Source organism: Dromaius novaehollandiae, chromosome 20 (genome assembly GCF_036370855.1).
Source record: "Dromaius novaehollandiae isolate bDroNov1 chromosome 20, bDroNov1.hap1, whole genome shotgun sequence".
Lineage (NCBI taxonomy): Eukaryota > Metazoa > Chordata > Aves > Casuariiformes > Dromaiidae > Dromaius > Dromaius novaehollandiae.
The window spans coordinates 1,459,498-1,594,111 of NC_088117.1; the positions used below are offsets into that span (position 1 = coordinate 1,459,498).

Below are 134,614 nucleotides of genomic sequence, written 5' to 3' on the forward strand. Positions count from 1 at the left end.
CCAGACAGAGGTCAAAACCCACCTTCTTGGTGACACCATTTAACTGCTCTGCCTCGGTTTCCCCAGCTGTAAAAAAGGGCTGGGCATGCTGACCCAGCTGCCTCGCTGTGGCGGGGAAGCCTGGGCTCCTCCACGCCTGGATAATTTGAACAACTGAGTGTTTTTTCCTTCATTTATTTACCGAACTGTTGCTCTCCTGCTGACCTTGAAAAGCCCAGCTCTGCCAGGCTGCTGGTAGGATGCACCGGAGCAGACCTTGCTTGTGGCAACCAGCAGCTTTGGAAGCAGCACAGCAATTTCTCGGGTGTTTCCACAGCCCATGTGGAGCTCCATCCCACACGCCTGGAGACCAGGCAGCGAGGACACGTGGGCCAGAGCCTGGAGCAGCGAGTCCCTGCTGCCCTGCGGCTGCCCGCGGAGCATGTGCCCCGGTTTGCAAAGGACTCGAGCCGGCTCTTTCGGTGGCCTGCAGGGTGGTGCCGGGGCCTGGACCATGTCAGCGGGACCATGTGCTGCTGGCAACCTCCACCCGGCTCCCCGACAGCCTTCGAAATGGGGAAACAAGCTGAAATGAGTGCTGGGTTCCCAATGCAAGGGTTTGGGGCACAAAGCTATGCTCCGTTGGGGAAGGGCGGCGATTTTGCTCCATGGCCTGCGGATCCCCCCAGCCCAGTAGGAGCCGTGGTGCTTTGTGGAGCTGGTGACCCTGTTTTGAGGCAGGAGGTGGAAGTGTGGAGTCCTCAGCAGCTTCCTTGCTGCTCCTTGTGCGCTGGGTGAACACCAAAGCCACAGTGATGGTGGGGTAGGTCCATCTTGGTGTTCGTGGATGAAGCTCCTTTGGGGCAGAGCTCGGACACGGTGGCTAAGGCCTGATGCACCAGAAAGAGCCCAGACCCAGCTCGCTGGAGCTGTCTCACTGTCCTTGTACCCTGCTTACCCTCCCTTTGCTGCCCCTCATGCCCGCTGGCCCTGTTCTCCCTGCCGTGAGGATCCAGCAGCCCTTACCTGGGTGAGACTTCCACCGCCTTGGGGACGAAGCAGCCCGTGTCCCTCAGCCCAGCCTCCAGCTGGCTCCTTAGCAGCGGGGATGGAGCTGCTGCCCGGCACCAGATGCCATCTGGGTCCTGCCAAACCCTGTGTGGGAGCTGCACATCGTCTTGCATTGTGAAAACTCACTTGTCATGACACACTGGGGGAGAAGTGCCCCAAATCCCTCGCTGGGCCAAGGCTTTGCGTGCATCGCGCCTGGGCGAGCACCGACGAGCTGCAGCGGGAGCGCGGGAGCAGCAGCAGAGCAGCGAGGGCTGGCTGTGGCACGGCCCCGGGGGAGATTTGGGGGATCCTCGGCAAGGCAGCAGGAGAGCCCATCTCTCCCGGCACCCCGGCTTTGTGCACCGATGTGACGCGCTCTTGAATGCACTTGGGGGACTGACTGCTCCGCTCTCTGGACCAGCGCATGCTCCTCGTGTCCACAATCCTGCAAAGGGTGCAGGGGAAAAAACCTCTGTTCCTGCCCTGCCTTTCCAGCCAGAGCGGGTGGAAGAAAGTCCAAGGGCTCACTGGCCCCTCCTGTTACTGCGTCACCCTGTCACGGGGATAATCAAGGTGATTTTAGCGAATGAAGCTGGAGCTTGGGCAGCACCTTTGGGCGCTGGAGCTCTGCCTGCGCCTGGGTGCACTCAGCAGGGACGCTGCCTGGGCAGCTCGAGGCCTGAGGGAGTGGTGTCACAGGTGAGGTGAGTTTGCTGGATCTCAGCCTGGAGCAGCACAAGTGCTCTCCCCAGGCACCATGAAACCACTGCTCCGTGGCTCTGGTCCAGCACGGCAGACGCCTGAGCTACGCGGCAACGTCACAAGTGAGAAACCTGGGCGATTCCGCGACGGACGAGACCAAATGAAACTGTAATCCAGTCACTCCCTTGCTAAGCATGTGCGGTAATCGGGCGGGATGACTTTCACCCCCATGCTGTTACGCATACCTCCGTGGTACAATTGTTTGTATTTACCGCTCTGGATCCTCTGGGAGTGCTGCTGATAAGGGAAATGCAGAAGAGAAGCACAGGAGAAGTCCTTTTACAAGGACATGACTCACGCAACGGGGCAGGGCTGAGCACACCCTGGCAGTGCGGGATGCCCGGAGGGTTTTACCCCAAAGCACAGTGCGGGGGAGAGCAGTGGGGGAGACCATCGCTGTGGGGCAGCCGGATATGAAGGCTTCATTTGCCCATCCATGGTGTGAAAACCCCAAGTAAGGATGTGGGGCTGGAGCTGCAGCAGGGGGAGGCTTCAACTTCCACCGCGTTCCCGGGAGATGCTGGGGCTGCCTCTTAATTTTGCAGCAAAACGGCAGCTGCGGTGGACCCCAAGCCGGCACTGAGCTGCGTGGGCAGGGGACACCCGGCTGCCGCACTGCCGCAGCGAGGAGCTGGGCTGGGGGCGCTCAGGCCCCCCCTCCATGCCGCCCCACGGCACGCTTGTTGCATTGGTGTCATGAGTTGCATGCAGCCTGGGCAGGCTGGTCCGGGTGGCAGAGAGCTGGGGACATGTGGGCGGCAGCATGGATGAGAAGGACGGGCTGTATCAATGATGGGGACATGCCAGCATGCCAGATGCAACGGGGAGCGCGGAGGGACGTGCCGCCGCTGCCTCGGCTTGGGCAGCGGGAGGACGCGGCCGGGTTGTGCAGCCCTGCCTCTCCCCAGGACCTCCTGGGAGGCAGATGGGAGCCAAATGATACCCAAACCCAGGGACTCCGGGCGATGGGTGGCCACCAGGTGAAGCAATCCGGGCTCCGTGGCCAGATACCCCCCCTAATATCCCTCTGCTGAACCCTCGCAGGGATTAAAAACCTGCCAACAACCAATTCATTGTCACCAGCAAGGAGGAAGCTGGGGGACACCCAAGGGCTGGTGTCCCTGGTCCTCGGAGTCACGGAGTGATCCTGCCTGGCCCTGGGGACACACGTGTCTCGATGCTGATGAGCCCCATGGGGTGAGTGAAATCAAGGGGAAAAGAGGAGGATGACCGAAGAAGCCCCTTGGCGGCTGCTTGGGGTGATGGGCCGGATCCCCCCTGCCATCCGCCCCGTCCGCACGCGGTGCATTTGGGGCAGCTGGAGGGCCCGGCAGAGAGAAAGCGGTACCTCTTGGCAGAAGAGCTCACTCGTTTTACCACAGCTTGGGGTGCTATTGGCTCTTTTGATGCCATCATCAAGCCATGAAATTTCTTTTTGAGAATAACCGCTCTGTTGTGGTCAAACTGGAAAAGGGATGAACTTTTTCTTTTTCGTGTTGACTTAAGAAACAAAGACATCGCCTCGGCCCCCAAGGTTTTGTTTAGCCCCAAATGAAAATGCTTTGTGTTGTTTTGAATTCATTTCTGGCTTTTTAAATGCACTCCCCCCCCCCCCCCCCCCCCCCGCATTTCAGGCCACTTCAAATGAAAATGCCATTTCTAACTGACATGTGGAGAAATGGCCCTATTCCAGCACTTCTGGAAGGAGCTCTTCCATGCAGGAAACGCTGACTTTTGGGGGATGCTTCCAAAATCGTCATTAGATCTTAAAATCTGCCAAACCCTCCCTTAGTACTGGGGCTTAAACACTTTGCTGGTGAGACCTGGTGCCACAGGCGGTTGGGATGCTCCTCTCCACTGGTCCCATCTTACCTGCTATTCCTGAAAGAGGCGCCAGCTCGCACACCGCCGCGTGAGGCCAGGCCCCGGAGCTGCTCCTGGGTTTCAGCTTGGCAAGGACCCTGGTCTCCAGTTTTCCTGGTCCCCAGCAAGGGACATGCCAGCTCCCCTGCTCCATACCAGCTCGCATGGAGAAGGACAGTGCCAGCTTGGAGATACCTCAGCTGCTTTAGGCATTGAGCTAATAATATAAAGATCTAATGATTTAAGCACTAAATATTTAATCTCAATGTTTAGCAAGAGAATAATCTGGGCTTGGGAGAGACATTTCAATGCTGATGCTCCTGCATAGATGGAAACGCCTGCCAGGTTGTGGCCACGTGGCTGGTTGGATCCACTGGCAGGAGAAGGTGGCCTTTGCTCCGCGTCGGCCAGCGGGCTCATCCTGCAGAGGCCAACGGGTGCAATGGCTGGGAAACTCCCTCCGTGAAGCCAAGGCAAAAGTTCAACTCTGGCGTCCCTGCAGCACTGAGGAGGACATCTGCCTCCACGGAGGCATGGGGGCCCTGCTGCTGAGACGGCCGGAGGCTTGCCACTGATTTTGGCCAGGCCGTGCCGTTGGCCAGCCAGGCTCAAGCGAAGGGACAACTTCTTTCCCTTTCAGCTTGCCCTGGCTGGCACCCCCAGGTCACTCACCTGGGATTGTCTGGGCTCATTTTTGCTTCTATGTCCAAAATCCTAAGGGGATTTTCCAGCCAAGCCATTTTTAACATTTTCCTCTGATGAGTAGGCTGTTGCACTGTCGCCAGCTCTCAGAAAGTCATAAATCTCCCCGGGCCTTCTAAAACCATTAAATTAGCACCAAAAAAAAAAAAAAAAAAAAAGAGGAGGGAGAGAAGAAAAAAACGAAAAGCCGTTTCTGTAAACAATGCACTTAGGAGAGGACTTTTATTTCCCTGCAGGGCCTTAAAGCCTTTATCAGTCCCATCTTCCAGCTTTCTTCTGCATCCGGTGGGGCTGGAAATGTAACACACTTTAACAGAAGCCCAGGCTTAGGTAACCAAAGGAGCCAGTAAAACGCAAAATATTGTGCAAAACTTTCTTCAGCTGAGAAGATGGGCCAGGCCACCGGGTGGTTACAGCTGCCAGGTTGGGAGTAGCTCTCCGGGTGGTATCTGACACCGATGGAAATGACCTCAACAGGTTTGTGCTACCTGCTGGAGCATGGCTAGCTCTGGTCTGCCAGCAGGCTCTCCAGCTGGATTCACCTTGTGTCCCCCTAACCGGTGTGACTGTGTCGTTGGCCTTGGGCCATGGGCTCTTCTCCACACTTGCAGAGGTCTGAGCTTACCCACCACGCTGCCCTGGTGTCACTGATCTGCCCCTAGACCCCGGCCTCTCAGCTCTATCAGTTTTGTAGGAATTCCCATCATTTTTCCAGTGCAGTGAGTTGCTTTTCCCTGTTTAATTTCCACTGGGATCTGGGTGATTTGCTCCCTTGGTTACACGTGGCAGGCTCCGTGGTGTGGGTCTGTAGGACAGGACCTGCAGTTCCTGCAGGTTCCCTGCCAGGGTCTCTAACCCCTCGAAGCCCGTGCTCCTGTGCCGGTCCCATCCCATGCACCCAGGCACCTGCACAGCCATGTGGGTGCACTCCAGGCCCACGCTCACACTGTGCCGAGCTGTCTTCCCGGTGCTGCACACCGTGACCACGCTCACGCCGTGCCGGGTTCTCCTCCTGCCCCCGCACACCATGTCCCCTCACTTCCACTGCTCATTTGCTGGCTCTCTGGCAATGGAAAGAGGAAAGAGCCTGCTTTGTGCAATAAACTGCCGGGGTTTTGCAATCCTCCTCCCGCCCCCAGCCCCACACACGCACTCCCACGTCGGATGTGTCAAGTCACCCTTCCCACCCTGGCTGGGTGAGCGCGTTTGTGCACGGTGAGCTGGGACGAATCCTCCTGGCCGCGAGGCTGTGAGGTGCCACCTCGTCCTGCAGGAGCCTGGGAAAATAAGGCCGGGTATAAAATTAGCTGGAGCTTTTACCGACCGGATTTTATTTTTAAATACAGTGGAAAATACATCACTGAACAGAAAAACAAAGAGATCTGGGCCTACCAACACAGCCTGTTGCACTGAAGGGGCATGCCTGGATCCCAACAGCGAGCATCCCGCTCATTCCTCAAGGCAGGGAGCTGTGTGCCGGGGCTGGGAGCGCACGGAGCAGCCAAGGCACCTCCTTGGGGCAGCCCACCAGCTAATCCCCTGCAGAGTCCCAGCTGGGCTTCCCCGGCAATACCCTAAAAGCAGGCCTGACCTTTTAACCCTGAGGTACCCTGGATGTACCAAGGAGGCCAATGGGGTGTATGAGGGCAGGAAATGCTCGCGTGGGTCTTTCCTCCTCATATATTGCAATGAGCTCTTGCAGGCAGCTGTATTCAACGTCCGCAGGTGTGGCTGCATGCATGTGCCAGAACACGCTACTGTGAGCTTCTTGTAAACAGCAATCCCTCCTCTTCCAGCCAGTCCCCAAAGCTGGTGCTCAGGTTTCGTGCTGGTGAACACCTGTGGATGGGCTTGAGCTCCTGCCAGCGCCGCACGCAGGGGCAGGCTTTGCCCCTGGAGCGATGTGTATGGTGGTCCAGGTCCACGCAGAGAGTAAGCAGCTGTATGGGGACAGTGGGACATGGCTGCTGTGTTCTCTCTCCAAGCTCCAACCCTGCATCAGGCTGGAAGGATGCTTCAGCCCACGGGCTGCACTCAACAGGGAAGTGGGACTGGATGTGCCCTGGGGGTGACCAGTGACACCATGACTTCCCTGCTCTCCTGCCCTGCTGTGGGAAGGGGGCAAATGAAATCACTGCCCACAGCTAAGGAAATGACTTGCCTGGAGGTGGTGGAAGAGAAGTGGGCAGTGAGGTGGCATTTGGAGACACACGCAGTGAAGGGGGATCTCCCTGTGGGATGTTCCGCAGTCCTGTCCCCAGGCAGTGCCCTGTCTGCAGGCATTGTCATGACCACAGGATCACTGGCTAATTCAGGCTGGAAGGGATCTCCGTGAGGAATGCCTGAGCGGGCTGAGACCCTCCACCCGGAGAAGACAGAACTGAGGGGCTCTGTATACTCAGGACAGTTCTGCAAAGGCTCAAGAGAGACTGAGTCAACGTCTTGTCCAGCAGAACAGGGGGCATCAGATGAAGTGCGTGGAAGCGAGGTCCAAAACAACCTAAAGAAGGCAGTTCTTCATGCCAGGGTAGCAGATGCTGCTTGTTGAAGGATGCAGCCGAGGCGAAAGGTTTACGTGAGTCTAAAGGGAGAATGGATAAGCCCACAGAAGAGGAATATGCTGAAGGCTGTAAATACAGAGAAATCGTGGCAGACCCAGGAAATCCCCCAAGCTGAAAATAGCTGGAGACTGGAAGAATGCTCAAGGGAGGTGTCACAGATGCTCACCGTGATCTTATTCATGTCTCAACATTCGGTACTCGACACTGGGCCGACAGGGCCTTGCTGTGCAAGGCCGCTGTGCTGCCAGAGGGCAGGAGGGAGATGAGCCTGGGGACACCCTGGCTGTGTCACCTGGCAGCTGCCCCCAAGATGGCTCAGCCGGAGCAGTGCCTGTCTGCTGTGAACACAGCCTGCCCGGACTCTGGCTGGGCCCTGAAATGCTTAGGTTTTAAACCACTGAAACCTGTAGCCAAAAAGATCTTTCTTGAATGCATAAACCCACTTTCAAGAGTCTAAGCGAGTGCCTGGTTTCCAGGTGAGCTCCTCACCATGAGCTTCCCAGTGATTCGCAGAGAACTCCAGTTATTCCAGATGCTGGAAAAGTGGCTGCCTGCACAGCCCACAGGGTTGAAACCACTGCTTGTGCCATCCAGTCTCTCCTCTCTGGTTTGCCCGTCACCCATACAGATGTGATGATCCTCGCAGAAGGACTGGAGGAGGCCGAGTTACACCTGGAGAATGGGACGGAGCTCAACCCCTCTCTTCCAGTCCAATGTGCCCTTGGCTGGCGCTGGCCAGGGTGTGAGAGTAGCCACCCGGCAACTGTGTTTTGCCACTGTTTGTGGAAGTGCTGCTGCGGTTAGGCACCCACATAAGCCACAGGAGAACCGAAAGTGCAGATCCCTGTCCCCCTGCTCACCCTCCCCCCAGTCTCAGGCGCCAGCTGACCACAAGTAACTGACAGCACCCCGTGCTGACCAGGAGGCACTGGGCGTTACTGGTTGCAACTGGTGAGGCCAGAAACGAGTATGAGATCAGCAAAGAGGGATATATTTCCCCCCAAATGGCATGAGGTCAGCAAAAAGCTATCTTTCCCCCAACAGGGCATGAGATCAGCAAAAAAGTTACATCTCCACACCATGTGTATGACCAGGAGTCAAACTCCGTGCTCATAAATAGTGCTGCAGGCTAGAGTCCATAGTGCTCTCCTGCACGGCAGCGGGAATCTCCCCTGGAGCCGGGACGCCTCTCAAGGCTGCTCTCCGGGCGTTAAGAGAACCTCTGACAAGAAACTGTTGGATTGGTAAGAAACCGAGACTCGGGCAATAACAAATGTGCAGTAAGGTTTGCTTGCTCTGACTGCACTGTGTAGCCATCTTCAATAAATATGTCTGCAATAAACCCAGAGATAACAATACCATAACACCCCTCCCCTCCCCGGTGACAGCCACCTTCAGAAAAGGGCACATTTAGGATGTAGGAAAGGGAAGCTGAATCATTTAGCAAGGCAGCAATAAACCTTTGCACACGACTAGGTGGGGGCAGAACGAGATGACACCCAGGCAGGCTCTGGGGAACGGTTAGTCCCCAAACCAGGCCTCTGAGAGGAGGCCGAGCAGATTCCTACCCAGCGAGCTGCAGACGTGAGCAGGATGCACGCGTGGTGCCTCATGTGTGCAGAGCCGTGTGCTCATCCGACAGCAGTGCTAACTGCAGATGTGAGACTCACGGGCCCATGTCAAACACCCATGTGTGTGCGAGGTAGCTGCGCTGCTTGGCAGTCAGGGACCTTCCCCTATGCTGGCTGTGGCTGGACTACCTGCCCTAAGGTACCGGGATTGTGGAGGGGGAGAAAGAGGGCTAATGCTTTGGCGTGGAGCGTGAAGTCCCCAACAGCAGACAGGAGGACCACGCTGGATCTGAAGGTGGGATGCACAGGGGATGGGATGCATGTAGTCCCTCATTCTCACCAGCCTCTGCCCAGCTCCTGTTTAGCTCCCATTGCATGCACTAGGCAGGGATCATTTCTAGACTGAAAGCAGCTTCCCTTAAACCTGGGCCATTTTCTGCTCTCCTGAGGACTACCCTGTTGCAGCAGATCTTCCAACGTTGCGCTCTCCAGCAGGTATGATTTTCTCCTTTGGACACCCAGGCTCTCTGGCTCCTCTATCCATGCACACCTCTGTCCCTGGCTGATCCCTCACCCAATCTCACCCATCACCCAAGTCCATCCAGGTCCTTCTTCCTTGGACACCCAGCACCATCACATGTATTTCAGAAGCTGTGCATCTCCAGCCTTGCCTCTGAAAGGAGATGAACAAAGACTGGCTTGCTGCTGAATTTGTCTCTGGCAAGCCTTCCACCATCCCTAGGACACCCCCAATTTTGCACCCATACAAAATGCTATTTTCTCATTTATGGGAATCTTCAGCACTGCTCAAGGACTTCAGGCTGAAAAAAAACATTCCAGCACACCATGATTTTACCTGCTTCACAGCTGGTGCCTGGTGTCTCTGAGGCAGCTCCCACCAGTAGCAGGTGAAGTACCGATTGCTTTTCTGCCCCACAGCAAGAAAGAAGAATGCCGTAGAAAAGCAGAATCCAGTGAAAGCTGGGGAAAATTGGACTCAGTAGTTTTATCCAAGTCAGCTGCTGAAACCTAAGAACCAGGAGTGAATTTGAAGGTTGGACGAGCATCTGCTCCATAGCCTGCGCTGGCACAGCCCCCACCCCGCAGGCAGGGAGGAACACCTGGACGTCGCATCCCAGCCAGTAATGCCTTGCCAGGTTGCCATAAATGACCTGGGTGAGTTGTTCTTTTCCTTTTGTCCCAATTACAAAGCATGAACATATCTAAAAAGGGTAGGGCGGTCTCAGGCAATGGCACTGAATGAAGCATTAGCAAACTCAAAATTGTACAGATGGAGGCTGGAGCAGAGACACTCAGAGATCATCTCAGGGCACAGCTATTCTCCATCTCCTTTCCTCTGCCAGTGACTCCATCACTTCTGCAACATGCTTCAGTGTAAAAGTCATATTTTTAACAGGTGCCAGCCCAGATGTGGGCTCTGCTTGCTCTTCTATCCTGCAGCAGGTAGAATCTGTTGAGGGACTTTGTTTCTTCAAAATGTTTTGCAAAAGTTAGTGAAGGAGGAATTCTGGATCTCTTCCAGAGAGCTATGCACAGGCATTCGCAGGCAAATAGCCACAGCAGCCCAGGTTGCTTGCTATCCACACCATGTTGTGGAGACGTGGGGAGGGGACCCTGAGCGGTCCCTAACCTGCCTCATGCAGAAGCAACTGGCTTTGTTATAACTTTTAAAGTGAGAGGTTTGCATGAAGCCAACCGACTTTCCTGGAGTATCTTAGGGAAAGCCTTCAGAGATCTCTCTGTTTTGGGGCAGGAACAGGTAACCTGAACCACCAGAGTTCATTTGAGGTTATCTATCCACAGCTGGAGAAGTCCCTGTGCCACAGAGTGTTTTCAGATGTGTCAGCTGCTTCTATGCTTTGTAACGTGCGGACTAAAAGGAAATAAATGAGACTCTCAAGAGCTTTTTGAGAGTATCACGGCACATGATTTCCTCAAACTGCAGCTGCTGGTGTCCTATGATCAGGTCAGAAGCTCCAGATCTCACTGAAACAAGAATAAAGATCTAGTCTTTGCAGTTACATCCAAAAACTAAAAACCATAACAATGAAAATCTTTGCAGCTCATTAACTTTTTCTTTAAGGAAAAAAATCATAATTTTCAGGCATTTGACTCACATTTTTGAGTCCTGGGATGGACAGTTCTGAGTCATCTGAGAAATAACCTGTGGAGAGACTGGGGCAGAGCAGCTGCAGCCCAGTGAACTGGTAACTTCACCAGGAATTTAGGAGAATCCATAAGAAAGACCACAGGGTGGGCAACCAAGGGTGAAACAGGTAGCTTAAACATGGAAACAAATGGCAGTCAGATAAATCAATTGATTAAAGCTGATGGATTCCCTGGTCTGGGTGTGGATCAGTTAGACAACCTTATCTCAGTAATAGGCTGGGTCTTGCTGTGGGCTTGGGCACTCAGGGGACCCAGCAGAGGGGACGGGTTGGACTGTGAGGTGCTGAAGCGCTCCCCCAGCTCTCCTGCCCCACAGACCCAGCACAATGAGCGGCTCCAGGAGAGAAAATCCCCGGTTGTGGTTGACCAAAGTGGGAGCTGGGGGAGTTTCTACCTAGTGCCCAGATGTCCACAGTTTTGGGGTGAACTCCTGCTGCGCCTGGGCCACGAGGGGCAGGCAGGTTTGGCTCAATGAAGGTACATGCTGCAGCACCGTGGACTGGTTTTATCCTGCTCCGTGGAGATGTCTCCAAAGGATGGGAGCAGCCTCCCGGGGCTCCTCCAGAGCCAAGCAAGTGACCTGTGTGGTTCCCTGATACTGGGAAAAGATGCGCTGCCAGGATCTGGATCAGCACGGATGGCTTCAAGTCGCCTTCTGCCCCCTCTGCTCCTCCCAGTAAGCTGGCCAAGGCTAGGTGATAGATGCTTGAGGGGCAGTGAGAATCTGACTGCTCACACACCAGTTTGCTGGGAGGATGATGGGAAAATGCCATTTGGACTAAGGGTGGGAAGACAAAGCATGTCCTGCTCAGCTGGAGCTGGATCAGGCCCCGGTGCTATAGATCCAACAAAGGAAACTGCACTCAAGGGCTTTCTTCTGCTTTGGGATGTGGGAAGGGCTGGAAATGTGCCTATTGATCCCCGGGGCAGTGTCCCTTTAAATAGAGACAATAGCCATCTATCAAAAAGAAACTCTGTTGTTAGGGTGAGAAACCACAATACTGAGGTCAGAGTGCTGAGATAGATGCTGGTTTATGTATCACATCATACACTTAAATTTAGCTATTGTGAAACTGCACAGCAGGGCCAAGAAGGGGCTGCTTCTTGCCCGTGTGGACCTCCTGGCCAACTGGCGTGTGGTTCTGCTCTTTCTTTGAGCCCCACATGCTGGTCTGTGCCCAGCATCCAGCTACGTGAGCTGGCCAGGTGCTGTTTTCCCTGCTTGTGTTGGAAAAGGGTGGAAAAAGGGGATGCTGCAGCTGGGAACCCAGACGAGATTCCCCACCAGTAAGGAGCTTTCCCCAGAAGGACTCCCTGGCTGTGGCATGGGGAGGAAATGGGATGCCGTGGGACAGCTCTGCTGGCTCTCCCCAACCTCTTGAGGAAGTCACCAGGAAGCCCCAGGCTGCATTTTAAATCCAATTTCTATTTAAGTGCTGCCAAAGAAGAGGAGAGACCCCTCCTTTCCCTTGGATTGCATTCTCAGTGACAGAGCTTGGATTAACCAAGTGCAGTTTGATGCCAAAGATTTGAATGGCCCCTGGGATAGGACTGCTTTCCAACCATAGTGCTGTGCGCTAGGATCCAGAGACATGAATACGCATCTGGCAAGCAGGAACTCTCCAAGGGACGCTGTGGGTCTGCAAAACTGACTACACACATTAGAGGGACACAAAATGATCTTGCTAGGAGCAGCTCAAAGCGGGATCGGGCGGGACTGACACTTTCCTGCAGCTTTTCTTTGAGCTAAGTAAAGAGGTTCTGGAGCAGCATGATGTTGCTGGGCCTGGAGCATGTTGCCCAAATAGCTGCAGGATCATGATGGGAAAGTGGCTAAGGTGCTAACAGAGGTGCTCCTGCCTCCTGACCCTGGCTACTGTGATGCCCTGGGAGGACAACGAACGCACGAGGCCCTCCTGGTGTTCAAATCCAATTTGAGTAAAATGTTGATTTGATCCCTAAACACTTCTAAGGACTTGAGGGAATTCTGGAACAGAAAGTTTCTCTTCTGTGGGCAACAGCAATGATAAAAGACCAAATTCACTGCATGGGTGAGCTGATGGAGAGGGGCTAACACAAACCATGCCTCTCCAGGTTAGTCAGAGTCTCCTTGCAGGTCAATGCAAAGGCTATGAATGGAGAAATAATCCATTTAGACTTCCAAGGGCAAAATCCCTCATGGAATTGGGTTAAATGTAGATAATTGTGGGATTAAAGCCCACTTTAGGTCAGAAACTGCTGTGGGGATGAGGGAAGAGTGGGCTGCCGGGTTCCCTCCCACCCCATGCAGAGAAGGCACTTCTGTGGGCACTGACCCCCTGCCACCATGAGCACTTCTGCAGGTCCTGCCTTCCCAGGTGCTGCTCGGGGAGGAGGTGCTTGTAACGGTCCTGCAGAGCTGCCCCTTGAAAGTCCCATCCTCAGTTGAAGCTCCTCTGATGCTCTGGCCCTGGATTGCTCCTTCTTGCTCGGGCCAGCACTAAGGAAGCTGCCCGGCTGGGGAGCTAGGGAAAGCCTGGGTATATCTGGCCCTCCAGGGAGCTTGTCCTTGCTATGGCTCTGTGTGCAGTGGACGGACACAGCACTGTGCCATAAGCCACGTGGTGTGCTGCTCCAGTGAGCCTTGCTGCCCCCAAAACTAGATAGTGCTAGATAGCTCAGCTTCTGCACCGTGTGACGGCTCACTGTTGCTGGCAACAACATAAGCGTGGGGCTTGGGCTCTTGGTGATGAGCAGAGACGTTCAAAATGTGGTTTTCTCACTTGTGACTGCAGGCCCTGGGTAGGATAGGTCGGTTTTAAGAAAAATAGGTAACAGCGGCCTGCTTTATTACAAAAAAAAAAAAAAAAAAAAAAAAAAAAAAGTGATTTCCATCTCCATCTTGCCAGCCTTAACCCACACTGCAAGGGAAGAGCTCTGTACTGCAGCCACCCCATCCCTCGGACAATGTTGAGGACAGAGAGCAGCTATTATTTCCTTGCTAACGCAATGTACGAGGCTGCAACTGTGAGCCAGTGGCACTTGCTTGCTCCCTGCCATGGATCTGCTTACCTTCCTCCCTTCCCTTTAATCTGTGCGGTTTCCTCTTGTCCACATGTCCTGTCCGACAGGTCTAGGGAGGCGCGAGCCAAGGAAGGCTGCGGCTGGGGAGCACAGCAGTGCTTCCACCCAGGCAGACACTTGGCTGTGTTGACCTGGATCCGGAGAGCTGAAGCAGCCAAAAACTGCTCAGCTGTGGTTCAAAATCTGCTGCGGTCTTGGCCAGATCTGAATGGGGAGCTGCTATTCTGAGAAAGCTCCGCTGGTGTGGCCGCAGGAGGGAGGCAACTGCTGCCCCATCCCAGGGCCGACCGTACTGGCCCAGGGGGTGCAGACAGCTGCTTGCTCTTTCGGAGGAGCGGGGTCCCTCCCTGATCCAAGCACATGCCTGGTCCATGGTGGGGACTTGGGAAGCCCATTCTGCCCGTGCCAGTTTGTAAGTCTGTCTGAATCTGCAGGAGATTTGGAGAGGAGAGGCCCTGGGGTGTTTCTGCTCCCCATGTGCCCCTTTCACCCTGCTGCGGGGTGCTCTTGTGGGAGCCCCTTCCCCAGGGCACACAGAGGTGAGAGAAGAGGTTGTGGCAGGGGTGCAGAGGGCTGCACAGAGCTGGCAGGCTGCAAATGCTCCCCTGGGTCTCCAGATGCAGGTGCGTGGCTCCCACTTGAGCCACAATGCGGGGGAAGGATGCTGTGCCAGTGGGTCCCATGCCCTGTGATGGGATCCACGGCCTCATAACCAGGAAAATGGGCCTTGCAAGGCCCTGTGTGACAGCTCACATCTCGCAGCTCCGAAGTTGAAAGCATGATACTTCCCAAATTACTGCACAGGTCCACAAACTTCCTTCTGCAACGTGTGTCCTGTGCACACCATGCAAGCGAGAGCCCTGTGGCTAGATGGCTTCCTGCTCGCTCAGTCTCTGCTCCAATATCATGAGAAGGCTCTCGGTGAGGCAATCTGCCTTCTGCAGAACTGGTGGTGGTTTTTCTGAAAGGCACCTGCCATTTCCTGACATCAGAGAAGGCAGTGCAAAGCACTGGGGGGCACGGGGAGCTGCTGCCCAAAGCGCACGGGCCCTGCAAACCTGCCAAAAGGGCCCGTACTCCTGGCACTGCACAGCACCAGGGAACCGTCTGTGTGAGGCTTTGCAGGGACAGGCCTGGGAAACAGAGGGTATAAAAGGTTTTAGAAACTAAGGCAAGAATGGAGACTTGTACTTGGCTTTGTTCTACCCCTTCCAGGCATGTCTCCTTGCCAGGAGGGAGATTTTAGCCCCGGATACACTGGTATCGTTCCAGTACCTGAGTGCTTCAGTTTCTGTAAGAGGAAAAGCTTTGGGCTGAGGGCTGAAACTTGAGAACACCAAACCGAATTCTCACCTTTTGTGGGCAGATCAGAAAAAAAGCATCACTCTGGGCATGAGTAAGGGGGTGAGGGGTCCTTCTTCCCTCCAGCCATGCAGACCTCAGGCTGTTGAAAGGCTTTCCAGTACCTTGTGCAATTTTGGACACCTCCATCTGAGAGAAAGAGACACTGGAGAGAAGGTCAGCACCAACAGCAGCAGTGTGGGAAGCCCAGATGCCCAAGCCCTCTGGTTTATGCCTGGAGGCCCCCAGGGGTAGGGGACTGCTCTGCACTTGGCAAGTGGAAACAACTCCATTCCAGCCGTTCCCTTGGTCTGCACTCTCTGAAAATCACACCTGATCTCTCATCTGAGTCCCTGGGGCTGGGTTAGTCTTGGTCCTGACTCTAGCAAGACCCCCAGACCTTGGCCAGGGTTCACATGGCCCTGGGGACTCCAGGCCATTTTTATCAGGAGCAGGTTACAGCTCCTCTAAGTTGGCTATTGCTCAAGCGCTGCTCTCAGGCGGGACTGGGGTTGGGACTGAGGTTAGGATTAGGGCTGGGGCTGGGCTTGGGGGCATCTCTCTCATGTGGGCCAAAGCACATTGCCCTGCTACCTTCAGGACAGCAGCCTCAGTTCACCCCTTGACCGAGCAGAGAATGGCCCCAGTCAGGCAGTCTGGTCCCTGCCTTGTCCCCTGTTTGCGAACAGCTCAAGAGTCACCTGTGAAGCAGATGAGGTCTGTGTTCCTGCTGGGAGGCAATTTCAGAAACTCCTGTCTCTGACAGTCGGAGACCTGCTGCCAATTTCCATCTTCAGTTTACTCCTGGCCAGCCCTGGGACAGTGCTGTCCTCTAACCAGAACCGCTCTCTGCCTGGTGTTTCTCACTCTGGAAGTCTCTACAGATTAACCATGCCCCTACACTGCCCTCCTGTACCCACTCAGGAGCAGGTCGGGACCACTCTGGGGCTCTCGTGAGGGCCGAGATTGGTGTTTTGCTATAACAGCTCTTGGATGTGTTGTAGGACAGCTTTTGCTTTGCTTGTGGCTGGGCCATGTTGGTGGCTCGTCCTTATCCCAAGATTATCAAATGCTCGCAGATGCTACTCCTCCACGCTCGCTGCCAACTGATGAGCTCCCAGATTGGAGCAGAAATTCCTGTAGCTCATCCCTCCCATTGGATCTTGGCCCATTCCAATGACTCCAGGCTCACCCCATTCTTCCTGTTATTTCCCAACCACATCTGGACTTGCAGTGCCTCCCACCTTTGGCTGCCAGATGTTCTGTCAGTTCTCTGTCATTTACTGAGGATGCTGAGAAGCCCAGCTCTGCTCCCTGAGTTTCACCAGTAATAAACCCCATTGCCATCAGACATCACCTTACAAGGCCGGCATTTTAGTCTTCTCCTGCCCCATTTTTGTTCCCTTCATTCCTTCTGGTTTCTCTTCTAATCACTTATTCAGCCTAGCTGATACTTTACCAGGTGATCCCAAATCAGATGCTTTTGTTGGAACAGATGGATTAGAAAAAACTATTATTTCCTTTGTCTGGGAAACTAAACATCACAAAATTCTGTGTGATTCTGGCAATAATGCAGCCATTCAACTTCTCCTGTCTTTTTTTCCCACCTGTCTCTTTGTCTGTAGCTAATATTTAGTCTGTAAGTCCCTTGGCATGAGGACAGGCTTTGTTCAGTGCCTAGCCCAGCTATGGCAGGGCTCACCACTGGGCAAACACATCCCAGATGCCTTTTATTGGGAATCTGTGCCTAGGACCTCATCCCCAGGTAGGCGAGTTGAGGCATAGGGAAGAAATCTCTGTCTTCCTTGGCTCAGCTGAGCTCAACACAAGAACTGAAATCAAAGGGTCGTGTCCACCTTTGCTGTAGGTGATATAGAGATACATGCTGAGTCTGCAATGTGTCTGATGTGCTGATCCCAAGTCCTAAATCAAATTTACCTGAAACAAAACTCTCAGTGTTTATCCAGGTTATGGGTTGAATAAAGACAGAGTTGGTGCTCGAGATCTGAAACCGAAACTGTCTCCATCCACGCTTCCCCTTGCCTGTGACCTCCCCCTGGTCCCTGCCCATGTTCCCTCTTCTGGGCTTGGTGATAAGCAAAGAGGCCCCCTTGCCATTGCTCGGCTGGGCTTTACTCGCTTTGACCCCCCAAGTGACTTTAAAGTCCAGCAATCCCTGAACCATGCTACATCTCACAGGTACAGCTGGACCTCCTTTGCCTTGGCCCTGTAATGGAGGTGGCACTCCATACACAGGCTGTGAGTACACAGAATTCATATTAAATCATGGGGATCTTATTGCCAGCTTGCAGCAAAGCCCTGACCCTCCAACGATTGATTGTATGGTTATTTGAAGTTATCATAAGTATCTGGTTGTCGTGAGGGTCTCTGCTCTTCCTACTATCAGAGTAGTAGAATTGGGCCCTGGGGAAATTTCATCATGCACCTCTGTCCCTGGGGATGCTCTCAGCAGCATGGCGCTTGGGGTGGGGGTGGGGTCCCCCCTTTGTCTGGCCATCCAGCAGGTTTCTCAGCTGCTGCACATCCCCTGAGCCTAGCAGATTGGGGGCCATGGCTGGCTCCTTTGGGACCTGTAAAGTGACGATGAGACATGCAGAGAACAGGGCCAGCACCTTCCTCCAGGGACCCCCTCCTCATGCTTTTAAGGCCAGAGGTGCCTTCAGGATTTGGCTGTGGTGCACTGAGTGGGGTGTTTGCCTGACTGGGCAGCTGCCACTTGAAAACACTTGTCTTTGGACTTCCTAAACTCCTACATTTGAATGGCTGAAGGCCAAGAGCAGAAGTGGCATGGAGGGCACAAGAAGAGTGAGACTGTGGAGGCATTGGATAGCCATGCTCTCTCCTGGGGTGGAGGGTCCAGACACCCCAGTGCCATTCTCCCTCCATCCCTGCCTTGCTGTATAACACTAGGGCAATGAGGCACATCTTCGGTGCAGTGTTTCAGGGTGTATGGGAAGCAGTGGACATGGCAGAGCAGCCTGGCCCCACTAGGCTGGCTCCCTGCATCGTTGCTTGTGCACTGAACCTCCTCGCTTAGGTGATTCCTTTGCTCTTTGTTGGAGTCCAACAGAGATGAAATCTGTGCCATCACACATGCTCCTTGCATTGCTGGCATCCCAAAATACACATATTCCTAATTTTCTCAGACAAACAAGGCTGCACTCTGTTCTTCCCAGGCATCAGGAAATCCCCTGCTTCTTTCTTCATTGATGAGAATGCCCTCCCAAACCCCTTGCTTTCTTTATCTTATTGAATTTAGTCATACTTCGAGCTTATTTTAAAGTCTTTGACACCCATTGCTTGTCTGGGATGGCCTTTTCAGCCTGATGCTGGCTCCTGCCTGGAGATGTGGCTGGTTTCCTGCGGCAGCTTGGCTCCCTTCCCCATGCGACAGGGCTGCCAGCATGGCGTGGGGCTGCTCTGCATAGCAGTGGTGTGGCCTCCCCCTTCCTGGGCCCTGCTCTCCTCTCTAGAGACAACTTTAAGAGGGACAGAGAGAGAAAAGGCCATTTGTGGGAGTTTCTCCTTCTGAGCCAAAGTAGCCAGCACCTAACCTTTGCCCAGCTGCACAGGACCAAGACTGGGCTCAGGCACATCAGTGCTGGTGTGTGATTGCTTACCTGTAAATGCATCACTGCTGATGCAGCTCTTTGGTTGGGTGTGGGTTCATACGGCTGTGATTTCCCTGGACTGAGAGGCGTGTGTCCAGCCCAAGAGCATGCCCCAGCACCTGGTCTTCCCTTGGTCAAAGCAAGCTCCTGGGACACCAGTCTATGTTTTTTGGCTTTGGGCTGTGCCAGGGTCCTGTTTGCCCCTGGAAGCCACCAGCTGCCAGGAAGCCACAGTGCGACTAGTGGTGCAATGTGAAGGCAGCTCACAGGAACCACAGCCATGCAAAAAGCTCCATCAGTTCTTTGCTTTGGTGATCTCTGGCCAGGATATCAGGGCCAGTTGAAGACACCATTGTAGAGTGTAAATGCAGCAGGAATTGCAGCAGCGAATGGCCAGGACCAGCCACAGACTTCCCCAGACCTCAGCTCAAGCCCTTGTTGCCCTCAGGGCCAGGCAAACAGAAAGCGGCAAACGCAACATCAGGTTAGAGAAGGGGTAAGAGCCCTAAGGGATGCAGAACCCTCTGCTCCAAGCCATGTGCAGGCAACCTGGAAACAGGGTGGCTGAGTTTGCACGTGAGACCAAGGTATTGAGGACAGCCAAATTTACATCTACCTGCAAAGATTTGCAGAAGGATATCGTGATACCAAGTAACTGCCTGATAAAAAGCCAGATAAGTTCCAAAGTCACTAAATGCAAAATAAGGACTAGGAGGGAGGAAACATCCTTAGTTTCACACAGCTAATTCCAGACCCTTCTTTATTCACTAGTATGCAGAACAGGCATCTTGGTTCCCTTTCAAGCAGTCTCTGAAGACCTCTTCTTCCTGCTTATCCACCATAAAAGGGAAATAAGAGGATTGGAAACCATTAGGGAAGGAATTAAGAGTGATCTAGAAAAGATCTTTCTGCTTCTGTTTAATTCCCCAGTGTGATGACCCCTGTGGCAGTTGCAGGAGCACATCTTGAAAATACTAGACAAAGGGAAAAGATGGCAAGGAGAGTCAAGAATAGTAGGTTGTTTCCCCTTGGAAACTTGAGAAAAGTCCATAAAGTCATCCCTGATGCAAGAAAGCAGAGGGAAATGGTGCTCTGCTAATCCTCAGGACCTTGGTATTATCAGTAGCAGACTCAAAATAAAGAAAAGTGGAATTTTTTTTCACGTAAGTCAAATATATCCTTTGAAGTCTCAGAGCTTATTGACACAGACTGTTACAGAGGTTAAATGCTTAAAAAAAGTTTAAGTTAAAGTTAAATTTAGAAGAATGAAAATGAGGAGCTAGACACGTCTGTGAACAGATTCACGAGTGACTATTAAACACAAAATCCTGACATGGTCTCTGCAGAGGAAACCCATACACTGCTGATAGCAGGCACTAGGCTGGTGACGATCACTGTCTGTGTCCTGTTTATTCATTCTCCTGCCTGGCCTTCTGCTGCCAGTCATATTTGGAAACAGGGAGCAGAGCAGAGCTTCGTCTGATGCTCTACATCCTGGAGGACCAAAGCAAGGCCAGGGTGGGGCTGCTGAGTCTTGGAGGGCACCGGGGTCTTATGCTGGGCCCTCTGCACAGGGGTGGCTTTTCCCACTTTGGGAGGACTCAGAAAACTGTGCCACCATGGACTGCTGCTGCATGTGGCAGAGCTGGGAGTGTCTCCTCCTTCTTCACGGTGTGGTGGGCTCTCCAGTCTGCTTGCAGAGTATGAAAGAGCCCTCCTGGTCTTAATCATGGAGAACAGGAAGGGTGGAGGTTTCCAGTGGGATGCTCATGCACAGCCTGATGGTCCTACAAAGAAAAGCCTGTCTCAGCCCAGGAAAAATCACTCCTTTGGGGAAGAAACCAGAGCACATCCTGGGCTGATGGTATCCAGCAGCAGAGCCATTGTAATGCAGCAGCCTGCGGCGAGCGTGAGCAAGGAGAGCAGGCCAAAGACACATGGATCGCAAGGACTTAGTGCAGGCTGGGCTCCTCTGAGTGCCTCTATGCCCAGACACCACAGTGATGGGCAGGAAGCGCTGAAGAAACCTGAGGACCAGAGCAATGCATGCTGGGTGCCAGACTGTGATGGACTGTGGTAAAAATGGCTTGCTTAGAAAAAAATATCAAGAAGTGAGCCAGCCTGCAAGGAGCTGAGAAGTGTGTGACCATCCAGCTTGCAACCCAGCCGGGCTGGAAGCCATGTCCTCTTTCAAACTCTTCTCCTTGGTGATATCTCCGTGTTTATTATTTTGTTCACTGTTTTATCCCTCTGTGTAAGCAAGCTCTCGAAACGTCCTGCTCACGGAGCCAGGGGCCAACCTTCCTTGGCTCGGTGCTCCGTGTGGAAACACATTACATTATTCACTTGTGACCCTACTAAAAACAACCTCTCTATATATAATGTCCAGGCTCCTCAGGGCCGTCACAAACTCCTTGTGATGATTAAAAGCAGTGATGTATTCGTTACAGTTAATCTTGGTGGATGAGACTTTACTGGATCTTTTCTGTTGTTCAGGGTGTTCTTGCCTCTCACCAAACCCATCTCCGGGCGCTCAGTGCTACAGACACCATGGCCAAAGCAGGCGAGAGCCCTCATGCCTACCTGAGCGCTCACAGCCCCCGGCCCTGTCATGCCTGCACCGTCCCAGAGCCTGGCTGGGACAAGGATGACACCCGCAGCGGGACGGGATGGGGCTGAGCCTGGGGCAGCAGCAGGGGCAGTGCCCGGGGGGCAGGATGGGGCTGAGCCTGGGGCAGGATGATGCTCAAGAGGAGCAGGATGGGGCTGAGCCTGGGGCAGCAGCAGGGGCAGTGCCCGGGGGGCAGGATGGGGCTGAGCTGCAGGGCAGGGCTGATGTGCAGAGAGGCAGGAGAGGGCGAAGTCCAAGGTAGGTGATGCCTGCCTGGGGCAGGGCAGGGCTGAGCCCGGGGAAGGGGTGATGAGTGCAGGGGGGTGGCAGGACTAGGCTGAGCGTAGACGCGGGCAGGGGTGATGCCTGCAAGGGCAGGATGAGGCTGAGCCGGGACCAGGGGTGATGCCCAGGGAATAGAGGACAGTCCTGAGCCCCGGGGCAGGGACAGGGACAGGGGCGATGACCAGGGGGGACAGGAGAGGGCTGAGCCTGCACAGGGGCGATGCCCGGGGTGCGGGACAGGACGGAGCTGAGTCCCAGGGCAGGGGCGATGCCCCGGGGGAGCCGGGACGGAGCTGAGCCCCGAGGCGGGGGCGATGCCCCGGGGGGGCCGGGCCGGGGCTGAGCCCCGAGGCAGGGGTGATGGCCGCGAGGAGCAGGGGCAGGAGCGGTGCCCGGTGCCGGCTGCCCGCAGCCCGGCTGGGCCCGGTGTCCCGCTCGGCTGGGCCGGGGCGGCGGTGACTCAGCCGGGAGAGGCGGGGGAGGAGGAGGAGGAGGAGCAGCAGCAGCCGCAGCAGCAGCAGGAGACGCCGCTGCCGCTCACCTGCCGCCGCCGTCCGCCGAGCCGCGGCAGCGCCCGCCCGGCCCCGCCGCCGCCGCCGCCCGCCATGGCCCGCCGCGTCGCCGCCGTCCTGCTGCTCCTCGCCCTCGGCTGCCTCCTGGGCATCCTGCTGCTCTGCCTGGGCTCCGGCGACACGCGCGGCCCGCCGGGCTTCAAGGTGAGCGGCACCGGGCGGGGCGGGGGGACGGAGGGGGTCAGGGGCACCGGGCACCGGCGGCGGCTGGGAGGAAGGGGCGGCAGTGGGTGCCGGGGGGGCACTGGGGCACCAGGGCGTCGGCGAGTGCCGGCAGAGAGCCAGGGGATCCCCAGAGCCAGGAGAGGTACCGGGATGTGGGGGATGCCCAGAGCCAGGAGAGGTACTGGGATCCGAGGGATCCTCAGAGCCAGGAGAGGTACCGGGATGTGGGGGATGCCCAGAGCCAGGAGAGGTACTGGGATCCGAGGGATCCCCAGAGCCAGGAGAGGTACCGGGATGTGGGGGATCCCCAGAGTCAGGAGAGGTATCGGGATGTGGGGGATCCCCAGAGCCAGGAGAGGTACCGGGACTGGGGGATCCCCAGAGCCAGGAGGACACCAGGATGCCCAGGACCCCCGGAGCTAGGAGAGGTGCTGGGATTCGGGGACCCCCAGTGCTGGGAGATGGCACCCAGAGCTGGGGACCGCAGAGCTAAGGCAGCGCTTTGGGCAGAAGCAGGATGAGCTCCCCCTTGCCTGGGATGCCGCAGGATGATGCTCCCCAGCGTCTGCGGCCAGCAAGCCCTGCAGCGAGGCAGAGCTGCATCCTGCTGCCTTGCCTCTCTCACCTAAGCTCAGCACTCAATTTTTCAAAGACATCTTTAGAAAGAAAAATCGCAGTGCCTTGCTGAGATGCAGTTCCCCCCAGCCCAGAGCAGCTGCGTCAGCAGCAGCTCCTGTGGCTTTTTCTGCAGACAGGGGAAACCCTCTGACCGTCCCGGCGTTACCCGGCGTTTCTGGCCTCAAGCTGCATTGCCTTAGCTAGTGCTGGAGGAAAAGAAACGCACTGTCCCATGAAAAAAAGAGTGTCTTTTTTTTTTTCTTCATTGAAAATTCAGATACTGAAAGAAGTTCCCAAAGAATTTCTTCTGGCAAAGTCCCCAAATGCACTCTTTTGCAGCTTGGGTCTTTTGTTTTAAAAAGGTCTTATATTTTCAGCAACAAACTAAACTATTCCATGGGGAATAGACCCTTGTCTTGGAAAATGGTGTGTCCCAAATCCCCATTTTCTCGTAAAAACCAACTTGCTGGCAAACTTTGAGCCAGCCTGAATCCCAGACGCGTTGCCTTCTTTCAGGGTTTCTCAGAAGTAATGAAGATTAGGCTTTGGAAAATGATCTGGATTAGCCAAGATCTGGATTAGTTTTCTGGTTGTTATTATAACTAGTACTTAACCCCTTTCTTCGTTGCCCACAGCTCTGTGCCGTGGTGTGCTGGGCTTTATTCACAGCTGGTGTCAAGCCTGGTTTTCTCTCTTTGGACATAGGGAAATTTGATTGACACTTGCCAAGGTCTGCCAGTATTTGCTGCATTTCCAACAATTTAGGAAGCTTTATCTCTTCCTGATGTTAAGTGCTACCTGGAGCTTTGCTTTTAAACGAACTCTATTTGCCAGGATATGTTTCCTGTGCTTTTTCTCCTGCGGGGTGATGCTCTGGTAGGATCTCTGCAGTCTCCACGGTTGGTTGGGGCTGGGCGGCTGTGCCTTTGCCTGGCCGAGTGCCCCGAAAGCGGGCACAGCTCCTGGGCTCGCTGCAGCCCGGACGAGCAGCGCCTCTGTCCGAGGCTCAGCAACCCCGACGGGGAGCTGGAGGCTTTGCATCACTGTGGGATGTGGCAAGCGCACATGAGCTCTGGTGCGGTGATCGCGGAGATGCTTTCTGCCCATTAATGTTCAAGGCAGTTATCACCACGGTGCTTTTTCCTGTGGGGTTGGCAGCAAGCAGGCGCAGAGGCAGTGGGTTTTGCACGGAGCTCGGGGCTGCTTTGGAGATGCAAAGCTTTGACTTTTGTCTTCTTCTAACTCAGCCAGAAACATGCTGATGCTATTTAGGTGAGAGATGTAAGATGAAGATCTTGTTTTGCACGTGGTCAAAACCCTGGCCAGCCCAGGACCACAGCCCCGTTGCTGAGGAGTCGTGCTGGGTTTGGCCCAGACGTTGCTCCTCACCCCTCACCGGTGGAAGGAAGCCCCCAAGCTCAGCGTCCCTTTGGGGCTCATTATTTCCCCCCCGCTCTCTTTCTTGTCCGGTCTTCTCCTTGGGGAATAAGTGGCTGGCTCAGGCGTGCTGTCGCCATGCCAGGTCTCCAGGGGACCCCACATGGAGGTGGCCCAGCCTCATGGCAGTGGGGAGCACCATGGCTGCAGTCATGTCCCATGGGCTCCTGCCCACCTGGGCATCAGCCCGAGGATCAGGCCTTGCACTGTTTGCACGTGAGCTTCGAGCACACTCAACCTGCAGTGATGACCATGTCCGACAGCACCCCGTATCAGCAAACTGCCCACTGGTGGGGCTGGGGACAGGGAGCTCAGGGATGTGGGGGCAGAGGCATCCTGTAGGTTTTAGGGATGGCGGCTGGAGTCGAGCCACAGCAGCATTTGGTCCTGCTCTTGCTAAGGCAGACACAAAGCTCTGTTTCTCCCCTTTCCAGCTCCAATCTTTGCTTGGAGTATGCCCTAAAAATACCCCAGGCTATTTATCCTGTCGCCCGAGGGAATGATGGCGGGAGAGCTGCGTCCTCCTTCCCTTGGGGGCTGAGCCTTTTCGCTCTCCCACCTGCCGCGAGGGAGAAGAGGGCGGCGGAGATGCTGGGAAGGGGCTTGACTGCATGCAGGGTCTCACTGCTGGTGTTTGGATGAGGCCCTGGGTGCTGCGTGGGGGAAAGCAAGGGGACATGTCATCAGGGAAAGCCCTGCCATGGTCCCCCACGGCCTGGTGGGAGGCTGCAGTGAGTGGGGCTGTTCTCAGCACCCTCCTCGGCTCCCTCACAGCCGCCTTGTGCGAGATGCTGGCCGTTTCTCAGCACCAGGCTCCCCTACCCTTTCACCTGCAGCTCCCGGAGGAGGCACTGGAGTGATGCATGCATCTCGCAGGCCTTTCCTGATATCCGGAACACCAGCCAGAGCCTGCAGCACTTTGGGGCCGCAGGATGTGCTTGCTTAGTGGTTAGAGGTATGCATTCACTGGCAGGAACCCCCAACCATCGCCCTTGACCCTGCCGCCCTGTGACCTTTTGGGATGTCAGTGCCCTCTGCGTCCTCCTCCGTAGGGAGGGTATTGGGCCACGTGGAAGTGCTTTTGGGATGGTGCAAACCATGGCGCTGGGCCAGGGTTATGCTGCTGCAGCCGGGCAGAGCCTGCTGGGGCTGGAGCTGCCGGCAGCGAGGTGACTTAGTGTGCAGCACGGGCTCGAGCGACGCGAGTGCCAGTGTCCCCATGGCTTGTCCCTGAGCTGGGAGCCGCTACATGGGACCAGGGGGCTGCCCATGGCCAGGGGCTGTCCCCCTCCCAGGCCACCCTGTGCAATCCCTAGGGACTGGTGGCGGGGTCCCGTAGTTGGAAAAATCGTGCTCCATGAGACGCTGGTATTGCAGGACTCTCCTGCGGGCCAGCACTGGGGCCAGTACATGTGCGTGCGAAGCCCCCACCAAGCCCTGGGCTCCAGCAGCCGAGCAGGACCCGGCCGATGAAGGGAGTGATAGGAGCCAGGCACGAGCATGGGAGACTGCCAAGATGTTACCGTGTCCCTTCCAGTTCTCATTTCCAGCACGTTTGTTGGCAGGAGCAGGAAACCTCATTTGGAATAGCTCAGCGCAGTGCTTATGCTGAAAATCACTAACAAGATGTACTTCAGAGCAGCGTTTCTTTCTCCAAAGGCCTCTTTTGTGTGCTAGGCTTTTGCAGATGACCCACAAGAGATGCTCGGTGCTGCTAGGGTACATTGCAATTAGGCGCTTGCAGGCCAGCCCGGACTTTGATCGCTTTGCGCTAATTAAAGCAATGGCTTGGACAAACCAGCGAAGTATCAAGAGCTCACTTTGGACCTTGCCTTTGGGAGAGTGCCGTGCTGGGTTTCTGGGGCCTCTGCATCCCCAATTCCCATGCCCCTCGGCATAGCGAGCCCCACGGCCCGCCTGGCGTGCGCCATTCGCGCTGTCACAGCAGCCACCGCTGCGGGTGGCTGGCTGGATCCCGGATTCCTGCGCTGATGCTTTGGGAACGTGTGTAACCCCAGGGCTGGGGACGTAGCAGGCTGCCCTTTGCATCTGGGGACCTCTCCTGGCCGTGTGGGGCTGCATCTCCCCACGGGTGCATGCACGTGTGAGTGCGAGCGGCCCTTTCCCCCTGCACGGGGATGCCCCAGGCGTGGGAGTGCGGTGCGGAGATTGCAGGGCCTGCCGCCGCTCCAGTGCAGGGGTGGCGGGGCTGGCGGCTTGGCTCTGCGCCGGGCACTCCCGCAGCCGACCGCGCTACGGCAGTTCGTGTTACCGCATGTCCGTTACCTCGACTCACCCTGCCGCCTGCTTCTTGCAGCGCCCGCGCCCGGCCTGTGCCCCCATGGCAGGTTGGCAGGTCCCTGCAGAGTGTCTCTTGCCCACGAGTCCTCAGGCTGCTGCAATGATGAGGTCTGGCCTGTTACAAATCCTTGGGTGCAAGATCCAGATCCCTAAGGCATTTACAGCAAAGGGTGCTGGGATGTGTCCGCTTGAGGGTGGCTCGTTCTGCAAACTGCCCCGGCTGGGAGGTGTGGGAGCCTCCCTGTAGGAGAGCCGTTCCTCAGGCTCTAGCCAGGGTCAGCGATGCACCGAAACGCAAGTTCTCCGTTCTGCCAGGGAACATGTGCCTTAAGGCAGCCTGGCTCCTGAACAGACGTCGGCAAAGGAAATCTGCAGGCGTAAAGGCAAGTTGAGCATGGTGAAGGCAGGTGGGAGTTCTCCCCGGGGCGGTGAGCCGCTGTCTCCCTTGCTCCTGCAAAGCTCTGGCCTGGCTCAGTGCAACAGGTTGGTGTCACTTCTCTCATCCAGTCACCTTGCCCCAGGTGAAAGCTGTGCGTGCTCTGCTTCCTGTGGGGCTCAGCAGGCAGTGGGGCTGTCCCCGGGCACACTGTGTGCACACACACACACACGCACACACGCGCACGCCCACACTCACCCACAGCCCCAGGCACACTCCTGCACGCAGGCCCCACGCACACGCGCATGCGTGCACACCCTCACGCGCACGTGCGCATATGCCTGCACATCTCTGCACACCCACCTGCAACCCCTCACGTGCACGCACACCCACATGTGTACACCTACATGCACGCTCACACACATGCTCACACAACTAACACACACATTCACACCCACACAACAAACACACACATATTCACACCTGCATGCATACGCACTCACATCCCCCCACGCACCCCTAAGCACACACACACGCACATATCCATGCATGCGCACCCGCACTCACACACCCTCCTACGTGCATGCAGACACGCCACATGCACATCTACACACGCATGCACACTCGTACGTACCCCGCCATGCACACACACACATGCACACCCGTATGTACCCTGCCATGCACACACATGCATGCACACCCGCTCTCTGCGTGGCTGCAAGGAGAGTGCAGCAAAGTCAGCCCTGGAGCAGAAATCCTCAGGACGAGCCTTCCATGGTGGGATGTTTCCCTCTCTGCCATGGGCACATGGGGCTTCCCTCACCCATCCGGGGTCCGGCCTCACGTCCAAGCCTGCGTGGGCCACATCTGTCCCTGCCATGGGGTCGATCCCACGACCCCAGCCCAGTAGCACTGCTCCCACTGGGCCATTCCCATTCCCATCTCTGGTTTGTGGTACCGGTTGTCGTCCATTCTGCGAGCACTCGTCCTCGCTGCCTTCCACTTCGGCATTTCTTAGCCCATTCCACCCATGAGTTATCCCCATTTCCAGCCCTCGTGCCCCCTTTGGTGGGCTCCTGCCTTCCCCGGCTCTGGGCCTACAAATTTAACAAGTTTCCACCCCTTGTATCACCTCAGGGTCACTGAAGACATTAGCAGCACAACCCCAGGCTGCTCCTGGGCTCCCAGCTCTGCACGGCCTTTGGCTTTGCCAGCCAACTTCGCCTTCCAGGACAGCTTTCTCACCGCGTAATACTAGAGTCACGCAGGATGAGTCTCAGCTTGCTCAGAGCTTTGCTAAGCCTCTGCTGGCCCCTACCTGCACCTCACTGGGGCTGTGTCTGGGTTCTCTAGCTGGCAGCGAGGGAGCTTGAGTTTGGCTTTCTGCGGGTTGTGCAAAGCCGGTGATGGTTGCTGGTGCAAAGCCGAAGCCCAGCGCTGTCCTCTCTGCTACATGCAAAGCCCCCTGGAAAGCGGGTCTGCTGGGGCCCTATTGGAGGTGGCATGGAGGTGGCACTGTGTGACTGTGGTGGACACCAAGGGGCTGGGCACGGCCTCTTGGGGGGCACCTCGGGGGTTTTGCCTGAGTTTGCTTTGCTTATCACCCCTGCCCTCCTCCCCAGTCACCAAGGCCACCGCTGGCAGCAGTTGTGGGCACATGCGTGGCGGCTGTGGGGCTGGGGCACATGTGTGGTGGCTGCAGGGCTCATGAGCACATGCATGGTGACTGCAGGGCTCGTGGGCACGTGTGGTGGCTGCAGGGCTCATGAGCACGTGCATGGTGACTGCAGGGCTCGTGGGCACGTGTGGTAGCTGCAGGGCTCGTGGGCACACACATGTTGTCTGCAGGGCTCGTGGGCACACATCACAGCTGCAGGGCTCATGGACACATGTGGTGGCTGCAGGGCTTGTGCACACATGCACGGTGGATGCCATCAGGGGATCCCCAGGCCAGGCAGCACCTTGATTTGACCCCTCTCTTGAGGTGCCCACTGTGCCGCAGGGCCCGGGCGGCAAGGCAGGATCCGTGCAGGGAATGCCCGCCCGTCCGCCCAGCAGCAATGGGGACTGGGACGTGGCAGGAGGGCACATCTGGCCCAGCCCTATGGAGGCAGCCACACCAGAGGGCTGCCTTGTCCCCAGGGTGGATAGAGGGGCTGGGGGTTGAGCCATGGGATGGGGCGCTGGAGTCTGTCCCCAAACTCTGGGCAGCCTTGCAGAGGTGCTCGGCACGGTATTGCCTGTCCTGGCCACCTCCCGAAATACTGCAGGTATCCCTGAAGTACCAGGGACGGCCAGCTCCTAGGGACGCCAGGGCAAACTTTCAGCCTGTTTTATCACCTGCTAATTACGTCTTGCATGAGATTATGCATCTGGACAGAGCTTTCCGCGGCAGGGGACCCAGCTTTTGGCCTGAGCACCCAGCGTGTCTACCAGGGATGCCCCAGACAGGCTCCGGGCCTGCAAACCTTGCAGCCGAAACCCCTGCTGATTGCTATTAGCCTCATTAGGGCAAAGGAGGGGATGTGCCCTGATTGCCTAGTAGGCCGGGTTGCCCTATAGCGCAGCCCAGGGATTTCCTGCAGTGGCGGCATGGGCAGGGAGAGGTGCAAGCACCCATGGGCAGGGTGCCAGGGGGACTCTGGGTGCTCTTTGGGGCTGCATGGCGCAGTCTTGCAGGGAGAGGAGCAGCTTGCCTCTGGCCAAGGGGCCCACCATGGACTTTTGGCAGAGCTTTATTGCATGTAGAAAAGGTCATTTTTTGAGCCAGGCTTAAGGCTTAAGTGGTTTCACCCCAGAGAGATGCTTTGTTTGGGCTGAGTTGAAATATGCCTTGTTTTGATCCTAAAATGAGCAGCCTCCTGTCCAGCGGACAAGCAGCTTGGGCTGGCACATGGGAAGGACCAGGACAGGGTGGCCCGGTGCCTGCGGGCTGGAAAGGGCCAGCTGAAAGGCGGGGTGGAGGGGTGCAGCCGGGGGCTGCCACCCTGGGGCCAGGCGGCTGAGGACAGTGCAGAGGCAGCTCCTCCCTGGGAGCTCTGGAAACCTTGTTTGGCGGGAGAGAGCGGGTTATTTATAGCAGGAGAACGGCGAGCCATACATGGGCAGGGAGTGATGAGGCGGCCGGCTGCCCGTCTTTGGAGAGCCGCATCGCTGAGGGGCCTCTCCCAGGTGTCTCTCTCTTGCTTGCCCGGAGGGACCTGCTGGCAAGGAGGGATGCTGGGGGGAGGGACAGCAGAGCAAGCGATGGAAAGAAACGTACCTTCTGCCTCCATGGTCACGGAGGTGAGATGGTCCCCAGGCCCAAAAAGTCGGAGTCCCCTTGCTGAACCAAGCACTGCCCCAGGGTGTCTGGTGGCCCCCGGCCAAGGAGAGCACCCAGCTCCCAGCCATGTCCCAGGCAGGGCAAGAACAAGGTGGATGTGAGTCCCAAGAGGGTGGGTTTGGTCCAAGATCTTGCCAGCCCTGAGCTTCAGCTATGCAAGATGATGCTCCTCTAACTTGCACAGAGGGCGTTTCTTGGACAGGAACCAGCAGATCTTTCAGCTGCAACAACCTCCCTTGAAACGACTGGTCTGAGGCGGTCAGAGGGGCTCTCTGGTCCTCCAGGCCTGACCATCTCCCTCTTTGCCTGCAGTATGGCATTGTGCTGGATGCTGGTTCCTCCCACACAGCCATGTTCATCTACAAGTGGCCTGCAGACAAGGAGAATGACACCGGGGTGGTCAGTGAGCACAGCATGTGCGACGTAGAAGGTAAGGGCCATCCCAGCCTTTGGGGGTGGGCATCCAGCAGGCATCCAGCAGCGATGGCTGGCACATCCCTTGCTGGCAGCACTGCCGTGGCAGTGCGAATGCCCCTGCAACGGCCCAGCTGGCCTGGCACTGGATCTGCAGTGAATGTTTGGCCTGCTAAGACTGTATTTTCACCAGGTGCTGTGAGGTGTTAAAAGGGAGTCCTGCTCCGCTCCCAAAACAGACCCTGTTTCTCCCAGGCTTGCAACTATGCATGCCTGCAGTTTGCCTTATGCCTGGCAGGCATCAAACCCCTGAGAACCAATGTGGCTCACTAACTAGCCTAGCGAAGAGCAAGGGGTGGTTTTCCACCACCTGTTCAACCAGGCTTTCCTGGGCTGTCAGCTGATGAGGAATGTAGTGTAAGTTGGGGAGATGTGGCTGAACTCTGGTCGTCAGGACAGCTCCTTGCCCACAGAAATCCAGGCAGAGTCCTTGGTGCCTGCCCTTCAAACAGCCTTGGAGGGGGCTGAGCTGGCACAGGCACCCAAGGGTGCCTCGGGGCAATGCTGCTCACTGGGCATCTTCCTACGGTGTGCATGGCTCCAGGGGAGCAATGCTGTTTCCTTCTCTGCAGGTCCAGGCATCTCCAGCTACAACACCAACCCTCCAGGTGCTGGGCAAAGCTTAGTCCACTGCCTGAACCAGGCTCTGAAAGATGTGCCCAAGGAGAAGCACGTGAGCACCCCGCTCTACCTGGGTGCCACAGCTGGCATGCGCCTGCTCAAGTGAGTTTTTCCTCCAGTGGCACCGGCTCCACGGCCTCAAACACTGCCTGGGAGGCCCTGGCATGGGCCCTGCCACACTACCCTGTGGTCCTGTCACCCATTACAGGGAGGGGGAGAAGGTGAAGGAAAACTGCCACGTTTCCCCCTTTGCCAAAGTTCTTCCCTGCTTTCTTGCTGCCCTAAAGCACTGGGTGTGTTGCCTTTGTGGAGATATTTTGAGTCTAGCTGCTCTGGGGCTTTCTCCAGGGAAAGCCAAGCTGTCTGAGATGCTCTGCAGGACACGGTCAGCACACTCCTCTGCATCCCTGGACGCTGGCTGAAAAGCGGGTGATGAAGGACTGGCAGGGCCAGCACCAGGATAACCCACCCATTCATTTCTACTTGGCTGTGCCTTTTAGGGCGGACATTTCCTATAGACACCCGGCAGAGGAGGCATCCACCTGCCTGCAGCCAGCTCCTGCTCTGGGCCCCTTGGTGGGGGCCAGGAGGAGGCTGTTAGGGGCAGCGGGGTGCAGAGTGCAGCTCTGGGAGGCCTGGGGACAGCTGTGTAACTCTGCCTTCTTGCACTGCTGAGTGTTTTTGTGTGGCCCACAGCATCACAAACCACCAGGCCTCAGACGCCGTCCTCAACACTGTGACAGCCACCCTGAAGTCATATCCCTTCGATTTCCGTGGGGCAAAGATACTGTCAGGGGAAGAGGAAGGGGTGTTTGGCTGGGTCACAGCAAACTACCTCCTGGAGAACTTCATCAAGGTGAGCAGGAGAATGTGGCGGCCAGCTGGGCTCGCTGTGGTGGCGAGGCCATCCTGGAGCTAACTGCCTCCATGACTTTGCTTCTGTCTTCCTTGCCCAGCGTGGCTGGCTTGGGGAATGGATCCAGCCCAAGAAGAAGACCCTGGGGGCCATGGATCTCGGAGGTGCTTCCACACAGATCACTTTTGAAACCAAGGACACCATCGAAGATCCCCAAAATGAGGTTATGCTGAAGCTGTATGGCCAGGCATACAAAGTGTATACTCACAGCTTCCTCTGCTATGGAAGAGACCAAGTCCTCAGGAGGCTGCTCTCGAAGCTCCTGCAGGTACCGGGATGTGCTCGCCCCAGGATACCAGCCCTCAGTGCCCTGCTGAGTGCACCCTCACCCCAGTCTTTGTAATGGGTGGGAGGCCAGGCACCCCCCGCTCCTCATGAACAGCTCGTTTTGGACCTGTGATTCCCTCCTAGGTTCAATTTTGGGGGATGGGGTAGGGAGAGGAAGAATGACAGAAATTCTGGCATTTCCAGGCCTCATACTTCCTCTGCAGTTTTCTCCTAACCCTGTTCTCTCCAGGACAGTCCCGCTGGACCCGCTGCACACATGTTTCCCAGTAAACCCTTCGGCTTTGCCCCCTAAACCTCTCTCGGGCTCCCAAGGTCTCCTCCCACCTTCCCCGTGAGGTGGTGTGCTCCTCAGCCTGAGCCAAGACACCCCATGTCACCGCGAGATGCTTGCAGCAACTGCCTGCTCCTGTGCTCCTCTGCTTGCTGCTACCTGGGCTTGTCCTCATCATCCCAGTGAGGAAACGAGGGCAGGTGGCACTGCCTTCTGCAGAGGCATGGCGGGGCCAGGATCATGACAGGGCTGATATGGTCTCTGCATTGCTTCCCTGGCAGGCTGGGAACTACCAAGCAACCATCTCCAATCCCTGCTGGCCCATGGGCTACCAGAAAAACCTGACGCTGAGCAGCATCTATGACACCCCCTGCACGGAGAAGGAGAAGCCCGGCATTCCCCTCAGCACTTCTCTCGTCATGGTCGGCGCTGGAAATGGGAACCTCTGCGCTCTGTATGTCAGCAAGCTCTTCGACTTCACCACCTGCCCCTTCTCCCGCTGCTCCTTTGATGGCATTTTCCAGCCTGATGTTTCAGGAAACTTCATCGTAAGTCCCTGCCCAGCATGGTGGCTTGGCTCCTGCAGCAGGCAGGAGTCCCTTGGCCCCCAGACTGCGCGGTGGCAAAGCCAGGGCCCCTGGCTCTGCAAGGATCATTGCTTGTGCCCACAGTGGTTTGAGCAGATCTGCGGCTATGCATGGTGAGAGGGTCTGATCTCCTTGCCCATCCCAGCCTGTCCTACAGATGTTTCTTTTCCTCCATCAGGCCTTCTCTGCCTTCTTCTACACGGTGGACTTTATCCAGACAGTGATGGGGAGACTCGTGCGCTTGCCCAGTGACCTGAAGGATGCTGCCGAGACCATCTGTGCCACTAGTTGGAGTGAGGTGGGATCCCTGGGCATGATGGGGAAGAAAAGGCTGGTTTGTATGGGTCATCGCCCAGGCTCTGAGGGCAGCCCTTTTCTGAGCCCTCGGAGGGGACCTGGTGTCCTGGCATCTTCCCTGCCATGAGGTAGGAAGAGGGTAGGTGACAGCTCCCACATGGGAGCTCAGATGGGGACAGGCCTACTGCCTTGGCTGGCAAGCTGCAGTCACCCAGAGCTTCAGACAGCAGAAACAAAACTCTTTACCTCCCACTCTACTCAGCCCTGGTGAGGCCACATCTGCAGTACTATGTCCAGTTCTGGGCTCCCCAATACAAGAGAGATGTGGAGCTACTGGAGTGAGTCCAGTGAAGGGCTACTAAGATGATGAAGGGACTAGAGCATCTCTCATATGAAGAAAGGCAGAGAGCTGGGCCTGTTGAGCCTGGAAAAGAGAAGACTGGGGCGGGGGGGGATCTTATCCATGTGTATAACTATCTGAAGGGAGGGTGTAAAGTGGATGGGGCCTGACTCTTTTCAGTGGTGCCCAGTGATAGGACAAAAGGCAACGGGCACAAATGGAAACACAGGAAGTGCCATCTGAACATAAGGAAAACCTTTCTTCCTGGGAGGGTAACAGAGCACTGGAACAGGTTGCCCAGAGAGATTGTGGAGTCTCCACCCTTGGAGACATTCAAAAGCTGTCTGGACACAGTCCTGGACAACGTGCTCTAGGTGATCCTGCTTAAGCAGAGAGGTTTGACTAGATGATCTCCAGAGGTCCTTTCCAACCATTCTGTGATTCTGTGATTCTGTGATTCTGCTGGCTTGAACCTTTTCTCTGTCGCCCCATGCATCCCACTCAGCTGCTCCAGAAAGCCCCCAAAATGGAGAAGAGGCTGCCGGATTACTGTGCTATCAGCATGTTCGTTTATTTGCTCACCACCAAAGGCTACAACTTCAACAACCATTCCTTCCCCAACATTGCCTTTCAGAAGAAGGTAGGTAACACAGGAGAACAGCTCCATCCTACAGTACCCATTTGGAATTAGGCCAAAAAAACCCCACAGGAAAGATGGTCCCACACCAAGAAAGGCCCAAACAATGGTTGAGGGAAGATCTTGGGGGACAGAGGCAGGATGGGACTCCCAGTTTCTGTGTGGAAGATGGAAGAAAAAATGAGTTAAACAGACTGCAGGGTGGGTGGTCATGAAGGTCCTCCATTCCCTCAGGACACCAGACATTTTGAACAAGGCTTTGCTCGGGCTTGTTGGGAAGTTATCTTAGGGCAGGATCCCACCTTTGCCAAGTCTTCTCATGTGCATGAGCCATAGGGTAAGCAGCAAAGTGAGGACTAACATGAACAGATAAGATACTGCTGCCATTGAATGAGCCCAGCTCAAGGTGTGGACACTGGCCTACCTGAGACCTGAGGTGGTCATTGCCTCATCCCTGGGCTGACTGGGGCTGCAGGGGGAGCGAGGGCTCAGGGTGCAGCTGACTCCCCCAAACTCCTCTCCTCCACTGGGCTCACAGTGATCTGGTCCCTGGAAGGTCCCTTGAGGCCTGTGGAGGTTGGTTGACCAGGGCAGTGACCATGCCATGCTTTCCACAGGCAGGAGAAACCTCCATTGGCTGGGCTCTGGGCTACATGCTGAACCTCACCAACATGATCCCAGCAGAGGAGCCAGCTTCCCACAAAAGCATATTGTACAACAACTGGGTCATCCTCATCCTGCTCTTTGTGTTCACCACCCTGACGGCATTGGTGACTGCCGTTTGCCTGCTCCGGCGCAGCAAATCCAGTGCAATCTAACCTCAGGGGCAGGACAGGCCTTGCCTGCAGAACTGAGCACCATCCCTCCTGCTGGTGTCTCCACGGCCTGAATACTTGGGATGCAGCCAGTGCTTGGAGACATCTTCCTCTGACACTTGATGTTGTCTGTCACAGAAGGAAAGCTGTCCCTTTTTGCCCTCCCCTTGCTTTCAAGTTGCAGACAGGAGAGGACAGAAGAGGACTGCTGACCCTGCAGAGCTGCAGGAGGAGAACATCTTAAGGGTTTCCCAGTGCTACTCAGGGATAGATCCCAGAGGAGGCTTGAGACTTGGAAAATCAGATCTGGGGCATCTCTCTGCCACCAGATGTGGGCTGGACTGAGCTAATGGAGTCCAGACAACAGCAGGAAGATTTTATTCTCATGTGGATGGAGCTACTTATGCTAGTCCTTATAGCTGATGTCATTAGCCCATCCCCAGAGCACCAGCCAAGTCCTTCAAGTGAGCATCACCCAGGAACTTGTGCTCTTTTCCTGGCTGATGCACAAACCCCGGTGACCTTGCTGAGGGCCACACTGTGGGCCTGGACTTCCATCTGCCTCAGCACAGAGGCTTCAGGTCAGAAATTGGGAGCAGGCAGCTTCCCAGCTCCCCACTTCAGCAACCAGACACTATGTCTTCCTCATTCTGGTGTTTCCTAAGCCAGTCTCCCATTTGCCACAGCCACTGCCTACTCCGCACTCCTCTGTCACAGGGCAAGGCATAAAAAGCCTCTCCCTGCAGGAGAGAGAGGATCTTCAGGCTGCCCTGGTGCATGGCTGAGCCAGCACAGAGATAGCAGACTAGCTGCGGGAGCAGGGCTTTGTGCTGCTTTAGGATTTAAGCCCTGCATCACCAGCCAAGCCAGATAGCTGAGAGGATGTGCCTTCTTTTCCAAATGAGTAAAAACAGGGATATGCAAATGTGCAAAGGGTTTTTTTTTTTTTTTTAATCAGAAATAAATCTTTGTAACCATTCCTAAGGCTTTGTGGCTGTATCAAAGCAACAGGCAGATCCAGCCTAGGTATCCCACAGGGGTAGAGCAGCTCACGAGATCTGCTCTGACACAGTTGCTGTTTGAGCTGTGCCTGAAGGCCTCAATCCGTTGTCTTGTCACTAGAGTGGCAGGGGAAAATCTCTTGGATTCTTCTTAATCCCACCCCAGCCTGGATTCTCATTCTAACCATATTGCTTGACTGACGCCCAATGCTGAGATGCTGTCAGGGTTATATATGCTATACAAGACTGGAAAACCCCCAAGACGGAAAAAGGTAGGTTTGAAACCCTGATCTACATTCAAGCCCGCCTGGAAGTGGAAGAGAGTATTTCAGCCAACCATGGCTGAAAAGTTCATGTTTCCCATGCACTAGAGGTGCAGTCACCCCAAAGACTCAGCACTCAGGTTACAGTTTGTCCCACACATTCACTTTTGCATTCATGAGCTTCCCACACAAAGGAAATCATTTAAGGACCCTCTGGTCTGAGGGGAAATGATTTTGCTATCCAAATGGAGCAGAACAGCAGTCTGAAGGGCTTCAGCAATTTGTTAGCACAGTCATAGGCTTGGCAGTTCACAGAATAAACACGGGATTCATTCAAAGACAGGAAAATTGCACAGGGCCAGTCATAACTCGTCAATCCCATCTGGAAACAGAGCCTTCCACCCCCGCCACCTTCTTCCACATGCTCCAGGAGAAGAGCAGTTTTAATGAGATGTGGTTTGTAGCTCCCCTCCCTGCTCTTGCAGACAGTACAGACTCCACTCCTAATGTTTGCTCACTTACTGAGTTCTTTCCTTGCTCTAACTGAGCTGCTATAATGCTGTGCCTTCCTTAACCTACCCTTTTCTTGCAGCCACTTTGGTTCTAGCCATTCCAATGGTTGCTCCCCACCTCTCTGTATAGGGGCATATGTGATTCCAGTTCAAATGATGGTCTGAACCCCTAAAACCAGTTTCCTTCCCAGGCCTCTCCTCTCCCCAACATGGGAGCTCCCTCGTGTGGCTAGAATCAGGGACTGTCTCTAGCTCTCACGAGCCAGCACTGAAACAAAAGGCAGCATTTCTGTTCTCCCTTTGAAGCTGAACAGCTGCTTTCTGTTCTAAGAAACTGTTTTTCCCTTCAAAACCCAGGCTGGATTTCCCCGTCTAAGAAATGCAGCTGCAGTTGAATTGGAGCTGGACATCCACCAAGAGCAGACACTTTGCTCTAGTCATGGCTTGGGGTTTGTTATTAGGAAGAAATTGAGTAAGAGAATATTAATCTTCCCACATGCCTCTCCAGATGTTGGAGATTCAAGACAGTACCTTTCCCTTCCTGGCTGGCTACAGATCAGGATCAAGAGTCTGAGATTCTGGTTGGGTGATGTGTGCTGAAAGCGAGAAAGACAGGCACTGCACAGGTTGGGGCCTGGACACGCACATCCATCTGCTCCCTTTAGTAGGCAGAGATGACACACCTAGAGGCAGCACTGCTGAAGGGCTCAGGCCAGCTCAGGCCATTTAGGGAGGTGAGAGAAGGCCTTGCTGTTGTGGAGGACAGAGAAGACTGTGACTGACTACACCCAATAAACAAAGCACATGGCAACAGCTCTGCCCCCTCACAGATTAGCCCAAACCCACCCATGTCCAGAGGCATTTCACAGCCTGGTGCTGTCAGATCAAGACTCTGGTCTGACAGCCTCAGAGGGACTGGATCTTTCTGCTCCAACATTTATTGCAGGGGCTGTCTCAAGGCAGCATTTACCACCCACACCCAGCTCTTCCCTACTCATCTCGAGCCTTCACTTCATCCATAGTGTGCACTTTTAGCTCTGGACTTTTATTGCATTCTCCACGTGTGATGCTCACACAGAGGCCACCTGGGAGGGTGGCAGTCTCGCCTCCACCACACTCTCACCGCGTCTGAACTCCTGGGGGCAGCACTACAGCCCCCACCAGTCTCACAGGCAGCAGCAGGTTGTGCAGACAGGAAAGGGTGAAGACGGAGCTGCAACAAGACACAGGCATGGTACTGCACGCTCCACTGGCTACTCCACAACATCCCCATACTTGTTCCTCCTCACTGGTGGTGCCACAGTCTCTCTGCCCTCTGGGCTGGGCAGATTTTCTGCAACAGACAAGAACAAGCTTGTTAGACCCCCAAACTATAGTCTTGCATTTGTCAGGGGTGGGTAGAGAACTACGGGGCCTTGGTGAAGTGTTTAAAGCTTCTTCAGTTTAGCCCAGCCTGGAGAGCATCCCTGCCTGCTCTGCCCTCCATGCTGACCAGCCTGACTTGAGCATTAACGTGGACAGGTCACTCCATCCCCTGCCCTCCTCTTCCTCCTCCAGGAAACCAAAAGCCCTTCATGCTGGTTCTCATGAACTCACACGCACAGGGCCAGGCCAGAAAGCAGATGCGAGCACTTATCTCAGATGCCACCCAGCCCTGCTCAGATATCTGCAGAGCAGGTGACAGGCCCAGAACACAAAGACATAAGAGTGGCAAGACTGGGAGGGGAGCTCTGGCTGCCCTAACACTGCTGCTGCCACAGAGGACTTCTCCGTTCGCACAAAAGTATGTCCCTCAGGTGCAGGGTGCCAGCATAGGATTTACACAGGGATGCTGGCAAAGACTGGAACAGTCACCAGCTTAGTTAAGGAGAGTGCTGTTCTCCAGTTGCAGTACAGCAAGGAGTTGTAGCAGGGAAGAAACAGGCAGAAGCAGCACAAGGAAAGCAGCAGGGAGAGATGTGAAAGGTACCTGGGGGCTGAGACATCCTGCCAGCCATGGCATGCTCCTGTGGGGACTTGCCTGTCTCCAGGAAAATCCAGAAGTCAGAGCATTTCTGCGTCTCAGCTCTGGTTACCATGTAGCTGGCAAGGGATCCTGCAACTGAAGAGAACAAGACGTGCATATCCTCCCAACGTTATGTGCTAAGCAGAGCAGCGGGGAGAACACCCGCCAGCTTCTGAGCTGCTGCAACTGCCTGCACGCAGTTTGTGAGCCTCCCGGGGCCTTGGAGAGCAGCAGCAGGAATTCAAAACACATCAGAGAAAAACCTCCCCCAGATTAAGGCCAATCCATGCCTGCAAACGCCGCCCTACTCCTGCCGCTGAGGCTGCGCGCGGGTGTCAGGCCCAGCTGCTGCTGCCCCGCTCGGCGCCCGGCCCCGCAGGCGCGTCCCGGGGCTCCGCAGGGCAGGGCGGGCGGGCGGGGAGCGCTCACCCACGGCCAGCAGCAGGTTCCACTGCAGCGTGTACGGCAGCTTCTTGTTCAGCAGCTTCTGCAGGGCGAAAGCCGCGCCGGTGCCTGGGAAAGCCGAGGAGCAGTTAGCGGAGGAAGGCTCCGGCCGCAGCGGGAGGGCAGCACGGGGGCCAGGGCTGGGCCTGCCAAGCCCCGCAAAGGGTTTGGGTGCGTCTGACACCTTTCCCCTGCCACCAGCAGCCCGGCTGCCCCTCGGGGCAACGGCGGTGCCGGTGGCACGGTGTGGCACGGGTGACGAGGGGGCAAGGAGGGCCCCAGCTCCCGCAGGGGCCCAAATTTCACCCCCTTCTCTGCCGACGGCCCCGCTCTCCCGCCAGGCCCCTGCCCCGAGGAGGCCTGCGGGCTCGGGGAGGGGGAAAGGGCGGCACCGGGGGGGCCGGGCCGGGCCGGGCCGTACCTGCCACGAAGGTGCCGATGCCCTTCATGAAGGCGTGGGACTGGCAGGCCGCGTACTGCTGCAGGGCCTGCAAGCACACGGTCAGGGCCGGCGGGGGGCACCGGCCCCGCGCCGCCGCCCCCCGCCCGCTCCCCCCCGGGGCCCACCGGGTGCTTGGCGGCGACGCTGTCCTCCACCCGGCGGAGCCCCAGGTTCACCATGGCGCCGCCGCTCCGCTCCGCTCCGCTCCGCCGCGGCGTCACCGTCCCCGTCCCCGCCCCGCGGCGGCCCTGCCCCTTCCGCCGCCGCCATGGCGGAGCCGGCGGGGCCCTTCCGCGTCCTGCTCGCGGGGCCGCTCCGCTACCTCTGCTACTGCCGCCCCGGGCCCGGCGGCACCGTGTAGTGAGTGGGGGGAGCGGGGCCGGGGCCGGGGCCGGGCGGGGGAGCGGGGCCGGGCGGGCCCCCGCGGGGCGGGCGAGCTGCGCCGGGGCTGGCGGCTCCCCTCCGGCGGCGGCCACAGCCTGTGCTGCCCCCGCAGTGTCACCGACGGGCAGGAGGTCTGGGCCGGGGAGCTCGCCGCCCGCCCGCCGCTCGGCCGCGTAGGTACCGGGGCCGCGGGCGGGGAGGGGGGGGGGGCCGGGAAGGGCCTGGGTGGGGGCCGGGGGAGCGGTACGGGCCCGGGCCCGGGCAGGGAGGCCCTGGGTGGGGTTGGGGAGGTGGTTGGGGTCCTGGGAGGCGGGGAAGGCCCTGGGTGGGGGCTGGGGAGGCGAATTGGGGGCTGGGGATGTGGGGAAGGCCCTGGGTGGGGGTTGGAGAGGTGGGTTGTGGGCTAGGGAAGCAGGTTGGGGGCCAGGGAGGTGGGGAAGGCCCTGGGTGGGGGCCAGGAGGTGAGTTGAGGGGTCAGGAAAGCAGGTTGGGGGCTGAGGAGATGGGGAAGGCACTGTTTGGGGGCTGAGCAGGTGGGAAAGGCCCTGGATGGGGGCTGAGGAGCTGTGTTGGGGGCCAAGGAAAAGGTTGGGGACTGAGGAGGTGGGTAAGGCCCTGGGTCGGGGCTGGGGAGGTGATTTGGGAGCTGGGGATGTGGGGAAGGCCCTGGATGGGGGCTGGAAAGCAGGCTGGGGGCTGAGGAGGTGGGGAAGGGCCTGGGTGGGGTGCTGGGGAGGTGTTTTGGGGGCCAAGGAAGCAGGTTGGGGGCTTTGGAGGTGGGGAAGGCCCTGGGTGGGTGCTGGGGAGGTGGGCTGGGGTCCTAGGAGGCAGGGAGGGCCCTGGGTGGGGGTTAGAGAGGTGGTTTGGGGGCCAGGGAGGTGGGGAAGGCCCTGGGTGGGGGCCAGGAGGTGAGTTGGGGTCAGGAAAGCAGGTTAGGGGCTGAGGAGATGGGGAAGGCCCTGGGTGGGGGCTGGGGAGGTGGTTTGGGGGCCAAGGAAGCAGGTTGGGCACTGAGGATGAGGGGAAGGCCCTGGGTGGGGGCTGGGGAGGTGGGTTGGGGTCCTAGGAGGTGGGGAAGGCCCTGGGTGGGGGTTAGAGAGGTGGTTTGGGGGCCTGCGTGGGGGCCAGGAGGTGAGCTGGGGGTCAGGAAAGCAGACTGGGGGCTGAGGAGATGGGGAAGGCCCTGGGGGGGGGGGGGGGCTGTGGGGGTGGTTTGGGGGCTGAGTTGATGGGGAGGGCCCTGGGTGGGGGGTTGGGGAGGGGATTGGGGGCTGGGGATGTGGAGAAGGCCCTGGGTGGGGGCTGGGGAGGTGGCAGGGACCTGGACCTGCACCCCAGGGAAGGGAGGTAGGGAAGGCCCCTTCCTTTCAGGCAGTGCCCTCTCTTTTCAGACATCTCAGAGCACGCCGTGCCTGTCAGAGGACCATAGCATGAAGATCAGGTGGGTCCTCAGGCCTGACCACCTGCTGTGGGAACCTGGACTCCTCTGTGGAGGCAGTCGGAGGCCCTTGCCTCACCCTGCTCTCCTGCCCACAGGGCGGTCTTGGAGCATGGGATGGTCTCCTTGAGCCTGCATGATGATGGCAAGGCTACGCTGCAGCTCCAGGAGGAGGCCTGGTGCTCGACTTTTGATCTCTTCAAGTTGCCGTTCACTGAGGCAAGGACCCAGCTCCAGGCACTGATGTTCGGCTTGGTGGGTTGCGTCAAGAACCTGGAGAAACGTCTTGAAGGTCTGTGCGTGGTTTTGGAGCACGATTAGGGCAGGAGAAGGGTGGGAAGCTGCCAGCTACCTTTATGGTATCATCTCCCTGCCACCAAAGCTGTGCCAAATGAACCAGCTCTGAGAGCCACGTGAGGCAGCAGTTAGGAGGTTGGTGTTCTCCTTGCATCATCCCATGTGGTTTCTGCTCACAGTTCTGGGTGGACTGGCAAGGCAGGATGCAGGTGGTATGGGCTGGGCAGCAGAGGTGCTACCTTTGTCCCATTTGGATTGGCCTGTTCCCAAAGGTGGCCAGAGTCTCCTCCTAGCCATCTTGGGCAGCAGAGGTCTGTGTGGAACCAGAAGAAAGCGTGGCATGTATGTGCGGAAACACAATCTTGTCCCCATGGCTGGCACCACACCGTGATCTCTTTGTGCCTGGAAGTTGCCTTACGGAAGTCTTGTATCTTAGAGCTCTAGGAAGACCCCCAGCAGTGACGACCTGGGTAGAAGTGCTGGGAGGAGAATGCATCTTGTTTTGGCTAAGGGCTCATGTAGGGGAGGGAGCTTGCTGGGGAGGCCCAGGATGCTGCATGCTGTGTTGGGTGTGCGTTGGCACAAGCTCTGACTGTGGTTCACCTCTCAGCAGTGGTGGGCACTCTGGGGTCTTCGTGCAGTCCTGAGAAGAACACTGCCCGGAGCCAGCAGCTCTTCATGCCAGGTAGGCAACTGCCAGCATGCACCCCCAGAACATGGTCCCATTGCTCGTTTGCTCTCTGTTCCCTAGGAGGCTGCTGGTTATCCTGTCCATGTGGTCTCCAGGGCACTCTGAGTCCCTTTTGTTGTGGCTGCTGTTGATTGTCTGCTTTTCTTCTGTGCCAGGGGGGACACCAGGAGCTAGGGCTCAGCACAGTGGCTCTTGGGGTGCCTGGGGTGTGCTGTGCTCCGTTCAGATGCCTGGCATCACCAGGCAGCGTTCCTCACTAGCCTCCAAGAGTTCACACCTCGCTGCTGTTCCAAATTGGAGGCTGTGCCAGATTCTGGCCCTTCATGAGAGGAGAGAAGGCCTCACCTTTCCTTGTCCACCACAGAGCTGGGGCTAGCCAAACTGGACAGCTGGAGGCACACCCTGGGCTCGGGGGGGGGGGGGGGTGGGTGGGGTGGGGGGGGCTATTAAAGCAACCAGCTGACCAACACCTCTTGCCTTCCTCATTCTCTCTTTCTCTGGCTGAAGCAGATCCGAGCTCCAGGAAGAACAGAGGTGCTGGCTCAACTCTGCCAGCCAAGAGGAGGGTTCCAGGAGAGTCTCTCATTAATCCTGGTTTCAAAAGGTAAGTGCTGGTCCAAGGCCTGGTGCAGGGGCTGGGCTGCATGGATTTCCTGCTCTATGTCCTACGGCTGTGCGGGAGCAGGGTTCATGGCTTCGGGTTGGCTTTTGTGCACTGCAGCCTGTGACTGTCCCTCCATCCCCTTCTAGCAAGAAGGCACCGTGTGGAGTGGACTTTGAAGACTCCTGACCTGTGCTGTCCCATCCCCCGACAACTGTCCTACTGGGAGGGTTTTCAGCCACATCTGAGGCTCGTAGTGGTTTTACTGCACCCTGGGCCTGCCGGGCCTCTTGTTACAGGGTGTGAGTGATTGTCTTCCCTCATGATGGACCAAAGAGATGAACAGGGCAACCAGGGCCCAGGGACTGGAACCGGCTCCTGGCAGGTCTCAGAGGGGAGCAGGTCCATGGCTGGTGCTCTGGGAGGACCTTTGGGGGGGGATGGAGTGGGGGAGGTGACAGTAGGGGTGGATGTTTTCCCCTACTGCTTTCCCTGCTGGCAGGGCCACCCATGTACCTCGCTTGGCATGAATTGGTGGGGTTTTTAAAGAACTTTTATATCATGATGTAATTAAAAGACTGGCTGTGCTTAACTTATTGCCAATAAAACTGCTTTTAGCCAAGTGGTCTGTGGAGACCAGGTCAGTGTGATAGTGCATTTGTGTGCCAGTCCAGCCTTCCCTTCCATTGCTTTACAACCCTGTGGACAATTTTGACTGAATCTGAAGGGTCAAGGGCTCAGAGAAGTCACTTCCCTGCCAGTTTTGTGCCCGTGGGCAGGTGGGTGGGTGTTTAGATCTTCCAACCCCATGGAGAGTTGGAAGTGTGAGCCCAGCCCTTGCTAGACCCTGGTGCCTGCCTCCCTGGGAGAGGACCGGGAGGCCTTTGCAGCATGCTTTGTGGGAGGAGAGCCACTGCTGTCTGGGGCTTGTCATGCCAGGACACGCTCAAGTCTCGCTTGCCAAGCTTTTATTAATTTCCAGCTGCTGTGATACATGGCTTTGACTTTCCCCACTTTGCCCCCATTCCTGTCCCAAATCTGCTCCCAAGAGCTTCCTAACGGTGGGTTCTAGGGGGATGGTGCTCTCTGCTCCCCTACCCCAGAGCATGGGGACCTGGGACAGTGCCATGCCCACTACCCTCTGCATCCCCCCGGCTCTGTTCCTGGGGCTCTGCATGGCTGTGCCAGTTCCCCTGACCCTGTGCTGCTCCTCGTTGGTATCCTGAAATGGCTGCTGACTCCTGTCACTGAGTCACACGTGCTGAGGGTGGCAAGGTGTGCCTCCAAGGGAGGCTGCAGGGATAGCTGCTGCACAGAGCTGCATAGCCCTCTGCTCTGGGCAGCTTTTCCTTCCCAGCATGAGGATCTGCTCCTGCTGTTACCCTGGGCACTATGCAGGTTTGTTATAGATGGTGTCCACAGCTGAGGCTCCCTGGCACCAATCCTGGTGCTTGCGGGGTTGCAGGGCAGGTTGAGAGGGTCCTGGCCAGGAGGGAAGCATGACGCAAGAAGTGAGAACCCACTGGTGGGCTCGGTACAATGCGGTGTGCTGCCGGCACCTCAGGCAGGGGTGCCAGCTGGGGGAATTTGGGTGCCCATGGCATAGCTCATGCCTTCTACCTTCCTGTTTGTAGGAAGGGCTGCGGTGGTCGGGGCAGGATTGGGGCTAGCGCTCGCCTGCTGCCCAACCCTGGCCCCGTGCCCACCTGGGCATTTGCCCGGCTTACTGCGGAGGCCGGACCACGGAGCGATAGGCCTGCACTATCTCCTCATCGTTGGGGCAGGTGTATTTGAATTCCTTGGTTTCCTTGGCGTTGTTGAGGTAGCGCCACACGCCCTGCAGGTCCTTGGGGATCCCAAAGCGGCGGTAATGCTGGCACACGACCTGTGGGCAGAAACGGGGTGAGCCCCAGCCTGGTCCTGCATGCTTGTGATGCTCCAAAGAGGGCCCAGGGGCTGGAGTCAGGGTGATGGTTTTCATGGGCAGGAGCAAGCTAGGAGGGGTGGCGTAGGGTGAGGGGATATGCCCGGTGCTGTGCAGGGCATGCAAGGAGGAATGCGGGCTGCAGGAGGACCCCATGCTGGGTGACGGGCAAGAGTCCCTGGCAAGGAGGCACCAAGCCCATGTGGTGAACAAGGGGTTATACAGGGTTTGGCATGGGGGGGGCAAAGGGGTAGGGAATGGCTGCAGGGGAGTGACAGGCTGCACCCGAGTGGAGGTGAGGGCATGGGGGAGGTCGTGTTGGGAAGCAGGGGCAAGGGAAAGGGCACGGCACCGGGATGCCCATGCTCACCTGAACGATGTTGAGTTTGGGCAGCAGGTTGCAGTCAGCTAACGTGAGCTGGTCGCCGTCCAGGAAGCGGCGCTGCGAGACTGGGAGGCGCGGGTCGCGGGCCAGCTCGTGCTCCAGGGGGGCTTTCAGGTAGTCATCCAGCTTCAAGAGGGCCTTCAGCAGGCTCCGCTGCAGCACTGCAGGGAGGTTGGGCAAAGCCAACTGTGTCACAGCACTGCCCCACTGCTGTCACCATGCCCAGCAGCCTTGTCGTGCCCTTGGCGTGGCATGCTGCTGGCCAGAGCCTGCCTTCTCCACCACCCTGTCCCTGTGTCCAGGCGGCCCTTGCCTGCATTGTCCTTGCCTTGCTTGGACTGGGCAAAAGCTGTGAGCACCTTCCCCTGCCCACCCTAGGGAGCTCTGGCATGGCCGTGCCAGGCCATGTGGGCAACGGGCAACATGGGGAGAATGTTTGCTGGAACAGTGACCAGGGTAGTGGAGGGCTGGAAAGGCCCAGGGCTCCCTGGCCAGGCTCTGGGGTGATGGCACCTTAAAGGCTGCATGGGGTGAGCCAGCATGGCATGGCAGGGAGTACCCCCCCAGCTCCTCACCCTCATCCTGGGCAGGCACCAGGTTCTTGATGAAGGTGGAGAACTTGTGGAAGACGTCGTTCCCGGCCAACCTGGACTCCTTGTACCGCGGGACGAGGCTGGGGAACCTGTGGGGACATGGGCACAGCTGGTACCAGACCCGGATGCTGTGGTCCCTCCCGCCCGCCTCCAGTTTCTCAGCATTTTCTTTGCCCCTCTCAGGGCAGTGCCAGGCACTGACGCGGGAGGCCTCAGCTGCTCCTCCAGGAAGTCCTCAATAGTGCTGGTGTCGGTCTTGGGTTCGCCATTGTAGAGCAGCACGGGCAGCTGGGCCCCTGGGGCGAAGTCCTTCAGCACGTCCAGTGCCCTGCGGGAGACGAGGGCACTCCCTGACTCCTGGCATCACCGAGGGCTGTGCGGGGCACCACGTGTACTTGATGGGGGGGTCGGGGGAGACTAGGGCTCTGCCCAGCCTCTGGAGCTGGGGCATGGCACGAGTTGCCCCCTGTGAGCCCACGTCCTGGGCAAAGGGATGAGGTGGTCCCCTGGGGCTGCCCCTGCCCCGGTGCATGCCCATGGGGGTCTCTGCCTTGGAAAATGCCCACCAACCTCCCTCAGGGCAGTGGTGGGCAACCAGAGGTTATAACGGCCTCTAGACATCCCACAGTGCCTACTCTTCATGCCCCAAGGTGTTGGGGACCTATCTGCCCCCCAACACACACCGCCCCACCAGGTGTCTGTGTGCCAGGGCAGGCGTGTCCCACCCCTGGGCCGTGCCCTTGGTGCTGCTGCCCAGGGCTGGCAGCCTTTCGGGGCACGGCAGCGGGTGCATGCCAGCAGGGAGGAGGTACCACTCACCTCTTCATGTCCACGGTGGTGAGGGTGAAGGGCACCCCTTTGAGCAGCAGCACCATGAAGAGCCGCTGGCAAAAGGGGCAGTTGCCCACGCTCTCCGCATCCTCGCTTGCCTGCAGGGGACACATGGAGCTCAGCCCCTCCTGGAGCACCCAGCACCCAGCCAGGGCTGAGTCCTGGTGGGGCAACCCCCACCCAGGCGGGCGGGCGCCGCGGCTGAGTCAGGGTGCTGCAGGCAGGGCCCGTGCCAGCCCTGCTGGCAAAGCCCGGGCTGGCCCCCGGCCAGGGCACCAGCTCCGGCGCAGGCAGGCACCCGCTGTGCAGAGCGCAGTGCTGGTCCCCGGCCCCAGCCTGCTCATGGGGCCGCCGCGCTCCACCCTGGAGCGACCGCGTGGCACAGTGGGTGGTGGCCCGGCACAGCAGAGTGGTGGTGGGGGGCCCACGAGCTCCTTCTGCCCCCCTGCCCAGCTCAGCAGTGCCCAGGGACCGGGGCTCGGGCACAGCGGCTGCAGGGGCACCCGGGGTGGCTGCGGCAGGGGACAACCCAGTGGCGCGGGGGCTGCGTGTGCGGTGGACAACATGATGCTGGGGGGGGGGGGTGGAGGTCTCGTAGCCTCTTGGCACGATACCAGGTGGCCCATGTCATGCCCTGGGCAGCTGGACAGCCCTCTCCCTCTACCCCTGGGCACAGGAAAGGGGCCCTGGGCAGCTGGCACTCCCAGCCCAACACCCCCAGACCGAGCACCCCTAGCTCTCTGGTGCTCGTGGGGCCAGAGCAGCAAGCTGGGCCTTCGGCAAAGAGCCCTGAGCTGCCCATGCCATGTCCCGCAGGGCTGCCAGGGGCTGTGTCATCGGGCACTGCCCTGGGCAGGGGCCACCCCAGCCCTGGGCACCCCCCCCCCCAAGAGCTGGTGGCCCTGCAGCTGCGGTGTTGCCCCAGATGCACCTACCAACATCATGCACTGGCCAGGCCCCGGGCACCCCAACCCCCCACCCGCCCCGTGCCCGCTCCTCACCTTGACGAAGAGCTGGATTTGGGGTTTCTCAGCCATGCTGGGCGGTGGCTGCTGGCTGGCGGGCGGCTGTGCTGCGAGTGCCGGTGCCAGAGCCGCCCAGCTCCGCTGCCCCTCCCAGCCCACATTCCTGCCCGGGGTGCACCCACCTCCCACCCACGCCTGGCCCCGTGGCGGGGCCTGCGACGCCCTGCTGTGGGGCCCTGGGTGCTGCTCGCGGCCTGGGTGCCAGCTCGCCCTGCCGTGGGGACCGGCCTCAGCAATGCCCCGCTTGGGCTGTCGGTGCCAACCCAGACGGCCCTGCCACCGGTGCCGGCCTTAGAAAATGCAAAGCGCTGGCATGGCCCTGTATTGTGCCAAGCTCCCTTTGGCCAAGCCAAGTTCCTGAAACCCCTTCCCAAAAGGGCGCCACGAATCCCCTCTTGGGCCCTTGCCCAGCCTGACCCCCCCCCCCCCCCCCAGGGCACGCCGGCACCAGCAGCTCTGACCCCATACCCACCTCCAGCTGGCAACCACACAGCCTCACTGGCTCCAGTTATTATTTTTTATTTAAAACAATCATTATTTTCACATTTCACCTTTTTTTTTGTTTTTTTGTGTTTTTTTTTTTTTTCCATTTGCTAGCAATATACAGGCTCTTCCAGAGCGGTCCCACCCCTCCGAGCGCCCGGGGCTGTACGTGGCACGGGCTCGCTGTGCCCACGGCTGGAGCAGCCCGGGGCCCCGCTGGCAGCCGAGGAAGTGCAGAGCGGAGGCGAGGTGGCGAGCGGGGCCAAACTCAATAAAGCAAATAGTGTTAAGGCAGCACGCTCAGCGCCGGGGCTGGGAGAGAGCAGCCACCCCTGCCCCCAGGCAGTGCTTTCCCTTTGCAGCCCCCCCCACGGGCACCCATCTTTGCAGCCACCCGCTGGGTATCTCCGAGGACAAGGCAGCCCCGCTTGTGCCTGGCTCCTGGGCCAGCCCTGAACCCGGGGCAGGGAGGCCACCGCGGCTGCTCAGGCTGGCCCACCACGCATCCCGGGCATGCCATGTCGCGGGGGGCACAAAAGCATCTCAACTGCCCAGCCGAGGTGCCAGGGCCCTGGGAGCACAGCGTGGCACCGCATCGGGCCAGCTGGGGCATCGACGGGAGCGTTGGGGCTGGCCCCTCACCCTGGGTACCTGCACGCTGGGGGGGAGCCGGGCAGCACGGCGGGAGCATCGCGGGGCCACCCACCCACCCGCAGGGCAGCACCACGCCCGGCCACCTCTGCCCCCTCGTGTGGGCACCCAAAGGGGGCTCAGATGGCCGGACAGGGGGGGCTCAGCCGTTGCATCCCCTAGGTCACATCGGGAGGCTCGCAGGTGACACTGGCCTTCCTCTCCCTGGTGGTAGAGGACCAACCCAAAGCTGGCTCATCCTCCAGCACCGACCCAGCCAGGAAGGCACTGCGGGCTGGGCAAGGGGGCAGGAGCACCCATTGGGGGGGGGGGGGGGGCATCAGCTAGCTGTCCCTCTCCACACCAGCCAGGGCACCAGCCAGTTTCCAATATGCCGTAAAAAATATATGGTCTGAAAATAGAGCTTATTTCCCCCCCAGTTTTCCCCTATTGAAAATACTGTATATTGTATCACAATCTATAGCACATGGCATAAAGGACTGGCGAGCCCCAGGCTGGGGGGAGACACAGGTACAGCAGAGGCCCCCTCACAGCCCCCCCATTCAGCCCCCACCTTTCTGAGCCCCGGGATGAGCAAGGCAAAGAGACTCAAGCACGTGAATGCAGGCAGCGAAGCTCTGGGCACTGGCACCCTACACGGGGCATGAGCGCCCGGTTCCCGGCTCCCAGCTGCAGCATGATGCTGCAGGCCCGGAGAGGAGCCACCCCGGGGGTCAGCAGCTGCCCGCAGATGTTAAACCCGCTCTTGCAGGGCACGGACGATGCTTGAGGCAAGGGGAGGGCCGTGCACTTGGCAAAGCCACCCCCAAGGCGCTGCGAAAGCCCAGGCGCACAGGATGGGCGGTTGGGGTCGGTGGGGCAGGAGCCTCCTTCGGGCACAGCTCCAGGCTGCAGAGCTGCTGCAGGCAGGGAGGTGGCACGAGGCCACGAGCTGCACTGGCTCAGCCGCCCCGTCCCTGAGCCGGCAGCAGGACCCTCTGCAGAAAGGAGGGGCACCGCCGGCTCAGAGGGTGCCAGGGGACACGGCTGCAAGCGTGCTCCCGCTGCCGGCCCCGGGTGGCACTGCCAGCAGAGGATGCGGACATGAGCATGACCCCGGCCACCCTGGTCCATCCTTCCCTCCCCAACACCACCCGGACACCGCTCCCCGCTGGCCAGGCTGGAGCTGGGGCCCCTGGGCTGCCCCAAGCTTTGCCCCCACCCACCTCCCAGCTTCAAAAACCATCCTGGGGGGTAGCTCCTCCCTCTCCCAGTGCTGCCAGTAAACCAACGCGGAAAGCAGCGCCGGTGGCTCCCATACTGGGACGGATGCTGAGGCTCTAAGAGATGGATACTGACGCAAGGCAGAAAAGGAAGGGGAGACACCGGAAAGGTGGCACGGCAGCCGGGCAATGCCTGGTGCCCACTGCACAGCCTCGGCGGGGCACGCAGACGAGGGAGGTGAGGGCAGGCAGGGGGGCAGGCGAGGGGCGCTGGGAGGAGGAACATGGTGGGGGCAGAGGGGAGAAACAGCTGGTGCCAGCATGTGAAATACCCTGTGAAATGCCCCTCTGCCCCCCCACGTGCCCCTCGGGGAGGGTGCCGGTGCCCAGCCGCAGGGATGGAGCCATGTGCCCACGGCCCCCGGAGCGAGCCAGGGTAGCTGGTGCCTCCCTGCAGCAGGAGAGGGTGCAGGAGAAGGCAGGACAAAGAGTCAGGCTGGAGCAGGCAAGTCCTGGCGCTGAGCACCGGCGCTGGGCATGGCGCAGAGCCAGGCACCGTGCAGAGCCGGGCTGTGCATCGGGGCGAGCGGGTCCTCGGGGCTGCCCGGCCGGCAGCGTGCAGCAGGCAGCCACGGCTGCGAGGTGCCTGCGGGCTCAGGCCACGTCCGGGGGCCCGGACCGCTCTACCTGGCAGAAAAGTGTCCGGGCAGTATGCGGCTGGTAGGGCCAAGACGCCTGCCTCTCGCAGGTTCAAGGTCACTGGTGACATCCCGTGGGCAGTGCCGGTGACAAAAACCAAACACAGGTAAAGCACAAAGCACAGCAGCTGCCCCTCGTGGTGCTGGGACGGCTGGCACGGTGCTCCCGAGCCTCGTACGGTGCCAGATGAAGTGCCAAGCCTTGGAGGGGTGACGGAAAAACGGACAAAGCAGCAATCCTTCCTCTCTGACCTTCCGGGCAGGCCTGTGGTGGCAGTGGGGCAGAGGTGTCCCCGCTGCTGGCAGTCCCTCGGGGTGGGTACAAACGTGGGTGTCCAAAGGCAACGCTCACTGGCCTCTTCCCCGCCACAAGACGTGCGGGGCTCGTGGCACCAACTCAAGGCCACATCCTTCGCTTCACAGTCTCTGTCCGTGGCATGTGGCAGCTGGGCAAATCGGCCAAGGATGGCAGCCCCCTGCGCCATCCGGGGACACTGCCCCATAGCTGAAGGGGACGAAGGCCGGCCCGGCAGGCAGTGGTTCCCAGGGTCCATCCAGGCTGGCCCTGCACCCGCTGTCCGTCCTCCCTGTCACACTCCTCCGGCCATGGGCAGAAGGGCCTGGCCTCCCCCGGGGCAGGCGGAGACGGCCGCTGGATGCGTCCGTGCGACGGGGGGCGAAAGGAGGGGAGAGGCGAAAAGGGTTCAGTGGCTTCAAAGCTGGGGGACTCGGTTCCCCCCTCGGGTCCTCAGCACAGTGTGTCCGTGTTGAACGAGAGCTGAGCCTGCGGGGAGGGAGATGAGGGAGAGCTCAGGGGCCAGGCACAGGTGTCAGGGCACCCCACAGCAAGTCCCGGCGTGATCCTAGGGCAAGGATCCAGCCAGGGCGTTGCGGGGAGTCCCTGCAGCCTCCCTTCCAGAGAGCATCCTTGTGCCTGCCTGTGTCCCCGAAGGGTCATGGTTTCCCAGGACAAGCCTCTGTGCACAGGCTGTGCTGCCCAGCATGACACCAGGGCTTGGCCACGATGTCCCATGGCAAGGGGCATCACCTTGGACTAGAGCCACCCAGATGCTTCCTCCCTGGCCCCACAAGGCCGGGATGGCCTCTCACCCTCTCCTCCTCGAAGCTGATGAGGCCTTCGTCATCGGTCTCCAGATCCTCCTGCTCCTCCACCACCAGGGCCCGCAGCTCCGTGGGGGCCGCCCGCGGGCGCAGCAGGCTGAGCACTCGCTCCAGAGGCGACTGCAGGGCACAGCTGGGGCTCGTCTCCTGCTGCTCCAGGTTGTCGCTTTGCTTCTTGGCAAAATTCACAAACACCTGGCAGAAAAGGGGGTGAGCAGCTACCAGAGATGCCACCTGGCCCCCCACCCAGGACTGCCCCTCACCTGGCATCTCTGCCCCACAGCCCCGGGGCGGTCTCTGCTGGAGGTTGGCCATGGTTGCATCCCCACACCCACAGACCATGCACTAGCTCAGATCCCAAGAGAGGCTTCTGCCAGGCATTTTGGCACTGGAGCCCCAGGCATGGCCACCCTCCCTGCAAATGCCCCCCCAGCCACCCAGGCACTGTCCCAGGCCTCACGTTGTCCAAGGTGGTCTGGCTGACGGAATAGTCTTCAATGCCCAGCACGTCCACCACCTGCTCCATCTTGCTGAAGACCTGTGCCAGCGAGATCTGGTCCGATTTGAGCTGGTACTGGACCTTGGTGTGGTGCCGCTCCTGCAGAGGACAGTGAGGTCAGGCCTGAGCCCCCACATGCCCAAACCCCGTTTCATTACACCGCAAGGGGAGAGAGGGACACAGAGGCCTCCTAGATGAAGGAATGGCATCAGGCCATTGATCACCACAGGAGACGAAGGGTGCTATCACCCTGGCATGTGGGCTTGCAGTAGGTGGCACTTCCACTGCAAGGCAGCTCACCTTGAGGATGGCCTCGGGGAAGTTGCGGTTGAAGAACCTCACCACCTCCTTGACATTGAGGCTAGACTTGGTCCGCACTGTGATCATGTAGCCATCTCCAAACCTGGGCAGAGACAGGGAGGTCATGGGGGACCTGCCTCCACACCTGGGCCTCTACGGAGGATTGACCCCATGGAAACCTGCACACTGATGATGACACTTGCCTGGCAGCGACTGTACCCACTAAGATGGTACCAGGATGGTCAGGCACCAGTGCAGACTGCCCAGATCCCGCTGCCCACCCTCTGAAGCAGCACCCATGCAGAAGGCTGACATCTTGCCATGGGAACCATGCTGTCGCCCTGCCACGTGGGAGCCTGGCACCCTCCTGTCCTGCAGTGTGCACTGGCAGATGGGTGCTAGACCCTCACCAGGCCCTTACCTGTTTTTCAGGTGCTGGATGCTGCCGAGACATTTGAGTCGCCCATTCACCATGATGGCCAGGCGGGTGCAGAGCGCCTCGCACTCCTCCATGCTGAGGAGACAGCACAGGGTTGAGCAGGGTGAGAAGAAGCAACGTGGTACAGGCAGACAGGGCAAGGCTCATTTGCCAGAGGATGTGGCACAGGACTTGGGGGGGAGATGGGGAGCTGAGCTCCGCAAGCCTTCATCCCTGGCACCAGGGCATTGCCACTCATGATGGAAGAAAGAAACAGGGTTTTCCAGGCTTGTGCCCAACTCCCTCCCTAGTGTCTGCCTCCCTGGGATGAAAAGCCCTTCTCCCTCCTGGCCTCTCGCCATTGACACACACTAGGGTGCCTGGAGGAGTTGGGGGCCCAGCCTGAAGCCCCCCAGACCTGTGGGATGTGAGCACCACGGAGCGGCCTGTTTTGATGACATCCAGGATGAGGTTCCAAAGGAAGCGCCGTGCCTTAGGGTCCATCCCCGTCGTGGGCTCGTCCTGCGGAAAGGAGAGTACCTCAGCTACAGCAGCCACCCCCCGGGGACCCGGCCACCCCCTCTCTTCCCATGGGCACGGCTCTGCTTTCCTAACCCTCGGCTCAGGACACAGTCCAGTGCTCCAGGACGCTCATGGCAAAGCTGGCAGTAGGTGGCTCTCACCCCAGGGGCCTCTTTTACGGAGGATGGGTTCATACCAGGCCGGGTCCAGTGCCAAGGATATGGGATGGAGCAGCTGCATGGCTCTGACAGGTGCTGAGATCAGGCCAGCCCCAGGCCCTTACCAGGAAGATGAAGGATGGGTAGCCTATCAGTGCTATGGCCGTGGACAGCTTCCTCTTGTTGCCTCCGCTGTAGGTGCTGGCGGGTTTGTCGGCATACTTGGTCAGCTCTAGCTTCTTCAGTGCCCACTTGACCACCTGTAGGGTGCAAAGAGCTGCTGTCACCCTGCCCAGGCCCCAAAATGCCACAAGGCAGGCAGAGAGCTAGCAGTGGGTGGTGGGCCAGTGGCTGGGCCCTGTGGTGTGAACCAGTAGCCAAGGATGCTGTAGGACATCCAGCACCGGGCATGGTCAGGGAATGGCCAAGGGTAATGAAGCCCCGATGGCAGCCCTTTGCATGGCTGCAAGTGTCTGTGGGCCCCAGCACCCCACGTGGGAGCACCGCTTGGGTGGCACTGCCTTCAGCAAGCAGCGGGCACTGCTGCAAGGGCAGATAGCAGCAACTCATGGCCCTTTTGGTGCCCCGTGAGATGCCATTTCCAGAGCAGCCCATGCCACAGCGCCAGCCCTTGGGACGCTGGCAGACATGCTCTGCCTGAAGCCATACCCGTTCCTCGTCCTTCCATGGGATACCACGCAGGCGGGTGTAGAGCTCCAGGTGCTCCTGGGCCGTCAGCTCATCGAAGAGTGCATCAAACTGGGGGCAATAGCCCAAGCTTTGCTGGACCTGCAGGAGCTCTTTCAGGATGCTGTGGGGAGAGGACGGAGGGGCCGTGGGGAGAAGGAATTGCTGAGCCAGTGTGTTTTCCTTTTTTGGAATACCCTCTTGCTCACCCTGCTTTCACAGGCCTTTATACCGAAGTATCTTCTACCCCTTAAGCTGCAATGGGCAGCATTGGCTGAGACCCAGCATCACTTGCCACCCTGCAGGTGATGGTTTGGTCTAGCAGGACCAAACCTGGGGTTGCAGAGTCCTGCTGAGCTGTACAGTCAGACTCACAGTGCCTTTTCCCTGGGAGACCCCAAAACGGGCCCCATCCTGGCCCCGGCACAGTGGGCACTCCCCATCCTCCCATCCAGCTTGCACCTGCACCCCTGTACCTGTGCCCATTAACGAAGGCCTCTCCACCCGTGGTGCTCTCGTCCCCCGTAAGCATCTTGAAGGTGGTCGTCTTCCCCGCGCCATTGACACCCAGCAGCCCGAAGCACTCCCCAGGCCGGACGCCCACGCACAGCCGGTCCACGGCCAGGATGCGCCCGATCTTGCGAGACTTGTACACCTTGCACAGTGAGAGAAGAGGCGCTCACCCTGCTGCGAGGGCAACGCTGGGCACCAAGTCCAGGGCACCCCAGCCCCAACCCACGTGCCTTGGGTGGGAAAAGCTCTGAGTTTTCTCTTTGTGTCCCAGGAGCTTCCCCAGCTCCATTCCTGATGCCAGCAGGCACCCAGAGAGCCCAGGGCAGGCCAGCAGTTGCCCTACCTTGGTGAGGTTCTCGATCTTCAGCATGTCATTGTCGGCATCGCCACGCAAGACACGGTGCCGCTCGTTGGCCACATCAATATCATCTTCAATGGGCTTGGTGGAGACGGGCAGTCGCCTGCAGCAGGGTGTGAGGAGCAGGGTGGGCATGCAGAGCTGGCAGAGATGTCACGGGCACTGCCTTCCCATGTCCCCCCGAGGAGGTGAATGCTGGGGACAGGTCATTTCCCCAGCTCACGCCTCCCAGAAGGGCTGCCCTGACCTGACAGGTCCCGAAAGCAAAGCTTTTTTCCCATTTTGAAGAGCTGGAAAGTTTGCACCCCAGAGGGATCAGCCCCACTTTACTCTGCCCTGTGCTCCCATACTCACTGCGGTTTCCGGAAGAAGTTGTACTGGCACATGATGGTGATGAAGAAGCCGACAAAGCCTTCGATTGTCATGGCAACCAGCCCGCGTGTCACGATGTCCCATTCAAAGGGTGACTTCATTTTGTCAAACTGCCCTGGGTGGGACGAAGAGGACAGAGAGGTCAGAGGGGCAGTTACCAGGGAAGACATGCAGCTAACACGGCCTCCTGGAGCAGCTGGACTCAGAGACTCACTGTGACAGCTCCTCTCTGGAGGACGGGGACACAAACCCATTCCACTGGGCAGAGTGAAATGGGATCCTTGTCTCACAGCCTATACGAAACCTAAAAAAGCCCTCCTGAAGCAGCAGGAAATATTCATAGTGGGAACTGCTGCAGGGACTGCGTTCCCAGGATCTGCCAACACGTGGCCTTCAAATGACCCCAAACCCCCCAAAAAACCCCAAACCCCCCTTGCCTGCATGCCCCAGCCCTGCAGGGAGAATCAGGGTACAACTAACCACTGGGCAGTGCCACTGGCCACGTGCACAGCTACCTCTGTGTGTGCAGGACAGCTACCATGGCATCTTGGAGAAACAATACTGGTTTTCCCAACAAAGAGGGCTGAGTTTAACCCCATCCACCACGGTAAAAGCACTCAAACTGGAGAGAACTATTCCTCCTGCCAGAGGCTCAGCTGCAAAACAGCCACACAGGAGCAGCCCTTAGTGCAACACAACTGTCGCTATTTCTTGAGCTGGCCCATGATGAGCAACAGTGTCCCCAGCAAGTGAGGCAGGGGCCTGGAGGGCAGATCTGCTCCTGCGTCTGCCTCCTTTGCCTCCTGGGCCTGGTGTTGTAACCATCTTGAGCTATGTGGTCCTGCTGGCACCAGGGCTGATCAGAACAAGGCTGTTCTTTTACAGCCTGTTTGCTGTTAAAATCACCTTGCAACTTTGCAACTTCAGTTGGGTGAAGTGATCCAACTGAGAACGGCTGTTTGATGGATTTGTCAGATCCAGCACCATGAGATGGGTGACCTCAACTGTGTCTTTTCCTGAGCCCCAGTCTAGTTCACATCCCCTGGCTTTTTACTCCAGGTTGTCTGAGTCTTGGGGAAAGCCCATCAGGGCAGGTGGAGGGGATGTGCTGACATAGTGGTCCCTTGCAGGCCCACACGTGCTGGAGGAAGGGAAGGAGGGAACAAGAGGCCATACCGATCTTGGCATAGTATTCGTTGATGTACTCATTATAAGCCATCTCCATCAAGCCATGACCCAGGTTGTAGTTAGGGAATACAAGGAAGCAACTCTTCAAGTAGCTGTTCACCACCTTCAAATCCTGTGGGGATGGGCAGAGAGGACATGACCATCAGAAAAACCCATGAGGGCTGTGAGTGCATGGGAGGATCAGGATCTTCAACAAGATGTAACTTGGTCTGATCTTATAGCTGGCCTTGCTTTGAGCAGGGATCTGGAGTAGAGACCTACTGAGGTCCTATCCAACCTGAGTTCTCCTATGATCTGACAGCTGTCACCAACCTGGCAGCAAGCAGGCACCGTGCTCTGGGTCTGAAAGAACCACAGAGGCAGCATGTTTCCTCCAGTCATTGTGCTGGAGCCACAGGCTTTGTCATGGCATGGCAGTCCCAGTGACCTGGCTCCCCAGGCCCTGGCCGGGGCATCCCCCCGTCACCAAGTTGGGGGAGGCATCTTTTCCCTTCCTGGTGGCCCTGGTTGGAGCTGTGAGACTCCTACCTTGTCATGCTCAAAGAGCTGCAGCAGGAATGTGGCGACGGTGGCTGTGATGCCAATGAAGAGGTTGATGACTATCAAGAAGACATAGGCAGAACTGGGCACCTCAAACCAGAAGGAAGCAGGGTACATGATGGGGGTGATGGACCAGCTGGGGAAACAAGTGGCAAAAGTCCACGTGAGCATGGCAGGAGAGGCACTGGCTTAGTCACATGTTCACTACCATGTGGCGGCACCAATCAATGAGTTTCAGGATTGCCCATCTCCCAGCCCAATTCCCTCCAGGGTCTCTCACCCCACAGCCCAAAGCTTCCAGCCCACCAGCTATGGGAGCTGGAGAAAACTGCCAGCTGGGCAGCCCCAGGGCTAGATCCTGCCCATTTAGTTGCAGAGCAGATGGGGCATCAGAGGGACCCCACCAGCAGGTCCTGGTCCCCTGACTCCTTCCCTTACTCACCTCCTCTGAGCAACCTACCCATAGAGCAGAAAGAGTGAGAGGACAGCAGGGAAGTTGGTGGGAGAGGTGTAAGCTGGGAGGTCGAACACAAAAAGGATAATGATACAGCATGTGGCTGGCACCAGGTAGTTAAGCTGGAAAAGAGAGAAACTTCTGTGATTCCCCATTTGCCTGCCCTGGCCCTGGGGGACTCATCTGCTGGGCATGCTTGCCCTGCTCACCATATCCCACACATAGTTGGCCAACCAGTAGATGATGGGGTCGCAGCCGCTCACAAACTGCAGATGTTTGGCCTTGGTGGCCTTTTCGGCGACCAGGAACACCACGAAGCTGGCTGGCACGAAGGACATGGCTACGATGATGAAGATGGCAATCACTACGTCCGTGCCTTGCAGGCTGCGTTGGGGAGCAAGGTGGAGGAGAGCACAGATCACATCATTTTCAGCTGCCTGGGAAAGGGCCATGAAGGCCACTTGTCCCAGTGTGGGACAGCTGCTGTACAGAGGGCAAAGCCACAGTACAGAGACCGCCACGTCACACCCATAACTTTGGGTTTGCCCCTGCAAATCACATCAGGGAGCTCCCTCCCCTTCTACATGATGGACACCCTCCCTCAAACTGGCCCACGGGACGTACAGGTAATCCAGAGACAGGCTGGCACTCGTCTTGTTCATGGGGTGGTTGGTCACTGTGATACCTACAGGAAGGTCCAGGAAGAAACACAGGAATGTGAAAGCCAGCTCAGGACAGAAAATTTTACTCAGTCTCAGGCCTGCCTGGTCCCTGCTTCTGAGGGCAGGTCTCCTTCCCTGCAGCCCAGTGCAGAAGCCGAGCTGCTTGAAGCAACTGAGTAGGTCAGGCCAAGCCCTCATCGGCTGGCAGCAGAGTATTTTTCAGATGTGCTTGCAAGCCCAGAAGCCAACAGGCAGCATCTTGGGAGGTAGTGGACCAACTCAGACCCTGTGTAGCCCAGATCTCAAACCACACACATGTGAGATGTGTGAACCCCTGCCCCAAATGGGCAGTAGCCTGCTTGGGCTGAAGAGCAACATTTCACTTTAAACTCTTGTTAGACCATGCCCTAAAGCTATTCCTGACCTGTTTCCACCCTTAAACGCCTCCAGACCCTCACCGTAAGCAGCAGGGTTGCCTTTGCTCTTGGGCAAGTTGGCCCGCAGGATAGCGTTGTTGAGTGCATTGAGATAAGTGGGCATGCTGTGGTAGCCTTTGTTGTTGTAGAAGACCTGGAGGAGCAGAGAAGAGCAGTGGGGGGTAGCAGAAGAGCTGGGCCCCTGTCAGATGTGCTGGATGGGAGGGTTGGGACAGGATGGGGTGGGACAAGACAGGACAAGATGGGATGGGATGGGGGCGGCCATGGGGCAAGCTTCCTGTGCACAAGGCTGGGGGGAGAGTGGGGCCCAACAGGCTGGTGTGGGAGTGAGGGCACCACTGCAGATCCCTCAGAGAAGAGGCCTGCCTTAGAGCAGGGGATGAATGTACCCCACCATGCTGGCAGCGCAGCCTTTCCCCTTCTCCTCCCCATCTGTGCCAGGGTCACTGCTGCCTATCAATCTCCCCGGCTGCTCCAGGGCTGGGCCAGGCTGCCCATGGCTCACCGTGGTCCTACCTGGGCTGTTCTCCGGACGGCTATCTTGCGCACCATGGCAGGAGCCTTGGCCCCGAAGGAGGCTGGGATGGATTTCTGGACATTGCCAAAGGTGAGCGCCCCATACCTGTGGAACAAGTCACCAGTGAGAAGCTGTGACCATTCTCCCCTAAGTCCAGAAGCAGGGCAACACTCATCCAGCTCTGCTGGCTCCAGCTGGTCCCCTGGTCCGTCTCCACAAGGACCTCATTCTCCCCACACCCACGGCCCCAAGGGCTCAAGGAAGATCTCTCCCACCCTCCCTCTTGCCTGTGCAGCCGGAAGCGGTCCGAGGTGTAGAGCAGGTACTCGGAGACGTTGCGCCCAGTGATGTCTGCCAGGATGTCCCCTGTCACCACCTTCATCTGCGGGGGATGCCCTCCCACACCACTGGGGCAGGAGAAGCCAGTCCCCTGCATGGAGCATGTGCACTTGATGGGCTCGTGGATAATTCGGGGCAGGGTCGGGGCTGAGGTGACGGTCTCTGAGGAGCAGAGAAAGGCAGCTCAAAGCAAAGCTCTAACCAGAACCACCTCATCAGTCTCTGGTCACGGGGGCTGTTTGGGGCAACACGAGGGTAGCAGAGGACGAGACAGTCACGCCAGGACAAATGGCTGCACACTCAGCCAAGGCATCCTGGCTGGCAGGGCAGGGAGAGATCACTCTGCTCTACAAGGGCTAGCTCCCACTGGGCCAGAGCCTAGTCTTTTGAGAGGCCTTTGGGGTCCCAATGACAGAGAGGAGCCAAGAGGCAGACATGAAGAAAACTTTGGAGTAGACCCGGGATGGAAACGACTCAGATGGAGGTTGTGAACTGAATCTGGAGAAGACAAAGTAGCCATTTCTCCAGCTAGGCACAAAGTAGCCGGTCAAGTGAGGGTGACACAAGGCTGGCCATGGGACATTTGACGGCCTGACCAGCCCAGCGAGCTCACCCAGGACTGCTGGAAGCTGAATGCAGAGAGGTGCTCCAAGGGTAACACCGGCCCTGAGCCAGCAGCACAGCTGAGCAATACTCTGCAAGAGCCAGGCCAAACCGTGCCTGAGGGGCACTTTCAGGGGTCCCTGCACTGCTCCGCTGAGGGAGATAAATCACCTCTCCTGCCTATGAACCCAGGGCCTGGACAGACCTGGGCACCAGCGCAGGCCCTGGCGATACCTTTGATGGCAGAGGAAAAGGTTGTGGAGTTCCAGGCACGCAGCAGGTCCTCGTCCACTGAGATGGGGTAGTCAGAGGGGGCTGGGGACGGAGGTGGTGGCACAAAGTTGGAGAGCGGCAGGCCTTGTGTGAAGGAGTCGATGCACATGGCATCGAAGTACTTGGCTGCCAGCATCTTGGACTCGTTGCTGTTGAGGTTCAGGGTCTGCATGGGCTGGTCCAGCGTGTTGTTGAAGGCGGTCTTGAGCACACACGTGGCACCCACGCCTGAGGGCAGGTGGAAGGTGTTCACCAGCTGCTGGGGGCTGGCATCAGGAGACAGCCTGATGCTGTGGGGAGAGAAGAGTGGGTGAGCAGGAGCTAGAAGCAGAGGGTTTCCCTGAGGAGATATGGGACTTGCCACCTCAGCTCTCTTCTGCTGGGCAAGTCCCTGGGGCCTCTACGGACCACAGCTGTACGGGCAGGGCCACCCTGGCTGCACAGCCCTGGGAGTCCCTGCAGTCTGGCCTGGCACGAGATGAGTTGCTGGGTGCAGCCAGCACCAGTGTCAGGGTTGGCACCACTCCAAGAGACTCACCCTGGGGAAGGATGGTAGGTGCTTTCTGCATGGGGACATGGCACTGGCCATGGCTGTGCTTCAAGCCCAAGCCAGCCTCAGTGCCAGACATGCTGTGGGCTCCCCTCCCTGCTCCCCAGCGTGGTCCCGGGAAGGTGCTGCAGCAGCGGATGGGGACAGGGACAGGGCACAGGATGCTGCTCTCCAGGCAGTGAGGGGCTCTCACCGGTACTCACGCCGCTCCTCGTTGGCATAAGGAATGAAGTTGCCCTTGGGCTGCGTATAGTTGTGGTACTGAGATGGCGAGAGGATGAGGGGAGGCAGGTCACCTGCGGGGTCAAGGAGAGAAACCTGTTCGCACCACCACTGCCTCCCTTGCAGACAGACTGGCCAAACTCCCCGCGAGCCTCTACCTTGACCCCCTCCCAGCATCCAGCACCTTCACCACCAGCCAAACTGGAGCAGGCAGAGAAGGCTACCAGGAGCCCACAGCATTTGGGTCTGCAAAGCCAGTGAGACTCGGCTCATGCAGGGGCAGTCGGAGCAGCAGGGTGGGAAAGATGCCCTTGCTCCTGAGCTGCAGGAGCAGCTTCTGAAGATGGAGGATGACAGATGCTTGGCCTGGCTGTGGGGTACAAATCTGGACACTGGGGAGGAGATGGGGGCAAGCGTCCCCTTTTCCTCCTGACCCCACTGGGACTAGGGCTTGTAAGCACCTATTTCGGGCACGGAAAGCGCCACAGTCATGGCCACACAGACGAAGAAGGCGGGCAGGAGGATCTGCGAGAAGAGGGCCTTGGTGTTGCGCTTGGCACAGTGGAAGCGTTTGACGATCAGCCCGTGGAACTGCCGCAGCTTCAGCCATGACCCCTCCAGCTTAAAGCTCCCCTGTCCCGCCAGGTCGTTGTCCTCCGCCTCCAGGTCAGCCTCTTGATCTGGAGGAAGGAGACAGCAGGGAGAGAAGGAAGCATGAGCAGGCTGGTCTGAGAGGACTGAGCAGCACAAGGGATTAGCGCTGTTAGGAAGCGGGGTGGATGGGTCTCAGGTGTGGGGACACAGTGAGCTTGGGGCTGGGACTCGGAGAGCTCAGCTGGGATGCTGCACCCGCCCCTGCTCTGCCTCCCTGTTGACCCAAATTCAGTAATCCTCACGGAGATATGCAGCCTTAGCAGGGGAAGAAGAATGTTACGTCTCTAAATTAACCATGACAAGAGCTGGTGGGATAACCCAAAAAAGGGTTCGTGAATAAAACAGTAGCCTTTGGGCCCTTGTCTGTATGTTGTATCCTTGCGTGACTTGAGCATCCAGGCAAGGATACAGTCCTGAAATTGTGCCAGGAGTTTGGAGAGCAAACCTGCTCTCTGGAAAATGGCTCTCTGCTGAACAGGCAGGCTGGCCAGCCAAGAGAAAAAACCCAGCCACACAGCAAAGGTGTCAGCGTACCCACCACACCAGACCCACACCTCCAGGCCACCCCCCGTGCTTGGCTGCTAGTCTAAGGAGAGAGCATGTTAGTGGGAGTGAGTCTGTTGAAGTTTGGAGCTTGCAGGAGGATTTGAGAGAGACAAAGGGAAATAAGAGAAGAGACCAAGGACTAGCGCTAGCTGTGTCCTAACATCGGTCAGTAAGCCCACTAGGTTTGTGTCTCAACATGGGACCTCCTCACGTACACGCTTCCACTTTGGGGGGCTGCAAATGTTGGCTGGAAGCAGCCAGTTGCAGACAAAATCCCACCCAAATCCCCTGCAGTCAGCTGTCTTCCCACAGATTGCTATTCCCCAGGCCTGCACAGCCAGGGGCTTCCCTTTCTCTCTCTCTGCACAGGGTCCCTGGACACATCCGTCTGTTGTGCATCAGCTCAGCCCCGCATGGGAACTCGCCCGAGCAGGCACAGCCCTCATCTCCAGCACAGAGGGGAATCGGAGTCCCCTGACAAGGGTCAGCTCACCTCCCCGTTTAGGAGCGGGGATGGGAGCTGGGTGCGCATGGGCTGAGGTCCGTGCTGTGCCACCTGCCAGCCACCCACCCCGTCCCCAAAGAGAGCACCTGACCTCTGCAGCGTCTCACTTGGGCGAGCACGCCCCACACCTCCCGCTAGTAAAGCGAAGGGCTGCCATGCGGTATTACAAACCTTGCAGACTGATGTTATCAGGGTCCTGCCGATTATCAAACAACGGAGAGTAATCCCCAAAGAACTCCGAATAAGCCCCACCTTCATCGCCCCGCACGGAGCCCACCGAGGAGGCTGAGCGCAGGGACGCCTGCGACTGGGCAAGCTTGGAGCAGGTCACCAGGTTGCTTAGCTCCACCTCTGGCTTCTCAGGCACTTCTGCTTCAGCAAGGGGCTCCCCGTTGGCCTCAGGCTTCGGGCCCAACTCGGGGGCGGGTGGCCGCAGGGCATCCTTCTTGGATTCTTTCATGTCTGGAAGGAGAAAGAGGGTTGCCACTCAGTGCTGGCCACAGCAGCCTTTGAGGTGATGTTGCAGCAGAGAAGAGGCCCAAATCTGTTTTGCAAACCCAGACTGGAGCAGGCATCTGGCTGCCCTTGGCTGGCATGAGGCAGCCTCTCCTGCTGTGCCATTTGGAGAGTACTGCTGCCATGCAAGAGGGGAGAGGAGCCACAAAGTCCATGTCAAGTATGACACACAGCACTTTTCCCTCTCTTCCACATGTCCCAGAGTCAATGACACCGCCACGTGCCCCCCAGGGTCCATACCAACATCGCTGTTCTCCAGAGACTGGTCCTCCTCAGACACCTTGAGGAAGACCTCCTCGAGGGTGGTATCCATCAGCCCAAAACTGGTCAGGTCCAGCTCCTCCAGGCTCTGCTCCAAATGCTGCAGAGGGAAAGCACCACATGTGGAAGGCTGGAAGCTCATTTCCCCCCCACGGCCTCCCACAACCCTGCCATGGCACAGGGGGATCCCTCAGGCACCCATTCACCCCATGAGCACCCAGTGTCGGGCAGGATCTTCTCCCTGAGCCAGCTACTGTAGGCACGTGCAGGTGAAGCTCTTGGATGGGGTTGGAACAGGCCCAGCACTGTGTCCTGCCCCTCCGAGGCCAACCCTGCAGAGGCTCATCTGTACTTTTTTCCCCAAAAAGCCTCCTGGGAGTACCACGCCCACCTGTGCCCACCCTGCCCCTCGAGGACAACCCTCGTCCTCACACTACCAGCAAGGTTGGCACTGGGGTCCGCTGCAGACTGGGTACCTGGAAGAGCCTCTCGAAGCAGCCCTTCTTGACAGCCTCGCTGGGCAGGATGTAGGAGAGCTCGGTGTTGGTGTCCGAGATGAGGAGGCAGGAGGCCACATACTTCTTGATGAACTGGGAGACACGTGGCTCGGAGCAGGGGCTGACGGAGGAGTGGGACGGGGGACTGTGTGGCTGGCCCGACTCTACGGCAGGGAGGCAGCACCAATGACTCCACACATGTCATTCAACCAGGACCACCCCAATGCCAAAGCTACAGCCCAGCGCCTCAGGATTTCATTCATCCTCAATTGCAGGGTCCTGGCAACTTCTCAGCTTCCCTGCCACAGAGCTGGCTGTCCCTGCCTGCACTGCCCAGCCCTGGGAAGAGGCTCTCTGCCCTCCAGCCTCACAGGGCACCACTGCCTGCAGCTCAACATCTCAGCAAGCAGTGCAGGGGCCAGACCAGAATCAGCGCCCTGGAGGCAAATGCTTCCATGCACGATCTAACTAGAGACCCAGAAGGGAGAAATCGAGCCTGAGAGATATCACCTCCTACATCCCTGGCCCTGTCCACCTAAGCCCTCCACATGGCTTATGGAAACCTGGCAGTGGGAGCATTTGGGTTTTGAACTCTTGTCCCTCTTCTGGACAGAAAAAGAGCTGGGCCCATCTACTCTGCCCCTAAACACCAGGGTCATGCTGGGTTCACAGACCTGTGCTGTTTCTGGTGTCTGACTGCCTCTTGACCACCGTCAGCTTGTAACCGTCACCATAGGTGCTCTTGAGGAACAGTGGGGAGCCGCAGCACTTGAGCTTGCCATGGGATATGATGGCAATGCGGTCGCCCAGCAAGTCAGCTTCGTCCATGTGGTGGGTGGAGAGCAGGATGGTCCTCCCTGCCCAGCAGAAACAGAGCATCAGTGAGGCAGAGGGGCATAACCACGCCGGGGCCACGGAAGCCTGTACCTGCCTTACCAGGTGCTGCTTGAACAAGGTAAACTGCTTCAGGGCCCTGGGGGAAGCAACTGCATGCACAGAGGGCAATGCCCTCTGAGTGTCAGCTCACCCTAGGGACCCGCGGTGCCAAGCACAGGGAAGTCTGACTGCCGTGGGGAAACAGGCACGGAAAGAAAACGTGCCACAATCTGGGCACAAGGCAGGAGCACAGAACAAAAGGGAACCCAGGAGTCCTGAAGCTCACCTGGTCTCTCTCAGGAAGTACAGTGAGGGGTTTTATTTCCATTCCTGGGGAGGCCCTACATCCAATTTCAGTTTTTTCCACACTGTGGCTGGCCATTCTCCAGCACCGGCAGCCACGGTGGGGGACCCTGAGCTTGTCCAAGGGGGAAAGGCTGTGCAGGGCTTTGCCTGCTTCTGTTCACCTGGCTTGTACTTGAGGATGAGGTCCCAGATGGCCCTGCGTGCATACGGGTCGACACCAGCTGTGGGCTCGTCCAAGATGACAGCCCGCGATCCACCCACGAAGGCTATAGCCACTGACAGCTTCCTCTTCATGCCACCCGAGAGGGTTTGCACCAGGGAGTGGCGTTTGTTGGAGAGCTCCAGGTCTTCAATCATCCTAGGGACAGGAGGAGAGATGCACCATGGCCTGCCAAGGCCTGCCTGCACCCGTGCCTGCTCCAGCTACGGAGCCCCAGTGCCTGCTGGCAGCACTTCACACCTCTTTCCTGTGCGAGTGCCTGAGGCTCTTGGCAGATGGGGACAGACTAGCTATGGCCAGGCTATAAGGGGATCTTAGGCTGGTTTTCACAGTCCAATGCCCCAACGTTCAAAAAACACTTTGTGAAGCTACTTTCAGAGACATCTCTGCTCCTGGGTCACCCACTACAGCACAGCCAATGCGAAGGGGACCTGCTCACACCAAAGGAAAGGAGGGGGCAAGGGGAGCTGCAGGTCTGCTGGGGCAAGGTTGCCTACTTGTCCATCTCCTTGCGGATCTCCTCCTCTGCCATGCTCTTGAGCTGTGAGTAGAACCAGAGGTGCTCCTCCACCGTCAGCCTGTCAAAGAGTACGTTGTGCTGGGGACACATGCCCAGGTTCTTCCGGATCTCATCCATCTCTGTCCGGATATCATGCCCATAGATGGTAGCAGAGCCCGATGTTGGAGGGAACAAGCCGGTCAGGATGGACCTGGTGGAGAAATGCAACAACGTGAGGGACCTCATGCACCTCTATCCAACCCTGATCCAAATCACCAGCTCCAGCCTATCTGCTGGGCAGAGTCCTTGGCCAATGACCTGGACAGACAGGGTAATGTCAGAGCAGGGCCCTGTGCCCATTGCCCGCTCCTCTTTTGTGCCACCCCCACATCCACACCGCTTCCCTCTGGCCATGGTACCGGCAGAGCCACAGGACCCTGCGAGGACAGCCATGCAGCACCTTTCTGACCCACCCCAGCTGGCTAGAAGGACATAGTCCACATCTACCCTGGCAGACACTCACATGGTGGTAGTTTTGCCCGCTCCATTGTGTCCCAGGAAGGAAACCACCTGGTTCTCATAGAGGTTGAGGCTCAGCTTGTTCAGTGCCAGCTTCTTGTCCGTCTTGTAGACCTTGGTGAGCTTGTCAATGCAAACAACCAATGGCAGGTGGGACGGCTCCTCCTCGATGCCTCGCGTCTCCTCTGCTACAAGAACAGGATGGTGAGGAGCTAAGGGGTGGGTAGGGGAATCTGACTCAGAGCAAGACTTCCCAGGGAATGAACCATCCCCACTCCCTGCTCTGCCCATGCCCATGCCAGGTGGCCGTCCTGGCTCCTGGCCTCCCTTCTCCTCTGCTTCTCACCAGCTCCCTCTCCCAAAATGGTAGGGAGCAGCTCTCTGACAGGCAGCAGCACTTGGCCTCAGACCCAGGATCCTACCCTTTCCTTCAGGACAATGGTAACGGAGGAACACAAAGGGGTCCATGGCCACGGCAGGGTACTGTGGCAAAGCCAGGGCCAAACCCTGGCACCCGACAGGCAGCCCCGGGCTTCCCTTCCACCATCCTCCAACTGCTCTCACCCAGTCTCCTGCTCTCCATGGCACAGGCCTGGTCCTCCTCCATGATGCTGAGGCGGGTGGTGCGGGACCAGGGCCAAGTCCACTCCCACGTCTCCACTCGCCCATTCCCCAACCAGTAGGACTTCTGGAAAGGGAAGTACCAGGGCCGCGGCAGGCCATACATACCTGCAAGCACAACCCCTGCAGAGTCAGGGTAGGGCCTCTCCGAGCCCATCCCCGCCACCCATGTCCTCAGAAAAGCCTGACGAGGGTTGGGGTAGAGCTGGCCACTGGTGCTGAGATTTCCTTGGCATGGGAAGACCACTGCGGGGTGGGAGCCTGCAAAGGCACTGGACAGCTGGGCTCAGGGAAACACTGTGGGGTTGTTCAAGGAACCAAAGCAAAACTGGACCTGGCCCACATTTCAGTTTTACTTTAAAAGCAAATGAAGAAGGTGAAACTCCTTCCCAAACTCGCAGTCAGAGAAAATAACTCTCCAGCCCCGGATGCCTTGTTTTGCTAGTCAGCCAGCAAACTGAGATATGTGATTCAAGCAAGCTCCAGGGATCCCATCAGGGGACAGGGGTGGGGGCATGAGGGCAGCAGTCCCCAATGGAACACACGCCAGGGAGCCTGGAGGCAGGCTGTGACAAATCCCCCCATACCAGTGCAAAGCATGGCCAGGAACCAGCAGCATCCCAAGCGGGGAGGCTCCCCTGAGGTTAGGGGTGCCCCTGTGCCCACCCTGCCCCACTGCCTGTACGTACCCGGGTGCACGGCCTCGATGTACCACGTGAGCACCCCATACACCACGGCATCTACGCTCAGCATCATCATGGACAACAAGAGGTTGAAGTCATCTCCTTCCACAGGTGACTGGCTGAAGGTGTGCCACTGGATGCCCACGCCAGCCACCTCATATAGGGCAAAGTATTTGGAGCCCAAACCAAAGGCCGTGGTCGACATAAGGGACTGCGAAGGGATGGAGGGGAAGTGGGGTATCAGCAGGAACCAAGGACCAAGCTCAGGAGGAACAGCCTGGGGCTAATTACTACCCAGCTCTGCCCCATCTAGGCCCATGGAGATGCTCCAAACCATCTGGAGATGTGTCCAAAGCCCTGTGTGGCACTGTGACTTGCATGGGCACTGTACAGGTTTGCCCAGGGCTTGGTGGCCATAATAGTGCCAGTGTCATGGGTAGCCCAGGGCAAATCCTGGCCCAGGCACCCTCCCCTAGCAGCCACAATCAACTCACCGCAATGCACTTCTCAAAGGCTGTGATCTTGTCGTGTGCCACCTCCTCCCGGATGGCAACGTACATGTAGGGCACGTAGCTCAGGAAATAGATGATGCCACCACAGGCTGAGGCCAGCTTGGCCTTGGAGTAGAGCACTGACACTAGGAAACTGCAGGGAAGACAGCATTACCCGCCAGCCCCACAGTGAGACATCGATGACCTCCCCCCAATCAGAGAAGGGCTGTGCTCTCCACCTGAGTACCCCCCTCTCCTGCACCCCAGCACCACCCTCCCTCAATGGAAGGGAGAGTCAGAGCTGTCCCCCTCCAAGGACAGAGGAGTCCCCAGCACCCAACCCTGGATCCTGCCCTACCAGGGCTGTGCGGTCCCCAGAGCAGGCATGGCAAGCTGCTTTCCCCACAGTCTGATTTCACTCGGGTCATGGTAACAAACTTCCCCTCAAATCACCTGGCTGGGAGAAACTTGTGCCACTCCAGTGGCCCCTGTCCGCACAGCTCCCAGCACCCTCGCCCTGTGGCACATGGACCCCATAAAAGGTCGGTGCTACTTGGTGCCCCCTAATCGCACACAGTGAATCTGGCAGCTCACCAGAACATGATGGTGGCCACAGCATAGATGGCGAGGAAGAGCCAGATGATGAGGACATCGCTGTGCATCAGGACCTTGCCGTATTTTAGGATGGCAGTGAGAGCTGTGACCGAGATGGAGAGCTGGACGAAGCCAGTGATGAACCAAGCCACCCAATGCACCGCATTGTTCAAGCCCATCATCTTCATCACCTGCAAGGCCAGCACCTCTCAGTGGAGCCATCCCCTGTGCATCCCTCTTGCCTCACTCACGGAGGCTGGGAGAGCAAAACAACAGCTTGGAGAAGCACTTTGGGGGCTGCTGGAAGCGGGCACACCACAGCACCACCTGGCAGGGTGCAGATGGGCCAGGCTTCCTCCTGTGCTGGGCAGGGTTTGTGCTGGTGACACTCAGAATGAGTGGCCCAGCCCAGGGATAAGCTGTAGCAGAGCCCTGGGATGTGGGATCTGAACCCATCCCAGCCCAGTGCCCCCACAAATGCAGCCCATTTCCCAGGAAAACAAGGCAGGGCCTGGAGGTGATGGGGCTCCAGGCTCACCTGTGGAGCTCAGTGCCTTACTGCTGGCAGCTGTTCCCTGAGACGGCCAGCCAGCTCGGCCTGGCACTGTGCCCAGCAGCTCCACCACATTCCTGTCCACTGCGGGAGCTCTCCGCTCTTGCTGGTGGCTCTGGGCCAGTGAGGGACCCCTGGCTGCTGCTGTCTAGGAACAGCTATTGGGTGACAGAGCGGACCAGGCGGCTCGGCAGGTGGGACTGGTCCTTGTGCCTGGCCTCCTCAGGGCAGCAGGGCAGGGAAGATCCTGGGCCCTCCCAAGGCATCTCCCAGCATCCTCACCTCTTTCAGGCGATGCTCCTTCTCCGTCACAATGTGCTGGATCATCATGGCCACCGAGTAGACCCAGGAGATCACCATGCACAGGGGCATCATGTGCTCGATGACGAAGAGGAAGCTGGTGGGGCACGGGAAGAGAAGGGAGAGCTGGATGGCAGCATCACCACAGGGAATGGAGGAGAGCCCCGGGGGGACAAGCCCCAGGGCAGCTGAGGGGCTCTCCACCTGGGGAGGACCACAGGCCTCCAGTTCAGCAGTTCCTTAGTGCCCTGAAAGAGCTACCGATCCTGCCACCATTTTATAACTGGGCAAACTGAGGCACAGGAGGGGAAGTATTTTTCAGAGCTCCTCTAACAATCCCATAGCAAAGGCCAGAGCAAAACCCAGGTGTCCTGGCTGGCAGGTCCCCAGCAGACCGGCCAGCAGCAGCCTCAGCCCTGGCAGGTTCAGCCTGATGCCCTGCCTACCCTGACATGGACAGGCCCTTTATACCCTCCTGCCCTGGAGGGCTGGTGAGTCTGGGACTTCTCATGTGCCAGATGCTTCATCTGGACCACCATGTTTAACAATCACTGACAGACCTATCTACCATGAATTTATAAAGCACCTATTGTTCTCCCCGAGTCTTTCAGCCTCCAAGACACCAGAGTGAGCTCCTCACTTGAATTATGAACTGGGAGAAAACCCCTTCCCCTTGTTTGCTTCGAGGGCTCCCATTAGACTGGTGGTCCAAGGAACAGGGCGTAACTGGTTGCTCATCACTCCCAATGTCACCAACCTCTCTTGGGTCCTCCTCACTTGTCCCTTTTTCCCAGTTGAAGAGTCCTGGCCTATTTGGACTGCCACAAGGGAAAATGGAAGCTCCATCCCCTACCCACCCTGTGGCACGTGGGGCTACTCACTCGTCCCGGGTATAACAGGGGTAGGGGAACATCTGCACATAATTGCCAGGCTCCACCACGTCGTGGCCAACAAAAGTATTGATGAGGGCGCGCTCCATCATGTCTGGGGAGAAGGAGAGGCCAAGGTGAGTCAACTGGCACGGGCAGGGGATGGAGGGCAGCCCCGGCGAGGAGCTGGCACTCACCCTGAATCCAGACAAAGCCGTAGAGGAAGTAGAAGCGCCCACCAGTGTTGGGACCAGGCCGCCAGTACGCCCGCCGGATCTCATTGGTTTTCTCAGTGAAGCTGGAGTTCTGCCGGATCTTGTACATGACATGAGGGGGGAGCGAGCCATCCTTGTTGGTCTGGAAGATGACACCTGCGGGCATGGGGGGAAGGCAGGGAGGGCACTGTCACCACAGGAGCCTAATGACACCAGCCAATGCACTGTGACAGGCAGGAACATGAGAGCTCTGCTGGGACCCCAGGACCAATGTGTCCCCAGTGGGCCAAGCCAAGAATCTAGCCCACATGGTGACCGGGACCGAGGAAGGCTTGCATGGCCCTGGCACAGGATGCAGCCCAGGGCAGGCAGGTGACAGAGATCCGTGGTGGATGAGCTAGGACAGCCTCAGGGTTGAGGAACAGCAGGAGTGGGGTCAGGAGGGAGAGGATGGGTACTGCAAGAGGGAGCTGGCACAAAGCCGATTCACTCAAAACATGCACCAAAGCAGTCAACATCCCAGAGCTGGATCCATGCCTGGGGCACGTCTGGCAAAGGACACATCTTTGGGGACCCCCCCACGAAGGGACTGGTTCCTGGGAACATACTAGCAAAGACAGTGACGTTGTCCTGGTAGGCCTGATTCAGTGTGTAGTTGACGATGCTCTCCTCATCTGGGAAGCCCTTGAAGATGTCCACACTGACCTGGCAGGAGGGGAAGACTGGTGAGATCCTGCTGGCCCTCAAGGGTCCAGGACGTAGACCCTGCACACACTGCGGAGCATGCCACTCACAGTGACCCCGCAAGTCCCCACTTTGCAGCCATCACCCGGGCCAGCCCAGCCCACAAGGCCCAGCTAGTGGGGCAGAAAACCCTTGGATACCCATAAGACCATAGAGATGGGCACATCTGCCTTTAACATCTCTCCAAAAGCTTCCACACCAGAGAAGCCACCATCTCCTCCAGGTGTCCCATCACTGTTTCTCCCTGTGATAGGGAAGATGCTGTGAACCTGTGGCCTGAAGGAAGTCAAAGCAGACTTGAGCCCCTCTTCAGCCTTGTGGAAAGCCCTGCTCTGGGTGGAGAGTCCTGCTCTGGCCTCCACATGCCCACTGGCGGGCACAGCCTCACCTTGGCCATGAAGTGGACCCAGCCACAGGCAGCGTTGTCAATGGTGTCCAGCTGCTGGAGCAGGACGCTGGCGTTGGGCAGGGAGAAGTTGCCATTGAGGAAGCTGTGGAGAAGGTCGCTGTCGGAGACATTCAGGATCTCTGGGTGCTTGTGGAGGTCGGCTGTGAACTGGGACAGGGAGGCAGATAAGGGAGAGGGAGTTGGGATACCCTCTGTCTCTCAGTGCTGCCCTCCCTGTGGACACAGACAGGACCAACCCTTCCCAGAACTCCTCCTGGGGACAAGTGGGACAGTGTCCACTCTGCACAAGGAACCCAGCCCAGTGCTTGCAAGAGCAGGGGTAGGCACCCAGGGACAACCCGAGCACCTTCACGTGAAACATCTGCTCCTGTATCCTCCCTCCCCCCATTAGCACAGAGGCTAAGAGAGGTAGGTGGGGGCAGGAGGCCCCGGGGGGACAGTAAGGACTGGTCAAATTCAGGCCCCACAGCACTATCCTACCTGCTGGAGCCAGCGGATGCGTCTCTGCAGCCTGCCCTCCTCCAGGTAGGCCCTGATCTCAGGGGAGATGTTCATCCATGCCTTGGCGTAGTGGGTGACGTTGCCCACGAAAGCAAAGGTCTCATTGGCCTGGAGGGAGGAAGGTCATGGAGCGGGAAGGAGGAAGGGCACCCAGCTCTCTGGGAAGGCACTGCCCTCCACCACTAGCAGCCATGCAGACATCTGCCCACCTCCCTGCAGGCATTGCCATCCCAATACACTCCAGAGTGGCTACACATTTCCAACAGCACTGGTTGTCAGCTAGTTCAGCCCTGGCCTCCCACAGTGCACCATCCCAGCTGAGCCTGTCTGGGCAAGCATATCCCTCTTGGAGCAGGGCTGGTGGGAGAGGAAGGATGTGGGTCCTGGCCTCTCTGCACCATCACGAACGTAAGCCCTCACCTTCAGGATGACCTTGTCTACTTCAGTGCCCACAGGTGCATAGAGGATTTTGGGGTTGCTCGTCATAAGATGTACAAGGAGGCCCAGGTTCCGTTGCTCCTTGCTGGTGAAGCCCAGAGAGCTCATGTTGCCCTGCTTCAGTGCCTCAGGCTCGATCGTCCTGCAAACATGGGTCAGTCCTGGGCGCAGGGGCTTTGGGAGAACAGGGTACCACCCAGAATGCCCCCAAATGCCTCAGCGCTGGGGCAGCACAGGTCTCCCTGCCACGGAAACCAAGGGAGGAAGAGGGGGCACTGCAGCAGCACCGTGCCAGGCCTGGCACCACGTAAGCCACCCTGCCAGCATGCTCCTCCTGCACCTCCTCTGGCAGTGCCCATGCTAGGGTGCAAAACCCACCCCAGCCCTTCCACCCCCAGCCCAGACTCCCTGCCCTCCCTGGCTGCTGCCAAGCTGGAGGATTTCACACCGACTCCCAGACCAGTGAGATGCCACAGTGGTGCTGCCTGGCGTGGAAAGCTTCCCTTGGCCACGGCCACATGGGCAGAGCATGGGCACAAGGACTCAGTGTGGCATCAGTCTCACCCAAGGGCTCAGCAAGGGATGGTCTGGGCTCCCTTTATCCTCGGCAGAGGCAGGGTGGACTCCCCCGCACCCACTGCCCCATCGGGATGGGAGCACCTAAGTGCCCAGCCACAGGCCATCACACCACCCGCACGCCCAGGCTCTGCATCCACCTCCTCCGAGGGCTCTTACCGGTTGTTCCCGCACAGGATGGGCTGCAGCCCAGCCCACAGCTGCACGAAGGCTGAGAACTGCCCCTGTGGGTTTTCACTGCCTGGCTTGCCCTCCCCATCGCTCTCCTCCTCTGCTGTGGTGTTGCTGCCCGCCGTGGCATTGCCACTGGCCCAGCCGGTGCTGTTGGCGGTGGGTGGCGGGGCCTTGCTGGCACAAGCTCCTTTGGGCAGCAGCTTGGCCAAAGCTGAGAGAATATCCATATCGCGGAGAACCTTCTCCATCTCCATGAGGTCCTCAAGGAGGGCATGAAGCCGGTGCTGGGTGGCCGTGCTGTTCACCTCATCCAGCTTCAGCTGCAAAGTCAAGCAGATAAGGAGTTATTCCTGGCCAGAAAACTAGTGCAAAGAGGCACTCCGCTTGCCTGCTACTGGAGAAAGGGACTCAAGGGGGACCCCAATGATGGCATGTCCCTTTTCCCTGGTAAAGGGCTAGTGCCATGCTCAGCTGGGCCCCAGGACTTGTCCCTCTGCATCCTTAGCAACTGGGCAGCAGGAGACACTGACAGTCTTGCTGGGGGACAGGAGATGCATCCTGCAGGCAGGATGTTCCTTCTTAGTCACAGAAAGGGACACATTAGATGAGGATGGGATGAAGAAGGAGACTCTAGACAGGGCCTTAAGAAGTTGTGCCGCTGAGGGCTTCACCAGTCCTGGGGAACGGTACCCTGTTGGACCCTGCAGGGGACCCGCTGGGAGGACACAGGGTGTTTGGGGGCACCCAGCAGTGCTCTGCCCCTTGCCACAACCAACGGGCAGTGTGAGTGGGTGCCAGGAGAGGGACATCATCTGTGGTCCCACTGCAGCAGAGAGGCAGGAGAGGACCAATCCCAGGGGCCTGTAGTGCTGGGCAGGGTGGAGATGCCCTGTGAGAGGGTGGGAGGTGACCAGGAGGGGACAGGCCACGTCCTGAAGCCTGGCGCAGAAATCTGGGCTGGCAAAGGAGTCCTGTGGCCTGAGAGCCTGGGCCCACACAGCTCCCAGCAGCTAGGGAAAACCTGCCCAAGACACATCACTGTCCCGCACTCACCCTGCTGACGATTTTGCGGGAGTCCAGCTGGTCCTTGAGCTCGGTGGCCAGCTGGGCGAAGCGCTCCTCGCGGGCCGCCTGGCTCCCGTTGCACACCAGCGCCCGGTAGGCCTGCAGCAGTGCCTGCTGGCTCGGGGCCACGTGGAGAAGGCGCCGCAGCCCCCCTTGGCTCTGGTCGCACGTGAGGTGCTCCAGCACGGGTGCCGTGAAGACGATATTCTGCAGGGCAGGGAGCCGGCAGCATTACTGCCCCCGGAACAAAGAGCCCCCGGATGGGCCGGGACATCACAGCAATGCCCAAAGCCCTCGTGACTTCTGCTCTGTTCTAATGTCCCCCCATCTCCGCATAGGAGACGGAGGGCAGAGAGGGTATCTGTCCCCACCCTGGGCACTTGATGAAGAACTGGCCATGTGCCAAAACCAGCCCAGCAGAGAGCCCATCCGGAGACCAGTAACTCCCTGGAGGGGTCTGCTCCCAGCATGGCTCTGGGATAGCTACCTGCGGAGTCTGTCTTCCCCTGGCATGAGGCTGCTCACCTCCATCTCTGTGACGAAGGCCTGGGGGTTGTAGGAGTCGGTGGGCCCTGGGGCAGCATTGGCGAGGCCCAGAGCTTGCGAGAGCAGGTGGAGCAGGGTCTGCCTGTGCGAGGCTCTGGAAGGGTCACGCAGGGCCTTGTGTATCAGTCCTTCCCGCAGGGTCCTCCAGCTGCTGGGGAGGCTCTTCTGCAAGAGGCACCTATGGCAGTGGCTATCTCCAAGGCCCCCCTCCATCCCTTGGTCCCCCCAAGCATACATGTGGCGCCCACATCCACGGTCTCCATGGAGGGTGCAGGAAAAGAGGACATGAGGATTTCAGGGAATACAGCCCCTGGCAGAGTATGGAGCTTGGTCTCCACAGCCAAGGTCACAGGAGTTGACAATTTTTGCCTCATCCTCCAAGGTCCTGGCAGTGCAACCCATGTGGCAACCCATGTTGCCGTGGGAAACTAAGGCACAGAGACTGGCCTTCCTCAAAGCGCAGTGGCAGTGCCAGGACAGGACCACGGCATCCCTGGTTCCTGCTCCAGCCACCTGATATTGTCCCATCATACCCCTTCTGCCTGGAAAGACAACCCCAAATAGCTCTGCAGTGTGGGGCAGGGCTGAGGCAAGCCAGGCCTGCAGGCGCAGAGGGGAAGGGAAGGACAAGCTACACCCCGCTACGTCCTCCACCTGGGGCACCAAAACACTTCTCACCTCCAGCTTCAAGACCTTCTCACTGGGGCCAAACCGATTCCACAGATCTCTCTCATAGGTGTCAGGTGCCAAAGGAGCAGATCCAAAATAAAGGCGGTACACCTGCAAGGGGGATGTGAGCAGGGTGGGTGAGCATGCCCTGCAAGAGCACGCTGAGAGTGGAGGGAGCTGTCAGCCCAGCAACGCCCTGGCACGGGGGCCAAGGGGCAAGAGGGACTGCAGGGCAGGACATGTCCCCGCTGGGTGCCCGCTGGCTCCCATCGTGAGCATACCACGATCAGGGCTAGGGCCGGGTTGGGAAATGCACATCTGCTGTTTGCTGTAGCTCAGTGTCCCTGGAAAAACTCGTCCCTCCATCCCCGCCCTGTCACGCAGGGCCTGCCCCATCCTGCTCGCTTACCTCCCGGAGGTCGATGCTGGAGCCCAGGAGGAGCTCGGCTGTGCTGTTGGGGAGGGACAGGTTCTGCGTGAGGAAACGGTGCAGCTCACCCCGGTCCTTGGCTGCCCACGCCAGGGTGAAGCCGGATCCTGGCAAGGAGCAGAACAGGCAGCACAAGGTCAGAGCAGCTACATACGGCTGGGACACACGCGGGGGCAGGACATTTCACACCAGGTCCTGCCCCCGCACGCAGGGCCCGCAGGGATGAAAGAAAGTGGTGGGGCCTTGCCACACACCACCACGTCACTCGATGCCTGGCTGGGAGCAGGCAGGACGCGTTCACCCTGCCTGCCGCCGCTCTGAGCCCGCATTCCCCCACCCCACCTGCGCCGGAGCGTGCGGGCTGGCAGGGCACAACGCCTACCTGCCTGGCTGCTGAAGCGGGTCTCCATGGAGCTGGGCTCGCTGCTGCTGAGGGCCTCCAGGCGCCGGCGCAGGGACTCCAGCTCCTCTTCCAGGCCTGGGTGGTCGGGGTCGAACAAGTTACTTTGCTCCACCACTTCACTGAGGTGCTCGAGGAGCTGTGTCACCCTGAAGAGAGCAGAGCACCCGGGGGTGTCAGTGACGGGGCGGTGGCCGTGCTGCTGGGTTGGTGTGTGCTCCTCCGCAGAGGCAGGGCATGGCCCTGGGGCGGGCCCAAGCCCCTTGGGGTGCACACGCTGGAAACTGTGCCGCCTGGGACAGCGGGGCGATCGCCCAGCCGCACGATCCCCGCACTGCTGCCCCCGGGAGCTTCCCTTTCCTTCGTACCAAGTTGAACCACACGCTAGGGACATGAAGGAGAGCACCAACATCCCAGAGAGCCCCTGAGGGGCCATCTCCTTTCATCCTCACGGCAGACTGTCAGGCACCTGAGACCCTGAAAGCCCAGGGGGAAGAGGCTGAGATGTGCTCTGCACCTTGGGGACCCAGGAGACTGCACCCAAATACTTTGGAGGATACAGGCTGGTGCATTTTTTCAGATGGGACACTGCCAGCGTGAGAAGATGCCTGTTGCACACGTGTGCCTGTGCTGCATGGGGTGAACAGGGGCTGGAGGAGAGGAGAGCAGGGAGAGGGCCCAACTCACGTGGAATTGGAGTACTGCAGGAAGCCGAATTCATCCCGCTGGCCGTCCGGACACAGGGACTGCATCACAGGTAGGATCCCGGCTGAGGTGAGGGGGGCCGCCGTGTAGAAAGCTGGAGCCAGAGGGAGCCCGCACAAGAGCCAGGAGAAAGATAAGGGGCAGGGGAGGAGAGGGCCACCGGAGAGACAGACACTCAGTTCAGAGAGAAGCAGGAGCACTGTACCATACGACCACCATGGGAGATCACACCTCGAGGCAGGAGGGTGGATGGCAAAGGTCAGAAGTCCGCTGCTTTTGCTGCATTGCCACAAAGGGTCTCCCCGGGCTGGAAGCTTTTCACAGATCTGGGCAGGCTGCTCCTGCTCATCTCCAGGGCACCCCGAGGGGCTCCTGGGCCATACCTGCCCTCTTCACCCTGCCCGCTCCCCTCTGGGTCACGGTGGCCCTCCCACCCCAGGATGACGCTGGACTTCTGACCTGTGCCCTTAGGACCGCCAGCAATCTCCCCTGGCCTCCTGGCCGCTCTTGTTAGTAAGTCTGAGAGGCACCGCTGGATTTCCCGAGGAAGAGGAAGAAGAGAAATAATATGACAGGGTAAAGAGTTGGCACCCGCAGCTCTCCAAGCCCCCATGGCCCCTTCTTGAAACCCATCCTCCTCCCTGCCCGGCTGCCCTGACGTGCGGCTGGAGGTGAGAAGAAATGGCAAACTGAGGCAGTGGGGAGAGATGGAAAAAATGAGGAGCAACGAGGAGACAGCAAACATTCACCCACAACCCTGGTATTTGATGACTATTCCTAACCAAGGCATTCACACATCCCGGGGTCTGGGGTTAGATGAGCCCAGCAGTCCTACCTGTCCCCATCCCTAATGGGGTGAGCTGTCACCGGGCAATGCCTCTTGGGGACAGAGGCTCCTGCAAAGTGGTGCCATTTTTACGAGTGTCTCACCCCTGAGCCCAAAGCTGTATCGGGCACTAACCCGCCTGGCAGAGCCCTGGCCCCTGCCAGGGTTTCCTGGCTCAGCTCGAGGACAACAGCTAGTGCGAGGCTGCAAAGGTGTCTGGGACAAGCCTGGCCTCTCGCTCCTAGTGGGGATGGTGCTGGGCACAGCAAGGAGGGCTCAAAAGCAGCCTTTCCTTGGGAAGAAGGCCTGGGCCCCACTCCAGCCCAGTGCCTGACATCTGGGTGGCAGCGAGGTGCCATGATCTGGAGATGTTGCCCTGAATAAACATCAGTTGGCTGGTTCCCCACACCTCCAACCCAGAGGCCAACACAGCGGGACCCTTCTCTTGCCCGTCCCTGCCATCAGTCCTGGTGGACCCAGAGTTAGAAGGAGATCAGTGCTGTTAGCACAGCCGCGAGAGACAGGAGCTGGTGAAGAGGTGCTTCTGGGCACTGAAAACGGGTATCCCAGGGCAAATGGGGCCCAACACTGCACAGGACAGGCCAACAGCCTGGCCCCGAGCAGGTGAAGAAACGCACTCCACGCTGACAGCTGTGCCACAGTTAGGTGACAAAGCCAGGCATCGGGGCACTGGGCATGTCCCGGCCCACCGGCAGGGCAGCATCTCGCTGTCCTCCAGGCCCTTTCTAGTAGTGTCCCAACCTCACGGATCCGTCCTGGCTGCATGGGGCCAGGACAAGTCCCATGACGGTGAGGGGACTGGGGGGCCCTCTCCAGCCAGGCTACTTTGGGGGACTAGCGTGGGAGACCACAGGCAAAACTGGGCAATCACATGTTACGTCAGAACCTGCATCCAACGGGGTCTGCCCCAGGAGAGAGGGAAGAAGGGACGGCATGAGCTTCTGCCTGCCTGGAAAGCCATCTCCAGCCTCGACCAACCTGGGTCACAGCCATGATCAGCCTTAGCACCTGGTAAACCAGGCACTGGCTTTGGGTGAAGAAAACCAGATGGAGACACCACCATGGACTGGTCTAAGTAGGGCAGCACCAAAGCGGTCTGGGGCAGTCGGAGCTGCAGGCACAGCAGGGAAGGGACAATATGGCCCATGCTGGGCTGCCCAAGCCCATCTTCACCAGCCGAGAAGGAAGGAGATGACAGGGTTACAGAAGTGCGGATTAGGCCAGAGTGAGTGGAGCTCTGTCTCCCCAGTATACTTCACTAGCAAAGGCAGGGGAAGGGAGGGAGAAAGAGGCACCCACCCATCCAACCAACTTACAGACTGGAGCATGCAGTAGAGGCATGGAGGGCAGGCGGGCAGGGGTGATGGTGGGAAAGAAAAAGAAAACATGAGAGAAAAGAAAAAAAACCCAAAAAACCAAAAACCCCACAACAAACAGACTGCACATCAGAGCCAGGATGGGGACCAGCGCACTGCCCACCACTGCCACAGCCTGGGCCCCGTCGCTCCTTGCAGCTCGGCTCTGTCTCGCACGCCACCAGGACACAGCTGAAACACAAGCTCAGACCACCATTACCCTGGGCTGCGGCTGGGGTCCCAGGATCTATCACCCCACTCCCCCCAAGCGCCTTTGCAGAGAGACAAAACATCCCTTCTGATGGCATCCGAAGGCTATTCAGGCCTGGTCACCCCCAGGGGAGCTCCCAAGGCTCAAAATGATACTGGTTGTCCAAACCCTCCCGTTTCTGGACTCGCCAGCCCAGAGGCTGAAGGTGCCGTCCATCTAGCAGCTCAAACCCTCACCACAGCACCCTGGCACCCACCACCCAGTGCTACACTGCTGAAAGGCCCCTGCCCCTCTAGGTCCCTCCTGGTTGCGAGATTCCCCCTTGGCCCCCAAGCTACCCCCAGAGGGTTGGAGCAGCTCCTTGAAACCTCAGGGTGATCCCGTCGCAGTCCCGAGTGAGGGTGCCCCACGCACCACCCCTGCTCACGCTCACCTTCCTTCACCGGGATGGTGGGCTTCTTCTGCCGCAGCCCCAGGAGGATGAAGAAGAGCACCAGGGGGATGAAGATCTCAAAGGCTAACACCCACTGCGGATGACAAAGCAGAGGGGACCACGACACTTGAGTAGAGGATCTGGCTACCAAGGAGGAGCGCAGGCAGCAGCATGGGGGTCTCTGGGGCACCCCTCTGCCCTCTCCCAGCAGATGCTATGCTGCAGGGGTGGCTCGGTGCGGCACGCGGCCAGTGCCTGTGTCTTGCCAAGTGACTGATGGTGCTGCTGTGGCTCAGTTCCACTGGGACCCAGAGATGAACGGGAGCCAGGCTGTGTGGGCTAGCTGCAGCCAGGTCATGTGGTGCCGGAAACCTGGAGAGTGTCTGGAGATGGAGGGCACTGGGCTGAGCAGAGCCCGGCAATCTTCTGCAGCAGCCCTGGGGCTGGACTGGGCCCTCAGAGCTGAGCCTGGCTCCAGGTGCCCTGATCCTGGGAAAACCAACAAGTGTGTGCGCGCCCCAAGCCCAGGATGACACTCCTGCCCTTAGGGGACAACCCGAGAATACCTGAGCCACACGTGTGGCCATGGACATGGTGAAGCCATGCCCACAGGACACAAAGGCCCTGTCACCCACCAGTGCTCTCCATCACAGGGACAGAGTGCAGCCTCAGAGGGTCAAATCTACGACCAGCTACCTGGACACTTGGTTTTTTTCCACCTTCCATCACACCCTACATGCCTCAGTGTCCTTCATCCTGCAAGGAGAGGACTTCCAAGGAGGTCGAGAGTGCCACTTGCCCGCCCCATGCCTTCTGCCCAGCACCTCCTCCATGCCCACCTAGAAGGCAACCAGCTGCACAGGATTTCCAGCAGTAGCATATGGTAAATCACAACAAATCCTCGGGAATCCCTGACCCCAACAGCATGCGCAGCCCAGGCTGGGCTCGGCACGCCGAGACCTGGGGTATGGGTACAAACACCTTCAACCACTTCCAGTAGCCAGTGGCCAGCATGCTTGGCTCGCTGGCAGCGTAACCTCATCCTGGGACACCTGATGCTCAGTGAAGGCAAGGAGAAGGCTGGCACAGCAAGCTGCCTCCCAGTAAGCTCCCAGCCCTGACCATGGGCTTGGCAGGTAATTGGGGGCCCTCCAGCAAGGGAAGCAGCCTGGCAGGGTAGGCAGGTCCCTGCCCCACCGCCAGTGCTGGGGCTGCCAAACTCCTGGCAAGTGACTGGGCTTTGTGCAGTGTAGTGCCTCAGTTTCCCCATGCTGAGGAAGGGCACCAGTTCAGGGGTGCCATGCTTCGGGTGGTGAGCTTGCACTGCGAGTGGCCAGAAAACACCACGGCCCTGTTTCTGCCCCTGCTGCCAAATGAAGGAGAAACATTGTCACTGGGGAAACTGAGGCACAGGGTGCAAAGGGAGCCTACCTCAACTCACTCCAGGGTCAGACCAGAACCCAGGCATCCTGGGAGGGGGCCACATGGACCCAGGTGTGTTGGCAGAGAGGGCCATGCGTGAGGTGCCATCCCAGGACTGCCTTTGCCTAGGTCCCTGGAGCAACCTCCCTGCACACTGGGAACCGCTGCCACATCTGGTGCCGCAAGCCCCAGCCCCACTCACGGGGAAGGTCCTCACTAAGGTACCTGCAAGCCACCCCCATCCCACCTTGCTCCCGCTCCAGCCCAGTCACCCGTGTTGACCGGGCACCAGCTGCTCCCCCAGGAACCCCACGCCATGAGGAGCAGGCCTAGGACCTCGGGGTCTCGTGGGCGCAAGCCGATGGCCACAGCAGGCGTTGGGGGCCCAACTCCCCCATCAGGCACCAACAAGCTCCCTTTGGGGGAGGGGGCCTGTTTCACACCAGGCAGCCAGGGCTGGGGTCTGATGGGATGGAGACCTAGCAAACATCTGCTCTGCTCAGCCGGGGAGTCCTGGCAAAGGCCCCTGCTGCCCAACCGCCCGTCCATGCCAGGTGGGCTCTCAGGGTGTAAATGGCCATGGTCCCTGGGTCAGGCTTCTCCCTGGCCACTCTCCCAGGAGGTGGGCTCCACCATGGCTCCACCACCCTCCGGCTCACCGGCATGTCGCCTGGTGGGCTTCGGCCCATGCCAGCCAGCACCGTGCCGGGCAACGCCTGGGCACAGCTCAGGGAAAAGGCTCATCTCACCGGAGAAGGCAACAGCGGCTCAGCCCAGAAAGGGCACAAAACCGCAGGATTTGTCCGGAGGCCAGGCCAGGCCAGGCAGAAGCAGAGCCATCCCCACGATTTGGCCAGCACCACATGCTCCCAGGCAGGGTGGACCCCCCCCCCCCCCCCAAGCAGCGTCCCCCAGGAAGTGGACGCAGAGCTGAGCACCGGCTCCGTCTCTCCGAGCTTTCTGGGGAAATGCTGTTGCCTGCCGGGCTCTCCCAGCCTGGGCCACGCCGGGGTTAGGACAGCAAGAAGCAACTCTGCAGGCACGGAAGGAGAGCAAAACCAAGCCATCCCAAAGGATCCTGTTCAGCAGAAGTGCCCTCCCAGTGAGTCCTGGCGCTTTAAAGGACTGCAGAGGATGAAGGCCATAAATCACAAACTGGCAACTTGGTATAAATCTATATTTTAAAATGAAGACAGGATTTTAAAATGGAAGTGACTGCTTGGAACGACACGGCCAGCAGCGGGTGATGGCAGGCTGGACCCTTCTGTCGACAGCAGCCTCGCTTCCCCTCCGGCCTCATCCGAGAGCTGTGAGCGCTCTGCCAAAAAGTTAATTGAGCCGAACAAATACGCAGCGAGCGGGGGAACCCCCCGCGTGGGGATCCAGGCCGAGGGACTCCAGCAGCACCTCCGGGCCCTGCTACCGCCCCACATCAGTGCAGAGGGCGAGCGGGCTCCCATGCATGCACAGCTCTGCTCCCAGGCCGCATCCTGCACACGCAGGACACGGCTGCACCCATGGGCCCTGCTCCAGGGGCAGGACAGAGCTGGGGAAGGGACCGGCACTGCTCGGGGGACAGGTCGTGCCATCTCTCCTCGCCAAACACATCTCACAGCCACCCACACGTGCAGGCAACTCCCTTATACCCTTAACTCTGCCCTCTGCAGCGCCAAAGGGGCTGCAAAGAGCTTGAGGGGAATAAATCGTTCCCCGGCAGCTCTCTCCCAACGCCATGCCAACCTCCAGCCCGCAGGCGAGGGCCAGCACGACCGGGGCTGCTGACACCACGTGGGGTTGGGATGCCAACCCCCAGGGCAGGGAGAGGAGCCGCAGAGCCCGGCGAGCTCCAAGGCTTGCTTTCGGCTGCAGCCGCGACGTCCGGTGCTGCACACCCACCCTGTGCTCGCGCTGCCTCCAGCTTAGTCATCCCCTCGGTGTGGCGAGGAGCCGGCAGGGAGGAGGTTTCCGGGGAGCCACAGCCGGCACGGATGAAGGAAACACCGGAGAAACAAGGGCCGGCTGGGAGGAGGCTGATCCGAGGCCGGAGGATGCCCGAGGAGCGAGGCTGGCCAGGGTGGGTGGCCCCGGAGCAGCGCCAGGACCTCCAGCTGCCCCGCTCCGCTGGGGGATCCCTTTGCTGTCTGGCACCACGAGCAGCGGGCACGGTCCCCGGTGTCACGGCACCGGGGTGTCACGGGGGCACCCAGGCCCCACTGCGGGTGGCCCGCACCACCGGCCGCCTGTTGTGCGGCGGTCTTTGTCCTCCGCTCAGGGCCCTGTTTACCACGCGCACAATCGGGCCTCTGTGCGCCACCATTTGTGGGTCTGTGCCCTCCGCCAGCCCCGCCTGGCACCTCCCGCTGAGCCCCGCGTACCAGGCAGGGGCTCGGGTCGGCACTGCTCGGCCCTCGTTGGAAAAGGAGGGCCCTGTTTGGGGCTTTTTTTTTTTTTGATGGGGGTCATTGACCCTTCAGTCAACTCCCTCCCCAGAAGCTCCGGGCCAGGGAGATGCAGGGACAGGGGACATGCAGCCCCATGGGTGGTGGGGCGCAGCGCGGTGCCCTCCTGCCCACCGTGGTGAGGGTGACGGAGGCCACAGGGCCAGAGCAGGCAGCGAGACCTGCTCCGAGGTGGCAGCCCCCAGGGCCCGGCCTCGCAGTCCCTCAGGTCATCACCGCTGGGCACGTTTGGGGGGGCGAGACCACACAACGCGCCCCCGATGCCCTCAACATCTCTGCCACCCCCTAAGGGCATCCTGCCTCCAAACGCACCATCCCCCCTCACATCCCCTGCCCCAGCCCCTCGCCTGGATGCTGACTCCCCGTGTAGGGGGCCAGGCACCACCCTGGACCCAGGCACCATCCTTCAGAAAAAGCCCAAGGCCACGTAGGGAGACTCCCAGGTCCCTGCAGCCTGCCAGGAGGGCACCAGCCCGGGGGGTCCTTCAGGGAAAGAGCTGGTAGGGTCACAGGATACACTTAGCCCTGGCTCCCCCCTTTCCCCAGCCCCAGGAAGGCAAGGGATGCGGCCCTGGGTGCTGCCAGCACGGCGTGGACACGAGGCAGACGGCTCCCCACGGGGTGGATGTTCGGCTTCCCGGAGCACCAGGCCAACAGCCGAGAGCCTGAGCTGCACCCCGCCACGGCGGGAAGGAGCAGAGAGCGGAGAGGAGAAGCAGCTGGGCAACGCCGGGGCCGTACGGCACAGCACAGCCCGAGCAAGGAGGAAGCAGCCTGCGCCCGCGGCAGCACCGGCAGGCTGTCACCTTACGTCGGCGCCGGGCCGCAGAGGAGCATTAAGAGCCCTCTGCTGAGGGAGACCCCTCCCAGCCGGGATGTGGCTGCTGCCCCCAGCCCGCTCCCCGAGCTCCAAAACCTGTGGCCACCCCAGTGAAGCCCCCTCCTCCCCAGACCTGCCCCATTGGTACCACCTCCAGCCCAAGCCTGGCCCTGGGGACTACTGAGCCAGCTCCTCTCCCACCTTCCTGGTCCAGCTCTGCCACCGGTGTGCCACTAACTCCAGACCAGTCCTGACCCCTCTTGCCACTGTGTCCCCTCCCCAGCTCAGCAGGACCCCTGGCATTCCTCCAGGATGGGTGGCATTGGCCTCCGAACTCACGACAGAGCTGGGGGACACAGTACCGCTGGCCACCCCCGACAGGACAGGATGGGACCTTCCTCCCCTCCCAAGGGTGGGGAGGTAAGCGGGGGGCAACAGCAGGACTCCTGGACACCCACTGTTTGCCACCACAGTGCTCTCTGGCTTCGGTCACGTCCCTCCTGCACTCTTTGCCCCAGGAAAAAAAAAATTATCGGCTGTTCCTGTGGTGCAAGCAAGCAAATGCTAGCCCTGATCCAGCTGAGACAGCACCACGCACAGCCTGGGGCAAGCTGGGCCTAACAATAAAAAAACCCTGTCCTGAGCTTGCTTCAGGAAAGGGTATGATTCACCTGATCTTTTCACTGGGGAGGGATGCGAGGAAGACAAACCCTGCTGCTGCCACCTTCTCCCCACTAGCCTCTTCTACAGGTTCAAGCTCTGCCCATGGAGACCAGAGGCAGCAGGCACTGGGGTACTGGCTCGCAGAAGACCCAGGGCATGGGGTCCATCAGTTCCCAGAGAACCAACGCCTAAACTTTTTCAACAGCATTTAAAGAAGAAAAAGCTTTGAAATTTGGAGCCATCAAAACATTGAATCGCAGTGTTGTCAAATACCTGCTTTTTGCAAACACAGCCTTACAGCTGGGGAGCGCAAACAGATCAAAAGACTGTCTTGATGAAAGAAGAGTACCAGAGACTTCAGATGAGCAAGGCCCCCAGCGTCCCAGCCAAGCACTCTGAGCCTATCTCCTCTCTGGCCCCTCTTCTGATATTTGACTGCTCTCCCTGTGAAGAATTTTTCCATTATATCTAAATCAGAACATCACTTGGTGCACCTTGGGCCTGTTGCCTCTTGTCCCATCACCATTCACCTCCAGGAGAGCATGCCTCCACCTCTGTAGCCTCCCTTCACACACATGCCCAGATGACAGGCCTGCGGGTGGGTTTGGGACACACCTTGGGGAGGAGGAACCCAGAGGCACCAACTTATCTGGAGGAGGAAGTCCCTGTATCGGATGACTAAAGCTTTTTATAACCCCTGCTCAAGTCAGGAAGCCAAGTGAGAGCCAAGAACAGTTCTTCCTGTTTCTCTGGCCCCAGCACGTTGCTTTAGTTGGGTACCGGAGCAAGGGGACCAACAGGACAAGCCCATGGGCAACTCTTTCAGACAAAGACCTTGAATGGCTGCAACCAATGGAGAGGTTCCTCTCCCACTTCTTGCTTTTGCCTTCCCATCCCATAGAGCGTTTTGGTGAAATCTCCCATTTCTGGAGCTGCTCCCGTGCTCTCCAGCCTGCTGCCAGGCACCACTCTGCTGCAGCTACCAGCAAGACCTCCCTTCCCAAGCTTGCCACCTGGCTTGCAGTAGCTCCTCACCCACATGTTCCCAGGTGGGGTTCCCTTCTTGGCAGCAAAACAACATGGGGTGCAGAGAAATCCAGTCTGATCCTCTCTGTCACCCCTTTGCCCCCCAATAAACCCCCCCAAAAGGGGAGAACAGCCCCAGCCCTGCTCCCAGCAGGTGGTAGTGCAGGGTCTGACTGCAACAAACACAACATCGGAGACGTCCCACCAGCTGGACACATTCTGCCACCCATGATCCACCATGCCCATCATCTCCCCGTGCAGCAGCTCCAGCACTGCACAAAGAGGGTCCAGGCTGGATCCAGCGCAGCATTAACGCTTTCAGTGCCTGGCCTGCCAAGCCCCTCTCGAACCAGGGGTGGAGGGGCTGGAGCCATTCAAGCCCACATCCCTGCTGAACCATGGGCTCAAACTCCGCTGGAGCCAGACAACAGTCATCAAAAATCCCCATGGAGACTCACCAATGAGTCCCCCAGACCTGCACCTCACCAGGCAGCTTGCTCTGGAGCTGCATGCCGTGGCTGGAGACCAGGAAAATGCTGTATATCCAGTGAAACGCAAAGGTGGAATGAGCCCAGCTCTCCAGGGAGCCCAGCCAGACCCGGGCAGGGCAGAAGGAAAGAGGCCATCGCTCCAGGAAGCCCAAGTCCATCCCTCTCAGTCCCACCACCCGGCCCCACGCCATTACACCAAGTCCTCGCTCAATTCAACACGGCAGCCCAGGGCTCCTCGCCGTCGCTTGTCCCCAGGCCTGAGGGCAGGCTGGGTATCGCCAGCAGGAGCGGGCGTCATCGCACCCCAGCGCGGAGCAGCCATCCGCGGAGAGACGGCGGGAGGACAGGGCCGGAGGCACAGCACCCTCATGGCCCGGCTGCCGGGGAGGAGCAGCGTGGTGCCTCGCAGCCGCCCGCCCTCCTCTCCGGGCCGCTGTGGCCATGGTTACTTTCCTTTTCCAAATGCGTTTGCACAGAAAGCAATTGGGAACATGGCCAAACACCCTTAACTTTGCCCTCACATAGTGCCTGGGGGTAATGTGAGAGTTCCTCTGTTAATTTTAAATCCACTGTAGGCTGAAGAAGCTAAAAAAGTCATCTGAAATGCTATCCCTTAGAATATGCCCTTTGCAGGGCAGAGTTAAGGTTACTTACTGGATTTCTTACCTTAAACAGATTTAGACTTAGGAAGGCCCTAAGTCTGAACTTCCCAGGACTGTAAATGATTGCACCCCCAGGGTATCGCCTATCCTTGGAGCACTGATAATCTTGACTTCACTCCATCTAAAGGCGATGTTCTGCTCAGACCCCATCATCCCAGGAGCTCCTGCCTGGCTTTATTCTTCCTGTGCTGAAAGTTCATGGTCAAACCCCAAAGCAGCCCTCAGGGCAGAAGAACAACTCCAGGCAAAGTCAGATGCTCTTCCGCAGACTTGGACCAAGTGCTTACAAGGGCACCATGACACAGCCAAGGAACACCATCCTCACCACGATGCAGGCACTCCTCAGACACAGACACAAAGCAAATAATTTGATGACGTCCTTACTCTTTGCAGGGTGCCTGCTCCTGCCCCATTTCCCCTGCGGGCTCTTTTTCTGGCCAGTCGTGGATCCTGCAGCTGGCCGAGCCTTTCTTCCCTCCTTCACAGCCACGTCTTCCCTGCTGAGCCCATGCACGTCATGTTTCAAGACCACAGCAAGAGTTCCTGACACCACCACCACAGGATTAGGCCTCCACTACAGAGCAAATCCTTCTCAAGAAAAGAGCAAGGTCACGAGTATCTCCACATAAGACTGAGATGCCAGTGGGGCCCGGGGACACAGAAGGGCTACAGAAACAGGTGACACACAGCACAGTGGTTCACGGCAGACCTCTCCCAAGAAGGTCACCCAATCTCGCAGCCCTACTGCACCAAGTCCTGCCAGCCCCCCCCCCCCACAGCTGGGACCTGCCAGTGCTGAGCATCCTGAAGCAGACAAGCAAAATGCAGAGCCTGAGGACAAAGCATCTGTCCTGAAAGAGCTTTTGTGCCTTGTTACAGCACTAATTCCAAAACTGCCCCCCAGATCTAGGTGCTGAGGATGAATGCTAACTCGTCCCATCACAGCACACAGCCCAGCTGCAAGACCAGACTGAGGTCCAGAGAGGGGAGGTGACTTTCCTGGGGTCACCCAGTAGTTCAGTGGCAGGGAAAGGAGCTGGCCCCAGCTCCGAGTCCCAGCCTGATGTCCTGCCAGCCACGGGCGCTGCTGAACAGGAGGTGTTTGCATATGGGGCAGACCCTCCCCGTCTCACGTTCCAGTGCACCAGAGCCGCTGGCCTCAGTACTGCCAGGAAGGAAAGGCCACCGCGCTTTGAGGTATGTCCTCGAGGGCAGTGCGCTGCGCCCAGCGCATGGCCATGATGACCTCCGGCTGCCCACCAGGAGAGGGCAACACATGCACCACACACCCTCCGTGAGCTTAGGAGAAGCCCAGCAATCCCTGCCCAACTGCCACCCACTCCTGACCTACCAGGGTGAACCCGCGGCAGGGCAGAGGTCTTGTGCTTACTCTCATCCATGCTTTAATCCCTCCAGTCTGACCTACTAACCTCCATCGGGCACAGCAGGATTGCCCCGGGGTGCTGAAAGGGCCTGGTTTAGTGTGACAAGAGCTGGCTCTGGGCAGGGCACGGGCAGACAACTGCGAGATGTTTCACCCACAGGGAGAGCGAGCTGCAGGGATTAGCCCAGGCTGACAAGGCCAGGGCTGAAAGGCTGGACTTTGGCATGGGTCTGACTGCACCCCGGCAGGCAAGCTTGCCCATCAGCTTTGCTCCCTGGCCGTTTGGGGTAGTGCAGAGCTTTCGCAGGAGTGGGCAGGCTGGCGTGCAGGTAGCCAGCGAGGCGGGCAGGCACCCGAAACACAGGGAGCCTGAGCTGACCGCAGGACTCAAAAGCAGCAGGAGCAAAAGGAAGCAGGAGACAGGCTCAGGTGATGCCTGCCGGGTATAGACACGTCCTCGGGGTATGGCCGCACCAGGGCTTGCGCCCAAACAGTCCACAGATCACCCTTTGCATGAAGTGGCAGCTCTCATTTTGGTACCCAGCTTGTGGTTTTTTTGCATGCCACCTTTTATGTGCTCCACACACGCAGCAGCTTTGTGCAGGTGAGGGGAGGCCAATCTGGTAGCCTTCCCCCAAGTACCATGCCCTGCTCACCACCTTCAACAAGCAGGGATCAGGCAACGCCTGGCTTCATGGGGAGGGGTGAAGAGGCCTGGGCACCTTGCCCTCTTCCTTGCAGGTCCAGCAAGCCTGGAAGCAGGCGGCTCCTGCAGCAGCTTTTTAGGAGATTTCACTCCCCCCCCCCCCCAGGCTGAGGTGGGAAGGGGCAGCGAGGGTCAGGGAGAAAGAGGGGGGCCAAAAGAGATGCGCACCTCTGGGATGCAAACCCACCAGCCCGGAGCAGCGGCCAAGGGGCAGCGGATGCTCGGAGCAGCCGGCAAGGCACAGGAGAGTCACGGAGGGCAGCGGGGCGCCCCGAGGGCAGGATCCGCGGCACCAGGGCAGGATCCGCGGCCACTCGGCTCTGCTCAGGGTGAGGTGTGGGGATGACTCAGCCGAAGAGCAGCTCCCTCGCACATCTAAGTGGGACAGAGGCTGCCCGTGCAGCCGGCACCTACCCACAACCCGGGCTTGGCCCAGACCTGCCCACGCTGCCCCCTGGCCCAGGTGGACTCCGGTGCTCTGCACACCAGGATGGACCAGGGGCTGATGCTCCTGGGTGCTTCCCGCGAAGGAAAGCATGCAGGATCAGGCCCGCAGGATATTTGGGAGGGAGAAGAGGAGCGAGAATTACCAGCTCGGGAGCAGCAGTTCGCTACCCTCCCCCAGCCTCTAAAAATAACCAGCTCCCTGGGAGCCCAGCGCACCCATCCCCCTTGCCGAGCCTGCCACCGATGCAGCTCCCGGGGTTTTGTCCACATCCCTGGGGACGGTCCTTCCCCAGCTCCCCAGCCAAGGCCCCTTTCCCCAGGCACCCCAGCACCTCCCCATTCCCCACGCAAAGGCCCAGCACCATGGGCAAACGAGCACTTGGGGGGCAGCAAAGAGCCCCCCCAAGCTGGGGACCTGCCCCAGCATCCTCCACTTGCCACTGCACCCGCTTGCCACCGGCCCAGCAGCAGCACGTCGCTCCGCTCGGCCAGATAATCCTTCCGCAACACAAACCAGGCGGAAAAGGCTAGGGAAGGGTTAAACTAGTTTCGTGACCCCAGCGCTATGTGCGTACCAACCCGCCATCCATTCGCCTGCTAGCAAGCAGGTACGAGGAGAAAAAAAAAAACAAAACTGCCTTCTGTCCCTCCCCCGGCAAGCCTAGGAGAGGACCCACCAGCGAGGCAAACCCCTGGGGGACCCCACGTCTCTCCAGCCTCCCGCCCTTGTATCCAAAAAGCAGGAGCAGCTCTCTCCAGCACCCAGAAAAGACACATTTCTGACCCACATATGATTTGGCAGCCTATTTATAGCCCGTAGACACCAAGAGCTTGGAGAAGCTCTCCCACCCCAGAGCTGCGGCCCCCTGGACCAGAGCCCTGCCAGAGCCCGGGGCATTTGGGTTCTCAGACAGGTCCAAACGGGGAAGCTGCCCCCAGCGGGGATTTGGGCCGAGGGGAAGGAAGAGAGACCGCATCCAGCCAGCAGGCCTGGCTTCTTCGAGCAGGCACCCACACAGGGTGCCCGCCGCTGCCAAAGGCCTTGGGTGGCTCCCACAGACAGAGGCACGTGGTGGGAGCAGGGGCAGGCAAGAGACCCAACTGTTGCTGCTGCAAGATGCGTGCCACCAAGCTGTCCAGCCCGCTGCGACGTGCCAGCGGCTGGGCAAGGAGGGCCGTTTCTCAGCCACGCCGGGGGTTTACGAACAGACCACGTCGGCGCTTCTCTGGCCCCCGAGGCAAACAGACATGCCTAGCTTTCTGCAGCCACCACCCCATGCATTATTCATCTCCAGAGCCTGGCTGACAAGGAGAACGGCGGCAATGAGGGAACAGGGAGGAACGGGACGCAGAAGACATCCAGCGAAACCCCAAGCTGGGGATGGTGGGGGCTCTTGAGCACAGCCCCAGCACCCCCCCAGCCGAGCCCCCCACCCAGGCAAGGCCAGCAGCTCCCAAGGGCTCCCCCCTCCACCAGTGTGCAGGGATGGGCAAGCCTGCCCCTGCTCGGAGGAAGGGGCTGATCGCTGCCCCTCTGCCCCCAGCTCGGGGGAGGGGGGGGGAATTTGGGAGGGGGGCTTGCTGTGTCCCCCTCCAGTGAGGCTCTGCCACCCGCGCAGCGGCTCTGGCCTTCCCAGGACTGCAAAGGTGCTGGAGCTCGCAGCACCCAGAGCTGCACCGCGGCACCGGCAGCCTCAGCCCAGGCGGCTGCGGGGCCCCGAGGCGCAGCCCCGCACCCCAAAGCCCCCCCCGCCGCAGCGAGCCCCACGGACCCTCCCAGCACCCGCCCGCCCCCCAGGCCCAGCTCAGCATCCTCCACGGCGCCCCGGCGGCCCCTCCGCACCCCGCAGGGACCCGCGCACCCCCCGGATGCGCCTCCGCACCCTCCAAGGACCCCCCACAGCCCCCGGCGCTCACCGGGCTCCGCCGCTTCAGCGTCACGTTCTTCCAGAGCAGGAGATGGAGCTGGTGCAGGAACCCCATGGCGGAGCCGCCGCGGCCCCGCCGCCCGGGGCGCCCCCCGCACCGCACCGCACCGCACCGCGCCGCGCCGCCGCGGCTCACCCGCCGCCCGCCGCCATGCCCGGCCCGGCCCGCCGCCGCCTTTGTCCGCAGAGCGCTCGGCGCGGAGCGGGCGGACGGGCCTCCCCCGGCCCCGGCCCCGGCCCCGGCCCCGCCGCCACCGCCGGGCCTGGCCCGGCGCTGCGCAACGCCGCCCCCCGCCGCCGCCGCCGCCCCTTAAAGGCGCCGCGGAGCCGCGCTCGCCCCGCCGGGCCCTGCCCGCGCCGGGCCGCACCTGCCTCCGGCGTTGGCCGCCGGCCCCGCGGCGCCCTGCCCGTGCGCCCTGCCCCCCCCGCGGGCCGCCTCCTCGCAGCGAGGCCGGCGCGGGCAGCGCCGCGTCGCCGTCCGGGTCCCGCGGGCGACGTGTCCCCCCGCCTTGCTGCGGCCGGGAAGCCGAGGCGGGAGGCGGCAGGGCGGCCCGCGCGGTGCTGCCGCTGCCCCTGCCCTGCTCCCGGTACCGCGTTTCCCCCGAAGCGGCAGCTCCGCCGGCGGGCCGCAGGCAGCCTCCAGCGCGAACGGCCCGTGGGGGTCCCGTGCCGGGCCCAGCACGTCCCCGCTGTCACTGCCACTCCTGGCAGCCGGAGCAGGGCACCGGCAGGGCTGTGCGAGGCAATTGCAGAGGCGGCTGTTGCAACGTGGGGTGAACCTGGGACGAAACCCCGCTCGGACGCCGGGGGCCCGTTCCCAGGCTGCACGCAGGCGGGGGAGCACACGGGGCTGCTCTGCGGAGCCCTGAGCCGTGGGGAAAGGCGCCCGATTGCAGCCCTCGGGTGTTAACGCAGCTGCCTCGGGTCCAAGCCCCCAAACGGAGCTGCTCGTGGATGGGGCAGGCAGGACGGACGGGGCTGCTCTTCCTGCCTCTGCCGCTGGCCTGGCTTGCCCAGAGCAAGCGCTTCACCCCTTCGTGCCTCGGTTTCCCCTTCTCATGGGCACCACAGCTGGGCGCAGGTAAACACATCACCTTGGAGACACAGGCAGAAGATTGAGTCAGGGTTTCTCTGCAAGACTGCGACATGTTTCAGAGAGGATCGGGAACCAGGAGGGGATGCAAGGGGCATTGCCTGGCTCCTCAGTTTTTCATCCCTCTCCAGTGGCTCAGAGCTCGTGACTGCAGGTCCAGGGACACCCGCCCAAAGCTGTCCCACAGCAGCAGCCACCCCTCCTGCCATGCATCGCCGGTGCCCGCTGCAGGCAGCCTGCCTGCTACGAGGGCGAGGAAGAAGGGGGCGACAAGGCTAGGCGACTGGGCTCTGCCCCACGGCTGGCGGCCGGCTCTGCAGTGGGGACCTCTCGGTGGCGGTGGTGGCTGCCTGGCAGACGTGCTGCTGGGCACCACCACCGAGACCTGGAGAGGGGCAGGGGTAGAGAAAGGCGCACTGGGAACCCGAGACGGGAAGACCCGAGCAGGAGGGTGGGGCTGGCATGCAGGGCGCCCTGCTCCAGCGTGCCCACCCTCACCGAGACCTTCCCTGATCTATTTACTGGAGCACCAGAGAGCTGCTTTCCTGCCAGGGACAAAAGGTGACACGGGTGGTGGTGTTGGTGCAGCGGGTGGCTGCAGCTCTGTACCCAGCCTCCCCCGGTGCCCAGCTCAGGGCACGCTGGCTGCCTTGGTGGTGGGGGGTGTCCGGGCTGCCAAGGGTGCCCAGAGCAAGAGTGCTCGGACGTGCCAGGCTGCCAGCTCCAGGGCCTTGGCTCTGTCTCAGCCCCATCCCAGCCACAGAGCCTCACCGATCCTCCAAAGAAATGCGGGAGACGCACAAGACAACCAGCTCGTTGAGTGCTGGAGGACCTGCCTGGCCTGAGATTGAGCTAACTCTGCAATCCGTGCCTGCAGTGCATGGCGAGGTGGCACCCATGCAGCAGGGCTGCAGCTGCTGTGGCCCCCATAGCTCCCATACATCTCTGGACAAGGCCATGATGCCCTGCCCACCGGGACAGTAAAGCCAGGGCTGTCTCGTGGCAGAAGGAGAGAGCAAAAGCCATGGCGGAGGGACCCTATATCCATTCATGAGAACCCAGGATAAATGCCGTGGGGCCAGGGACCACGATACCACAGAAGAACGAGAGCACAAGCAGCCTGTTCAACCCCTCATTATATTAGGGATGGTTTTGCTGGGCCTGGAGATACACCCATCCTCCAAGGGCTTCCCAGGACTTTGTGATCCAGATTGTACCAAAGGGTGCTCACCTGCCATTGCTGCTTCTCCTTGGGAAACTGAGCCGCAGGGCCTTCAGGAGCATGGCTGAGATGGCACAGAGGAGAGGCAGCCATGCTGGGTGCAGATGCCAGGTGCTTCCATGCCTGCCCCGTGCAGCAGGGCCTGGTCTGGCCAGGAGGGGTGCTCCTGCCCTGAGCAGAGAGTGGGGGCTCCTCAGTGCGACCCCCTGCCTCTCTGCAGGTTTTCACCCTTACAGCCGTGGGGTGGTGAAAGAGCTGCAGAGCTGCTGTGCTAGGACTCACCAGCCCTCGTAAAATGCACTGTTATCAGGTTTGGGGCGCAGTCCCTTTGGGGGGGCTTAGATCCCCCCCCAGGTGATTAGCTCCCACCTCCCTGACGAGAGGCCAGCACAGGAGAGCATGGTCCAGGCTGAGTCTAGCCTTCCTGTCCCTACCCATCCTGGATGTACGGCTGAGAGCTGCAAGACACAACCTGCGGAGCTGCCTGTGATCCTCTCCCAGCCAAAGCAATGGAGAGGATCACGGAGACGCTGCCGGCAGAGTCTCCTCCATCATTGCTTCAGGAGAAACCCATCACTGGGAATGTGAATGCTGGAGGGGTCAGCAGGCACCACAAGCTGTGTCAGTCCTGCCAGAGTCATGGTGTGGTCCCCACCTTGAGAGGTGACCACCACCATGACCTTTCTTGGTACAGCTGGTTTGGGGGATTCAAAGGGTCCCATCTTCTCCTGCAGGTCTTTTTTGTTGGGCAGTAGTGAGTGTCCTGCTTCCCTGGTGGGCAGCCTGCTGTGAGCCGTGGCTCTCCCTGGCACCCCCCCAGCATGGGCTGCAATCCAGCTGCAGAGGGTGCCCTGCCAGCACGGCCTGGAGGGGATGGACCCCGGTGAGCGGGTCTGCGTGTGAGGGCAGCGTTGCTACCCACCACATGCTGGCTGCCCTAAGCCCACATTGCGCAGGGGCCACCTGCCCACCTGGCTCAGGCCCAGCCACCCATGGCTCCATGGCCTGTTCCATAGACAAGCAGGGTGATGGCGTGTCCATGTGGGTTCTTGGAGGGAACTGACCTGCCTGCTACAAGCCGTATCCCCAGCCTGGCTGTGACGCCAAGGCTGGGCAGGTTGCTGCAGGTGACAGCAAGCATTGAACCAGCCCTCTTTTCTATCTGTCCATCCATCCATCCACTCATCCATCCACCCTTCTTTCCATCCCTGCTTTATTTTATTTCTTGACCCATCCCTCCCTCCCTCCAGCTTCCTCCCCAGCTATCTTTAACCACCTCTCTCTCTCGCTCCTTCTCTTCTCTTGCAGCTATCTTTAACCATCTCTCTCTCCGTGCTGCTTCCATGGCTGAATTGCAGCCGGAGCCGCGAATAACTTACTTGGCCGCCCCAGCTCCGAGTTTTGTTGCTAAGGGTGACCGCATTTCAATCGCTGCTCTGGAACAGCTGCCCAGGCCCTAACAAAAGCTCCTGTTGTCCTGCAACAAAGTGCCATTATTCCAAAAACTTCTGGCCAAAACATTGCACAGCCTATCTGCCAGGCGGATTTAACCTCCCGAGGTCTGCGGGCAGTGACCGAAGACGCAGGTTGCCCGGGGGTCCAGGATGGCTCTCCTGGAGGGACATGGTGATGGAGAGGAGCCGTGTCCTCCCAGCTCGGTGCCCTGGCGAGGGTGGCTGTTTCCCTGGGGCAGCAGGGCCCAGCTTGGCCAGCCCCTCGCGATGCTGCCCCTGCAGAGGAGGCCCTGGGGTGCTGGTGGCATGGCCGGGCGGGCAGCGGGGCCCCAACGAGGAGCTGAGGCAGGGAGATGCTCATGCCCGGCACAGCACCTTTCCACCTGCACCCACGCCAAAAGGAGCAACCTGGGCTGACCCTGGGGCTTGCTGGCATTTCTTCTGCTGTGAATTCCCAGCTACTCGATGTCTTTAACAGTGCTGATGTAAACCAAGCCACAGCGATTCAGAAAATGGCCCAGCCAGCCCGGGATCGTCGATCCAGCAGTGGCTTTTAGTTGGTCCCTGGGGAAGGACATAAGACAAGCATATATTATACTTCCCCCAAGCACATTCCCAGCTTTTGGCTATTCCCAAGGGACTGCATGCCTTATAGGTCTCTCCTCTGTGAACTTCTTCTGTCTCCCTTTCGATGCCATGCAAACGTTGCTTCTAAGGCAAGAAGTCCTGCAGATCTGCTGCCCGGTGCATGAGGAACACCGTGCCTAGTTTGTGCCTGCTCGTGTGCTTTTCCCATCGCAGGCAGCAGGAGCAGGTTTCACCCCTGGCTGGGCACTGCCAGGCTGAGGCGCCGGGGCACAAAATCGGTGGAGTTCAGAGGTTCTTGGGACACAGGACTAGAAAGGTGCAGTGGAGCCAGCGAGCCCAGCCTGGATCCCCCAACTCAGACTAGAAACCTTTCCCCCCCCCCCCAAAAAAATCTGTCCTAAAGTAGCACGGACCTTGAGCTTAGAGGGGCACTGAGATGAGGACTGCCAGTGAGACCATGGGTCGCACGGGCTCGCAGACCTGCTCTAGAGCAGTGCCTGCAGCCCCAGTCTCCCACCTCCACCCTTCCTGCTGCCTCTCGGTCTGATTTTGCAGCTCCTCTTGTGCTTGGCACCATCACAAGTCCCAACAGGGCCTTGGCAGCAGGACGGGGGTCAGCACCGGTCCAGACCCGTGCTGGGTGACCCATTTCCTCTGCGGACGCTGGGGCTCTGAGCAACCCTTGCGGCTTCCTGCTGCAGCCCGGTGGGATGGCCAAGCTCCTCGAGCCGCATGGGGACATCTGCAGAGGGCAGCACCCACCCACCTCTCTGCCCGGCGCTGGGTGCTGGTTGGGTTTGCGTGCGCATCCCCAGTCGGGCTGCAGGCCAGGAAGGGTTTCCACTGCCCAGATATGAGGGGCCTGGACCCACTGGCCACAGATACTCTCCCTGCTGTCGGGGCATCCTGCCGCAGCACCCCAGGGTGACAGTGACACCCCAGGGTGGCGGTGACTGGCGGTGACCCCAGGGCGAGGGCTTTTCAGCATCCCCGTCCCTTGCTCCTCCTCCAGCACTCCTCCCGCATCCCAGGTGGCAATCTCGTGGCCAACGGTGGCCTTGATGAAGGGCAGTGGTCCCCAGGCTCTGCTGGGGGACAGGGACAGCTGCAGGGACAGTGACCACAGCCTGGGCCAGGGCAGGGCACACAGGCAGCCCCCGCCGGGCGTAGGGCGGGCGAGCGTGGGAGTGACATCCCGCGGGCCGTGCGGCTCCCCGTATTGGGGCTCTCAATCAGCCAGGGGAAGAAATGCGGTGGCGGGGGCAGGAAAGATAACAGGAAACAGGACACGAGTCGGAGGAGGAGAAAAACACCCGGCCTTGCTCCACGCTGGCACGGCAGCGGTGCAGGGCCCAGCGCGGGGCCAGCCGGTGTCTGCAGCGCCCATGGCACCATCCCCAGAGAGCCAGAGGGGAACAAGGGTGCAGCAGGGGAGAGGGTGCCAAAGCTGGTGCTGCTTGAGCACCCCGAGCCCGTGAGCCCCTCTGGGCACAGCACTGCCTGCCTCAGTTTCCCCCGCCAGGGCTTTGGGGGAGCCCTGACGCCCAGCGAGGAAACCAGCGGGCGGGTGGTGTGCCTGGCACGGCGGGCACGGGCGATGCCCGGGTGCGGGAGGCAGCTCCCTGCGCGGCTACGGCGGAGGCAAACGCCCGCCCGCTTCCCGTGGTGGCAGAAAACCTGCCGCTGAGGGCAGCTGCCTGGGCTTGGCAGCGCGGCAGAGCTGCCGGTGGCACGCTTGCTGAGAAACCAGTTTCAAGATGAGTCAGTGGGAGCCGAACTGGGGCTGGCATCCTGTTTTTGACGCGGCGGCAGCAGGGGGGCACGCCAGCGAGGCCCAGGGCAGGGCCCTGCCTGCGGCTGCCTCTGCTCAGAGCCGGGCTCAGCACCTTCCTGGCACCCCCCGGGAGGGAATCAGCCCCGCCAAGGGCACAGGCAGCCCCCGTGGCAGCACCAGGCAGATGCTTCGGGATCATTTAGGCCCCTCTTTGTGCCCAGCGCCTCTGCAACGGGGCAAAGCAAACGCCGAGGAAGCAGCTGGAGCTCCAAGCCAAACGGGCATCTTGCCGGCTCTACTGCCCCGTGGTGATTTTGGAAAGAGCCTCGTGTCCAGGGAGATTAGGGCCAGAGCTGACAATCCTATTTGCAGCAATAATAATAATAATAATAATAATAGTAATAATAATAATAACAATAATAGTGTTTTGGGGCACAAAAGCTGCTAGCATCGCTGCCCTGTAGGCTCAGCCTGGCAGCCTTCCTCCCATGCCATCCCCCAGCATGGTCCTGGTTCGTGCTGATGCTCCGGCAGGCTGGTCCTAGCACGGCTCTCCGGAGGTCAGGCATGCCCACTGGGGCTCAGGATTAGGGCTCCATCCTGCCTTGGAGGACTGGGTGGCCGAGGACAGGGCTGGGTGATGAACGGCAGGGAGCTGGGCACAATTGCCCAACACCAGCGGAAGCGGCCGGTGTGGGCATGGTCCAAGCCCCCTTGGCTTGTAACGGGGCACGTGCTCCTTCCACGCAGCAGGGAGGGCAGGAGAGCCCCAGGAGGTGGACACAGAGCTGTCCTGAGGTCACATCAGTAAGATACAACCTCGCCAGGGCATCAGGGGTCCAGCTGATGGCTGAGGGAGAAGAGGTGCTCAGAAGAGAGGAGGTGGGATTCTGGCTAGATTTCAAACCCACCTTCTGGGAAACCATTTTGGGGAACTGAAACCGCACAAGGGACCACGTGCATCACTTCTCCAAGGAGCCCTGGAGCTGTGGCCTGCTGGCAGGTCACAGGGCAGCCATGAGGGGACAGAGCAGATTATGCAGGCACAGAAAGTGGTGATCAGCACATACACTGGGGTGCCTTTCCCATGGGTGCCTGGACACTACTATGGGGCACGGACCTGGCCACAGAGTGCCCACCCAGCCGTCAGGCATGCACCTGGCCATAGGGCACGCAACCAGGCATGGGGCACTCACCCAGCCAAGGGGCATGTGCCTGGCCACAGAGCACCCACCTAGCCATGGTGTACCCACCTAGCCATGGGGCACCCCCCCCAGCCATGGGGCACCCCACCCAGCCATGATGCACCTACCCAACCACAGGGCACACATCCAGCCATGGGGCACTCACCCAGCCATAGGGCATGCACCTGGCCATGGGGCACCCACCCAGCCCCGGGGCACCCACCTAGCTCTGGGGTACCCACCCAGCCAGGGGGCATGCAACCAGCCATGGGATGCCCATCTGACCCCAGAGCCCGGATCCAGCCATCTGGCACCCGCCCCGCCACAGCCCCCACCGGCGTCGGGTGCAGCACGGGGGGGAAGTGCTCGGAAAGGGTTGTGCTAGCAGCCGAGCACAGCAGGAAGGACCCGCTCAGCGGCCGGGAGGTGGCAAAACCGCAAAAAAGAGGAAGCATTCGAGTGACCTTGCCAAGCGCCGCCAGCTGCCAGCCAGCCCGGCTCCCGCGGCTGCCCGGGCGCACGCAGAGGGGCAGACGCACGCTCCCCGGACCCACCGTGAAGCTTTGCCCGTTCCGGTAAGTCTGTGGGCTGAGCCCACGCGCTGGCACCGCCACATCCGCGGCCACCGCGCGCCGCGGTCCCGGGAAACAGGTCCGTGCCTGGCACTGCCGGGAGCTTGGTTCCGCTTGGACCTGGGAGCTCTGCCACTGCAGCAGCCCCCCGAAATTGGGGCAGCATCCCTTCGACGAGGGAGCTGGGGAGGAGGGAGAAGAGCTCCCTGGGGTTTAAATCGGGGGTCACCAACTGGATCCACCTTGAAAAAAGAGCAAAACAGCCTGGGCCAAACCTAAAAATCCCGTTATTCCTTGCTTGCCTATTTGGCTGGTGGAAAGGGACTGAGCAAGAAGCAGGAACCCACATGTGCTTTAGAAACAGCCTGTCAGAAACACACACCCCAAAATAGCGGCGGGGCCTTGGGCCAGGCTGCCTCCCCACTCAGGGTGATGGCCAGGGATGCTGGGGACAGCAGTGCAGAGCTGTGCACGGGGCCGGGGGGGAGGGCTGCGCTCGGGGTGGGAAGTGCTGGAGCGGGCAGAGCTCTCCCAACCCTCCTCTTCAGATGACAGACATCTTTCTAAAGCCTCGGTTAGGTGGCTTGGGCTCCTAACATGCTTCCCAGAGGTTACCATGCAAGGGAAACCATCTCCGGTGCTGAGCACTGTGGGCAGCCTGCAGGCGCTGAGCCCTGCTCAAAAATCTGGCTGCGACTTCTGCAAAAATGCAGCCGGCCCATACAGGGGGGAAAACAGAGCTGGGAGACAGCGGCAAGACCCTGAGCTGGAAACGCTGAGCTCCCAGTGCTCCCAGCGCTCCCAGAGCCGTGCCCTGCAGCCCGCTCTGCTCCCCGGCCATCCTGCTCGTTGCAGGAGCACGGGAAAAAGCCGCGTAGCATCTGGCCAGGTAGCCGCAAGGGGGGACGGCGTTGCTGGATGGGCTTAACCTGGCCCGGCCGGTGCTGAGCCGGGGCCGTGCCACCTCCTCGCAGCCTGCTCGTGGTCACCCGCAGCCACGGCTGCTGCTTTCCGTTTTAATCAGCACATTCAACCTGTGCTAAAAAGCAAACAACACCCCTAACCGAGGCGAACGGGCACCGCGGCCGAGCCAACGAAGGTGCGAGCGTGCGGCTCCCACCGGATGGCGGGCGGCCGGGTTCCCATGCGCCTCCGGGCTGAGGCTCACGAGCCGGGAGCCCCGGACCAGCCCGGGCACGGCAGAGCCACGGGACCCTCTGCCCACACCGCTGTCGCTGCCTTGGGCACTAGCTGAGTCTGCCCTAAATTGAGGCCAGTGCAGGTGTCGGAAGATGCCAGCGTGGCGAATCTGCTTGGTGCGTCTGATTGGAAATTCGTGACACCCCAGAAACAAGGCAGCCAGCTCCCAGCCTGTCCCACGCTCCCAGGTGGTGCTGCCGGGCGGCTGGGCTCCCCCTGCCCCTGAGCACCCCACAGCCTGGCAGAGCCCTGCCACCGCTGCAGCTGCTGAGAGCAGGAGCTGCTTCCCAGGCAGGACGCTCTGGCTCCAGCAGGGTTTTGGCCCCCCCCGGTCACCCCCGGAGATGCCTGGTCGATGCCTAGGTGCCTGGCTGGGTCCGCTCCCGGAGTATTCCTCCCTGTGCTTTAGTGTGGGTGCCATCCTGCACCGCCCCAGGCAGACCAGCACCTTTCTCCCCGCTTTGCTGCAGCAAGGCTGGCTGCATTTCAAGCCCAACATGTCCCAGGCAAAGCAAGAATGGTGGAGCAGAGCTATCCCCATTTTGGGGAAACTGAGGCACAGAGCAAGTAACAAGGAGAGCATCCCTCCCTTCTACTTAGGAGAGGTGCCAGTCCCTTGTGACAGGGGGGTGGGTGTCTCTTGGTGGTTCCCTGCTCGTCTGCTCTGTGTCCTGCCTTTGGGAGCAGCCTCCCTCGCCCCAGAGACAGGCCCCACTCTGCAGTGTGCCAGGGTGACACGAAAGATGGCAAAGCCGTGGCACGAAGGGGTCATGTAAGCTGGCTCCTACCCTGTCAGCGTAGCCTCAGGCACGGTCTTTTGATGTCATGCTGCACAAGGGATTTCCTGAGCTTAAAAGACAACCCCAAAAAGAAGGGGGAGAAAAAGAAAAAGAACACAAAAGCCTGGCCAAAATGTAAAGTGCCTGGTGAGCAGGGTTGGGCCCTGCAAGTTGCATTGCTCCCTTGCAAGGCCCGAGCACCCAGCGACGGCAGGGCCTCTGGCGGGGGGGGCCCTCGTGGCAGCAGGGGCTGGTGGAGGAGGCCGGGCGAGTCCCGCTGGGCCTGTGGGGTTGATCCCAGGAAGCCCCTTTTTACCCCTCATTTTTCTCCCAGTCCTGGTGCAGGACCACCTGGTGCATGCAGTCTCCAGGGATTGCATGTCCTCTCCCCCGTTGCTGGCTCTGAGCCCCCTGCTAGGATTTTAGTTTTGAGGGAGAACCACAGAGGAGCCCTTTCTCCACCCCCTCCAGCCCTGGCACCTCCCTGCTCCCCACCATCCAGGACCTGCGTGCGGCCCGGCCCCTCTTCCTGGGCGAGTTGAGCTGATGTCTTCCCTCGCTGGCTCTCCTCTGCTACAGGCCTGGGATCTCGGGGTGCAAGGAGGTGACGATCAGCCCAGCCAGCAACCCGCCGGCATGGCCCGAGCATCGATGCTGCCATGGTCACCACGGAGCCTGCCCAGCGTGAAAGCGTTAATCACTGCTGGGTTATTCGTAACCATGCTCTGGAACCTCAAGTACGTTTCCAACTTGTCTGACATCTTCAGTAAAGCTCCCGAGCACACTAAGCCGCTGATGATCCTGGTCTGGGAATGGCCCTCCAAACAGGCTCCAAACATCAGCACGGACATTTGCAGAGAGCTCTACAACATCATGGGCTGCTGGCTCACCGTGGATCGCGGGCTCCTCAACCAGGCAGACGTGGTGGTGTTCCACCATAACGTGCTCCAGCAGAGCAGGGACAAGCTCCCAAAGGAGAAGCCTCCCGGGCAGCACTGGCTGTGGGTCTCCCTGGAGTCCCCCACAAACACTAAAGCTTTAGCAGGATGGAACCAAACCTTCAACTGGGTCATGACATACAGACAAGACTCTGACATCTTCATCCCCTATGGCAAGCTGGTGCCCAACCGGTCAGCCACTGTGAACATCCCCAGGAAGACCAGATTGGTGTCCTGGGTTATTAGCAATTATCACAGGACTCAGAAAAGAGCAGAAATCTACAAAAACCTCTCCAGGTACCTCCACGTGGACATATATGGGAAGGCAAACAAAAAGCCACTTTGCAAGGACTGCCTCTTGCCAACAACGTCAAAGTCCAAGTTCTACCTTGCCTTTGAGAACTCCATCCACCGGGACTACATCACCGAGAAGCTCTGGAGGAACTCGCTGATGGCTGGCACTGTGCCCGTGGTGCTGGGCCCTCCCCGGGCCAACTACGAGCAGTTTGTTCCTGCAGACTCTTTCATCCATGTGAATGACTTTGAGTCCCTGGCAGAGCTGGCCAGCTTCCTGAAGACCATGAACTCCAGCCGCTACCGGCGGTTCTTCGCATGGCAGAGGAGGTACAGCGTGAAGCTCTACACCGACTGGAGGGAGCGGATCTGTATGATTTGCACCAGGTACCCCAGTCTGCCCCAGGGTCGTGTCTATCCCGACCTGGAGAGCTGGTTCAATGGCTAGCACAGAGCTGGCACGTGCTGAGGACACTCAGCAATGTCTGGAGACACCACGGATGTGTGTGAGCAGTAGGTAGCACTGTGGGGGGAGAGTGGGGCACCCTCCCGTGAAACAGCACGCTGGGCACGGAGGGCCCCCAGGAGTCCTGATCTCTCATCCCAGCCCCACTATTGCCACACAATGTGACCTTGAGCAACTGTGCATGACCTGAGTTCTTGCAAAATGTGACCAAACCCCCGCCCCAGCCCAGTACTGACCTACCTCGCCACCTTGTTTGGGATGACAAAAAGGTGCTTTGGAAATAAACCATGTGCTCCAGAGGCTCTGCCTGCAGTTTGGGACCTGGGCTGGGCCGAGGGCTGGTGGGGACAGAGGGAGGAATCAGCCAAGGCTCCCCGACCTGCCTCTTTCCCCTCATGGCCTAGAATCACTCTGTGGCTTCCTGGCACCTTTTGCTGGGTGGTGAAGCCTCGGTGGAGAGGCCTTGAGGCCACTTTTCTGGCTAGATCACTGCAGCCTGGTGTGGAAGAGCTGCCTCTCCCCATCCTGGCAGATGCCAGGACCTCAGGCCAAGCTGGCACGTCCTGGCCGGGATGCTCAGCACCCTGCAGCTAGGGCGGGAGAGCTCACGCACCCCCACGCGCGCATCCCCGGCTCCGACAGCTTCTGCTCTGCCACGTCCCGGTGCAGCCCTGCAGCACCCGTTACGTCCACCCCTGCTCCCCAGCCGTGGGTGTCACTGCACCGGGGAGGATGTGGGCTGCAAGGAGGCAGCGCGAACGGGCAGGACACCGGATGCTATCTCGAGAGCAATCACAGCCTGTTCAGTGCGTGGCTGAGTCAGAGAGAGACGCTGTGGTTTCTCGCTCCCCTTCGGCACGCACGCTGCGCAGGCGGGAAGCCGTCGAGGCTGGTGTCGCCCCTTGCCGTGCAGGGCACCCAGAGCGAACCCCGTGTGGTGGGTGCCCTGCCGGTGAGCTGCCTGCACTGCGCACACACCCGCGCACGCTGCACTGCGGGCACCCGGCGCTGTGGCACCCTGCGTCACGCGTGTATACTGCATCGAGGGTGCCCTGGGCCACATGCTGCACCCTGCACTGTGGGCACCCTGACCACACGCGCGCTGTGCACCGCGAGCACCCTGCTCTGTTGGCACCCCCTGCACTGTGAGCACTGGGGGCACCCTGCGCCACACACCCTGCACCACGGGCACCCTGCGCACCCTGTGCCACCCACACCCCTGCACCACACACATCCTGCACCATGGGCACCCTTCACTGCGCACACACCCTGCACTGCACACACCCTGCACCCCACCCACCCTCTGCACCGTACACACCCGGCACCACACACACCCTGCACTGTGGGCACCCTGCACCGTGGGCACCCTGCGCACCCTGTGCCACCCACACCCCTGCACCACACACACCCTGCGCCATGGGCACCCTGCACTGCATGAGCACCCTGCACCGTGGGGACCCTGCGCCATGGGCACCCTGCACCGTGGGCACCCTGCACTGCATGAGCACCCTGCACCGTGGGGACCCTGCACCATGGGCACCCTGCACCGCGGGGACCCTGCACCATGGGCACCCTGCACTGTGGGCACCCTGCGCACCCTGTGCCACCCGCACCCCCTGCACCACACACACCCTGCGCCACGGGCACCCTGCACTGCATGAGCACCCTGCACCGTGGGGACCCTGCGCCATGGGCACCCTGCACCGCGGGGACCCTGCACCATGGGCACCCTGCACTGTGGGCACCCTGCGCACCCTGTGCCACCTGCACCCCCTGCACCACACACACCCTGCACCGTGGGCACCCTGCACCATGGGCACCCTGCACTGTGGGCACCCTGTGCACCCTGTGCCACCCGCACCCCCTGTGCCATGGGCACCCTGCACCATGGGCACCCTGCACTGCATGAGCACCCTGCACCGCGGGGACCCTGCACCATGGGCACCCTGCACCGTGGGCACCCTGCACTGCATGAGCACCCTGCACCGTGGGGACCCTGCGCCATGGGCACCCTGCACCGCGGGGACCCTGCACCATGGGCACCCTGCACTGTGGGCACCCTGCGCACCCTGTGCCACCCGCACCCCCTGCACCACACACACCCTGCGCCACGGGCACCCTGCACTGCATGAGCACCCTGCACCGTGGGGACCCTGCGCCATGGGCACCCTGCACCGCGGGGACCCTGCACCATGGGCACCCTGCACTGTGGGCACCCTGCGCACCCTGTGCCACCTGCACCCCCTGCACCACACACACCCTGCACCGTGGGCACCCTGCACCATGGGCACCCTGCACTGTGGGCACCCTGTGCACCCTGTGCCACCCGCACCCCCTGTGCCATGGGCACCCTGCACCGTGGGCACCCTGCACTGCATGAGCACCCTGCACCGCGGGGACCCTGCACCATGGGCACCCTGCACTGTGGGCACCCTGCACTGCATGAGCACCCTGCACCGCGGGGACCCTGCACCATGGGCACCCTGCACCGTGGGCACCCTGCACTGCATGAGCACCCTGCACCGCGGGGACCCTGCACCATGGGCACCCTGCACTGTGGGCACCCTGCGCACCCTGTGCCACCTGCACCCCCTGCACCACACACACCCTGCGCCATGGGCACCCTGCACCATGGGCACCCTGCACTGTGGGCACCCTGCGCACCCTGTGCCACCGCACCCCCTGCACCACACACACCCTGCGCCATGGGCACCTTGCACTGCATGAGCACCCTGCACTGTGGGCACCCTGTGCACCCTGTGCCACCCACATCCTCTGCACCGTGCACACCCGGCACCACACACACCCTGCACTGTGGGCACCCTGCACCGCATGGGCACCCTGCATCATAGGCACCCTGCACCGTGAGCACCCTGCACCGCACATGCCCCACACCATGGGCACGGGTGGCCCCCAGGTGCCCCGCGGGAAGCACCCATCCAGGCTGGGAGTGGCTTGGGCAGGCAGCAGACATTGGGGCTGGGTGACAGCACCCAGCAGAGGGACCTGACTGCTCAGTCCCTGCCGTGCTCAGTGCAGGGGCACCCCCGTGCCCCCCTCGCCCCATGCCTCTGCAGCTCCCACCATTAATGACTTCTTTGGCCACAACTTTCGCTCCGGTTTCCTTCGTTTCAGGCCCGGGGACACCCCAAGCCCCCTCCGTGCCCGCAGCCCCGCAGGAGCTGGCGGTGGGTGACACCACCTCACCCGGCGTGAATGCAAAACATCGCCCAGTGCTGCCCCTTCTGCGCTCTCCTTCCTCCAGCGGGCAACGCGGCAGCGGGCTGGAGCAGATGCACCCATGGGTGCCTCCAAGGCCACTTCCCCCGTGCCCAGATCCTGCCTGCCCAGCGCTCCCAGCACCTGCCTGACAGCCGCCGTGCAGCCAGCGCGTCCCACCTACGCCGGCCGCGGAAACGCCCGCCTGCCCGGTGCGGAGGCCCTTTGCCCTTCCTGTTTGCGGGTGCACCGGGCACGGTCCCTGCTGGGGCTGCCACCCCGCGCAGCAGCACCGGGGCCAGGATCCGTCCCCACGGCAGCCTGCGCTGTCCCGGCCACTGTTCAGACACCCTGCGGCCATGCTTGGCGCGATCCCCTTTGCTCCCGTGGGTCTCTCCTGGTAGCGTTTGCCCCTCGGTGCTGCCGGGGCTCTGGGCTCTCTCCTCGCATCCAGGCAATCTCCAAAGCTGCACGAGCCCCCCACTCTGGGCTTTACGCAGAATTGCCCCATTTTCTACGTGGCTTCTGGCCACCACGTGCAGTTCTGCAAAGTCCTCCAGCCCCGCTGACCCCTCTTGGCTTGCCCAGCGTCACCCAAACCTCTCTCCCGCGCTTCGGTTTGGCACGGCGTGCCGGGCTCATGGGATTGCTGCAACCTCTGGCTCAGATGCCACCCTCCGCCCAGCGGTGCAAACCGCAGCAGAGGGCCACACCGCTGCTCCGCAGCTTGCCCGCCTGGAAAAATCAGATGGCAGAAACGCGGAGAGAAGCAAACTGAGGGGATGCGACAGCCTTCCCGGGTGGAAACAGCCCCTTTGCATGCGCAGGATTAAATACTGGAAGCGCAGCTATCAAATCGCCCTTTGCCCGCCGCCAGCACCCCCCACGCCAACGCGGCCGGAGGGACCACACCAGACACTGGGGTTTATAGCGAAGGGAGCAAGCGGGGCCGAGCTGGCGGAGAGCAAACGGGCACCTGCCTTTCGGCGCTGGCAGCCAGCCTGGTTTTGCACCCCTGCCCTCCATGGGATCTGCCGCCTGGCCCCAGGAGCAGCCGCCGAGCGTAACCCCGCTCCGGCACAGCAGCGCAGCCCGGCTCATCTAAAAAATCCTCCTTTCCTGGCAACTGAGGGGTGGCCAGTAAAAAAAAAAAGGGGCTTTTCAGGGCCAGCTGCACTACAGCTTTGGGCATTTCATTGCTTCTGCTGTGGGAAAAATCCCCGGGGGGCCACGTGTGCTGCTGCACACAGGGAAGGGTGGGGGGACGTCACATGGAGAAGCGCGGTTATCCCCCCAGGAGCATGCCGTCCTCCTGCTCGGGCAGGAAGAAAAGGCTTCGAGCGAGACCCTGCTGGACTTTCCTCCTTCCCAAAAGCAATTACGGAGAAAACAGCAGCGGGAAACAGGCTGGCAGGCGACCCGTCCTCTTGGCGCCCGCTCTGGGCAGCTTCTCCCCCCCGCTGCGGGTTTTTTTGCTGTTACCGCCGGGGTGCCCCCTCCCACCTGATTTGCAAGTCCAACGGGCGGCAAAACCCATGCCTGCCCCGACTTTCCTGTCCCAACTTTCCTTCGGAGGCACCAACCCGCCGCCTTGGATTTCGGCACCCCCCAGCCGGGCTCCCTCCCTTAGGGGGGCTTCCCGCACCTTGCCCTGCCTCCTGCCAGCCAGCAGCCGCAGGCAGGGCCCTGCCTGCTGCCCTGGACCCCCGCAGGCCCCCACACGCCGGCCAACCCAGCGCTGGTGCCAGCACCGGCAGGATGCGATCCGAACCCGCGATGGGGGGGACCGAGGAAACCGGGGCTCTGAGCCGCTGCCTCCCCTCGCCCCTTGCAGCACGGAGGCAAGGAAAGGGCCGATGCGCTCTCATGCCCCAAAAACTGAGATTTATTTCATTGCCAGACGGAATATGATTAAGGGGGGGGGAATCATTAACTACAGCAAGCTCAATGGCACGGGGGTGCTAGCGGCATGGACGGGACGGTGTTGGCCACGCTGTGGGCCCTGGGCTCGGCCCCCTCCCTGGGGAAAGGCGGCCTGGGGGCAGCCAGGCTTGGGGGGGGGGCAGGGGGGGACGCTGGCTGACAAGCGAAACAGGTCCCAGAGGCTCTGGAGCGGCACCGGAGCCAGGGCAGACACCCCCAGCCCTCCCTGCCTGCCCCTCTGCCACCTCCTCACCACCCGTGGGTGGGCACGGGGCCAAAGCCCCCCCGAGCCGGGGGGTGCCGGGGGCAAGATGAGGCAGGCCGAACCGGGGCTGGGGCTGCCGGGGGCTCCCCTCGCTCCACGCAATAGCCCTCAGGCTTTTTGGCAAGCTCCAGGTGCCCAGGAGGATGGGGAGAGCCTTTGGGGTGCCCCCCCCAGCCCGGTGCCCGCGGCCCCGCTCTACGTGCCAGGGAGGGGGCAGCTGGGAAACTAGAAATCGCTACCAAGATTTTCACTTTTTAAAAACTAGAAATACAACCAAAACCACGAAGGAAAAAAAAAAAAGCCCCCCCGCCACCCCCCACCCTTAACCCCAAATTTAAAAATGCTTCTTTCACGGTTCTTGCAGGAGAGCAGCTCAGCTCAGCTGGGAAGAGGCAAAGGCGGCTCCGCTCAGCGCCCCGGGCACATCTGGCATAGGCAGGTCACAGTGAGGAAGGAGCAGCTGCCCCCGCCCCAGGGAGGGAGGAGGGGATGCTGACCCCATGCACGGGATGGAGGAGGGAGCACTGGGACCAGCAAATTCACCTAACTGGGAAGGGCTGGGAGCAACTGCAGAGAGTGGGGACCACCTCTGCGCCCGGCTCCCGGCCCTTCCTCTGCCCCTCCTGCACCAAAAGCCAGAAAACAGCCAGCGGCCCAGCCAGGCTCTTGGGGACTGGGACCAGAGCCACGTGCCTTTCCAGGGCGAGGGGAGGAAGCTGCCTCCAGGGAACCAGCCGAGCCGCACCGTCTGGGAAACACCTCCATCCAGCTCCCCAACGGCCCCCGCAGCCCCTGGTTCAGTGGCTGCTGTTACTCATGGAGAGCCCGGGTTGCAGAGCTTGAGGGAACATCTCGGCCTTGTGGAACGGCGGCATGTAGACAGGAGGGGATGGAGCTAGGCTGTAGCCCTGGGATGTCACCGGGATGGGCAGGCTGGCGGGCACCAGCGACTGGTTCATGTCGTACATCACCCCTTCCGCCTCGTTGCCGAAGGGCAGCAGCAGCCGCTTGCCTTTCTGACGCCGGTTGCAGAACCAGACCCGGACCACCTGCGAGGGATGGGACGCGGGCGCATGAGCTCGGCAAGCTCAGACTCCAGGCTAGAGACAAGAAAGCCCTTCTGGCGGTGGATCTCCACAGCCCCAGAGCATCCTGACCTCCAGCACGGCTCCGTCCCTGCCGCGGCTCCTCCTGGGGGCTCAGGATGGACAGGCACACTAGGAAACGGCCAGGCGACCACCCGGCCCTGGCCTCCCTCCTGCAGCTCCCCCACACCGAGCTGGGGCAACCCACTCCCAGCCTGCTCCCAGCACGCTGCACTCCATCTCCCAAGGCAGCAGGACTCTCACCGGCCCTCAGACTGGCTACCCTCCTCCATCCCCTGCTTCTAGGAGCAGCACATCCCGGGTGACCCGAACCCTTGCGGAGAACGTGTCCAGGTGGGCAGACTGATCCAAAGAGAGATGGGAGTCATGAACTTCCCCAGCCCCACCTTCCACAAGGTGCCAGGGTGGCCCGGCTATATTCAGCTGTGGTGTCCTTCACCCACCATGTCCAACCCTCTTGAGAAAGTCAACATCCCGCTGTGAACTACCATCATGCTGCAAATGGAAGCACGGTTTTCCACAGAAAAACATTCATCTGGCCTGATGGGGTGCCAAGGAATCACCACTGCCCGGGCATCGACTCCCCTCCCTGTCCTCCAAACCCCGCCAAACCTACATCTTTGTCCAGGTTGAGATCCTCGGCGATCTGGGAGATCTCCTGGGGGCTGGGCTTCACGCACTTGCGGAAGAAGCTCTCCAGCGTGCCCTTTACGTTGGTCTCGATGCTGGTCCTGCGTTTTCTCTTCCGGGCTTGAGCCAACACTTGCTCTGCATTGCACATCTGGAAAGCGAAAGAGAGGCCGTGGCATTCGGTCACAGGGCAGCCCAGGGCTGGGAACGTCCCTCCCAGCCTCTGGAGATGCATGCAAAGGTCTGGGGAGGGATGGGGACAGACTCGGGTCCCTGGGAATGTCTATCAGCACAGCCTCTTCTTTCACAGCAGTTGCTTTCCAGAGAGATGCAGTAGAAGACTTTGCTCTCAAGCTTCCTCCCACCGTGTCCAGGGCCATGCCCCGTGTCCTGCCACTAACTCTGCCTGCGAGTGGCGCAGGGGGAGATGGACCCATTTTTCCGCATTTAAATCTCTGCAGATTTACACCAGCTGCACCTTTTTCACCGGTATCTGCGGCTCCAGCAATACTTGGCTGGTTGGGGAAGGGAGCTGCCAAAGCTGTCGCAAGGGATATATGCTGGAAATGTTGGCTCATACCCTCCGAGGAAGCCCTTTCTGCTCTTCTGCCAGTCTTGCAGAAGGGGTAACCTGGTCACCAGCAGGTACGGTTCCCCTCACGGCTTGGCAAGCTGGGACCAAAGCCACAGCCACGAGAAGGGCAGAAAGTTGCCACCGTGAAGGGGGAAGCCTGCTGCTCTCCTCTCCCTCAACCACTTTTTCGAGGCAGGAGGAACTGCAGCTTGAGGGTTCATCAGCCAGTGGATAGTGCCCCCCACCCCAGGACAGGAAGGTGACTCCTGGCCCCGCACCTCTTGCATGTTGTCGGTGTTCTCTGCCTCGTTGAGCCAGCGCTGCAGCAGCGGCTTCAGCTTGCACATGTTCTTGAAGCTGAGCTGGAGAGCTTCGAAGCGGCAGATGGTCGTCTGGCTGAACATCTTCCCTGGGCAGGGGAGACAGGGCGGGCAGGGGTTACCGCAGCTCCCCGTCTCTGGGTCAGGGCCTCCCCACACCTCCTGCCTGGGGAAAGGAGCTCTGCAGCTCCCATCTCCCCCAGCCCCCCATGAGCCCTGTCCTCTGGCACCAAAGGATCTGCTAAGGGCATTTTCCCTGCTATTTCAGCAGGATTTAAAGCATTGAAACAGCCTTCAAAAAGCAGCTGCAGCTATTTTAAGCAGTTTATTGCTGCTCACACCAGCCTCAAATCCTTCCAGCTTAAGGGAAGTGCTTAAAACATGGCAAGGAGGAGAAGGGAACCCCAGGGCACTCATGCTGACCGGCTCCTTCGTAGGTGGCTCTGCAGCAGCAACCTCCTTCGCCCAGGGCTGCTCCATTCCCCTGCCAGGCCGCTCCTCTTCCCCACCGTGACACAGGGCGCTGGGTACGGGGGGGAGACCCAGAGCGGCTCTTACCGTAGAGAGTGCCGAGAGCCAGCCCCACATCAGCCTGCGTGAAGCCCAGCATGATGCGCTTGTGCTTGAGGTCCTTGGCAAACTGCTCCAGCTCTTCCGAGGTTGGCGCATCCTGGAGGGGCGGAAGCAAAGTGAGAGCAGGACCCTTGCACCTCCGCGGGCCGAGGCTGGGAAGAAAAGGGGTCCGGTCCACACACCGGGACCTGCGTGGGCCTGGGCACCACAGCAGTGGGAGTGGGGTGGGCTCAGGCATCAGCTGGCCGCTGCCACCACAGGGCCATGGAGCCAGGTGCAGAAGGAGAGGCCTTCCCCAAACCCCCGAGCAAAGGACTCCTGGGCTCTGGATCCCAAAGCACGTCCACCCCACCTCGCTCTGCAGCAGAAACACCTGGAAAACCCCCTCAGTAACTGGCCTGGCTGCGGCTCACCAGGACCGTGACGTGCATGGCTGATCTGGTGCGCCAGGATGGCTGGTGCAAGGGTAGGTCGTGGGGAGCATCTCCAGCTCTCCCTCTGCCCCTAGACGTGCCAGGCAGCACGGACCCTTGCTCCTGCCCAGGGGCAGCACAGACACAGCCCATGGCGTGTTCGCTGATGTCCCCGGCATTTCACCTCCGCCACACCCTGGGACACGTACCGCGGGGTTCAGCTACCTGGGGACACGGACACCCACCTCCCACAGCCCTCCAGCACAGAGAGAGGGGCAGGCACCAGCCCCGTTTCCGGCTGAGGCCAGGGCAGGTAAAATGACTCAGATAAAGAAAATGATAGAAACGCAGATGATCTGAGTGGGTTTTGAACAGATCTTTGCAACAACCAGGCTCTTCACTTCTGGAAAGTTGCTTACCTAAGTGCTTCATTTCCTCTCCGCATTACAATCTCGAACTGCTGCAGTGGGCATTTTGCAACCATTTAACCCAAGTTCCCACATTCGTAGCAGAATATCGCTGCCTCCTGCCAACAAGTCTCACCCTTTAACTGCTTGCGGATATCACCTGCATCACACCCGAGCGCATCGCTGCCACAGAGACCCTCTCTCAAAGGAGAAAAACAATTCTGCCTAACCCCCATCCGGTGCTGCAGAGCCGTACACGGGTCAGGAGAGCCCAGGCGTTTGGCCACACCGCACGCACCCCCCAGCACCCACAACTTGGGGGCTGAGTGCTTCTAACACCCTTCGGCACCTATGCTGCAGCAACTCCGCATAAAAGCAACAAACCAACCTGCAGCAGCAAAAGCTTGCAAAAACTTTCAGAAAAACAATATCCACGTCATCGTTTGCTGTTAACCCTGGAGTAATTCTGCCCGGGAGCGCTGCTTTTCTATTATGTCAGAAAGGATTTAAAAACAAAAAACAAACGTGCAACTGCTGCGAGTTGTGCTGCTGAATCGTGCTGCCTGCCCCTCACCGGAGCTGAGGAGCAAGCAGGCTGCAGGCCCTGGGGCTTTCAATGCCACCCGGCTCAGGCAGCTCCGTCCAGGAGCTCCCCGTGGAGCCCGTCGATTAATGCAAGTTCGCGTTTTCCCACCGCAGCCTGGGAGGACACCAGTGAGACACACACACCCCCCCCCCCCAGCAGAAAGGATTTGGAGAAACGGCTGTGGCCTTTTCACACCTACACAGGTTGGAGGCAACTGTTACAGTCACTAGATCAGGTGCAGCGAGACATATCCCACCGCCTGAATCTGCTCTGGTGCCCCTGTGATTCCCACGTGAGCGGAGCTTTTTACCATAAAGCAACATGTGCCCAACTCAAAAATGCCCTCAAGCCCCAGCAAAAGGGTCCCAGTCACCCGGAGAGGCTGGGAGATGGCAGTGAGGAAAGCCAGACCCTGGCTGCTCCCCTTCTTGCGCAGCATCAGCGGCATCACGGCGCAGGAGGGATCGCAGCCCTTCTGCAGGGATGTTGAGGGCAGCCGCAGGTTGCCCCACACCAGGACACCTCGAGGGCGTCCCACGACGGTTCCCAGCCTCTCAAGCCCTGGTGTCCACACTGAGGGACCGGAGACCCAGCAGGCAGCTGAGGCAGAGTCCTCACAGCCTTTTTCTGCTGAACGAGATACCCTCCGCCGGCAGGTTTGTTGTCCCCTTGTCACCCTGTGAGATTAGCTCCCCCCCGCCGGCCACCCGGGAGCTCTGCCTTGAAATGTCCAGAGGGGAGAAAAAAAAGGCCAAAAATACCCTAAAAAGTGCAAAGCTGCATTTGGGCAGGACCGGGCAGCAAAGCAAGCAGCACTCGCCCGGGGGCAGGGTGCTGGGGGCAGGCACCCCCGGGACCCCCAGCAGCACCCGGAGCCACGGGGAGCCTCTCCCCGAGCAGGGTGAAGGACGCAGCGCCCCTTCCAACCGGGGCGGGGGGGTCGCAGCTGACCCGTTTGCTCCGTGCGAGGTGGCTCTGCTGCGCTCGCCGCAGCGGGCCCGGCCCCGACGGTCGCCGCCTCGGCAGCGCCGAGCTCAGCGCCCCCCAACCCCGACGGCAGCATCTGCGGCCCTGGCCCGGCGCGGCCCCGGCTCCCTCGGGGCGGGCGGCGGGACGGGACGGGACGGGGCGGCGGCAGCGCGTCGGGGCGCCGTCGGGGCAGGCCCGCGGGCGCGTCGCGGGTCCCTCACCTCGTCGCCGCTGTCGCTGGACTGTCCCCCCTCGCTGGCGGCGCCGCTGGAGCTGCCGCTGCTGCCCAGGCTGGCGAGGCCGCCCGAGCCCTGCTGCAGGGCGGCGGGGCAGAGCCCGGGGGCGCCGGGGAAGGCGGCGGCGGCGGCGGCGGCGGCGAAGGGCGGGCCGGGCAGGGCGGCGGGGGCCGCGGGGCCGCCCCACGGCGGGGCCGCCCAGGCGGGGCCGCAGCAGGGCGCGGCGGGCGGCGCGGCGCGGCCGTCGGGGGAGCCCTGGCGGCACGGCCGGACCGGGCGCGCCTCCGCCTTGGCCGCCGGTGCCGCGGGCGCGGGCAGCCAGGCGCGGGGCGCCGCCGCGGCGTCGCGGCCGCCGTCGGGCTCGGCGGCGAAGGGGAAGAAGAGCTGCTGGGCGGCCGCGCCGTCGTAGCCGCCGCGGGGGAAGGGCGGGCCGCCGTCGGGCAGCAGGCCGAAGGGGGCGGCCGGCAGCCCCCCGTCCGGGCTGAACATGGTGCCCGCGGCCCTAGGGCTCCATGCGGCGCTGCGGCGAGGCCCGGCCGCGGCGCTCAGGCCGGCCGCAGCTCACCCGACGGTGCCTCCATGCTGCGGCGCCGCCGGGGCCACTGAGGGCGGCGGGGCCGGGCCGGGCCGGGCCGGGCCGGACCGTATGGAAATGGGCCCCGGCCCCATTGGCCCCGGCGGCGCGGCCGCACCGGTGGGTCGGGCATGAACTTGATCCCCCTTTTCTTGGGGGGGGGAGGGAGGATGAGGAGGGGGCACCGCCGACCTGGCCGCGGGGGTGTCCGCCCAGAGGGGAAATGAAACAGCGGCTATGTGATTTATGGCTCCCTGGGACCCTTCCCATCGGGGCCACGGGAAGAAGGCTGGATCCCACCCGAGTGGGGTGATATAACCTGGCGAGCGGCCGTGCTGTGGCCCCGAACAACCCATTCATACAGCAAAACGGCCGGGCCAGGGCTCGCTGTCCCCCCGCGCACAGCTTACGGGGTGCTTGGGCAAGAGGGAAGCCAACATCTCCATCCCTCCATAGGCAACACTCCCCTTTTAGCATCTCCTGACCCAGGGAACTGCCTGCTGTAGAGTCTCGTGGAGGGCAGGAAGAGAGCATTGGGGGGGGGGCACTTTGGGGGACAGTGACAGTTGCAGAGGCCCAAGCTAAGCTGGAAGGTGCCTGCTGGGGTGGTGGCCTTGCCTAGGGCTGCGGGCAGCCCCTCATCGACAGCACTGAGGATGAGCGGCCACCAGGACGCTGGTGCCTTCGTGCCCGGGGCCTGCTGTACAAGCGCCCGTCCAGCCCATCTTGTCTGGCTGCAAGAAGGGGAGAAGCGCAGGCCTGCTGCCCGGAGGGATGCCTTGCCGAGCGCTTTAGAGTCCACGGCCAGAAGGGAAACGGGGCGCCCCCAGCTCCCTTGCGCTCCGGCTGTTGCTCTCCTCTTCCTCGCCCTGCAAGAGGAAGGGTTGCACCTGGGAAGGCGGTGCCTGCTTTGCTTTGCAGAGCCGCGGCCTTTGGCTGCGAAAGGCCCCGGAGCGCTGGGTGTGCCACTCCGGGGCCTAATCAGGGCCCTGGCTATCACCCACATCGGCCCCACAATGGAGCCGGCGTGATATTTTCGCTATCTTAGGGGCTTTCCTTTTGCACCACCGCTTCACAATGGTGCTATCAGACCCGGTCTCAAGGCATTTCCCCCCTTCCCTCCCCCTCCACCGTCGGCGGTGGCTTTCTAGCACCCTCCTGGCAGCCGGCCGATGCCCTGGAGGTGGCACCGACCCCATGGAGATGGCACTGACTCCATCAGCCTCTGCGGAGGAGCCTGGCAGGCAAGGCAGGTACCTGGTGACCCCCCGCAAGATGTGGGGCAGCCCCCCCTCCCCGGACCGTGGGGCAGGCCGGCTGCCGGCATCTTCCCCTGTTTATTAACCGGGATTACTGCGAGCTGTTGTTTAGCCTTCTGCAGTCTCACCCGGGGGAGATATGCCGGCGAGATAGGCTTGAGGAGTGCCCCCACCCCTCGGCTTTGTGTTTCGGAGAGCGCTTCTGGCGGGGCCTGAAAGGAAGGCGGGTTTGCCGCTGATTTATGGGACGATTGCTCTGGGTGGTGGCTGCCGAGCCGGGGGCTCTCCTGCAAGGTGCTGAGCACCCTGTGTGTCCCGCAGGCTGAGCACCCTGGGTGCCCATCCACCCATGCCGCTGCCTCTTGGGGACGTGTGCGGGTGCACGTGTTTCAGAGGGGGTGGAAGAAAACAGCCCCCCCCCATTGCAATTAATATAAAGGAATTATATTAATTATAAAGGAAAAAAAGGGGGGCAAGAGGGTGAGCTGCATTTGAAGCCCCTTCCCGGCTCGGGGAGGGCCTGGCTGGCTGGATGCTGGGCCGCCTGTGCCGGCCAGCTGTGCAGAGCGGGGCCGTCACCCGGCGCTGCACCCCTGCCGCTCAGGGCAGCCCTCCGAAAGATGCTCTCCGAAGAGCCGAAGGCTGCGGAAAAAAGAGCGGTCAAGGGGGAGGCCGGCCTGGCCCCGGCCCCTCTCCGGAGGCTGCCGCCCGCGGGCAGAGGAAGTGTCGCCGCAGGACTCCAATGGGCAGCCATCAACCTCTGCTCCTGCCGGGGCTCCAGCTGCGGCTGCGACGTTTTTAGAAGACCCTTCAGCTCGCCAGCGACTCCCCCTTTCCCTTTGATTTATTGTTCTTGGCTGGGGCCCCCTCCTCCTTCCCCGAGCCGCTCTTTCTCTCCATCCCCCCAGGAAGCGGCCGAGGCAGCGCGCCCCTCAAACGCATTCCAGCTCCCTTTCATATACAGGCGGAGGGGAAGGGGAGACGTTGACTTTGAACTGCCTCTTTGTAGGAGCCCGGCCCATTGTGGGCAGCGATGGTTTTCGCTGGGGGATGTGGAGCGAGTCAGTGGGGTTTCTCGCCGTCCTCCCCCATGCCGCCATCCATCTCAATGGGGCGAGCTCTGGGGCCGCGCACCCCGGTCCCCGGCACTCGGCAGCTCCTCCTTTCGGGGCAGCCGCTCCCGGGGCTTGCATGGAGGGAGGATGTTGCCTTCCAGTGTTTCCAGGTGGCCAGGCCTGCCCCGGACCCACAGCCTTGTCCCAGCGTCTCCGCAGCGCTCTGCGGTGGGCCGAGCTCCACGGTCCATAACCAGACCGCACGCCGGTGGGATGCTGCTAAGAAAAGGGGAGCAGAAAGCCATGTCCGTGCCCTGCCCACCGCGCTGGGATGACAGAAAGCTGGGGGCACTGAGGTGCACATGGATTTGTCACACTCCCATTTGCTGCTTTATAGTGGTTTGATGAAGGTTTGGCTTGGCTTGGCTTGGCTTAGTGACAGAAGATATTGCGAGAATGTGTGGCCAAAGATGTTTTATTCGCTGTCACACCACCTTCTCTCCTGCAGCAAGTGAGATGGAAGCTGTCAGAGGACTCTGCTGAAAGCCCCAGAGTTTAATGCATAATATACTCGAGCCAGAGCAATGTGGTGGGCTGCAGCCCTGCACGCGGTGGGCTTGGGGCCGAGGTGGTCAGCAGCAACATGGGTTGGGTGATCCAGTTGGGTCCATGTCTGCAAAGCTGCACTCCAGGTCCATCTGACAAGAGTCAACCTGGCAGTTTCAGCCCCCAAATTCCCATCTCTGGGAGCAAAACCAAAGCTCCTCCATGGCAATCCAGTTTGCTTGGCTGCAGCTGGACGGGCCTGTCAGGGCTGGACGGACAGACGGGTGCAGCTGGGGATGGGTGACAGAGAGCTTCCTTTGCGCCCCTGGCCATGGACCATGGCCTGGTGAGTCCTGCTTCACCAGCTTTGCCCATGAGCATGGGACAAGACCGCTTGTCCATGATGGCATCAACCTCAGGAGAGAGGCAAGAACAGCCCCCTTCACCCCCCCCCCCACGCCCCACATCTTGCTCCCCCGGGGCCTTGCCGGAGCTGAGCAGGGCACTCAGCTCTGCTTGCATCCCCCCGGCCCTGGCGTCTGGGTCCTCAGGTCTCGCGCTGCAGCTGGGGCCTCCCCTCTGCTCAGCTCCCCTGGCTCCGTGTAGCTGTTTGGCTTGGCTGGGATTAAGCACGGGGCTTAGCTGCGGAGATGCCGCTTGCTGCTGCTGGGAATATGAAAGGGCTGCTGGTAGCGTGGGAGCCCAGGCTGAGATGAAAGCCCTGGGGGATGCTCTGGTCCAGATCCGCGGCCTCGTTAAATCAGCCTCTGCAGCACAGCCCGGCAGTAGAGAGCCTGGGCTGTAATTCGGGCATCACCCACGTCAGGGTGAGCTTGAACCAGCAGCCCTTGCTCTCTGTGGTTATCGGGTGGGGGGAAACTGAGGCCCAGACCGGCTGGGGCTGAGCGGAGGACCCAGCACAGCCCCTGCGTCCAAGCCCCTGGGCCGTTGCAGGACAGATGTGCTGCTCCAGGACAGATGCCTCTTCTGCATCTGGGGACCGGGTGTGGGGGGGTTAGGGTTGCACAGGCTGAGTTTCCCTGGTGGGGGGGAGTGAGGGGCAGCTCAGCAAGCAGGACGCCCCAGATCATGGCACCGGTTTGTTTAAGGGGCCTGGGGGGCAATGCAGCCCCCCCACAGGACCGCAGCTGGAGGCAGGGAGCGGGGCGGGGGGGGGGGGGGTCTCCTGGCCGGCCGCAGAGCTAATGCAGGGCTCCCAGGGGCTCCCTGGCTGTAGAGAGCAGGGAAGCATCGGCCGAGGCGGCTGCATCATCCAGCCGGGGGTGGTTTGGGGACGCTGGCTTCACCTCTGAGAGCAAAAGCCACCAAAGACTCAGAGAAGCCCCCAGAAGAGCATGAAAACCCCTCTGGCCTTAGGACTTCACTATGCCTGGGAAGCATCACCTTCACCGCAGCACGGGCTCCGGGCAGGGCCCTGTGGCTGCCATGCCGGCAGCACCCACCCAGCCGCAGGGTAACTCATGGTTTCCCCTTCCCAGCTCCCCCTTTCCTCTGTGTCAGGGAAATCCCAGCAGCTTTTGCAGCCTGACAGCTCCCGTGTAAGCTCTCGCCTATGAAAATCCACATGGATTTGCCCCATGGAGTGGACACAGGGCAAACACACGGGGCCAAATCTGGGTGCTCAGGCTGAGCCTTGTCCCAGCCCGATGGACCCTGCGGGGAGCCAGCAGCAGTGACTGGGTGCAGGGCACCAGTGACAGCCCAGGACGACACCAGCCTGGCCCTGCAGTGACAGCGCTGCGGGGCGAACAGTGAGGGCAGAGCAGGGACGACCCAAGTGCCCCCACCGTGCCGGGGCGCTTGACCACGGTGAGTCACCCAGATGTGAGTCACCCAGATGTGAGTCACCCAGGTGCCCGGCGCGGGGCTGCACAATAGCACCCGACCTTCCGGCGCTGCCGAAACTCGGAGCAGCCAAGATCCTATCAGCACCACGGGGCGAGCGTGATCAAAGAGCCGGCCCGGGAGAGGAACTAATACATTTAGCCCCGCGAAACAATGCCGGGCTGGAGGAGGACCCGAGGGCTGCGATAGCCCTTATCTGAGCCCGGGACCAAGGTGCAAAGGACCCGGCCCTGGAGGGCGAGAGATTAGACGGGCAGGAGGGCTGACACTGCTTTAGGGGCTGGGGGGGGGGGTGAGGGGGGGCGAATACTGGGGGAGAGAGCAGCCTGTGCTCACCTGCCTTAACAGCTTCGACACTTTGGCGAACGCCTGTGCCCGGGGCTCGTTTTAGGGCTGAGGAGCAAAAAGCTAAACTCAGTCTTCCTGGGAATAAGGAAAGCTCTGGGCACCGTCCCCGAGGTGCCAGCCCGGATCGCCTGCTTGGGGAGAGGAGCATCCTGATGCGAGAGGATCCCCGCACGGGAGCCGCGCCAGGGCCGCGGCGGGGAGCAGCCCGCCTGGCCCCACACCACACACTCGCAATGAGTCTCAAACATGGTCGTTTAATAAAATCTCCTTTTTTTTTAAAATAACTACAATCCATACAACAACAGCGGTCTCAGGGAGAGGGGGCAGCGACCCACGTCTTAACATAGCGCGGCGGAGAGGGAGCATCCGCGAAGTGCCAAATGCTGCCGCGAAACGCCGCCGGGCAGACATCTCCGCGTCACCGTGGCTCGCCGGCACGGGGCCACGTCCCCCAGTGCAATGAGCCACCGCGTGCAAGGAGCACCCAGGAGGCTCCGGGCAGCGACGCCGGGCTCCGAGCAAGGACGGGGCTGGCAACAGGGCACAACCCCCCCTTCCCCTGCACCCATGGGCCGCGGTGGCCCTGGAGCTGGCCGCTGGCCCGTGGTGGACCTGAGTGACTGTCCCCTGCCATGGAGAGAGCACTGAGTGCCGCGGAGCAGCCCAGGCTTTGCCTACGAGGGGACAGGCACGCGGCTGTGGGGCAAGGCAGGGCGTGGGGCAACGCCGGCGGGTCCTGGTGCTCGCTGCGCCCCTTGCTCGGCAAGCACTGCCATCATTCGGAAACACGTCCGGATGGCTACGGCTTCCCTTGGCCCCTTGAGCCCCAGGGATGTTCTCTCCTCCACTGCTGGCAGCTTTCCAACCAAAACAGTCCCCCCCTTTCTGACCACGGCCCATGAACCACAGCAACGCCGAGCCCAAGCAGCCCTGCACAGGGGCAACACATCTCCTTCCTTGGCCCTGGCACCCTGCAGCGCTTCGTCACCCGGCCCCGGGGTGGCTGGAGCAGCGGAGAAGATGGAGACAGCCTACACATTGCAAGCACGGCTCGAGGAAATCCTCTGCCCGTTGGAGGGGCTTGTGCCGCGAACGGGCCCAGCTGCTCTCCCGGGCACGGGGGTCCCCCCGGGCACCTGGACCTCCTGCATGGGGGGGACCAGCAGCCCAAAAAGGGGTAAAAGCGCTGGGTCAAGGGGGGGAGAAAGCAGCCGTGCACTGCCCAGGGATGCTCTCTGCAGCAGCAGCAGTGGAGGATGCATCATCCGGACAAAGCCCGCAGCCTGTCTACCCCGCCTCTTGCTCCTGGTTTGGGCTTCTCAGGCAGGTTACAGGGGCTCGCAGGGGCGGAGGGGATGGACCGGGCATCCTGGTGCCAGCCAGAGCCTTGAGAGATGCTTGCCAAATCCTGGGAAGGTTTCCATCCCTCCTGGATGCACTTTCGGTGGAGGAAGGGAGCGCGGCCCCGGCGGTCCCGCTCGCCGCCCCCCTTCTCGAGAAAGCAGCCGGGAAAGCAGCCCTCGACCCCCTCCTCAAAGCTGACCGCCAGCGCCGCAGCCCCCCCGCCCCGTTCCTCCGCCAAGGCGGCAGCAGCCCCGGGGGCGAGGACGTGGCGGTGGTGGTGGGGAGCCGCGGGACAAGGCGGCGAGAGAACAAGGAGGCTGGAAACGGGGGGGCCCCCCCTCCCATAGCTGTTAGTGGGTGTTTATTGGGCAGGCGGCGAGCAGTCTGGCGGAGCTGGGGGGGCGCCGGGCTGCCTCGGCGCGGGGGCCCCCGTGGCGGCGCTGCCTGCGCTGGGCGTTGGGGCGTGCTGCGTCACAGTCCGTAGCGAGCTCGGGCGCGAGGAAGGCAGGGTGTTACTGGTGCAACTTGGGGTTCGAGGGGTGCAAGGTCGAGTCGTCGAACAGCGGGTTTCGCACCTCCATTTCACCGGTCTGCAGCGGCGGCAGGAGCGGGACAGAGAGGCGGAGGGAAAAAGGAAGGAGGTCAGAAAGCAGCTGGGTTCATGAGCCGCTCCATCCCGAAACCCAACGCGCAGGGTGCGGAGGTGCAGCACCCGCTCACGCCAGGCGGAGGAGAAACCGAGGACCCAAGCGGTCCGGTCCCCACTGAGATGCACCTACAACTGCAAAAAGGTCCTGGCTCCATGCAGGGAGCAGACCGGGATGCTCCGACCGGATGGGATGTGCACACAAAGACATCCCAGCACTGCTCTCCGGTGCCAGCACCCACCGGCCTCCCTGATAGGAATGGCCTGGTTCTCCAGACTGCCAGTGTGCCATCAACAGCCCTTTAATGGGCCTGTAAAGACATAATGATGACCCTTAATCTGGGCCCTGATGGCTGGGCACCGCGGCCATTACCATGTGAAAAACTCCCTTTGGGGCTCTTTGTGCTCTCTACACCCCGGCTTGTAGCAGGGCTGTTAGGAGCTGCCCTTCCCCAGGGTCCCCCTTGAGCCGAAAGGCCAGAAAAGTCCCCGCTGGGTCTGAGTGGGGTCTCTGGCCACAGTTCCCCTGGTCCACCCAGTGGCCAGGATGGTCCTGGACCGGGGCCTGGTTCCCCCGTGCTGGCTGGTTGGTGGCCACAAGGAGGAGCCACCAGAGCTCCCGTGCCCAGGAGACCCAACGCGGTCGGGGCGGTCGGGGTTGGTTTGCCAACGGATGCTCCAGTCGCTGCCCCTGCTTCCACCGCCAGCCCTGCTCACAGCACTGAGCCGGCCTCATGCCCCTGCGGGGGAAGTTTTGAGGCAGCTCCGGGCCCGAAGCAGTGACCACCAGCCCCTATGGCCACCAGCACCCAGTGTGGTCATGGCAGGGCCGGCAGCAGCCCCATCTCACGTCACCTTGAACTGCCCCAGCAGCTCCAGCCAGGAAAGTGCCCACTGCTCGAGCCAAGCGGGACGGTGGGCACTATGCCGGGAGCGGACGGGGGACACAGCGGGCAAAGGACATTTTTGGAAGGTCTCCTTGCAAGGCCCCACACAGAGCCCACCCCAGACGCGCAGGTTCCCCTCCACCCCCACCGCGGCTTGGCTGTGCAGAGGGCACCGGCCGGCAGGAGCAGAGCTCGCGGGTGCCCCACTCCAGCACCCGCTCTGACCCCGTGCCTTACCGGAGCCAGCCCCGGGCACTCGTATACAGTGAAGTCTCCATCCTCGTTCTCCTCGTCTGAGGACGCCGAGTCCGGCAGCTTGGGCTCCTCTTTATGCCTGCGGGGAGAGTTTGCGGAGAGGGTGGGTGAAGCCCGGAGGGATGATTTCCCGGGGAAGGACATGGCATGGCCGAGTGCCCCCCAAGGCGCTGCCCGCTGCGGCGAAGACCCAGTGAGGGGGCTCCCGCCGGGACTGCGCGCTCTCGTCCCCGGCTTCTGCCACCCCGCCCTGGGGGCTGCTCCCGCTTTCTTTTTTCAGGGCGAGCTCGCTTACTTCTCCATGGAGAGCATCTGCTGCTTTTGGTGCTGGTAGTGGTACATCTGGGCGCTCTGAGCCAGTGTCTTGTCCCCAGGCTGCAAAGGGAGCGAGGGCAGACGTGAACGGCTCGCCGGAGCCCCCCCGGGACACAAAGCAGAGCCCAAGCCAGTTCCTCCATCTCCGTTTCGGGAGGGAAGAGCACAGGCCCAGCTGGAGCATCAGCCAGGCACCTTACCGAGATGTTGTCGTAGGGCGACGGGCTGGCCGCTCGCTGCGCCGAGTAGTCCGCTTTCTGCGCCAGCCTGACCTCCTTCTGCAGCCTGCGAGGAGAGGGGACAGCATGGGGCAGCAGCAGCTGACTCCAAACGGCACCCAGTGACTCCCCCCGGCTCCGCTCCCCCGTGCCAGCAAGGTCGGCAGCACCCCGCGAACCCGCCGGGGCTGCGCGGGCAAGCGCTCGCCCCGCACGAGAGCACCGCGCGTCGGCCCCCGGGGAAGGAGCTCCCGCCGGTCCCACGCGGCCGCCCCGGCTCACCTGCACCAGCAGACAGCAGCCACGATCAGAGCGGAGACGCCGGCCACGGTGCACACCACGATGAGCCCTGCGGAGGAGGGGGGGCACGGAGGGACGGCGGCGGTGAGCCCGGCGCCCAGCCCCGCGCCCCCGCCGAGCCCCCCGGAGACCCGTCCCTCGGACCTTACCCAGCACCACGGCATCGTTGGAAGGGACGGGCGCTGCCTCCGGGTGTTTGTGGACAGCCTCGGTGGCGGGCAGGGTCGGGGCCGCCTCGCTGCCGGCGGCGCCCCTCTGCGCCGGCTCCCCTCTCAGCCCGGCGGCCGCGCCGGCTGCGGAAGAGGCAGGAGAAAGATGGGGCAGGAGCGGAGCAGCGTTGGGCCGCAAGCGAGAGCAGCCATCACCCCACCAAGGAGAGGGGCAGCCGGGCTCAGCCATCGGGGAAAAGGGGAGAAACGCCAGCGCGGGGCGTCCGGGAGCGGCGTGGCGCGAGGACGGGCGCTTACCCCTGGGTCCGCCGTGGCGCTGCGGCTGCAGGCGAGGAGCGTCCTGCCTGGCCAGCACGTCGGCCAGCAGATCGATTTCTTCCTCCAAGCTGGGAAGCGACGTCCTCCCTGCGGCGAGAGCGAGCGTGAGATGGCGGGAGGCCTATTCCCGCCCCGTGCCTGGCAGGATGCGGCCCCTCTGCTGCGGTGCAATGGGAAGCTGCCCGCGCCGGGGGGCTGCCTGGCCCCGCACCAAGGGCCAGCAGTGAAGTCCAGGGAAGGGGACCCAGGAGTCCTAGCACTGCCCCTCACATCCGGGGGGGACAGGCAGCCTCTCCGCACAACGGAGCTGCCCCCGGTGCAGGGGAGGAGGAGGAGAAGGAGGGAGAGAGGGGTTGGGGAGCAGCAGGCGCCGGCAGCCCTCGCCTTTCCTGGCGCTCCTGTCTCCCCCGGAGCAGCGTGGCCCGGGGACATCCATCCACACAGGGCCAGTCACGAACCCGGCTGGGGCTGAGGACGTGCCGCCACCAGGATGCAGAGGAAGAGGAAGGCTGGTGGCCATCACGTTCCTCCTCACCCCGTGAGCCATGGGTCCAAAGCGGCGTGGGGACCCCGCTCCCCGGCCGTGGCGGGTCCCGCCGCCCACTCCAAGCAAGAGGGTTGGGGCCATTTCTATGTGCTCCCACTGCCTTTTGCACCGGGAACACCCTGCGCTAGCCTCAGGGCTTTGCCGGGCGTTTCGGCAGGGAGCAATGAGACGGGAGCAAGCGCTGCGTCCGCCCTGCAAAGACCCACGCACAAGCCCGCCGGGTTGCTAAACCAGCCGGGCAGTGCTAAACCAGCCAGATCATGCTAAACCGGACGGATGATGCTAAACCGGCCAGGCGATGCTAAACCAGCCGTATGATGCTAAACCAGCCGGGTGATGCTAAACCATCCGGGTGAGGACGGCACTGAGAAACCAGGCGTTCTTGCCCCGAATTTGCTGAAAAGCACCCGGCAAGGCTGGGTGTCATCGCAGCGCTCGGGGCAAGGGTGGCTTCCACAGCGCTGCGCCCACGGGGCATTGCCACCCACGGTCCCAGAGGGCAGGGGAGGACCCTGCTCATCTCCAGGCTGCCTCTGCAAAGGGCTTAGCAGACGTGTTGTCAGGGGCTGCTCCCCAAGCGTTGGGCTTTTTAACAGGATTAAACTCAACTTCAAAGCTGGGAGATGGTCCAGGCTCCCTCTGCCTCTCAATTGCCATATTGGGGCCGGCAGCAGTGGGAAGGCCTGGAGGGTAAATGGAGCCATACAGAGGCGAGGTGGTACCCAGGCAGCTCCGTTCCAGGAATAATTCGAGGTTATAACAACTACTGGAATTTGTCAAATTCCGTTACTGGAATTTGAACATGTTGGAAATAAGCACCAATTCCCCTGCCCGGGTACGAAAGCCCCCGCCACTGCCTCCACCGCCTCCTCCGCTCGTCTGCCCACCGCCGGTCTGGGGAGCCCTGGGTTTTGCTCGGCTCAGCGGTTTGCAAGGCGCGAAGGGATCCTGTGGGATAGCCCCGTCTGTGCCAGAGTTTTTTCATCCGGCTTAGCGGGGAACCGCATTATATTTCTGCTGCTATTCACGGGGAACGCGATGCTTGTGGCGGTGGTACCCTTTTGCCTTGAGCAGCTGTTACCGCGGCGGCTGAGGTTTCAAGAGGATTAACATGACCTTAAGGGGAAGAAGAAAAAAAAAAAGGAAAATCACACAGTAACGGCTGGGAGCAGCTGCCCAGGGCTGCTGCAGGCCCCATCCTGCTGCCGGGGCTGCGGAGCGGCGTTGGAGCCCAGTGCCGGCACGTGACACTCGCGGAGCCTCCCGGGCAAAGTCCGCCACCAGAGCTCCGGCGCCGCTCCGCTTGGCACGGCCTTCAAAACCTCCCTGACACATAAAGCAGCACTCGCAAGAAGCGAAGCGGATGCGTACGGTGCCGTCTGCCGGCAGAGCCCCGCCAGCCGCCCGCTCCCTCTCATTGTGAAGCCTCATCTCCGGGTCCTCATTCTGCTAGGAAAAATCCCTATTTCGACAGTTTTAAAGATAAATTGAGAACTGCATTTTTTGCTGTTAAATTGCAAAAGCGCTCATGCGGAGATTTTCCCACATCGGTCAGCACGGCGTTTTCCCGGGCTGCGTTCAGCGCCCGGCAGCACCTCGGCCCCCGGCCGGTCCGAAGCCCCAGTGCCCAACACCCAAGCAGCACCCAGGGAGCAGCCCAGTTTAAAGGCCGACGGGTGCCTCCCGAGGGCTGGCAGGACCTGAGATCGCCCTTAATTCAAACAACCCTGCTCCTTGCTCCGAGCTGCCCCTCCAGCGCCGTTTTCGCTGCACTGCCCCCAGCTCCAGCTTCTCCCTGCTGCTGAAATCCCCCCTCCCTCTGCAAACAGCAGAGCCCAAGAGCCCGTCCAGGGGCAGCCCCAGCTCGCAGCCGCCGCTTGCTGAGCCCTCTCCTGGCCCGGGCGCAGGATACGGTCACCCTGCGGGGAGGAGGGATGGTGGCACTGCCCCAAACCTCCTGGCCCAGGCACGGACGGGCTGGTGAACCCGACGACGGCACAGCCAGCGGCGAGGGTTGCTCCTTCCCGTGACACAGGGAGCGTTGCCGAGCACGGATGCTGCACAGAAGCCGCGGCGTGCAGTGGCACGGGGCTGGCAGGTGCTGGGAGATCAGGCACCCCGTGCCACCAGGGGCCAGCCCCCCCCATGCAAAATGCCACCCTGTCCTCCCCGGCTGGCACGAGGCCGCAAGTGGGCCAGCCAGCAAGCACGGAGTGGAGGTGCCGCACCGCAGGCTCGGGGCAGCGGTGGAAGCACCCAGCGGCAGCACCCTCGCATGCGCGAGGAGCCGCGGCTGCCAGAAAGGGTGTCAGCACCCGGGGGCTTGCAGAAGCCAAGGGGCAGAGGCCACAGGAGCTGTGCATGCTGCCCCATGCATGTTGCCCCATGCACACTCCCCTGTGCACGCTCGCTCCGTGCAGGCTCCCACTCGTGGAAAATGCCTCCGCAGTCACACAGAGTGGCTTAAAGCAGCCACCACTGAAAGGGAGACCCGCCGAGCCCGGCGCCAGGCACAGAGCCGCAGCAAGAGCAAACAGGAGACCCGAGCTGCTTTTGCTGACACGGACGAAGCCTGCCGGGAAAGCCTCGGCATCGCCCGCGCTCCTGCAGCCAGGGCACCGTCAGCCGGCACCGAGCCCAGCCGGGTTTCCCCTCTTCTGGCCCAGCTGCAGCACCGAGGGCACGCTGGGCACACACGGGGCATGGATGCCCTCTCATGGGCAGCCTCGCCGGTGGCCCAGTGCCACAAGCGTCCTTCCGCAGTGGCTCTCCCACCCCTGCCGGCTCCCTGCCAGGTTTGGGGACAGCGCAGAGCAAGAAGGGCCGCGGGCGGGTTTCTGCTCCAGGCGGAAAAAACCCAGCACCGGCAGCATGAAACGCAGCTTGGGCCCCCCGCTGCCACCCGGGGTGGGGGGGTCTGTCTCACCTGCGGGCCGGTGCCCTCCGTGCCGAGCCGGGTACGCGGTGATGCCAGCGGCCACCAAGGCGCACAGGCACTCGGGGAGGAAGAGCCAGCTCACGTGCATGGCCTCGGCCTGAGCTCCCCGGCGGCGGCTCGCCCCAAAAAATCTGCCTGTGCGGGGGGGGGCACGGGGGAGAGGCAGCCTGGCTGCTGCCCACGCTCCTGCCGGGAGCCGCGGCCAATCGCGGGAATGGCACGGCAGCGAGCAACGCAGCAGCTGGGATCCCGGGAGCAGCGTCACCGGCATCTCAAGGATGCCCGAGCCTTTAAAGGGGCTGCCCACACAGCAAAGCTGTGTGGGCAGCCCCTTTAAAGGCTCGGGCATCCTTGAGATGCAGTCAAGGGGCCGGGCAGCTGCTTTGTTTTCACATCTTTTACCCTTTTTTCTCCCCGGTCCCCCCAATCAGGGGGCCTCCGCGAGGGGATGCTACCCCTGCCCTGCATCTCGCCGCTGCCCGGAGCGCCGGGTACCAAGCGGGGTTGCTATGGCGATGCAGGCGCATGTGCATCCTTTCCTAGAGGGAAACTTGCTCCCGAGACTTCATGGAAAAAAAAAAAAAACCCAACAACGCCCCCGCCAAAGCTGCTTGCTCCGGAGGGGCCTTGAAAGCCGCGGCGGGGTGACCAAGAGGAGTGAGGGGCAGAGTTTGGAGCAGGATCCGGCTGCTCTCCCCACCAGCCCGAGCCCCAAGGGGCCTGGCATCCCTCCTTTTTTTTTCCTTCACAGAAGCCCATAATCTGTCAATTTTTTTCCTCCTTTCTGTCCTTTCCTGACGCTGGGTGCAAGGGCACTCACAGCGCTGGAAGCTAACCTCACCCGGCTGGGTCACAGCAGCATCCCTGCAGGTCCGGCTGCCACCAACTGCCACAGGCCAGGACCAACAGCAGGACCCCAAACCGCCAGCGAGGGCTGAGCCCGCCTGCGAAAAGGGGCAGAGGCCGAGCGAAGAGCCCTCCGGGCTTTGCCACGGGGAAAGCAGATGGGGAGAGGCCGGGGAGAGCCCAGCGCCGCTGGCTTTCACCCCGCACCAGGCGGGACACGGCGCCGCGGACCGAGCGCGTCCAGGGGACACGCTGCCATGTGCCCCCCCGCTCCATGCCCACTCCGGCGTCCCCGAGGCGGGTGAACCTTCGTCTGCCCTGTACGGCTGCTCTCAGGCTCAAGGACGTGGGAACCCAAACTGAAACAACCCGTACGGCCCCATCCGTGCAACGAGCAGGCCGGGCTTTGGGGGCAGAACGCCGTCTACAGCCCAGCTCCATGGGGCAGCCCCCGCCGTGGCCTCAAGCAAGGCGAGGAGAGCGCTGGTGCTCCCCTAAGAAGCCCAGGCGAGCAAGCTTCCAGCTTTGGCACGGCCTCTGGGGCCCTTTCCCGAAGGCTCCCATGACGACTTCACGGCTACAGTATCGCAGCATCGCCATGCTCCGCGGGAGCCACATCCCCGCAGCGAGATGCTCGGGAGCAGCAAGCCAGGAGAAACGTCCCACGAAAGCAGCTCAGCTGCTGGGAGCATGTCCGGAGGGAGGCTGAGCACCAGCACGGTGACAGCCTGGTCCCCTTCCCCTGTGCAAGATGGTATTAAGGGGATGCACAGCGGCTCTTCTGGGCAGAGAAGCGAGGAGGCTCTTGCCCATCAGCGGAGCAGAGCCCGCAGTGGCAGGGCTGCTCTGTGCCCGGTGCCACGCATTGCAGATGGGCCAACAGCGAAAGCCCGGGGTGCAGCAGGAGACCCTGCGGCACCCTGCCCGCCGGCGCCAGCACCGGGTGCCTCCTGATTTCACACCCAGTTCATTGTCAGCGAAACCTCCCCGGGGCGAGCGGCGCGCCTGGGGATTGCCAGGTACCTCCTCCTGTTCGGCGCAAAGAGGCTGCTCGCTTTTAGCTAGAGCAGGGATAATTGGGTGGAGCTGTAATTACAGTTTTAATCCGCCTGCTTATTGAATTTGCGAGAAAAGCCTGGGGCAGGGGGAAGGAAAGAAAGGCTGCCTGAAGGTAGTTTTGCTTCCAAACTATATGAAGAGTCGAAGGTCACCCATCTGCCAGGCACCCATTGGTGCGGGCGCAGCCTGCGCTCGAAACCCGCTAGGACCAGAGGCTCCGGCTTCGCCCAGCTTCAGGTTAACAGTCTCAGAGATGCTCAACGAAAGCCCAGCGATGGGAAGGCAGGAGCGAGGTCAGCCAGGTGGCTGGACCGCGGAGTGCTCATCACCGTCATCGCAAGCAGCGCTGCACTCGGAGGCGATGTGCAGCAGGAGCCCAATCCCCGGGACGGGGCGCCGGGCCCAGCCGGCAAAGCGGCCGGTGAGCCACTGGCTTGGCAGCAGGGGACACGCAGAGCGTTGCTAACCGGCGTCAGGGAGCCTCAATTCCTGAGGATCTCCAGGAGCCCAGGAAGAGAGAAAGGAGCAAGTCCAGGTCCCATGCTCCGGTGCGCCAACCCACATGACAAAATTCCCCATCGGCTGCCGAGTAGCATCTCAAAGGAGCACGAAACAGCACTAAAAGGCAGTCGGCCACCAATGTCCCACAACCAGGCTCACGGAAGTGCCAGCCCAGGGCAGAGAGGGGGGAAGCCCACTTCTCCCAGCTCATTGCGGGTGGCACCAAGGGCCTCAGCTCCCAGCTTAGCAAGGGGCTGCCTGTGCCAGGCTCCAGGCTTTACCCATCCCAGGAGCACCCCCGGGTGCAGGGCTGAGCAGGGTGCAGGTGTCCTGTCCCGGCACGAGAGGGAAACCCCGGGGAGCACGCTAAGGGACCCCATCAGCCCTGCAGGAGCGGGTGACACGGCAGCAGCGGTGCTGCAAGCTGCGTGCTGCAAGGAGACCAGCACCTCCGTGCGGAGCACGGCTCTTGTCCAACAGCTGGGGCGGGGGAACGGCAAAAATCCCTCCATCCCTGCTGCTGGGCACGAGCAAACACCCCGCGCAGAAGGAAACAGCCAGCACCCGTGGGTCTCGGCAGGCCTCCAGCAGCACATGTGGCCACCATTCCTGAGATGGAGCTTGGGGTGCCAGGGAACTGGGTCAGGTCCCTTTTGCTGGCAGGGACCAGGCTGTTACAGAGAGGAAAAGGGTCACAAGGTAGCTGCACGTACCACTGGGTGAGTGTTTCTTCTGGACGCATCGCCCATGGTCGTCTTCCACGAACTGCTGGAGGCAGGGTCCGCAGGCGTGGGACCCCGGTGGGCAGAGCTCCCGGCGCTGCAGGGTGCAGTCCAGGCTGCGGGGGCACGAGTCCGCTGCGGAGAGGGAGGAGAAAACATGTCAGGTGGAGAAGAGGGGTCAGACACGCTCCCTTCTGCTGGAGCAGCTCCAGGACCTTCATCAGCCTGGGGGTGATTCACCCTCAGCTACGCCTTGGACCGACGCACAGATGGTTTTGCTCCCCTGAGGCCTCGCTAACCTCCGCTGGCCAAAACCACAACCGTCCTGTGCGGAGGCGAAGAGCGAAAGGGGTGAGATCACATCTGCTCCGAAGGCCGCCTGGATCGGAGATGGGATCAGCGTGGGGAAGCTGAGCACGACTGCAACCTGCTGCGTTTGTGGGGCTCAGCTCGGGCCTGAAGCCTGCTGTGATTCAGGGCGACAGCTCAGCACCCCCCGCGCTGGAGCCCGCTCCCAGCCTGGACCCAACGCAGCCCCTTCCCATGCCCCAATGCACCGCTGGACAAGCCTGCTGCCCCCAGAGCTGTCCCCGGCTCCGCGTGCAGAGGGCAGCTCAGCTCCTGCAGAAGGTAACGAGCTAATTGTATGCTTAATTGCAGGAGACGACCCTCTGCCCCAGCCGAGCGCTCTGCCAGAGCTGCCCACCTTTGCAAAGTAATTAGTGGCTGCAATTAAGCTTGCGCTCTAATGACCTGCTCAAAGCAGTTTATTAGCCGTGGGATGAGCGGGCAGCGCTCTTCCTCCCGTTGAGCACCCCGAGCACCAGGCAGAGGCCGGCTAACCGCGGCGCAGGCTACGATGAGGGTCTTCAGCTCCCACTGGGAACCCTCTTGCAGCAGCAGCAGCTGCCAAAATCAAATCCAATGCACAACCTGTGCTCGTGTGATGGCTGAGAAAAACAACACACCTCCCCGAACCAACCAAAAACCACGCTCTGAAGCCCGGGCACTGCTGTTACGGCTTGTCACAACCCCATGCTGCTGCCTGGGAGCAGATGCTGAGTGTCACCTTGCACTGGGGTCTGCTGCTGGGGCTGGCACAGCCCAAGGGCTGGAGATCCTAGTGCTTGTGGGCAGCTTGCAGGTAAAAGCCATCATCTCCCGTTAGGACGCCAGGCCAACAGTCCTGGGTCAACGGGACATCTCATTTCCCCTTACAACTCAGTAACTTTTCAAATAACCAAGGACAGGTACATCCTCCTCCCATGCGCCTGGCAAAGTAGTTTGAATCACAGAATGGTTGAGATTGGAAGGGACCTCTGGAGATCATCTAATCCAACTTCTCTGCTCAAGCAGGATCACCTAGAGCACACTGCACAGGATTGAGCCCAGGCAGGTTTTGAATATCTCCAGAGGAGACTCCACAACCTCTCTGGGCAACCTGTTCCAGTGCTCTGTCAACCAGTAGCTCCATGTCTCTCTTCTACTGGGGAGCCCAGAACTGGACACAGCTCTCCAGATGTGACCTCACCAGGGCTGAGCAGAGAGGGAGGATCACCTCCCTCAACCTGCTGGCAACGCTCTTCCTAACGCACCCCATGATGCCACTGGCTTTCTTGGCC

The 134,614-nt window shown here is 60.5% G+C and overlaps 8 protein-coding genes across 15 annotated transcripts in view; 3 read left to right on the forward strand and 5 right to left on the reverse strand.

Annotated features, from left to right (window-relative positions):
* The first annotated feature begins 22,182 nt into the window (after positions 1-22,182).
* Positions 22,183-36,632, forward strand: ENTPD2 (ectonucleoside triphosphate diphosphohydrolase 2). Its single transcript, XM_026106244.2, has 9 exons — positions 22,183-22,329; positions 30,720-30,837; positions 31,454-31,604; positions 32,199-32,358; positions 32,459-32,686; positions 33,259-33,525; positions 33,743-33,862; positions 34,707-34,841; positions 35,456-36,632. The coding sequence occupies exons 1-9, from the start codon at positions 22,219-22,221 to the stop codon at positions 35,654-35,656; spliced, it is 1,491 nt and encodes a 496-aa protein (XP_025962029.2). The 5' UTR covers positions 22,183-22,218; the 3' UTR covers positions 35,657-36,632.
* Positions 36,633-38,453: 1,821 nt separating this feature from the next.
* TMEM141 (transmembrane protein 141) lies at positions 38,454-40,586 on the reverse strand. The gene is made up of 5 exons (XM_026106245.2): positions 40,446-40,586; positions 40,300-40,366; positions 39,864-39,947; positions 39,399-39,530; positions 38,454-38,762 (listed from the first exon to the last, which is right to left on the reverse strand). Exons 1-5 carry the CDS (start codon positions 40,497-40,499, stop codon positions 38,683-38,685), a joined length of 417 nt encoding a protein of 138 aa, XP_025962030.2. The 5' UTR covers positions 40,500-40,586; the 3' UTR covers positions 38,454-38,682.
* PAXX (PAXX non-homologous end joining factor) lies at positions 40,541-44,370 on the forward strand. 4 transcript variants are annotated; one of them, XM_064523533.1, is made up of 7 exons: positions 40,541-40,680; positions 40,817-40,877; positions 42,096-42,145; positions 42,241-42,434; positions 43,050-43,124; positions 43,638-43,734; positions 43,881-44,370. In XM_064523533.1, exons 1-7 carry the CDS (start codon positions 40,589-40,591, stop codon positions 43,918-43,920), a joined length of 609 nt encoding a protein of 202 aa, XP_064379603.1. In that variant the 5' UTR covers positions 40,541-40,588; the 3' UTR covers positions 43,921-44,370. The 4 variants fall into 4 exon arrangements, with proteins under 4 accessions (XP_064379603.1, XP_064379604.1, XP_064379605.1 ...); XM_064523534.1 differs by having other exon boundaries at positions 43,641-43,734; XM_064523535.1 differs by having other exon boundaries at positions 43,053-43,124.
* A 312-nt stretch (positions 44,371-44,682) lies between these two features.
* Positions 44,683-48,575, reverse strand: CLIC3 (chloride intracellular channel 3). The gene is made up of 6 exons (XM_026106205.2): positions 48,466-48,575; positions 47,453-47,562; positions 46,836-46,961; positions 46,616-46,722; positions 46,026-46,201; positions 44,683-45,616 (listed from the first exon to the last, which is right to left on the reverse strand). The coding sequence occupies exons 1-6, from the start codon at positions 48,499-48,501 to the stop codon at positions 45,455-45,457; spliced, it is 717 nt and encodes a 238-aa protein (XP_025961990.2). The 5' UTR covers positions 48,502-48,575; the 3' UTR covers positions 44,683-45,454.
* A 417-nt stretch (positions 48,576-48,992) lies between these two features.
* ABCA2 (ATP binding cassette subfamily A member 2) lies at positions 48,993-93,782 on the reverse strand. Of its 5 annotated transcripts, none has more exons than XM_026106204.2 (49): positions 93,483-93,782; positions 81,486-81,579; positions 78,622-78,733; positions 77,917-78,083; positions 77,514-77,641; positions 77,114-77,215; positions 76,415-76,600; positions 75,878-76,096; positions 74,810-75,144; positions 74,057-74,216; positions 73,616-73,744; positions 73,115-73,282; positions 72,591-72,687; positions 71,965-72,138; positions 71,780-71,882; positions 70,881-70,995; positions 70,046-70,236; positions 69,455-69,605; positions 68,967-69,171; positions 68,221-68,385; positions 67,661-67,841; positions 67,136-67,348; positions 66,580-66,776; positions 65,911-66,093; positions 65,216-65,400; positions 64,719-64,839; positions 64,134-64,424; positions 62,719-62,937; positions 62,229-62,331; positions 61,447-61,775; positions 60,558-60,771; positions 60,270-60,375; positions 59,775-59,886; positions 59,279-59,339; positions 58,864-59,038; positions 58,661-58,776; positions 58,189-58,336; positions 57,649-57,772; positions 56,455-56,587; positions 56,086-56,203; positions 55,706-55,884; positions 55,212-55,353; positions 54,668-54,802; positions 54,281-54,384; positions 53,866-53,958; positions 53,445-53,547; positions 53,106-53,243; positions 52,634-52,840; positions 48,993-52,307 (listed from the first exon to the last, which is right to left on the reverse strand). In XM_026106204.2, the coding sequence occupies exons 1-49, from the start codon at positions 93,546-93,548 to the stop codon at positions 52,272-52,274; spliced, it is 7,533 nt and encodes a 2,510-aa protein (XP_025961989.2). In that variant the 5' UTR covers positions 93,549-93,782; the 3' UTR covers positions 48,993-52,271. The 5 variants fall into 5 exon arrangements, with proteins under 5 accessions (XP_025961989.2, XP_064379608.1, XP_064379607.1 ...); XM_064523538.1 differs by having other exon boundaries at positions 64,215-64,424; positions 67,661-67,868; XM_064523537.1 differs by having other exon boundaries at positions 67,661-67,844; positions 93,483-93,781.
* Positions 93,783-101,305: 7,523 nt separating this feature from the next.
* Positions 101,306-105,118, forward strand: FUT7 (fucosyltransferase 7). Its single transcript, XM_026106240.2, has 2 exons — positions 101,306-101,383; positions 103,939-105,118. Exon 2 carries the CDS (start codon positions 103,996-103,998, stop codon positions 105,037-105,039), a length of 1,044 nt encoding a protein of 347 aa, XP_025962025.2. The 5' UTR covers positions 101,306-101,383; positions 103,939-103,995; the 3' UTR covers positions 105,040-105,118.
* A 5,036-nt stretch (positions 105,119-110,154) lies between these two features.
* On the reverse strand, positions 110,155-116,767 carry LOC112986777 (POU domain, class 5, transcription factor 3). Its single transcript, XM_064523540.1, has 5 exons — positions 116,264-116,767; positions 113,653-113,764; positions 113,053-113,183; positions 112,187-112,351; positions 110,155-111,513 (listed from the first exon to the last, which is right to left on the reverse strand). Exons 1-5 carry the CDS (start codon positions 116,765-116,767, stop codon positions 111,262-111,264), a joined length of 1,164 nt encoding a protein of 387 aa, XP_064379610.1. The 3' UTR covers positions 110,155-111,261.
* A 5,393-nt stretch (positions 116,768-122,160) lies between these two features.
* NPDC1 (neural proliferation, differentiation and control 1) overlaps positions 122,161-134,614 on the reverse strand; it is a 32,753-nt gene continuing 20,299 nt past the window's right edge. The window contains exons 2-9 of the mRNA XM_064523541.1: positions 132,984-133,127; positions 126,359-126,466; positions 126,041-126,184; positions 125,874-125,940; positions 125,574-125,658; positions 125,354-125,433; positions 125,041-125,137; positions 122,161-123,860 (exon numbers count right to left, since the gene is read on the reverse strand). Coding sequence (XP_064379611.1) covers positions 123,783-123,860; positions 125,041-125,137; positions 125,354-125,433; positions 125,574-125,658; positions 125,874-125,940; positions 126,041-126,184; positions 126,359-126,466; positions 132,984-133,127 — 803 coding nt within the window. The 3' untranslated portion in view covers positions 122,161-123,782. The remainder of the gene's footprint in view (positions 123,861-125,040; positions 125,138-125,353; positions 125,434-125,573; positions 125,659-125,873; positions 125,941-126,040; positions 126,185-126,358; positions 126,467-132,983; positions 133,128-134,614) is intronic.

What these genes read in the sequence shown, in the direction of transcription:
- ENTPD2 (XM_026106244.2), top strand. Translation starts at nt 22,219, where the DNA reads ATGGCCCGCCGCGTCGCCGCCGTCCTGCTGCTCCTCGCCCTCGGCTGC. An exon ending in GTGCCACTAGTTGGAGTGAG is followed by an intron (nt 33,863 to 34,706) that starts GTGGGATCCCTG and finishes CATCCCACTCAG; the next exon opens with CTGCTCCAGAAAGCCCCCAA. An exon ending in ACATTGCCTTTCAGAAGAAG is followed by an intron (nt 34,842 to 35,455) that starts GTAGGTAACACA and finishes TGCTTTCCACAG; the next exon opens with GCAGGAGAAACCTCCATTGG.
- TMEM141 (XM_026106245.2), bottom strand. Translation starts at nt 40,499, where the DNA reads ATGGTGAACCTGGGGCTCCGCCGGGTGGAGGACAGCGTCGCCGCCAAG. An exon ending in CATCGGCACCTTCGTGGCAG is followed by an intron (nt 39,948 to 40,299) that starts GTACGGCCCGGC and finishes CGGCTTTCCCAG; the next exon opens with GCACCGGCGCGGCTTTCGCC. An exon ending in GAACCTGCTGCTGGCCGTGG is followed by an intron (nt 39,531 to 39,863) that starts GTGAGCGCTCCC and finishes TGTTCTCTTCAG; the next exon opens with TTGCAGGATCCCTTGCCAGC.
- PAXX (XM_064523533.1), top strand. Translation starts at nt 40,589, where the DNA reads ATGGCGGAGCCGGCGGGGCCCTTCCGCGTCCTGCTCGCGGGGCCGCTC. An exon ending in CCCGCCCGCCGCTCGGCCGC is followed by an intron (nt 40,878 to 42,095) that starts GTAGGTACCGGG and finishes CTCTCTTTTCAG; the next exon opens with ACATCTCAGAGCACGCCGTG. An exon ending in ATTAATCCTGGTTTCAAAAG is followed by an intron (nt 43,735 to 43,880) that starts GTAAGTGCTGGT and finishes ATCCCCTTCTAG; the next exon opens with CAAGAAGGCACCGTGTGGAG.
- CLIC3 (XM_026106205.2), bottom strand. Translation starts at nt 48,501, where the DNA reads ATGGCTGAGAAACCCCAAATCCAGCTCTTCGTCAAG. An exon ending in ACCACCGTGGACATGAAGAG is followed by an intron (nt 46,962 to 47,452) that starts GTGAGTGGTACC and finishes CGTCTCCCGCAG; the next exon opens with GGCACTGGACGTGCTGAAGG. An exon ending in GAGCAGCTGAGGCCTCCCGC is followed by an intron (nt 46,723 to 46,835) that starts GTCAGTGCCTGG and finishes ATGTCCCCACAG; the next exon opens with GTTCCCCAGCCTCGTCCCGC.
- ABCA2 (XM_026106201.2), bottom strand. Translation starts at nt 93,548, where the DNA reads ATGGGGTTCCTGCACCAGCTCCATCTCCTGCTCTGGAAGAACGTGACG. An exon ending in CCGCTTCAGCAGCCAGGCAG is followed by an intron (nt 77,642 to 77,916) that starts GTAGGCGTTGTG and finishes GCTCCTTGCCAG; the next exon opens with GATCCGGCTTCACCCTGGCG. An exon ending in ATCCTGTGCGGGAACAACCG is followed by an intron (nt 74,217 to 74,809) that starts GTAAGAGCCCTC and finishes CCATGTTTGCAG; the next exon opens with GACGATCGAGCCTGAGGCAC.
- FUT7 (XM_026106240.2), top strand. Translation starts at nt 103,996, where the DNA reads ATGGCCCGAGCATCGATGCTGCCATGGTCACCACGGAGCCTGCCCAGC.
- LOC112986777 (XM_064523540.1), bottom strand. Translation starts at nt 116,767, where the DNA reads ATGTTCAGCCCGGACGGGGGGCTGCCGGCCGCCCCCTTCGGCCTGCTG. An exon ending in ACACCGACAACATGCAAGAG is followed by an intron (nt 112,352 to 113,052) that starts GTGCGGGGCCAG and finishes TTCGCTTTCCAG; the next exon opens with ATGTGCAATGCAGAGCAAGT. An exon ending in ATCTCAACCTGGACAAAGAT is followed by an intron (nt 111,514 to 112,186) that starts GTAGGTTTGGCG and finishes CATCCCTCGCAG; the next exon opens with GTGGTCCGGGTCTGGTTCTG.